The following is a 123,080-nucleotide window of genomic DNA, read 5'->3' on the forward strand; positions in this document are numbered from 1 at the left end:
GACATCTGGTGGACAAAATTGAAACAGCATTTTTTATTTCAAGCACCATTCCACTAAACATTCCAAATGACTAAAATCTGGATGTGTCAGCCAGCTTTGTAGAGTTGTGTCCTATTTTGTATTTTGTTTGCTAGTTTGTATATTTGTTTATTTAGCCTTGATAAATGGTATACTGATAACATAAGAGATATCCACCTGCACGCAGGTGACTGTTTTTCGTCCTACCCTCCCCCCTTTTCCATTTCATCTAATTCTCTGACTGTGTCACTTTTACATTTCTAAATTTCAGATCATTGGAAACAGGTTGAGTTTTGAACTCAGGTTGAGTGAACACTTCCTTGTCACACAACAAAAAGAATTAATGTTTTTTTTAAATCTAATTACTCTACAATCAGTAGATACCCATGTCCTAAATATTGATGATAGAAGAAAGATGACACTGATTTTAACTAGTTCTCTCCTAATGGTGTATCTACGTGCTATAAGATCCCATTCAATATGAATTGATTTGTTCTCAGTTCTACAAAGCCTATACTCAGATTAATTAAATGTAAAGGTATTGCATGTTACTGTCTCAAATGATTGTAGACAGTAAATTGTGACTCAAAGTTAATTTCAACTGACTCTTGAGGCATTGTGTATACCATATCCTACAGCAAATCCAAGACAGAGATTCACACATAAACTGGCTGCAGTGTCTCTATGGCATCCAATTTAGGTGCAGCTGCTGTCTGAAAGTGACTTACTGAATTCTCAAGTACAATAAATGTCAGGGTTGCAGATGGTGCAGACAGAGGGACAGACAAAAGGGTGCATCGGGAATACTAGGATGGTGATTGTAGAGCTGCTCCACACTTTTTGGTATGTTGCCCACTGCTTCAAGCTTACAAACGTCACTAACCTAGCATACCACTCGATGTGCTTTAATCCTGGCCCACGGTGGAGACATCCAAACATTATTTATACCACCTTGTTCAGTTACTCACTCCATCCATATCAACACAAACCATAGTGAATAGATCACGTGGAATATGCCTGATTGTTTTATCTGCAAGACTGAATATTCTTGCATTAACATATGCTCACCAATAAACACTGACATTATTATACACAATGGGGCCATACTAGGGTCGGACTGGCCGTCGGGAGAGTCGGGAGATTTCCTGAACAGCCGGTCAAACGGCCGTGGCATAATGCAAACAAATATATATAATATTAATACACGGTCGTGGGTTTGGTCTGCGTTTCTGGCCATACAGTATATAACACGGCTAACATCTAGTCTTCATGTTGTAAATGTGGTCTTTCTCCTAGACATACACACAACATGCACTGGTCAGAACTGGATCATAAATCTGACAGTTGGAGAGCTATACCCTGGGACCAGAGAAGACTGTTGGATTGTTCTCTGTGACGGATATCAGAATAGTGCACTTCATTCCTATCTTTAGGCTTGTGTGTGCCAGATGAGATCCCATGCTGCACTGCAGCAGCTCCCCAGGAATTCTCTCTTAACTCCTTGTATGGCTAAGTGCCTGTCCAGCAGTGTGTTCTTAAAACGTGCTTTAAGACATTGCAGGAACAAGAGAGTCCATTTGACCTAATTTATTCAGAAATAAAATACTGTGTACATTTCATGTACTTGTAGCCCACAGCCACACATTACATTCTTGGCATTCTCCACTGCTAAATCCCAACAAAGAAAACATACACAGACACATTGAATGATGAATCAAAGAAGCACCTGCTGGTATTAATATGATTGCTGTAAGTACACACACAGACATAAATAGTTGAACATGCTTAAGAGACATGGATATAAACACACTAAAATATACACATGCATCCACACACACTCAGAACTTGGTCGTGGAGTTATAGTGATTTATGGAGGAGTAAGTGGTTTAAGCTGCAGATCTCGCTCCAATACATAAACACCTGACAGTGAGGCTCATAAATAAGGCTACACAGACCCCGCAAAGTAATTTACACTCACCACTATCTCTTAAACTAACATGTAACAGGTTTGTGCTCTATATTTCACCCTGAAGTCAAAGGTAGAGCTCACTGTTGTCATTCCCACCAGAGGGACAGTTTACTTCAAAAGGTAAAACAGGCCAACGATATAGTTGTGTGTACTGGCTGTTTCCCACTACAGTGTGAGGTGACTATATATGCATTTTATCCACACAAAAATCCATCAACTGTTTAAATACAAATTTTTGTGTACAGCCTATACGTGGGTAATTCGGTAGTGGTAACCAGACCCCAGGTCTGATGTTCGAAAACTACAGAGATTTAAAGTGAAACTGTTTAGTGAAACTGAATTGAGATGATACCAGGCATGAAACACAGCAAGAGGCTGGAGGACTTCTCCACCATGAGCCTCATTCCTCTTTATGTCTGTGTGAGGCTGGAGAGGATCAGTTAGTACAAGTGTTTATCCACACCTACCACATACAGGAACGCACACAGTGACACACATGTAGACACCCACACACATAGTAAGACACACGTGGACATACACTGATACAGGACTACACTCACATGAATAAAATAAGATTTCCTTTACAAGGGTTTATGACTTGGATAGGAAATTGTGTTTAGCCTAAGGTCTTCAGGTTACAGAGAGGGTGTTTGATCATTTTAAGTTTGCTTTGACAATTAAGCCCTTGCTAACTTCTGTTGACATAGCACAGCAGTAACAGCTAAGTATTCTGTATAGGTCTGTGGTTTGGCATAAGTACTTGTGAACTTGGAAAAGATTAGCACTCATACAGTGTAAAATCCACCTCCATCAGATGGTGGCAGTGCCAAAGCACCGGTAGTGCTTCATTCCTTGCTCAAGGTTGCCCTCATGTGGTATATACAGATCATGTAATGTCACAAAAAAACACTCCACGGATTTTCACCGCCTTATCTCTCTGATATCCTCGTACCTTTTGACCATATAAGGAAAATATGGCCAGAACCCAATGTCCACCCTCACAGACTCACGGACTTCGAAGTGCATTCTCGCTAAATCTACGATGGGTTCAGGTATTAGGGTTTAGGGGGGATATAAGGGACCATAGTCCACCACCAGTCTCACACTCCCGATCAATAGGTGGCGGCAGAACCATGTAGAGTTCAGTGGTGATACATCTCCCATTAAACTGGAAAGAAGAAGAAGAGCAGTGTTTGGCACTGTGTTATCCAGACCATACACTACTGGCCACTTTGTTATAGCTAGCCAGCTAGAGTTGGCCATCGTGCACGACTCGTACAATATTTAACACGTTCTTGCGATAATTACGGCCGCAGCATGTCATCGAAAGAGGTAAGAATGGCCATTCCTTTTAAAAAGTCATACATGTATTGTTTTCTATTGTATGTAATTGTCCGTCTCATCAAGATCGGGTCATCGATTGTAACTACATGGTTATGCCTGGCTAATTAGCTACCAAGCTAACTGCGAACACACTCGTAAACCGGCCTACCTAGGCTAACATAGCTAGCCAGCTATATTCTGCAGTCAAGCGTTATTGTTAAATCAATAACGTGCAATCGTATCCTTCGCAATATGCCATTTTACTTGAAGTACTTTGAAACAAATTGAGTTGCTTGTAGGTATGCTTGAGGTAGTTTAGTTAGCTAGCACACGTTATGCCTGTTCTGGGCCTATTCATCGCCGTGGTTTCGTACAGTCGGGTTATGAATGAAACTGTTGTTGAGTTGCTAAGCTGTATTTACCCCAACCACATTATGGTGGTTTCGACGTTGCTAGGTCTAAATATTTAGTCTTTGTAAAATTATAGGCTGTGCAGACGCGATCTCGGTGCAAACCTAGTCTACTAGTTAGCTGGATAGCTAGCTGTAGGCTAAGTATTACAGTAAACCTACGCTCTGGCCTACCCGATGGTGTAGTATAGGTTAAGCTGCATTTCTTTTGCTACTAGTGTCTGCAGATCTCAACACTTGCTGGCTACACTGTAACCACAGGGATCTGTTTAGGACCATGATTTGTCACTCAACATGCATGTGTTTGTTTACATTGATTGCATGATAAAATGTATATTACATTTCCATCTATTGATTTTTCCCCCCGTCTTGCTGATAAAATGTATTACATTTCCATCTATTGATTTCCCCCCCCGTCTTAATATATTAAGACCCCTCGCGAGCCGGAGCAGCTTCGCAAGCTGTTCATCGGAGGACTGAGTTTTGAAACTACTGATGAAAGTTTGAGAGATCACTTTGAACGATGGGGGTCCCTCACGGATTGCGTAGTAAGTTTGATATACATGTAACCGCTGTCTTGACCAAATGGACTGGACTACATGTACTATGTTTGTGCTAATCTTTGTCTTATTCCTTGACAGGTAATGAAAGACCCAGTCTCAAAGAGGTCAAGGGGGTTTGGCTTTGTTACATACAGCTCAGTAGATGAAGTTGATGCAGCTATGGAGGCACGTCCTCACAAGGTGGATGGTAGACAAGTGGAGCCAAAAAGAGCAGTGTCTAGAGAGGTAAGCAATGTCTTCTGTTATATGATGTTGCCTATCAGTTTAACAAAGGAATAACCTCGAGCGTAGATCTATAATACTTTTTGCTTTTTAATAAATTGGTTTGAATGTGTGTGTTAACAGGATTCATGCAGGCCTGGTGCTCACACGACTGTCAAGAAAATATTTGTGGGTGGCATTAAGGAAGACACAGAGGAGCATCATCTTAGAGACTACTTTGAACAATTTGGCAAGATTGAAGTAATTGACATCATGACTGATAGAAGCAGTGGCAAGAAGAGAGGATTTGCCTTTGTTACATTCGATGATCATGATGCTGTAGATAGGATTGTCAGTAAGTGTTGGAAATGTCATTGCCTTTATGCTAATGTCCCTTGCAAGAATTCTTCAAACCAATGCATTTGTCAACCTCAATTTTCTTTATTACAGTCCAGAAGTACCATACATTGAATGGCCATAACTGTGAAGTGCGGAAAGCTCTTTCAAAGGAAGACATGAACAGATCAGGGATGAGCATGAGAGGTATGAATTACATCTGCTCTGAGCACTTTATATTTTGGGTACACCTTGGCCAAAAAAAGTGATGTGTGTATTTCATCTTCTTTCAGGGCCAAGGGGTGGAAATTTTGGCAGAGGGGGTGGATATGGAGGTATGCACAATTTATTAGGGACACACCGATCTATATCGGCTGATATTTAGCTTGTTGGCTGTTGGCAAATAAGATGAAATTCGCTAATGGCGACTCACCGATGGCAACAAATGACGTACGCACGTGTGGTTTGACGTATGTCAAGGCGAATTGCCTCCTTGGGTCAGAACCCCAGAAGTTCCATGGGGGTAACTTCATGAAGTCCTTCGGTGACTTGAATGGGACATCAGATGAGTTTGCTCATTATTCCAGAGCTTCCATATCCTCTTGTTGTCATACTATTAAGGAGTGTGAGCATAGAGAGGTTGTCATTGATGAATTTGCAACCTTGAGGCCCCTGAGCTTGTCCTGCAAGACTGAGGACGACACTGGGTCCCTGACCTATCCCAGTCTCAGGGAGGAGAGTGTGGGATCCATGTGATGCATGTGACCACTGGATGATGCAAGGCTCCATAGCTTTTAACCAAAAACTGATTGATGTAAGCAATTCATCAGAGGTAAACCAATGTCGGCCATAGTATGGGATCATGCTCTCATCCACAGACAGCCACGCCTGAAATGGCATGACTTTATTTGATTGATTGAGCTAAGGAGAAAATGGGCCTATCCTTAAAAAAATGGGTCGTCGGTGATCTTTGTACTAACCACATGAATTGAGGCCAGTATTTCATCAAAGCGATTTCTCCACGTTGCATCTTAAATGCTTTCATTGTGTACATCAATGTCCAGTGCATGTGTCTTCTTGGAACAGAGGTTTACCAGAATCTGATAAGGATCCCTTAGAATGTAAGGAGCTCGGATACAGTTCCTTGTTCGTGGTCTGGGTGAAGTAGAGGTTGGACATTTCAATGGTGATGTCTCTTAGGGTGGGCGGATACATGAGTAGGAAAACATCCTTTGGGTTGGAGCAGCTTTGTTTTACACATTCTGCAACATTTGGGATGTATACTATGTGGTTTGGAACCACAGTGGTGGCAAGCCTCTTTAATTGTTTGAACACTGTCTTTATTTTAGACCACCTGCAGCTTTGCCCTTGGGTCTTATGGCTGGCTCTGCCCCTATGGCTTGTAGAGGCCCTTGGCTCTTATTATCAACTGTGGAAGGGGGTGTTGAAGGGAAGGTCATCACTGATAATGTTGTTCCTTTCATGATCTGCATGGTTTGCATAAATTCAGCATATACATTCAACAGCCTGGCTGGCAAATTACCTGTCTCCATAGTACATATCTGACCCATCAGAATTACAGAGGACAGTATCTGTCTCATTTTGAGGGATGACTGCAGTGTTGCATGCCTTGTTTGGACTGCCACCTACATCCAACTTATCCAGAACTAAGTGGAACAAAAATAAATAAGAACAGAGTAGAAAGTCAGAACAAGAACCTTGAAGCAGCAAACATATTTCAATTGTACATAATTTAACAATAGGTGCATCCCTACAATTTACTCTCATTGTTTTACAACTCGGAACATTTGCATCTCTGTATGGACAGTAGTTAGTAATTGTGAAAGCAAAAATGTTTTGAGATTTGATAACGTACATCTGCTCAGAGGAAGAATTAGACAGGTAATCAAAATAATTACTAGAGTAATTTGGTAGAATTTAAAAGTTTCTGTTGGTAGACAAAACCATAGTTTTAATAGTACATTTGTAGAAAGAAATAAAACTTACCAATTAAGTCTCCCTCCTCTTGGTTATTCTCTTTAGATACACACACACTGACACTTTCTTTTGAAGGAACTCATCCACAACCAGTGTTTATGGCTTCATTAGATGTATTAGAACCTATTCCTTAATCTTTTCTTCCAAATTCTGAAACTAGGTGGATTTGGTGGAGGGAGAGGAGGTGGAGGATATGGCGATGGGGATGGATATAATAACTATGGAGGCAACGGTGAGTTCCACTTGTAACTTTTGGTAAATAACAGTACATTTACTCTGAGGTCTTACCCGCTTACCCTGAATTGCTATTGCTTGGGTCTGTCCTAAGGTGGCTATGGAGGAGGTCCTGGGTATGGGGGGAGCCGTGGCTATGGTGGCGGCGGTGGCAGTGGTGGTGGCGGAGGTGGCCAGGGCTATGGCAACCAGGGTGGAGGCTATGGAGGAGGTGGAGGATATGACAACTACAACAATGGAGGTGGTGGCGGCGGTGGCTACGGCAGTGGTAAGTGAACCATGTGTGTTTTATAAACTGCCTGATTTTGGACCCTCAGAGTTGCACTTTATTAGTCTAAGAGATTGATTTTAAGGTTGATCAGTTATTGAGTAAACAAATTGTGTGAATACACAGTAAAACATTTATTGAAATCTATTGATTGAAAATGTATTCAAAGTACCATAGTCTCATTTTGCGTGTCTAATGAAAAGACTGTCTAAAGCTCATGATCTTGTAGGTAGCTACGGTGGTGGTGGCGGCGGAAGCAGTGGAGGCAGCAGTGGTGGTGGAGGAGACTACAGTGACTTTGGCAATTACAACAGCCAATCGTCCTCCAACTATGGCCCAATGAAAGGAGGCAACTACAGTGGCGGCAGTGGAGGGGGCAGGAGCAGTGGTCCATATGGTGGTAAGATCCATTACACACTTGTTTTTATTTGATTATAAACCCAGCCCTGATGAGAAAGATACAGATTATCTCAGGGCCTCTAGTGAGTCACTTCAGTCAAGCATTTATATAAGGCCTGGCCCGTTCTGCAGGTGGGTATGGAGGAGGCTCCGGTGGTGGATATGGAGGGGGCTCTGGAGGTCGAAGATACTAGGTTTTAAGGTAAGAACTGCATTGCAATTATTGCACTGCTTTTAGACCGGACTATAAGATTTAGCCTTGAGTCAATATAGTAGTAGAAGAAGAATCAAGATTGCCCTTAATTATGCTCGTCACAGTGTAGTAGAAGATGCGTTGAGTCTTTAAGAAACAAAGGCAGTGCAAAGTAAGCCGTAGTTTCAGGGTGATCATAAGCAAACCATGGTTTATGTGTGATGCTGAAATCTGAGTTCTGTTTTGGGGGCTATCCAGCAGCAAACCCTTAATTTTCACAGAATGGAACTTCTGTTAAGCCCCTGGCATAATGTATTGGACGAAGTGTAAAACAACCCCCAAACAAACTATCTGTTCTCATACCCTTTGCACACAGTGCAATGGGCTTGAATTGAAGGCTTGCTCCTGGCTTTTCTCCTCTGGACTCCTCTCTCAAAATGTAGTTGAAATGATGAAGAAAGGTGCAAAAGTTTAACTATGTTGTTCCGTATTGTCCAACAGGCAGCAGTACTTAGGAGAGGAGAGCCAGAGAGGTGACAGGGAAAGGAAGCAGCAGGTTACCCCCTAGATCTGCTCAGCCAAGCACAGTTGTGGCAGGTTTACATCTGCCACATGAAGAGAAATGTAGACAAGGATAAAATCATGTGGAAAGGGAGGGAGGGGAATTGGGATGGATTCATGTCAAATCCTTTCCCGCAGGATTTTCTGATCTTGTTATTGTTGTGTTTTTTTTGTAATTGTGAAGTGTAAAGCATTCCACTAAGGATCTATGTAGGCATTTTGTTTTTTCCTTCGCCCATAGGGTGTTTTAAGATGTATTCGCCAACAAATCAAGATTAAATAAACCGCTTTTCAGTTTTAGTTTATTCTTTACAATGTGTATTTTGATTATTGGGAACAATTTCACTGTGTTAAATGGCCAAATTGATGTCCATCCGGGGTTTTTTTTTATGACGGCAACAACAAATTTAACAAGTAGTTAAGATAAGCAGATGAACATTAAGTGAATGGGGAGTGTTTTAAAAAGGGTTCTCGTTACCAATGTCATTTCTTCCAATTCAGTAAAACAGGTCGACTTTTTTTAGTCCCTTTAATGCGCTAGACTTGTTTACTTGCTGCTTTAGTACAAAGTGAAAATGCTGTGCATGTACCTAGGTCATTGCTCCCTTTTATTTCCTTGGAGCCTGTTTCAGCTACTGTTCTTGCCAATGTGCATGGCATCAATCAATTGGAGCCTAGCTTGCACACTAAAGTTGAGCCTAGCCAATTGGAGGATCACACTGAAAAGCTAGCCAATGGGAGCAGCCAGCTAAGGGAGAAAAGTAGCAAGATCCCTGCGTGGAACCAGTGAAGCAGGGGACAGCAGCAGTCTTGAGTGCAGAGGGTTGCCTTTTGTAAAACTAGCGAAAGGCAGCACAAGAAAGGGGTATATGATATGCCGTACTGGTAGGTAAGAGGAGATTTTTGATCCATTCTTGTATTTGTTCATTGTCGTCATTCAATGTATTTCAGCAGTACAGTGTCTTGGCATAGTAACTTCAGTGGCACAGTTTCCCACTGCTACTAAGTATACAATTGTGGAATGTCACAGTATCGGTGGCTTGATAACCTTAACTTGATTTAAGAGTTTCTGTATACTATTTTTATGCCAAAGTTGGATTATGCCATGTACTTTTCCCTATAGGTCTGAAATACGTTTGTGAGAAGCGCATGTGTCATATGCATTTGATCTTCGGAATTGTTCAGAAATTCAAACCTGTTATTGTATACATCAATATTTGTTCTGATTTTTCTTTCCTTATTTGCAGGCTTTTAATTGACGCTGTTCTTTCACACACCAAGGGATCATCTGACCAATGTAGACGATAAAGGTATATTGTTTTCAGCCTCAGTACTTTAGGCAACCTGAATACCAGCTTGAATTGTAATGTTTGGCTTTTTATTTGTCAAGCTGTCTGCAATTTTGACCATTTGTTCTTTCAGTGTCCTTTCAGGTGAACAAATGAGGACTACAAAAATGCTGCTGGACAGTTTATTTTTTTTTACATCTTTGAACTCTTTTAATAAATGTTCTTTTAAAAACGTTTGTACTTATTTTTCAAGAATGTATAGTGGTGTGTTTTCTTCCCAAAACCTGTAATTATTGGGGGCAGAGTTGTGAAACCACCTATTGTGTTTCTACCTTTTATCATTATCCATCTTCTGCCATTAGAGTATGGCAACCCCTAGAACCATATGGTAAAAAGTGATTACATTTGGCACACCAAGTTTAATGTCTACCATTGGAACAGTAGTCTAACACCAACGGATGGCAAGCTTAGAGTTTCTTCGCAGGTCAGGAATGTTGGCCAATCTTCAACAAAATTGTCACAGGTGATCTTCAGACTAATCAAAAGAAAACAATATTTCTCATCAACGTCTGCTCAGCGAACGCGGGGTTTGCCAAGGAAACAGAAAGTGGCCAGACTGCAGCCACGCAAAACTCTTGCCAGCATTCGCCTTCCCACAGTGCACCACGCTCGGGGGGGTGTCAGGCACAGATGAATGCAGAGTTGTAGTTCTTTAAAATCACTGTTGTAGTTCGTATAACATTATGGCAAAGTCTGTAGACTTGTGTTTACGTAATTGCAATATCAATCAAAATACAACTCAAAACTGTTTAATAGACATACACGTTGACATGTGCAAAAACGTATTATTATATTACCGCAGTCTGCTAATCTGTCGATACGACGAGGGTCGAGTACCAGCCAGGCTAAAGTATAAAGTAGCTAGCTAGGCTAGTTACTGTACCACAGAACAAAGTTAAGTAGCCAATGTGACGACACTGAATTTAAAAGTACGAAGATACACCAGGACTCGAGTACCCACAATGTCGGCAACCCTGCGCCAGGCCTCAATCTTTTTGTCAATGTCTCTGTACAAATACAGAGACGTATCGTACAGGACTGGATATGCAGCCACACAAGCGATTCGTTTCTCCATCTTGAAACTGAAAGCTAGAAATGTTTACCATGGTTGCTATGTTACGAGACACAAGAAAACACTCCGATTGGCCATCGCTCCTCATTTGCATCTCAACTCGAACAAAGAGAATAGAAGTTATTTGACTCGAATCGCTTTAGTCGCGTCGTGGGCGATTCGCCTGGCTCCATTGAAAATGAATTGAAAGCATGTTGTCGCGTCGCTGCAGTCGACAGCTAGATATTTTTTGTTGGGTTAGGGTTAAGGTTTAAAAGTCTCCATGGCAACATAACGGTATTAATTATTAATTTTTTGTCGTTTTAACAGACGTGGCCGAGGCCCCGTCATAGGTAGCCTACACTTCGCCGTCAGTAGGATCGAACCCGCCACCTCCGACATCCCAAGCGCGACCACTACTAGCCATAGCCTAGGCTAGCATGGGAGGCCTGTTGGCCTATTAGGGCTACCTGAGGAGTGAGTTTAACCGATTTACACCGATCTGTACAAGCCTAATTCCAAATCAACATATCCATATATGCTTATTGACTAGTGGCAATTCATTTCTCACTAGTAAAAAGTAATTCTTGATATCAACACTGCAGTCATCTCTCACACGTGGAAATGTTTAGGCCTGTTGTAGATATCTGTAACTTAATAGGCTATTCAACTTTTTCCAAGTTACAGTTGTGATTAATGATAGCCTATCTAAATAACTTGATAGCCTATAGGCTACTTGATGATTAAATTCGGACTACTCAAATTATTAACCTATTCATAACAACAATAACATTCTCACACGTGGAAATGTCAAATGTTGATATCAACAATTCATTCTTACTGGTGGCAATGTTTTCCCCCGTAAATGCGCAAAAATATTTTCACAGTAGACAGACAAAAGAGGGAACTATAAGACTATTGCACTGCATAGCCTATAACGCACTGCTGATGTTGATAGTAGCCTAATTTCCTTCATTCTTGACGTTGCTGACGGAAAATTTTTTAATAATGCGGCATAGGGTTGTGAAGCAGAAACCATGTTTATGATGGCTTGTAGCTTACCAACGGCCAAAACGAGTGGTCTGGTGACTGGGAAGGAGCTTCTTGAATGCGTCATCATATGAAAAACTATGGACTCACACATACTGGTAAGGAAGTATTGGGATAACTTACTGCTTGTGAATTTCATGTATTTTGAATTTAAAAATAGACGCGACAAAGCGTTCGTCTTGTGTTACAGCATTTACGATATTATGGTCATCTCTCGTCAAAGGTTTTAAAGCGAGCTGTATACCGGATATTTGGTAGTTAGCTGAATTAGACGCACACTGATGTGATCTTTGTAGCTTCTGCCAATACGTCAGCAGGTTAGCTAGGTAGCTTCTGGTGTGTCGTGTAATTATTTAACAAGCCTAAAAGTGTGTATTTTACTCTGCAGGAACCCACGTTGTACACAGTAAAAGCTGTTCTTATCCTGGACAGCGATGGAGAAAGACTTTATGCTAAGGTGACTATCCCTTAACTAAAGACAGCTTTGTGCGGTGTGTTCTAGTACTTTGGCATAATGTTCGTGCTTGGGCCCTTATGTGACTGATTAACCCCAATGCCTTAACCTACAGTACTATGATGAAACCTATCCAAGTGTGAAGGAGCAAAAAGCATTTGAAAAGAACATATTCAATAAGACACAGCGCACAGACAGTAAGTTGCATACCAATAAACCTATTTTTATAGATTTATCTAATTAGGATTACATGCTTGACCAAAGTCTGCTGTTTATCACTCCCATTTGATCAAATAAAGCACTGAAATTTGCGTTGAAGAAATTCGTTGCAATTGGTATTCAAATTAACCACTCTTATTTGTCTAGGTGAAATAGCATTTATAGAGGGCCTCACTGTTGTGTACAAGAGCAATATTGACCTGTACTTCTATGTTATTGGAAGTTCTCATGAAAATGAGGTAGGCCAATCAGTTTGCCTATATAATGATATATTTGCAGATGTTTATGATAATGTGTGCTTTTTTCCCTCATACTATTGCTTGCTTGTCTCCCCAGCTGATGCTGATGTCAGTGCTAAATTGTCTGTTTGACTCACTTAGCCAGATGTTAAGGTGAGACTGAACTGAATGGTGCTGTATTTAGACTTAAACTTATTGGTTTGGTAAACAGTCTTGGTATCCCTCCACCTTTCGGTTGTCAAAATTAATTTAATATTATATAAAATTATGATTAACTTACAGTCTCCATTTTATACTGTGCAATAATAAAAAGGACCCTCGGTCAGTGTCTCCCATTAGGATTGTCTGAAAATCGGTCAGTTTGCCCCCTAGAACAGTTGTAATTGCTAAAAATATACTGTCTTTGTGTCTGTATACAGGAAGAATGTGGAGCGGCGAGCTTTGCTTGAGAATATGGAGGGCTTGTTCTTGGCTGTTGATGAGATAGTTGATGAAGGGTATGTGTGTGAGGCTGCTACTACTAAACATCAAATTGCAGAAGCCCAACATGTGTGCTACATTCATTCAGAACAATCCTCTGATGTCATAACAGGAACTAGCCATTAAATAGTTTACCATCTGTATGCTGTTTCTAATTAAATAAGATATCATCCATAAAGTAATAAACCCACTTCTAGATCCAAGGCACTGTGAGTAACTTATGTGGCTTTGTCATATAGAGTCATCCTGGAGAGTGACCCTCAGCAGGTGGTCTACCGTGTGGCCCTGAGGGTACATTTGTTTTTTATTTTCAAACAACTAATATTGCCCTTGGGTGGAGCAACGCAAAGATATATAAAAAGTATTTATTTGTGTTTCTCAATCACTCTGTATTTCTCACCTGCAGGGGGATGATGTCCCGCTAACAGAACAGACTATGTCTCAGGTAAGAGAATACATTTCTTAACGGTTATGCTCCCTTGTCACCAAACGTGTTGCTAATGGGAAACATTCCATTCCACTCGCAGATTGTACTTTTTTTGCAGATGTAATGCAACAACAAGTATTCAGTGTTACGATACACACGTTTATGTGGGAGGCTACATTATTTATAATGTGTGTGTATAATGTGTCATGCTCTGCATTTCTTAATTGTTTCTTAGGTGCTTCAGTCTGCTAAAGAACAAATAAAGTGGTCTTTGCTGCGATAGTTCAGAGACTGGTCACTCACATGCACACGCTCACCCAACAACATCATTCCTTTCCTACTTTTTTCCTTGGTAAACCAGTAATTGTTAACTTTTGATTGAGCCGTGATCTTTACTGTCTCATGTCTTTTTATGTTTTCTGTTGATAATCAGTGAACTTGGTTTAAACTTGTTTGTATGATTCTTATCAGAATGGCTTTTAACACTTGGTACACAAGTTTTGTTCAGTCCAGATATCAACACAAGATGTCATGTTCATGAGTTACTTGTGATAATTTCATTTAAAAGCTGTTCACTGTACATCATTTCATTCTATTGGCAAGAAAGATAACCTTTACATAATAAAGTGTTATTTAAACAAGTGTTTCCTCTTGGTATTCATTTTATGAATACATAAGGCCACCTAGTGGTAGTGACTATTTAATAAAATCACAGTAATGAATAAAGACATGTGACATGCTATTTTGTTTAGGCAATTCTATACAGAAATAAACACCTAATCTTAGTGCCACAACACTTTCGCTTCCACTTTTTTAAATACACAGGCATTGTCACAAGGAAGGGCTCAATTTATCTGTTTTGAGTACAATAAAGGAGAAAAATGACATGGATTTAGATCAGACAGCAGGAAAAAGTTATGCAACACTGGTGATACTTAGCACCTCATTGGCTGATTGCCCTGGCAAAGTCATACAAATCTATATACATTAAACCAAGATCTAGATAAATGAATACAATTTATTTGGCATGCTTCAGTGCTTTACTTACCCATCAAGGTATCTTCAGCTGTGTGTGGGGGCATTTTGCATACATCTTAGTGTTTTAAATTAACGTGTATTTGTGTAAATCAGAGGTCTATAAATTAAGAGCAATGTGTTTGTTTTCTGGGCAGCTTTACCTGTTTTTTTTTGTACATTTTATTATTGTATATATCATCTTTGCCCAAGGATAAATATTCACCTGTAATGACCATGGGTCTGACAATCTGGCCAATGGATGGGCTCTTCTTGTATAATAAAAAACAACAATGTATGCATTCATGTTTATTTCCAACTCTTTAGACTACTGTATGTAGTCTAAAGAGGTATACATCATTGTTACTTCTAGCTCATTAACTGGCAAATGGACCAAAGATTTTGTTTGACTTCTGTGGAAATGCCACTATTAGTCCAAATTAGATCATTACATTACATTTAGTCATTTAGCAGACGCTCTTATCCAGAGCGACTTACAGTAAGTACAGGGACATTCCCCCGAGGCAAGTAGGGTGAAGTGTCTTGCCCAAGGACAGCGTCAGTTGGCATGACCGGGAATCGAACTGGCAACCTTCGGATTACTAGCCCGATTCTGTCACCGCTCAGCCACCTGACTCCACTGATTAAATGGGTGGTTAGTATCTGTGTTAGAGATCAAATACACATATTTGTGTGGAATAGGTGGTACAGTACAACTGGAAATGTGCATGAGCGGAGTTCAAACCTCAACAGTGTTACTGGTATTACAGTATGTGTGTGTGTTTGAAATATCTGTCTGCTACTTAAACTGTGCTTTACGACATGTTAGTTCCTCCAGGGTGTCATTTACAGATCCTGAGTGAACAGTGTGTTGTTTTGGGCTGCAGAGAAAGCCAAAAACAACACAACATCCCCTTCCTACGCTCATTCCATGGCTGGAATTCACAGCCTGTGACTAAAGCTCCCCAGTTCTACAACAAAATCTGCAGCAACACACTGAGTTGTAATGTGAACATAAATCCAATTATCATCTCATTCATGGCTGATATGCAGAATTATATTTGCCTGTTATGGTATGAGGTTGTTTATGACAAGTTTTAATGGACAAGTGAGGATACTGTAGCAAAGTATATTGTCTTATGTATTTCTAAGTGTTGATTTTGATTTCATTGTGTATGCAATCTAACAACCAATCCTGAATTATTTTATGTAATACATCGTATGATCAAAATTTTCTGGATGTTGAACCAGTAAATGGAGCAAATCTGAGAGTAAGACATTGTTACATTTTGTTTTGTGTCTTCCATGAAATCCCACCCTTGTGTTATCTTCAAGCTAAAACAGAACCTAAAGAAGCTGTGGAAGAAACCGCCTTGATGTTTCTATTTTGAAGCCTCCTTTCTTCTCTGTATGTCTCTTCTCTATGTCCCCCTCCCCCCTCCCTGTGGATTCCCCAACAGCAATGCAGTACCCATTAAAAAGCAGCCCCTCCACCCCTCCTCTCCCACATCCCTGGCAGATTTAGTGCCATCGCCCCGCCATTGGCCACCAAGCTGACAGCTGTGATTTATAGCTTGTTTCTCATTGGTTCTTCCCTGACAAGCAGATTTATGGGTGTACTATGATTCGCTGCCGGCCGCCTTTAATATGAGTTACAGCCTTCTCTGTGATAGGACACAGAACCAGTGTCAAGTTACTGTCGTAAAGCTTGTGTCCCTGGGGGGAGGGGAGAAAGGAAGAAGGGATGGCGTGGTATGCCTGTGTCAAGATAGTAGAAAGATGCCGAATGGAGAAACAGAGGGAGCGATAGTAAAGGGTACTGAGGCAGAGGTGAGGAGATGGAGAGACTGAATAGATGGACAAAGACTTAAAGAATTATACCTGACATTACCTACCTGCTTTATATCTATTTCCTACGTAACTATCTGATTCCTTGACTGTTACTAAAGCTAAGCAGCATTACTTTAATTAGTTTGACCTACACACTATTCTCTACACACTAGTGGCCCAACCATAGTATTCCAGGAATGTGCTCTTCATTGTGCTGCTACCGAGACATTCATGTTCAACATGAGTTACAATCCGCACACAGAATACACATTAGATATACACTTTCATTACCTTTTTATGTTATTTCTTTGTCACCCTGTAATTTTCCATACTTCTTACAATACTAATCTTCCCATTTCCTCCCATATCGATTTATAATACTATTTTTTAATTATAGTTAATAGGGTAAATTCTTTAAAAAAAGAAGGAAATCAGAGAAGGGTGTGAAACACCATTGCATATTTTATGGCTTTAAGGATGAGTGCCAGATTTTACGACACAGAGCAATATTAGATTCGCTCATCCCATCATGGGAGGATAGGTAGTGTATATATTACCTTTGATGCACTTTGATCTTAAATGCCTCCTTCCTTTGCTCTGCTCTGATTCCGTTATTCCAATCTACTCCCACTCCTTCAGCTTTACGCTCTCCAGTTTCTCTGCCCACGGCTGCCCCTTGTATCAGCAGTCAGGCAGGGTATAATAGATAATACAACAGGCGCACTGTAAATGACTGTGTCGCATCACCGATCAACGGCAGAAAACTGCTAAAGTCACTTTCACTCCTTTGCTGTCAACAATATTTTCTGTGTATTATTACTTTAGCTGTCAGCGTTTGGCAACCTATCCATCTGTGAGTTTGCATCTTTATTTTAATAGTTTTTTTTCTGTATCTCTTTCTTAAACTGTGTCCTATGATAGTGTCCATCTGTCCCTGTCTCCCTCTCTTTTTCCACCCATCACTTCAGTTATCTTTACTTTGTCCAGACTGTATTTAGACAAAGAGTTACATAAAAACAATACTATAGGACAAGAAAACAACATATATACTGAGACACACAGGCTCTCAAGCCATAAAGGGCTCCAAAATTGTGGATGAGACACAACAATATTAGGCTTTGTCCGTGGTGGTTATAGACCTATGTCAGAGTTGATATTAATAATTTCAACATTCCTAAAATGTGCAGATAATAAATTACTATCACTTTCCCTCATTGATCCTCTAGTTAGTATCTAAGTTGCACCATTTTGTGTCATGACTCATGTGCAGCTACCCCTGCAATCCATTGGTCACAGCCAAAATGGCTGCTTTTTCTACTTTTTTGGTAGCCCCTTATGGCTTAATTTGACACTGGTATCATTGACATCAGGAGTCTTAATGGATGAGACCCTGGGGTGGCTAACAATATATCTTTGTTGCCCATAAATGACAATGAATATATACACAGTATAATACAGGTATACAGTGCATCCGGAAAGTATTCACAGCGCTTCACGTTATGTTACAGCCATATCCAAAATCGATTAAATTAATTTCTTTCCTCACCATTATAGCCTACACACAATACCCCATAATGATAATGTGAGTTTTTTTTAAATCTTTTGCAAATCAGTTAAAAATAAAATATGTACTTTTTTTATTACATGTTGGCTACATAAGTATTCACAGCCTATGCCATGACACTCATACAGAAACATTTCTGCAGCATTGAGGGTCCCAAAGAGCTCAGTGGCCTCCATCATCCATAAATGGAAGAAGTTTGGAACCACCAGGACTCTACCATGAGTTGTTCGCCCGGCCAAACTGAGTGATAGGGGGAGAAGGGGCCTTAGTCAGGGAGGTGACCAAGAACCCTATGGTCACTCTGACAGAACTCCAGTGTTGCTCTGTGGAGAGAACCTTCCAGAAGGACATCTATCGCTTCAGCACTCGACCAATCAGGCCTGTATCGTAGAGTGGCCAGACGGAAGCCACTCCTCAGTAAAAGGCACATGACAGCCCACCTGGAGTTTGCCAAAAGGCACCTGAAAGACTCTCAGCCCATGATAAATGTTTAATAGGTGTAAATACTTGTAAATAGAATAATCAGTATCTGTATCAGACCCAGAATTTGAAAGGGTCTTAGATGATCATGTCTATCAAGAATTAGCTGACATCGTCAGGAATGTTTAAGATCTTAAATATTTATAATCAAACATTAACTCTGAAGACCCACAGATGGATGACCAGGGGCCAGTCATGGTATTGCAAAGAAGCGATTAATTCATCCATCAAGCATCAAACAAGGGACCATTCCTAGAGTTCCTGCAAAAAGGAAAGTGTGGGGTTTTAAAGAATTACTGATATTTGCCGTTGGTTGTATATTTGACAGGCTACACCATGAATTTTTCTGCAGATGCACCAAGTCAAACAGCATTTTCAGTTAGTGTGAAATATGGAAAGCAAACTCAGTGATCCTTCTATAGTAAACAAAGGATAATTGTACACACAAAACCATATGCATATGTTTTTCTGTGAAGCACATTTGAGTTTGCCTCGTGTATAAATAAAGTTGCCTTATCTTTCTACACATTGCCAATGATTTGCAAACATGTTTCCCTGAGAGAGCAGCAGAGACCGCTGTAGATGGCTGGAGGTAAACAGTCACACTAAACAGTAAATCTTTTAGAAAGTATTTTATTTCAGCATAATGGTAAGAAGCCTCTCCCCACACTCCGTACAATTAAAACTAATTGGATCACAAGGGAACATATTAGTTTGCCCATTTTTTTTACAATAATCAGTGTAACATTTTTTTTTAGGAAAAGTTATTCTTATGCACTCATTTTGCCTACACAAAATAATCAATATAAGATCCTATCTTAACTGAGGATCATAACTCTGCATGCAAGACTAATAAACAAAAATACTAATTTGTGATAACTACTGTAGATGCTGTTGCTTACTTAATATCTCTACCAATATAATCCACTACAAATACCAGGGAATTTGTATAAAAAACAGTTTATTTTAAGTACTACTGCCTCTAATATTTAAATTACTTAACATCCTGGGCTCTCAACATTACTGATCCAAATGTTTCTGTCCACCTTCTTTGTCAAGTCGAGGAGTAAGAGGCTGTCTACAGACTAAACTCTAGTACTGTATATGTTCTTCATCTTTTGTTTCTATCACTCCAGTGTTTACATTTTATCAGAAATAAAAAAAGGTCCTTATTGTTAACAGAATTATCATAATGTCATGGAGGAGAAAGAACTCAGTATTCTGTCTGACTATTTGGAAAATAAAACCTCATCTTAACTGATCATGGAGTCTATTGCATTTTCACCAGTAGATCAATAACAATATGAGATTGGCCTGGGATCTAACATATAGAAGTAACCCTTCTTTGCCCTGTGGCCAGACTAGTGGGTAGTCATGGCAGTCAGCAACCATTTCATTGCCTTTAGGGACAGGAGACTGGGCCAGAGAATATATATATCACTTTTCTCAAACTTGGTCTGTAAAATCTTGTATACCTTTTCCAACATTTTACTGGATCGCATTACTTCCTCACTTGAGTCAAACCCTACTTTGAGATCCAGGCACAAGTCAATTTATACCCAGATATCCTACTGATATCAGTAAATTATTTCATTTTATACACAACAGGTCTCAAGTTTAGATTAGGCCTTTGATACACACTGACACTTGTGGGATATACAGTGGGCTTATAAAATGTAATGAGTAACATTTAGATATTGTAATCAAATGTACAGTTTGAGTGAAGTCCCGGTAATTAGGACCAAGAGTTAAAAAACAAAATAAAAAAAACTACTAGCCCACAGACAAGCTGTGAAAGACCACTGATACACATACTGAACCTGACTAAGTTGATAGATGCAGAGTGGGTAGACGAACAGTATGCTAAACAAGCTTGTTGCCATTTCACTTGGAGGGGGTAACCACAGACAGCATAATTAAAGTTTAATACAGGTTACGGAAAATCATTAATTACTATATCATTTAGCACTACAATGATTATTGATGAATCCGCTCTTATTTAAGGCTAAACCCAAGAACATAACAGACATCCATTATATACACACCAACTACATAATATCTTAAAAGAAGGCATTCGTTAGTGTGCAGCGGAGTCAAGCAAGTGTTGATACAGCTGTGGCTAAAGCCTGAAGCTCGCCAAAGCACTGCAAGAGGGAAAGTAAAGTATGCACTATTAGCATCTCACTGGAATTGTCAAAACTTCTGGTTCTTCCAGATGATATGATGGGTTACATTATCATCAGTACTAACCAGAAATATGTATACATTTTTGCCCACCAGTATGCTGCAACACTACTGAGTGTTCTATAAGCTTTGGAAAAAACATACCTCGATGGTAAAAGGCAGTGGCTCGTCCTTGTAAATCTTATAACAATAAGGATAATTAAACCTTTAGTTCAGAAAATAAAAAAGGCAAATGAACATAACAAAAAACAAGCACGCTCTAAGGCCACAAGATTCTGTATATCTCCTGCCATTCTCTGAACATGATGATCTGTACATACACAAAGTAATGGGACTGGCTGAAGCTGCCATCTTGTGCCATTTCAAACATATATCCTTATATGAACCTTAGTCAGAGAAAGCTTCCCACTTTTTGTCATAGAAATCTATACATACACTAGTATGTAATAGCTGTGTGGGGGTGAACTTGCAAAGGCTGTCCTATCCTGTGCCACTTCCTGAGTCATCAGCACATCACTACCTTGCAACAAACAGAACATGGTACAGGATACTATGACAGACAATATCCTGTACCATGCCCTTTAAGGATTTCTCCATGCTCAACTGTGGACTGTCCATTTGTATCACTCACTATTCAAGCCCTTGTTTTTACAGGTTTGCCCCATGTACCATTGTCCAGATTTTCTGTAAAAACGGTCATTTCTACATTTTCCAGATATCCTCTGCTGTGTGTTGTTAAATATTCATGTATATATATCCCACTTCATTGCTATGACTTTAGGACAAACTGTAGCCGCCGCCGCCCCCCCCCCCCCCCCCCTCCCCCAAATGCCTTACCTTTCCCCCCAACCCACAAAACCACCCTCAAAGTACCACTAAAACCCCAAACAATGAATCTGAACAATAACAACTTCTTTGTAAAATCAAATAAGTACAAAACAGACCAGAAATGTTATCTAAAAAAACAAAAAAGGAAAGAAAGAAAAAGACAAAACTGTATGTCCCTCTGTCATAAGTAACCTCAGGACTGGAGCTGCAGAATCAGTCTGTGCCAGAGTGTGGCGCCACTAAGCATAGGGCTCAGTGGCAGAGACCATGGGGCCAGTCCTGTCTCTAAGGAGAGGTGGTGGTCATGTGTGGGAGGGGAATGTCAGACTGCAAGCCGACCAGGAGGGGGGTGCAGGGGGCTCCAGGTAGGTGGAGCCGGTGGGGGCTCCTGGGGATATGGGCGAGGCTCACAACATGGCTGGTTCTCCACCTTTGCCACACCACGGCCCTGGCACAACCGCCGATGCCGCAACAGCCGATCGGTCCGTGAAAAGTTCTGAAAACGTACAGTTTATGTAAGGGTGATACAGTAAGACTTTATTCCAAAGCATATGGAAAAAGGAATTCCATGTGTTAATGTAACTTGGTGCACAAAACAGAACATGTAGGCTAATGTGCAGTACATGCTGATGTTAGAAAAGACTAGTGTGGGTGGACATCTGCCTGTGTGGGCGTGGGTTGTGCATGCGCACATGGCAGAAGATGGATATTTATGTGGGACGATCAGAGTATGCTCTTACCTGCTGGCATCTCTCGCACTGATAAGGCTTTTCTCCGCTGTGGACACGCTTGTGTCGCTCCAGATGGTAGCGCTGGATAAACCTCATATCACACATGTCACAAGCAAATGGCTTCTCCCCTGAAAGAGCACACCAACACAAATCTATTACATCATATTCAGTGCTGAACCACAAACTGCATTAAATCAGTCTCACTAGTTACAATCTACTGGGTATTCTATATCTAAAAATGAAGGAATGCAAAAACATATCTAATGTGAGCCAGTCCAAGAAAAGGAACAATGCATGGTAAGAAACTACTCTAACATTTTGAGATGTCTTCTCATCAACTCATTATGTGTAGCTCAGAGTGGAATCTCAGATTTTCATATCAAACTACCAAACTGGATGCCCCTGGAAAGTGTAATTTGATAGTTTGAGGCTGGTTCAACATCCCATCAAATGACTTGACAATCCAAACTCGAGTTTGTGGTGGTCTTGTAAAATTTGTTTTAGTCAGAGAGCTTTTCTGAGTGATAGGGGTATGGTGAATGGACGCATACCCGTATGAGTGTGGCTGTGTCTCTCCAGATGGTTACGCTGAATAAACCTCATGTCACACATGGAACAAGCATACGGCTTCACCCCTACACACAGAGTAATATATTAGCCCTCTCTCCAAAAGATCACAACACATACAAACCTAGCATTACAGTTAAATTATCTTGAGATGTAGCCTAACCTTGGAATTATGTGTGCTTTTTGCTGCTTTATTGTTTTAATAGAAGTTGAGAGGCTGAAGAGTTACCAGTACATGCAATTCTGACTCGAACAACATTACAATATACACACTAGGAGCTAACCAAGAAATACATGTAAGTATCCCCAGAACATTGATCCTAGACTGCTGTAGGTAATCTGCCCCCTGGCTTACAATCCAAGCCTAAATATTGCCTCTAGCCTTTGACATTGAACTAGCTTCTCTAAAACTCAGACTGGCGCTAGACACGCAGCTACGTATAGACTACAAAATGTGAGAGGGGTCTGCTGAGCTGAGCCATACCCGTATGAGTGAGGCTGTGTCTCGACAGGTGGTAGCGCTGAACAAACCTCATGTCACACATGGAACAAGCGTATGGCTTCACTCCTGAATGACCAGAGCATCAACTTATTATTGCTGCCCAACTTCCTTAATCCAATTAAGTCTGTATGACATGCCTATGCAAAATTGATGGTTTACAACCACAGATGTCAATTATAATGCCTTGCAGGGGGATATACAATTTTTTAACTTAATTTCATCCGAATTAAAAACAAATTTGGATGGATATTTTCTAAGCTTTAGTCCACAACAACACATGACATGAGCTGATGACATCACCTGGCTGTGTAGATCAGTTTCAATATGCTGTATATTTATATAAAACTGGCATTTAAATTTGTCCAAGCCCTGTGCACAGGGGGTTGGGTTAATCCTGATCTTAGTTACGGGTACAGTAGGCGTGTGCATACCCATATGAGTGAGGCTGTGTCTTGCCAGGTGGTAGCGCTGAAAAAACCTCTTGTCACACATGGTGCAAGCGTAAGGTTTCACTCCTACACACACAGAGCAGCAATGTATCATTACTGTGCATCACTGCCCACCAAAGTACTCAAACATTGGTCTAAGATTCTGCAATTATTGGTTATTAACCACTGATGCCAATTCATGCAATACATGAAATTTACATGAACAAAATCTCGATTATGAATGCAACTCGTCTAGGTGTTTTTTGTGGATGCTTGAACACAGCCACAACACACTGAACTAACATACTCTACTTACGAGACTTGTGAAGGCTTGTAGCCAACACAAACACTGCAAAATCGGAGGGATTACATGCTATTGGATTAACCTTCAACATCTAAAATGCGCAACTAACAAATATTTCCTGAACAGAAGCTACATGGAAGACTCACATCTAATGTCAATGTTTGGTTTGCCTACATTGGAGAGTTAATCACAGAAACAATCTTCAACTTTCCTCCCTAATTACTAAATGAGGGGTACGGTGAACGGACCCATACCCGTATGAGTGAGGCTGTGTCTCGCCAGGTGGTAGCGTTGAAAAAACCTCATGTCACACATGGTACATGCGTACGGCTTCACTCCTAAATGACCAGAGCATTCATTTATAAATCTAATTAATTCATCTAGCTGTACAACCCATCTATGTCAATGTAACCTACAGCTATGCAAAATTGATGTGTTATTAACCACTGAAGTCGAGTACATTAAATACTTTACAGTGGATCGACAACAATAAAGTTTACTTGGCTCAAATCAGTGTTTCTAATTGTTTTCGTAGATTTAGTCCACAACACCACATCACGAGCTGATGATGTCAACTGGCAATAATATTACAAGCCCTGGCCAAAGTGCTTTTCATTGGATGTCATTATGTAAACATTTTAGTATATTTAGATACATATGATCTGTTTTCATTAGAACATGGGGACTGTTTTACTAATTCTGCCAAACCAGGTTTTGGGTTAATCCTGATCTTAGTTACGGGTACAGTAGGCGTGTGCATACCCATATGAGTGAGGCTGTGTCTTGCCAGGTGGTAGCGCTGAAAAAACCTCTTGTCACACATGGTGCAAGCGTAAGGTTTCACTCCTACACACACAGAGCAGCAATATTTCATTACTAAGCCTAACTGTCCAGCCCCTTAAAGTCTTCAAACATTAGGCCTGGCTGCTATTATTGGTTATTAACCACTGATGCCAATTCATACACAGTATTCACAATACTCTAGGTAAATAATTGTTTTTTTAAGAAACAAAAGTCCAAATAAATACTCATATCACAAACTCAACACTATGCATGAGCTTATGTTACATTGTAGTAATGCTTGTATGTCAATATTCTCCTTTAAAAAGTGTGCTTGTGATAAACAATCTAGCCTACTACTTTGCTCCCTAACATCTAAGTGAGAGGGGTACGGTGTGCGGACGCATACCCGTATGAGTGAGGCTGTGTCTCGCCAGGTGGTAGCGCTGAACAAACCTCATGTTACACATGGTGCAAGCGTACGGCTTCACTCCTAAATGACCAGAGCATTAGTATATCATTTTTTTTTTATTATTGTTTTTTTTTTTTTTTTTTTTTTTAGGTTTCATGCTCTTCCAATAATCCATGTTAAACACATATATGCTAAATTGATAGGTGGTTAATAACCAATGCTAATCCATGCATTTACTTACAGGGGATTTTCAAATATTCAGTGAATATAATTACTTTCACCAATTAAAATTGTGCTTTTTAAGCTTTTTACACAATCCACAACCACAACACATCACATGAGCTGATGATGTCATCTGGTGGTAAAAGTACAATTCCATCTTTTCCATTAGGGGAAAGGTGGTCAGATATAAAATATAATACATATTTCACCTGGCCCATATAAGTATGAACACATAAGGCCCATATCCTGCTAACCCTGTATACTGGGACCAGGTGTATCAACAAGGTGAGCGGGTGCATACCCATATGAGTGAGGCTGTGTCTCGCCAGGTGGTAGCGCTGAAAAAACCTCTTGTCACACATGGTGCAAGCGTACGGCTTCACCCCTACACACACAGAGCACCAACTTCAGCATCATAAAAGTTCTTCAACTGCCAAAAACGATCGAATTAAACTTTACTAGGCTACTTGAACTTGAAACAAGTTTAGTAAAGTTGCTTTGTTCACCAGCCAGTGCCATTAATTAGACTAGATTTGAATAACCAATCAACGCAACGCAAACAAGGCAATTCAGAAAATCTGCAGAAAGTGAGTTGACCACAGGCAAATTATTTCGCCAATGTGTCCCCAAATAGCTTTTAATCAACGCGAGTCAAAATAGTTATGGCCAGGTTAAAAAATTTGAAGGTAATGCTGGTGGACATCCGGGTTCACGTCATGCTATTCATATGAATATTGACAATTTTAGGCAGTTGGAATACATCTGAGTACATAAAATACATTGCTATAACTGATGTTACCATGGTATTGCATGTCTAACTTCTTGATGTACTTAATGTGCTACGTATACAGCTCTGAAAGCTTATGCCAAACAAACATTGCCATTACTCCAACATGACTACTAAACTGATTGCTCAATACAAATTACTCAAACAATACAAACTCGAGTTTGATGTAGCCACTATTATTTATCTATCTAGTCCCATAAAGTGGTGGGGTTGTGAATCTGACCTCATGCACTGGTGGGCCTCATGCATGTTCAGACTGATGAAAGTGAAGGGCATTTAAAAAGAGAAGCATACCTGTGTGAGTGAGGCTGTGTCTCTCCAGTTGATACCGCTGAATAAACCTCATGTCACACATGGAGCAAGCATACGGCTTCACACCTAAACATACACAGAACATAACTTTAGCCATTTTTTGGTATAATTTTCAAAGCATACATTTGTTGATTGTCCTAACCTACACATTTGCTGTATTTAACTCTGAACAAAAAAACTCAACCAATTGCAACACATTTAGCATGTTCAAGTTGCCCCTGTTATCAAGGACGATACACAGGCAGATAATCTGTGTATTGGTCACAATAACAAGGGCATGACACCCAAAAAACTACGTTTGTAAGACGTTAAATGGCAATGAGTCAAAATCTTACACCACCGGTTGTGTTAGTTCAAGTTTTAACAAGACATGTAAACCAAACAAATGTGAAACAGTGCATCTTTCACATTTAATTGGAGTTTAGGTATGCGGCTTGATATAGCTAGCACAGGGGTCTTTTGAGTGTCATGTACCTTTAAATTTGACATTTGTTTAAAAATGCTGGCCAGTAATAAATAAAACTTCTCATTTAACATCTGCTGTCATTGTTGAATGTATAATACATCTTTAAACATCAGACACAAACAATTATTTGAACAGTAGTTTCCAACAAAGCCATATTTCGTATGTACAAATTGTCAATGGGAAGGCATGTACCCAAACAAGAAAATTACTATCTTACCTATATTGATCTAATGTTATAAGACACTATGGGCTATCATCAAGACGCAAGAACATGTGAGACAATGTGAGAATCCACCAGATTAAAGTGTTGGAGGTTTATTTAAAGAATAAATAAGTGCTACGAAAATGTCCTTTAAACTGACAGAACTTTACTAAAGAGAGGATTTCAGTAAGGTGGGAACAGTTAGTAGACCCATACCCGTATGAGTGAGGCTGTGTCTCGCCAGGTGGTAGCGCTGGAAAAACCTCATGTCACACATGGAACAAGCGTATGGCTTCACTCCTAAACGCATACAGTACCAAATTTTAGAATCCCATGAACTGTGTACACATAACATTTGTACATACATTGTCAATTTTACTGTGGTTTATATTGCGTCTAACATAGCCTTTGAAATAAACACAAAACTCAAGGGACCAACCCGTCTCCCTACACCATGCGAAATAAAGGTGACAGACCCTAAACTCATCAAAACAGTTATATGATGCATCACCAATCAAAATCACTGCCATTCCAAATTCTCATGGAGTACATATTCCTAATTCTCATGGAGTACATATTCCTATGTGAGGATACCTCATTTATTAGGGCAGACAATTAACACCTTGTGCACTGCGTGAATTAAGTGATCCTTGGGTATTTTGTAATGTAGGAAAGAGGGGTAAGGTAAGACGCATACCCGTGTGAGTGAGGCTGTGTCTTGCCAGGTGGTATCTCTGGAAAAATCTCATGTCACACATGGCGCAAGCATATGGCTTCACCCCTACACACACAGAGTATCAACTTTAGTAAAGCTCTGCACACAACAGGACTCAAGCCAACCGGGTCATAGCGGTGTCCCCTTGTAAGCTGTTCTGATAACACAGGACCAGCCCCATCAGTGGCTCCAATCGAACCTCTGACTACACAATGTTACACGCAAGACAATTTAATAGCAATTTGCCATTCAATTATTTCAATGCAGGAATGGCAAGACATTGGCCAGATCAGAATAAGACATTAATCAAGGATTTTGCTGGAATATTAGGCCATGGATACAAAAACTCAAAGGTTTACTAAGACAACGCCAAAGTTTTTGAGATGTCAGTAAACTAAATAAAGAACCACCACTAGATTAATAACCCTTTGGTAGCATGTCTATCAGGCTTCTGTGACAACAGGGGTACAGGAAGCCTACCCGTATGAGTGAGGCTGTGTCTCGCCAAGTGGTAGCGCTGGAAAAACCTCATGTCACACATGGAGCAAGCGTATGGCTTCACCCCTACACACAGAGTATAAAACATTAGCTAGCCACCACCAACAAGTTGGTTTAGCACATCATGAAATAAAAAGTTGTTCACAACCACAAAGATTTACCACGCAATGGAGATATAGCCTAAAGACCTACAGGTTAACCCATTCAGTTTCTGGGCAGCTTCTAATAATAAACCTAGAAAACAATGATGATGATATGAAAATGTACTGGGTTTTCATAAATTGAATCTAGCCGTCAGCAGGTAAATGTAAACGCACCATTCATCATTGAATGTGTTCAAAAACCCTATAAACTAAGACGGGTTCGGTTCGGAATTTGTGCCAACTGAATCCTTTGATTCCAACTGAAGTGAAAACTCTCCAAGATGCAGGATGTGTACAGGCTATAATAGGCGGACGCATACCCGTATGAGTGAGGCTGTGTCTCGCCAGGTGGTAGCGCTGGAAGAACCTCATGTCACACATGGAACAAGCGTATGGCTTCACCCCTACACACACAGAGTTATACATTAGCTAGATAGTCCCAATTATATTACAAATGCTTGAACTTCCATGAGCAATATAAATGTTTGTTAAGTGTCACAAAGGACTTTCTTAAAGATGATGGTTATCAATAAACTACAGCCATGTACACAAATACATAAACATGCTTCTTTTGTTAAGCCAGGGAGAAATAAACATGTTCTCAAAATAGCAACAAAACCTAAATCTTTGACTTTTTCCGCAAAAATGAATCCCTGGTAAATCCGTAATTTCTTCTTCTACCCTTACATTCTAGTGGCACCACAAACAATCTTCAAGTACTAAAGCTTGGACATTAAAGGACTATTTCCATATCATGCAGAACTTGCTGTAGCATTTAAATGCCTTATGATAGGAGATTTTGTCAAGGGCTAGGTGGCTTCAACTATAACTGCCTTTAATGCACATTAAGGTTGGAAAGTTTCTTAATAAATGGTAACCAAAATCTTTGTCCAACAAGTACTTGAATATCTTATAGACATATCCTTTAGGGGCTATCAAACTGTTATGGAAGACATCAGTTCAACATACACTCAACATATTTTTCTGAGTGGAGGGGGGCTTGTTTAATGTGAGATGGGTACGGAAAAAGGACGCATACCCGTATGAGTGAGGCTGTGTCTCTCCAGGTGGTAACGCTGGAAAAACCTCATGTCACACATGGAACAAGCGTACGGCTTCACCCCTACACACACAGAGCACAAGAATATTAGCTATTCAGTCTACACAATCGAAATTGTTTTTTTTCTTTTATATATATTATTTGCTTTGTACGGTTATTGATTACATTATGAAGAATGGACCTACGTTGCCATTGAGAAGCAATTGATCTAATCTCCTAATAATAACAAATAAGATCAAATCTAAATGAAATGCTAATAATTGAAGCTCACATATCCATGGGGATATATTTCACATGTTCAGTACAGACGAGAAGTTTATGACACAGATTACTTACCGATACTATGTTTAATGTTTCTTTTAGACAAGCAATAACAGACAAGGATTTCAGACTACAACGCAGGAATAAGCCACGATACAGTAATGCATTGTGCAGGAGTGAATGTGCTTTTTAATAAAGAAAGTACGTCAAACTAAGTCTAAATACGTCATAGTCCCTTGATGTCCATGCGGTTACCTGTTCTCCCAACCAAACCATATGAAACAAAAGCTACATATAAACTGTAATGATGACTTGTAATAACTTGCATCTCTGCATGTTTTCTGTGTACCTCTAGGTTTAACTCTGATAATCACAAATAGGCCAAGAAATAGACCTGTCCTTTGCACTTTCACTGGTGTTGGGGGACCCATTTGTATCTATTAGGACTCCTTGCCTTCACATGGTGGGTGGAGATTAAAGTAATTTTGGGCTTTGTTGGAAATTACTGTCCAATGACAAATAGAACTCTAGGAAACTTTAGTGAGATGGGTACGGTAAGATGACGCATACCCGTATGAATGAGGCTGTGTCTCTCCAGGTGGTAACGCTGAATAAACCTCATGTCACATATGGCACAAGCATACGGCTTCTCCCCTAAACCGAAGAGCACCAGTTTTAGTCAATGGTCCCCACAGTGAACACCAAGAAACTGTGAGGCAAAAGCTGACACCAAACAAGCTCTTCAGGAGGCCATTTCAAAATCTTTAAATTGATGCACACTCCTTAAGAAACCACCCATAACTTAATCCATACTGGTGTTTTCTGATGGCCTCTGACTGAGCATTTACTTACTAAATCAGGCATTTTTCTTTTCTCTAAATTGTAATCGTACACCTAAAGAAGCTGGTCGTGGGGATTTGGACACATACCTGTATGAATGAGGATGTGTCTCTTCAGGTGATAGCCACTCCTAAATGCTCCATAACAATGATCACAGATGAAATTTTTCTGCACTTTGGATACTGGACAGTTACCATTCTCATCAACAACCACCACCTACACAGGACAGGAAAGGATAGAGGTGTGAAATACACCCTAAAAAGCTAAGCATCACATACACAGATTCTAACTAACACTAAGATAATGACAAAGTAATGGTAATAGCTTTGTTTTTTTTATAAGAAATAGCAGTCAAGCAGTCATCGTTATAAAGCTATATGAATCCACATTCTTTTGTTAAGTGTTGGGCCTTTTAAGTGCATAAACTCTACATAAGGGTTAACGCCCTCACACCCCCCATGATACAGCTCCCCCTCTTGTGCACACAATTGCAGTTATTGTGCTCCTCTCCCCTCACGTCCCCTCCCCCTCTTTCCTCTCCAGAGACCCCCACCCCCCCTACATCTCCCTGAGCTCCTCCCCCCACCCCCACACAAACAAAATGTGCTCAATGGAAGGCACCGACTTAACTACAGGCATAAAAAGTCTGTCTTCGTCCAAAGAACTGTACAGACCCATCCACCCACCAAGTTCAGAACACATAAATACTTGTGCAGTTAGAACAAAGCCAGAGTTAATTGAATACTTGAATATTCATGGTTACTGACCTTGCCTCCCCGTCCATCCTGCTCTCTCACTTTACAGGGTGTTCCAGATTTCCTGTTCTTCTTTTTTAGCTGCATCTCCTCATTGGCCCTCATCTCCTTCTCATCCAGCAAGCGGGGTGCATGAAAGTCACCCTCCTTCCGAATGAGCTTTCATCACAGATGGAAGAGAACACTTAAACTACAGTCTCACTCTTTTCTGATAGCTAAATAATGTTACTATGCAGATCTGTATGTAAAATCTGTTACAAAATGTATCACAGTGGTTGATGATATGAAACATTTTTTTATTTACAATCTTGACTAGCGTATTTTTCGGAAAACAAGCCACATTTTCTATAAACCGCACCCCACCAGAATGGGAGCTTTGTGTTTGTAAATCTGATTATAACCCGCCCTGGAATATATGCCGCACTTGATGCAAACAATGATACCAAGCAATGCACAATATTTTAGATATAGTATAAGTTTAGCTAGCTTGCAAATCCTGAGGATAACCTACCGAAGTTGAATTAGCCAATGTCATTAGCGATGCTAGCTAACGTTGGTTTGCTAGCTGTATATAACATTTCACTGGGTCTTGCAGCTGTTTGATTTACTGACATTATGAAATGTTATGTGCCATTTGCCTACTTTAGCAAATCACTATTTCCAAGCCCTGATAGTTTAACTTCGACGACACAGTAAATAATTCCTCTTTCAAGTAATAAGCCCCCGTTCAAGTGTTGAGCATTAAATTAGCTGCATTGTCTGTAGAGATCTTGGGACGAAGCCACTTTTTTGTTCTAAAACCGGGCTATACAGCACTTCGAAATATAAGCCGTACAACCACAATAAAACTGTAAAATTGGGGTACAAACCGCGGTTTTATTTCCGAAAAATACGGTATATACACCCCAACATGAGTGCAAGAGAAGAATTAGTGTTCAAAATCTAACCAAGGGGGGACAGCTCATCCCAGACGGCAGGATCATGTGGCTCTGAGGCCCACGGTCAGGGCCTTCCCTCTGGGGCGGTCCATGGCCAAGTGGGGTCATCATTTTCTTGGGTGGACCGGCCATGGAGCTCGCCTGCATCAGGGCCATGCTTGAGAGCACGGCCTCACAGCCAAGCAGCCCCGCCTGGAAATTAATTAGATGGTTGAGTTGAGGAAAAGCTTTGGTATTGTAAATCAAACTTCAGAATGATGAAGCCTATTATAACCAAGGTGTTATGTTAAGGAAAATCAAAAGTATGTGAGTTTGTGATAAAACTTAGACAAAGTTTCAAACGTATAGAATATCACTACATAAAACGACAACATCCTGAGTGACATGTTTGCATTAATGTAAATATATTTTGGAGCTTTAATTTTTCTCGATAGGAAAACAAACCCATTTCATATGGTCGCGGACTGAGCTGCTGGGCAGGTGTGACATTGCAGTGGGAACGGTGTATGTGAGGGCAGGGACAGGATAGGGGATAAGGTCATCCAGTGATCCGTCAATCAGGATGGTCGGTCTGACGGGAGGCCACACCCACCTCACTCATCTAGCACTAAAACTGAGGAAGGGGAGGATGTAGATAAAAAACGGGGAAAAAAACATTCCATGACAATAACAAGTTTTACACTAAATCTTGATGCATATTCGTAATGTTTATGTGACTTATTCATGTATCCTATCAGTTCAGCGATTTTGTCTACATCAAACGTTCAGGTTTCCATGTATTTAAGATGTCCTCGTCAGCCAAATGCATGGTCTATATTTAAACCATATACCTTCCCAACTTATCACAACACACAATTAAGTTATTGACGAAATACAAAAAAATATATAATATACTCGATGAGTAATCTTTGATATTATCATATCTTACGTTATAATTAAAATGCCACGTTGAAGCTTTAAGATCCTAGAATACTAGCAAGTAGACCAATGCTCATCACCTCACAAGGGCAACACGAAGACAAGCCTAATGATATGAAAATGCCGTTCCATGAGTAAAATGTAACCTAGCTTACCTACGTTACGAAGCTATAACACCACATTATTCGGTGACGGGAGAAATGTCAAACAGATTTTGTGATAATAAGAATATTGTACACTTGTCTTGTTTGTAATTACATGGGCTTTACTTTTGCTTGCGAACAATGCAGCCAAGCCAGACTAGCTACAGCTAGCTTAGCTAGTTGGTGTGCCGGAAACATTGATGACCAGACTAGGTCTCCAAACCGTTGCCACCATTAAACTCAATTTAGCTACCTCTGAATATTGTTAACATGTTAAACTAGCTATATGACTAAATACATGTGCAATTCTTACATAGACCGATACTGTGGTGGAAACAAAGCTAGCTATAAAGAAAATGTGGACAAATCTCGATGGCACGAGTGCCATGATGAAAGCACAGCTCTCTAATTAAAAAGGCATTCGCCATTGGCTTCGAACAGCACCACCGACATATGTAGCCTAGCTAACTAGCACTATCGTTCGCAAAAGGACTGCAAATGGCAATTTTTTGTTATTAAAAATAAACTACAAGCTAACGTTAGCATTTATCTACCAACTGAGAGAAGGATATGGGCTGTGTAGCTAGCACCAGTTAGCTAGACTACTAAAACGTCGTAAGAAGTGGTATGCTCCTATATTACGATTTTTTAAGTCCGCCAATTAAACCCAACATTTTACAGTTTGAATGCAAACAAAAAAACGTTGTACTGTACGAAACCAAAGGCTAGAGTGTAGATTAATTTGCTTGGTACTTTAGTGAATAGTGACTGTATTGTAGGTAGAGCTAGCTAGCTAGCCTCCAATCTAACGTTATCCCACTAGCTAGTCTACTGTAGCTAGCCTGTGAGCTATAAGGGACTAGCTAGCTCTATATAACATTAAAAACAAGATTGGCTATAGCTAGGGAGCACGGCCTTTGATATCACTTGCTGAAATGGCACTGAGGTTTTTTTTCTCTCAGCCTCAGAAGATATTAATCGCTTATAGTACAGACAATACGCGCTATCCCTTCCGGCCTGTCTGTTGTGTCTGTGTAAGTGCTACAGCTGCTACTACTAGCGAGCTAGCATTAGTAAGCTAACTGCTCGCTTGTGCTTCTCGTAGGAGTCGTAGGAGCATTTGAGGATGTAAGGCCAGGGTTTTAAAAATACTAATTTCTTCAATTATAATGCTAAAGACACGGATGATCGACCTGTGCAATATCAAAATGTATATGGATGTTGAGTTACCTAATATGTTCTCTCGTCGATCTTTTTTTTTTCTCGAAGCCCGTCGCCTGTGTTCCGATATCTTTCGTTTACAAACACAGGAAACGCTACCGGACGTGCTCTTCGAGGAGAACCCTGTCATGCGATTGGAGAGAGAGCTTGTGAACGTCAACCATGTTGGTGAAGAGCAACTAGCCTACTCCATTTTGGTTATGGAAGTCTGAATAGCTCAAGCAGTGTCTGTGATGCCTTTTAGTGTTTTAATATTTAATATACATTTTAATAATTATATTTCATTATCGACCCACATTTTAGGAGTTATGTCTACATTTTATATGAGTAGCCTAAATATGAACAACTACTTCTACCATCTGATTAATATTTGTTTGTCATAGATAACCAAAAAGAAGCTGTTTTGTCTAGACTGTTTCTGTAGCCTAGGTTGTACATAATATTATATAGGCTTGGCTAATTGAAACAATTAACTTGGTATCTATGACATTGCTTTTATTTAGGCAATGCAATTCCCCGAATTGACAGGCGTAGCGCGCATAGTTACTTGATCGCTTTCATTGAGTAAGCCATATTTGTCAGAACGGTCGGGATATTATCCTGTTCATGCTGTATTCCATAAAAGTAGGCTATGCTTGTGATTTTGACTCTTGAATTGAATACTTGTCATATTTAACGAAGACAAGGCTATCATCCGCTCTCCTGTGATGTATTTGTATTCCCTTTATGACTAAATACATTTGGGTGAATTGAGTCTCATCTTTAATAGGCTAGTTCTATAGTTTTAAAGAGACTTCCCAATAAGTTACTGTAGGCTATATAAATTCAGGTCAATGATAATAGGCCTACTATTGAGCAGTGGTTCTCAACCCTGGCCTTCAAGTAGCCTACCCCCTGTCCTGCATGTTTTAGATGTTTCCCTGCTCCAACACACCTGATTCAAATGAATGGGTCTTTATCTAGTTATGCAGAAGGCTACTAACGACCATTCATTTGAATCAGGTGTGTTGGAGCATGCAGGACAGGGGGTACTTGAGGACCAGGGGGGTATTCGTCGTAGCTCGCTAAGCGGTTTAGCAAGCTAATTTTCAGGCTAAAATAAAAAACGCCCCTCTTTTTGGTTCGTGGAAGCAACTTACGATAAATCACCATAGTAACATATCAATTAGCACTAACCTGCTCCAGACCAGGCTAACGTAAGTGTAGCTGGATAAGCTTGCCACACCCCCGGAAAATAACATGGCAGCTCCCTTTTTGAGAGACCCAGTTGACCAAGGAGCTATATTTTAGTTCGATTAGCTTTCCATACCAATAGAGTTCTTCGCGATTGCCAAGATCCTTTATTTCACACGGATGAGTTCTTGTTTGAGCGATATCGATTCAGCCGACAAGGACTCATTTATTATTTGCAAGACCTTCTCGGGCCATACATTGCAAATATCACACGCCGCAGCAAGCTTTATGCTTTATTATGAGCTTATGCTGCTGTATGTGAATATGTAACGCTATGTTTTACGAAATGTCTTGTCTTATCTGTTGTGCCTGTGCTTTTTATATGTTTCACTGTGGGAGAGTGGGAAACGTCATATCGATTCCTTTTTATGTCTTGACATGTGAAGAAATTGACAATAAAGCTACTTGAAACTTTAACTGTTCTTCAGACTGCATAGCCTTGAGGTTTTTTGCGTCAGGTAGGCTATAGGCTACATTTTTATACAGTATAGGCGATGCAGAAAACATTGGCAAAGCCGCAGCATGCGTTGCTGTAAGAAAAGTGTACTTGGCGCTTAACCAGCTGATGAATCAATTCATCATATTCCCTGGCCATGTCCCAGTCAATTAAATCAAAGAGGGATTTACACATAGGCCTACATGCACATATATAGTAGGCCTACATGATATAAGCGCAGTATATCCTCATAATTGTCTATGAATTCGTATCAATTTCTTTGGCCTTGTTTATATCTAGCCTACTTATTCTGAGAGTTGAGATCATGATTTTCGCTAGCAAGATCTCATTCGATTATTAATTTCCATTAAGCCTATACCAGCAGGCACATTTAAAGAAATGTGATCTGATTGATTGGGGTAATGAGGCACTTAAAATGAGCCTATACATTTCCCCAAAACTTTCGCATTTAGCTTATTGGCAATTTCTTGCCAAGCTGCTTGTCTTGCTCTGGCAGCGGTGGCGGTGTTTGACTTAGCCATGATAATATACGCTTATTGTCTTATAGAGACTCATTATAATAGTTTGCTCGGATGGCGAGAATAGCCTATCACCGCTCTCTCTTTCGTATTTTCCGCCGTCATAACGTTAGAAAATCACGGTTTTGGTGATCGACCTTTCCTGCCTTTTGAAGTAGGACGTGCACGTGCAATTTCCCTGATAAGTTTAGCCTGATTGAAATTAACCACATGATTTGGATGCGGATCAGCCGTTGACGAACCGATATTTGCTATTCTCACTCATCTCGCTAATGTTAACGGGCTAAAGGGACAATTGATTAACTTAGCTTCAACCCTTACGACGAACGGGGCCCAGGGTTGAGAACCACTGATTTAGAGTATTTAGTAACGTGACTGTTTTTGAACAATTTGCAATACATTTAATGAGCGTTTATACAAATGTGTAAATGTGGCTCACTTTGGTAAGTGGGTTTGAATCCATCTGAGCCCAGGGATGAAGTTTGTACATCGTGTTGGGGTTTGAGTCCCACACCGCCTTCAGATGCTGTTTGTAAATCGCTTAGTGTAAAAACATCGGCTAAATAAATAAATGTAAAACATTTAGACAAAACACTCATTTTAAAACGTCTGAAAACTAGCCATCATCTGCTGTCTATTGCTGTTTATGCCCTTAACAATGTAGATAGGAGAGTACCATTAGACCTTCACTGCAATAAGTTTGATGACTAATGAAATTAATACTGTATAATCTCATTACTAATTACTTTTCATGTTTTTTTTGCTTGCACTCTAGATGGCGCTCTTGGCAGGAGATAGAGGGAAACTGCACTTGTGATAGTAAACATAAGGAAATGAGTACTGGAGCAAAGGGTTGAGCACCTGGGCCCCGTTCGTCGTAAGAGTTGAAGCTAAGTTAATCAATTGTCCCTTTAGCCCGTTAACATTAGCGAGATGAGTGAGAACAGCAAATATCGGTTCGTCAACGGCTGATCCGCATCCAAATCATGTGGTTAATTTCAATCAGGCTAAACTTATCAGAGAAATTGCACGTGCACGTCCTACTTCAAAAGGCAGGAAAAGGTCGATTACCAAAACCGTGATTTTCTAACGGTATGATGGCGGAAAAGATGAAAGAGAGAGCGGTGATAGGCTATTCTCGCCATCCGAGCAAACTGAGTCTCTACGAAGATAAGCATATTATCATGGCTAAGTCAAACACCGCCGCTGCCAGAGCAAGCAGCTTGGCAAAACATTGCCGATAAGCTATTAATGCGAAAGTTTTGGGGAAATGTATAGGCTCATTTTAAGTGTCTCATTACCCCAATCAGATCACATTTCTTTAAATGTGCCTGCTGGCAGTAGGCTTAATGGAAATTAGTAATCGAATGAGATCTTGCAAGCAAAAATATGGATCTCAACTCTTTCAGAATAAGTAGGCTTGATAAAAACAAGGCCAAAGAGTATCTTAATTCGTATCAATTAGATACTCTTTGGCCTTGTTTTTTAAGTCTAGACACTTATGAGGATATATGTAGGCTACTGAGCTTATATCATGTACTATACATGTGTATATGCATGTAGGCCTATGTGTAAATCCCTCTTTGATTTCATTGACTGGGACATGGCCAGGGAATATGATGAATTGATTCATCAGCTGGTTAAGCGCCAAGTACACTTTTCTTACAGCAACGCATGCTGCGGCTTTGCCAATGTTTTCTGCATCGCCTATACTGTATAAAAATGTAGCCTATCCCTGACGCAAAAAACCTCAAGGCTATGCAGTCTGAAGCACAGTTAAAGTTTCAAGTAGCTTTATTGTCAATTTCTTCACATGTCAAGACATAAAAAGGAATCGATATGACGTTTCCCACTCTCCCACAGTGAAACATATAAAAAGCACAGGCACAACAGATAAGACATTTCCTAAAACTTTCCTAAAGCTTGCTGCGGCGTATGATATTTGCATATACGGCCCGAGAAGGTCTTGCAAATAAATGAGTTCTTGTCCGCTGAATCGATATCGCTCAAACAAGAACTCATCCGTGTGAAATAAAGGATCTTGGCAATCGCGAAGAACTCTATTGGTATGGAAAGCTAATTGAACTAAAATATAGCTCCTTGGTCAACTGGGTCTCTCAAAAAGGGAGCTGTCATTTTATTTTCCGGGGGTGTGGCAAGCTTATCCAGCTACACTTACGTTTGCCTGCTCTGGAGCGGGTTAGTGCTAATTGATATGTTACTATGGTGATTTATCGAAAGTTGCTTCCACAAACCAAAAAGAGGGGCGTTTTTTATCTTAGCCTGAAAATTATCTCGCTAAACCGCTTAGCGAGCTACGACGAATACCCCCCTGGACACAGTTGTCATGTCAACTGCACACTTTGGTGTTGAAACAGGGATGGTCCCAATGGCCATGTGGCTGTGTTAGGCAATAGAGAACTGCTATTTATAACTCAGTACAGACTGGTAGGTACACAGTACACGAGTCCTGAAATATATTTTGCCATCAATCCAGAATCCAGAATATTTTATTTTGTTTTTAACTTCCTGCAGATTGCATATTTGTGATGTTAATAGTAGGCATACCTTCTTGAAAACATACGTTTTATGAATTTAGGAAAACCTGAGGTCAGAGAGCTTTGTATGGAGTCAGGTGGCTGAGCGGCTAGGGAATGTGGCTAATACTCAGAAGGTTGCTGGTTCGATTCCTGGCCGTGTGTATGAAATGTATGTAAAAGTGGTTTGAAAGTTAATCACAGCCTCGGAGAAAGTGGACATGAAAGGAATACAATTATTGCAATCAATGTATATGTAACGGTGTGAAAACCGTGAAACTCAATCACTCAGGTATTTAGCAGGCCACCCGCGTCAACAAAGAGCTAGCTTTTCTTTGGCGTAGTTTGTAGTGGTCGCGCTTGGCAAGTCGGAGGTCGAGCGTTCGAATCCCGTGAGTGGCGAACGATACCTTGTCGTGACAGAGCGTTGCTTCGTCTGTTACATACCGTCACATATACATATATACAGTATCTCACAAAAGTGAGTACACCCCTCACATTTTTGTAAATATTTGATTATATCTTTTTCTGTGACAACACAATGTAAAGTACTGAATGTAGCTTGTATAACAGCCTACAAGCCTATAAGATACTGTATATATATATATATGTGTGTGTGTTATATTATGGAAGTGCCAGTATTGACATACAAAGTGAACAAAACAGATCCCAAAATAGATCCCTGAGGTATTCCTCTTTCTTCCTCTTTCTAACTTAATTATGTAATTATAACAGACATTGAAATGAAAGTAAAATATTCCAAAACTAGTACAGGATCAGAGGCAGTGTCAAAAACACTAGTTTTTTTAAAGATACAGGTCAGGAAGAAAATTCTGTCCCAAAATGTTTCTAAATATAATTTTTGTAATGATACTGGGAGGAGGGACATGGGTGACTAAGAATATTGGCAAGTATGCCTATGCATGCTGTAGATGTGTAAGAATTAGGCCTATACTTTTTCAGGTTACCGTATTTTCCGTTCCCAAAATCAACTCATGTAGGCAAGGCACACTCCTGTAGGCTCCAAATGGGAGAAACCTGGGAAACCCATATGGGCCAAACCCATCTGGGTTAACCCATGTGGGGCCTCCATGGAAACTGAGGACAAAAGTGACTGGCCCAGGTGGGCCTCAAGTATCGGCCCAGTTGCAACCCCTTTGGGCCCCATCAGAGTGTTGGCTGCGTCTCGGCAAGGGCCATTCACAACGAAGATCAGAGCTTTCAGCCTGCTACAGCTCAACATTCCGTGTCACGCTGCCAATTCATAAAGAATAAAACGCCTCCACATTTTCTAACTCAAAATAATATTATTACCACGACCTATGACTCATCCTTTCAGTTGAATGGTATAACTTTCTTATATGTATTAGTCAACAACAGGTCTACAGTGAAAGATCATGTTAGGACCATTTTACTGTGAGTCATCCGCTTGTTAGTCAGGTAGTGGAAGTGTGGTTTCATGAACACTTACACCCCTGAGAAATTCTTGGCCGTCATCCAGAATTTACTTTTTTTTTGTCATTAATGGAAAACGGGATTTCAATTTCACTGTAGGACAAATCAACCTAAAAATAATAATTTTAAAACACATTTTAACATGTATCTCCACACTCTGATCCTGACACCCCTGTGTCACCCCTCCCCCCACAAGAGGTTGCACTGGGCCAGGTGAGAGTGCAGTCTAACAGTAACTTACATAGAAGCTAAGGGAACTTATCTTCGATGAAGGCTAGCCCAGTTGGACGCTGGTAAGTTCAGATACCAAGTTAAAAAAAGTAGAATAAGTACAAATATTCAATTGTTTTTGAATTTTAAATTACCTATTTACAGTAGGCAACCTAGCTTACGTTGGTTAGCTACAGTAGTTAGTCTAATCAGCTAGTTCCATTTAAATTCGGTATTTTGGGAAGGCTGACTGTCTTACCAGCTAGTTTAGACAAACGAAATGTTACTTCAGTTTAAAGAGAGTAGCCTAAGGGAGACCGGGTGTAACGCATCACAGGAGACAGGAGTAGACCCAAGCTTAGAGCGCAGATTTATTTAGCAAAGGTACAAAAGGAAGTAGGCTAGTCGTATCCAGTATTCAGGCAGGAGGTCAAAATCCAGAATCAGGTAGAGAAGCGAAGGTACCGACAAGGATCAGACAGGAGGGAACGAGGTCTGGAACAAACAAGGATTGTCAACAAGAGGCCAAACAGGAAATCAGATCAACGCTCAGAATGTGACGTAAACTACACAAGACTTCGCAAGGAACACAAGGGAATCAGGGGTATATATACAGACCAGCTTGATGGGTAACCAGACACAGGTGTGTAGGGATAAGTGGGCAACTCTATCCAAGGAGTGGGCGTGCACAACAGATAGGCAGAAACAGAATGGAACAAACCAACTAGACAGTAAACAGGGGGGGAATTTGGGGTCCAGATTTGAAGGCCTCAGTACTCAGGGGAAGAGGAGCGTTGGATCGTGACAGCATTTTTTGGTAGTTTTGAAGGTCACAGAAACAAAATTGTAACATCAAAATGTTTTCTTTCCCGACCTGCACTCATCTACTATGTTAAAACATCTGAAAATCACAAACTGTTTTGATTTCACTTTTATAGTATCAAAAGTAAAAAAGTGGTCTGTGGACAAAATTGATTATAAAACTGTGTCAGCTAAAGATATAACTTTTATAGACATAGGAATCAGCTATATTTTCATTTAAAATGTGAAAGTTTGTGATGAGTGATGGTAGCTGGATAACATAATTTCATCACAAAGTTGGGTTAAATTTGAGTGGGGTTGGTTGGCACAGTGATTTTGAAGATGTAGGAATTTAATCAAAAAGTGGTAAGACTTGTATTATAGGTGTGATGGTGGAGAGGGGCTACTAGGAGGGCTACTGTTAGGCTACTGTTGGGGTTACTGTCCCTTTTAAATGTTGTCTAATAAGAACATTGTTGTAAACATTCCGGTCTCAAGTCTTTTTGCCTAATCCTGAGGATTAGGAATAGGGTTAGAGTTAATACATACATTCCTTCTAATGAATTGCATAAAACATGTTATTGAATGATTAGTTGGTTAAACTATTCTATTAAATATTCAAATTGTTTCTATTGCTTGCTTCATTTTGTGTAACTACAGCATTTTAACATTGTGCCAACCAGCATGTTGTGTGCCAACCAACCCCGTGATGGGGCTGGTTGGCACAAATGCACATGACTTTAATCACAAATCACCACATTTTAGAAAATATTTGTGTACTTTTAAACATATACATTTATAGCTTAGACCATAACGTTTCATTTGCTTCTGGTTAGAATATTGTAACATAAATGATGCCAGAGAAATAGGCCGGACAGTGAAAAGTGTGCCACACAACCCCCGTCTCCCCTATTACTAATTTAGGCAATTCGGGCCGATCACACAGAGAGCGTATTTTTAAAACATTGCACTTAAAACCACATTGTTTGCTATGGTACGTCAGTACAGCTTTTAAAAAAAATTGTTAGGCTGTGTGTTTTGATTTTGGTGTGCCACCTCAAGATTTTCCCTTGCCCCATCTGGCCAACCCTATGAAACATATCTGGGGGCGCGACTGAATATATACACTATAGCCTGATCTACTCAAAAGACTTGGACGTTAACCCCATATATTTATCTAATACCTTAAATCTATAGTCTCACCAGGATCATTGAAAATGCATTTTCAATTTGCCATGTTCTATTTGTGGTTTGTGATTTATATAATTGCGGGTGTTAGTTTATAGTCCAGGGTTCTCAAGCCTCACGCATTGACCGTGAGACACACGCATTTCAACCAGTTCTCACGCTCTCACGCCACACCTTGTATTTCTCACGCTGAGAAGGCAACGCCAACCAAGTTGTCCAGCTAACGTTGGTGTCACGCATGTGATCTCACTCCAAGCTTTTGATAAAACTCGAGGACCCTGTTTATAATGTACTCTACATACTTTCCATGAGCATGAGGTACATTTATTGATGTTGGTTAGTTAATTTGCACTCGAATACAGGCTTTAAAGTAGGCTATAGTATGCTAAATTGTATTGCTCAATCGTTGGTCAGTCCCTGTTTTCATAGTCTGTAACAGCTAATCTGTCAAGTGTAGCCTACAGTAGTAGCGCGACTGTAATTTACAGTAAGGTATCCTAATTTGAACAGAAAATGCTCTTCGTGAGCGTTGTCTTGTGATGATTTCGGGCACGTGCAAGTGGAGGCACTGTACCACTAGCAACAGTACAGTACAGTTTCGGTTCTAACCGCTACTGGTAAGTTTCAGGCATGTAACACTTTCCTAGTCAAAGTTAGCAGGGGCTGCATTTCATGGCAAGAAAGAATACAACAAGCCTGCCATGAAATGCACCCCCTCTATTGTCTGTTTTGTATATCCCAGCATCAAATGATTCTCACTGTACACTGAGGGGACTAGTATGAGTAACCAGAGTAAGTTTCAGGCATGTCACACTTTCGTAGTCAGAGTTAGCAGGGGGTGCATTTCGTGGCAAGAAGGAATACAACAAGCCTGCCATGAAATGCACCACCTCTATTGTCTGTTCTGTATATCCCAGCATCAAATAATTCTTACTGTACACTGAGGGGAGTAGTATGTGTAACCAGAGTAAGTTTCAGGCATGTAACACTTTCCTGGTCAGAGTTAGCAGGGGGTGCATTTCGTGGCAAGAAGGAATACAACAAGCCTGCCATGAAACGCACCCCCCTCTATTATCTGTTCTGTATATCCCAGCATCAAATGATTCTTACTGTACACTGAGGGGACTAGTATGAGTAACCAGAGTAAGTTTCAGGCATGTAACACTTTCCTGGTCAGAGTTAGCAGGGGGTGCATTTCGTGGCAAGAAGGAATACAACAAGCCTGCCATGAAATGCACCCCCCTCTATTGTCTGTTCTCTATATCCCAGCACCAAATGATTCTTACTGTACACTAATGGGACTAATATGAGTAACCAGAGTAAGTTTCAGGCATGTAACACTTTCCTAGTCAGAGTTAGCGTGGGATGGGAATCAGCACCTCCAAATCTGAGGCCATGGTTATCGACCGGAAAAAGGTGGAGTGCAATCTCCGAGTCGGGGAGGAGATCTTGTCCCAAGCGGAGGAGTTCAAGTATCTCGGGGTCTTGTTCACGAGTGAGGGAAGGATGGAGCGCGAGATCGACAGGCGGATCGGTGCGGCGTCCGCATTGATGCAGGCTCTGCATTGGTCCGTTGTGGTGAAGAAGGAGCTGAGTCGAAAGGCGAAGTTCTCTATTTACCAGTCGATCTACGTTCCTAACCCTCACCTATGGTCACGAACTGTGGGTAGTGACCGAAAGAACGAGATCGCGAATACAAGCGGCCGAAATGAGTTTTCTCCGCAGGGTGTCTGGGCTCTCCCTTAGAGATAGGGTGAGAAGCTCGGTCATCCGGGAGGGGCTCAGAGTAGAACCGCTGCTCCTCCGCGTCGAGAGGGGCCAGTTGAGGTGGCTCGGGCATCTGATAAGGATGCCTCCTGGACGCCTCCCTGGTGAGGTGTTCTGGGCACGTCCCACTGGGAAGAGGCCCCGGGGAAGACCCAGGACACGCTGGAGGGACTATGTCTCTCGGCTGGCCTGGGAACGCCTCGGGGTCCCCCAGGAAGAGCTGGTGGAAGTGGCCGGGGAGAGGAAAGTCTGGGCCTCCCTGCTTAGGTTGCTGCCCTCGCGACCCGACCCCCGGACAAGCGGAAGATGATGGATGGATGGAGTTAGCAGGGGGTCCATTGCATTTACATCAAATGGAAAACAAGGCCTGCCATGAAATGCTCTTCCCCCGCATAGGTTTCTTCCTTTCTACCCCAGCAGCATGTACATTTAATAGCATGCATTTAATACCAATACATGTGTATGTATAGGTTGGACAGGTCTAAAACCAGAATAGTCAATGGTAGGTGGGGGAATATTATATTATGTTATTATTATGGGAGGGGGGGGGGGTAGTAGCCGGTGAAGCCACCTACCTAAAATGAGTTTTGGCAGGTTGGGATGTCTGAAGTAGGCCTATTAGGTCTAGCATATCAATAAACTTTACAGCATAGTTCTTCCAGGTCATACCCATAGAGACTTATATACAGGTCATACCCGCTCATAAATTGGGCCGGTGTTCCGGAAAATTCAGTTCCCCGGTTCCGGCGGTTCCCCCTTCCTTGCCCGTGCGTGAAATCATGACGTTTTCTCTTGTTGCTTGGTTGAGCTGAATGTCAGAATCAGAATTGTGTTTAATCGCCAAGTAAGTTAGCCTGGGTGCCAGCCGAACTTAGCCCCGCCCACAAACAATTTTGGTCGGGAAGTTGGGGAAAAACTATGTCCGAACACGAGCTGTTCGGACCAATCAAATTGTCAGGGCGGGCTTTATACGATGATGGACAGATGATCAACAGTAACGTAATCAACCATGTCACCAAAGAGCACTTGGGTTGAATTCGTTTTCAACAAACAACATACTACGCTTTGCTTTGATTGGTTATAGGTCTATCCAATTAAGCAAAGAGGCATTTTTTTCCAGGTTCAGTTGAACACGCCCCATACTCAACGGAGCGGTATCAGACTCATATTCTGACTAGAATTATGAGTATGACAACGTCAGGCTACAAGTAAGTGGTCACAAACAAGGAATTTACTTTGGTGGGCAGGTGCATACAGTAAACATTTATGTTCCCATCTTAACGCACTGCTTCCTGTCAGACAGGAAGTCTGTGATCCACCTTCAGGTGGAGTCTGGCACGTTCAGCTGGGAGAGCTTGTACCGAAGCAGGGCGGGGATGATGGGTGCTGAAGGCAGAGCTGAAGTCCACAAACAGGATCCTGGTGTAGGATGCTGGGGAGTCCAGGTGCTGTAGGGTGAAGTGGAGGGCCATGTAGGTAAACTGCAGGGTCCCATTTTCTTTCAATGTGATTTATATAATCTAGTTTATAGTGTACTCTACCTACTTTCCATGAGCATGATGTACATTTATTGATGTTGGTTAGTTAATTTGCACTCAAAACAGGCTTTAAAGTATGGTATAGTAATTTGTATTGCTCAATCGTTAGTCAGTCCCTGCATGTTTTCAGAGTCTGTAACAGCTAGTGCTAATCCGTCTAGTGTAGACTACAGTAGTAGCGCGACAGTAATTTACAGTAGTATCCTAATTTGAACTGAAAATGCCTCTTCGTGAGCATTGTCTTGTGATGATTTTGCGCACGCGCAAGGAAAGGGGAACAGGGGAACCGGAACACCGGCAGACACGCTTGCTGACTCTTCGTTTTGTCACACACACACCCACACACCAGGGCTGCCAACTTTTCAAAAAACCTTGGAGTGAGATTTGGTGGGGCCAACCCAATTTTTGCTGCGTAGGCTATTGCGTAGAAGCTATTTTAATCAGTGCATGATCAGACGTGAACATGATCAGACGTGCATTAAAGAGTGCCGTTTTGCTCATAGATAAGGTTTTGCTCCCTCTCTCTTTCTCGAATACAAGTGTACCCAGGTCGTTGCCATGGAGATTTAAAAAAAACGAAACTATCGTTTTTGTTCCTGCTAGCGAAAAGCCAATCCTGAAATTCGGGGTTGGTCATACAGCTAAGCCTTCGTAGCCTGTATGCAAGTAGTTGAATTCATCTATCAAAGATCTATTAAACTGTCCAACTTCTTCAAAGAAACAAACAACACATCGACAAAACAGGCAGCAATCACCGATTAGAACACACCCTGTGATAAAATGGGTATGGCATGGTAGACCAAGATTGTGGAAGTACAGTACAAGGGTGACCACCATAAACAAACCACATGTGGGCCGATTACTAAATTTGTGTGGAACAATGTGTGACATGTTACCAACACTAAAACATAACCTGAAACTGTTATATAATGTCTATCTAACTTAATAAAAATATTTGTATTATGCTTTGTTCTTTAGTACCTTCCAGAAAACACCATTACATCAAAATGTAATAACATGTCTTTATTTTACATGTCATTTAAATTCAACATCACTGAGCCCAAAGGCAGCAGGCATCATGTACCCAGATATGTCCCAGTCCAGTCTTTACTAAAATAACATTTTCTCTTTTTTGTTGCCATTATGCCGCCTTATAAACATTTTATTTTTAAAAGGCAAAAGAATGCATGTACGTTTTCTTAATATGATCATTAAAAACCAACAGACGTGCGTGATGGGGTGAAAATGCTGTGCTGTACAAGTTCAACGCAAAGCGGGACGGGTGGTCACCTAAGTAGCCTACAACTGTCAATAAAAACAGGCTACTGTAATTTAATTCTTTAGAAGAGTGAGTCTGAAGTACGAAGTGTAGGCTACAGAATTGCAACAAAGCATAAACTTTTTTTAAAGGTAGGCGGTCTCAAAATGGGTTGGGCTGGGCTACGTGAAACTTGTAGCCTATAAAGTATTGGTAGATATTTGCTGTTGGCTAACTTTCTAGGATCTCAAAATCTCTAGCAAGATTGACTGGGCTGGGATTGACGGGACAATGAGTTTCATGTCACATTTGAGTTTTGGTGTAAGTATGAACCTGTGTTTTTTTAATAATAGCTGCCATGACAAGAAATATGGATAGAATTATTATGATAGGTAACCATGTGGTAAATTGAGTTGTCTCCTGACCATGATTGCTATTCGAACACTCAATTTGACTACAGACTAGACATTCTTCAGACCACAAACTTCAGCAGAAATGTGGTTAAAATGAAATAGTCTAATGTGTTTTGTACTTAGTTTTTCTATTTAGTGTGTCTTTTTATAAACAAATATTGGTTCTTTGTGGCACCATACTATATGATGGGGATACCACAAAAATAATATCAGGTAGACAACGTCTAGCTCTGTCTCATTTCAGAGCAGCTGTTGCTGCTCTCTGATTATTATTGTCTTGCCTGCCTAATAGTGTTGGATGTTTTTTAATGCCTTTTTAGTCAAGACTTTTTGACTTTTTAGTCAATACATAATGAACAAATAAATGAATGATATGGAAATAGGCTATTAAAAACAGCTGTCCTTTGACTAATCTCCCAACATTTGCTATCTTCCTTGTCCCCAACCCTACCCCACTCATACTCTGCAGATAATCATACTGTCTCTCTGGATGATTGCAGAATGTCAGTATACCTGTCCACCTTGTCCATCTTGTCCTGAAGGTAATAATTATTCAATATTAACAAACAAAATAATTGCAAAGTTATATCAATTCCACTGTTTAATAGATTAAACATTTGATTGCTTCACTCTCCATACACTTTCAGGACATTTTGTCATTTCAAATTGTAGCCAGGCGGAAAGCGGACAATGTTATGGAATAACCTACGATGTTTGCAGAGAGTGTCGAGGTATGTTTAATTCATATAAATTAATTGACATGACGAAATGTCTACATACCTCAAAGAGTGGGAATTTAGTACAAAATAAGTTCATTTTTTTATTGGACATACAACTTGAGACCGATTTGCATGTTTTGGTTTCATCATTTACAGGAGTGGGCCAGACTACCTTGGTTCCCTGCACAGCTTACTCAGATGCAGTGTGTGGCTGTGAAGTTGGATACAGCTTTAACTCAACAGACATCTGCCAGAAACAACTGGCAGTGACCTTACCTCCTAATATACCAGGTAACAATGCTAAGGGACACTTACAGTCGTGGCCAAAAGTATTGGCAGTGACATACATTTTGTGTTTGCAAAGTTTGTTGCTTGAAACCCACATTTCACAGTTTTTGGGCCCTGGCATAAAATGACTGCTAATATATTTTCATTAAGTCATAGCATCAGCAGATGGGAAAGTGTGAACTAGTTCTTCTAAGGTGAAATCACTATAATTTTGATTGGATTTTAAGAGCAGATTGATTGCTGTAGAAAAGGGTACTATTTGCATATATATTGCATAAATTAAACCTGTGAAATACTGAACCAGCAAACTTTGCAAAACACAAAATGTGTCAGTGACAATAATTTTGGCCATAACTGTACATGAAAATTTGTTGCAATTTGACACCAAGTCTGTTAACTGATAAAACTAAAATAGAGTAAATGTCTAGGTTCCCTACCAGTATGTCGAGTAGACATTCCATACTTGTCCAAACTAGCTCTTGTTATACCAAATGCATTCACAGTCCTTGCATGAAGGATCAATGTTTTTTTCTAACAACATTTACATTTACATTACATTTATTCATTTAGCAGACACTTTTATCGAAAGTGACTTTCAAGAGAGAGTTTACAAAGTGCATAGGTCACTGATAATAACAACAAGATAGCCCCAAAAACATTGCGGGTAGCCAAAACATGAAGCACATATTGTGAACAACCAAAATAAGTGCCTAAGGGAAGAACCACAAGAGCATGTAGTTAAACAAGTTACAATTAAACAACATGAATCGCTATAAGTGCAAGTGTACCTGTAGAAAAGCAAGCAACAGTAAAAAATATTTCACAGCGAGTACAACAATTTAAATCAGTCACCACTAACCAACAAGAGCAGCAAGACTCTAAGCAAGAGTCATTGTGATCCTTGAGGAAACTAACATGGGGTCCAGCAAACCATTCCTAAGTACCGTTGTACTCTCGGAACAAGTGCGTCTTGAGCCTTTTCTTGAAGGTGGGGAGACAGTCAGTGTCTCTGATGGAGGTGGGGAGTTGGTTCCACCACTGGGGGGCCAGACACGAGAAGAGCTTGTGTTGGGACTGGGCGCTCTTGAGCAGTGGGACCACCAGGTGGTTGTCTGAAGAAGACCGTAGGTGGCGGGTGGGGGTGTAAGGTTGCAGGAGAGACTTGATGTAGTCGGGTGCAGTCCCGTTCACTGCTCGGAAGGTCAGTACCAGGGTCTTGAATCTGATGCGGGCCGTGATGGGTAGCCAGTGGAGGTAGATGAGGAGCTGGGTAACATGGGAGCGTCTGGGTAGATTGTAGACCAGGCGGGCCGCTGCGTTCTGAATCCTCTGGAGAGGGTGGGTTGCGCATGCTGGTAGATCGGCGAGCAGCAAGTTGCAGTAGTCCAACTTGGAGAGGACAAGTGCTTGGACTAGCAGCTGGGTGGAGTGCTCAGACAGGTATCTCCTGATCTTCCGGATGTTGTAGAGGGTGAATCTACACGACCGGGAGACTGCAGCAATGTGGGCTGTAAGAGAGAGCTTGTCATCCATGGTAACCCCAAGGTTCCTGGCAGAGGATGAAGGGGTCACCGTCGCAGATCCCAGGGTGACTGAGAGATCGTGGGAGATGGAGTGTTTGGCCGGGATGATGAGAAGCTCTGTTTTGGCGAGGTTCAGCTGGAGGTGGTGCTCGGTCATCCAGGCGATGCATTTTTTTATTGTTGTAATGTTTCCATCAATATCCTTTTTTCTAAGGTTCAACTCCATATAATTTGGAAAATGGACAGGACGATAATGTACTAACAGAAATGTAAGACTATACCTCAGATTATATGAACAATAACTTAATAATGCTTGATAACATGTACACACATTCCCTTACTCTCTGCTCCCCTCTCTCTAGAATTATCCTGCTTGTGATCCTTCCAGTCATCCTCCTAATTATGGGTGGTGTGTTGATTTGCTTGCATAGATGGATCTCTAGTCAAGGTAATAAATCCATTAAACTAGCCATTCAGTTGGCCTTATTTTTTAATCACATTCGGGCACCGTTTTATTCTGGTTCTGGACATAATAGCACAGCAGTATTTGAATTAATTGATTATGCTCTCAGCTTCAGTCTGAGGACTGTTCAAATAACTACCAGGAGTTTCTATTATTCTACCATTTCAAGAATAGTATATTTCAGTGTACCTAAATACAGTAATAACCTTTAGGTGTGAATACATAAAATTGCACTTTTATGAAGAAAACTCTTAACACATTAAGTTACAACCGAATGCTTTATACATGGCACACAATACTTAAAGTAAGCATGTATGCTTTCACTTACAGAGTTCGACAAGAAGGTCCCACGATGGGGTGCACAGAACGTGTGATGTCACAGAAAATTTCTCAATCTGAAGAAAAGTGTTCAGATTTTAAATTTATAGGACAGCCAATTACACAATTTTATCTGCTGGTACCAACCCTTTGGGCAAAAAGAACAAAGATTTACCACCAAATAAAAATAACAGTTGCAAAGAGTCATATGGAATCAGGACCAAGATCAGGGGGTTTAACTCCAAATATATGTTTTGGTGGTGAATTACTCTTTAAAGTATATAGAAAATATTATAAAGGTCTGTGGAAGTGTAGTATTTGAAGCTGTGAATTTTTTTTATTGTTTACTGTATGACAATTTAGTAATAGTTTCAAACAATACAAAATCGTAATTTTGTTACTGGCAGCTTAGCTATAATTTAGATATTACATTTCATTACATGTTCTTTGTGTTTACAGGTTTTTTTGCACATTCTATGTTTAATGTGAACATGTTAGCTTAACTGTCTCTATTCAAAGGTATAGTCCTATCTTTTTTAATGAGTGAAAACTAGCTCATTTAGGTCAACATTGTGCATTAAAGAATACAGAAAATGTTATTCATGTCTGTAAAAGTGTAACAATAGAAAACTTGGAAAATGCACAGGCAACACAATGCAATGTTAGATGTAAAGAAACCAAAGGAATTAAAGAATGGTATTATTTTGTTAGCTAGCTATAACTTAAGTTTTAGATATCTATTTTTATGTAAGACTAATTGGTATTAAAAGTCAGTGTCAATCTTATAATGTGACGTTCTCTCTTTAAATTTGTTTTGTTGTGGAAAAAAACATCACACTGTTGTAATTATGAAGATGGGTAATGATTATGGATTTATATGATTGAAAATGAACCTGTTTACTTTTTACTTTTATATGCTATATTACTTTAAACCAGATGCAAAGCTGTTGACTGATTAGTATTGCCACTAATATGTAGAAGATATTAAGCCCAAAGTGCAAATCTAGATAATTAGGGGCTGAATGCGAGAAAAGACTATGTGTATATGCTTCTTCCATAGAAAACTACAAGGCCCAGCTATAATGAGGCATATTTACAGCCCTATGCCCAGAAACCTAGTGCAGCTGGCCTTCAACGCCAGAGCAGGCCTAAAAATGAGATGCAAAAAAGCACCTGTAATCTGAGTCCCCTATGACGAGGGACCAGCTGGGTAATAATGCATAATGCATTTTGTGACCAACAAGTATTGTACCAATGGTAGAACATCATAAAATAATTTGGAAAATATATAAGAGAAATGTCTGGAGAAAACTTCCAGTCTGATCCTGGGATATGCTCACGTTTGTTGGAATCTCTGTCACTCTGAATTTTAATAAACTTTGCATTAAGCTTTGCTGAGTTCCAGTGCTGTTCTTAGATTTGGATATTGGTTGAAAACAGAGAATATTTTTCACGACAGTTTCAGGACATTTCCTTTTCAATGTCTCAAATATAACTATGAATCCATTTCTGTCTGTCTCTGTGTCTCGATCTCATGAACCGGGCACTGTATAAAGTTGCAATTTGGCAGGTGTTTAGCTCAGGACCCAATGATGTGCTGTCTCTCCAGCCACCATAGGTTTGTTGCATAGCCAGCTAGTGGATAATTGACAAGGTTATATTCAGCTAATTGTGTAAGAGAACGCACATTTGGCTGTTGAACTAGAACTGGCAACCAGACAGTCAGTATAGGCAACATTTCTTTATTGTGCTAGCTGACGATTTGCTGAGCCATGAGCTGCACTAAGCGATGGCCCATGGATCACTCTCGGGCACTGCAATAGTAGCCTAATGGTCAAGAAATGTAAGATATAGGCCTATTCATTTGGAGAAGTTTTGCCAGTAGTGGGTGGTGTTATTGGGTTACACAAAAATAATTATGTCTATCACCTAATTATTTTCCGTTATGGCCAATGACAAACGATTTAATCAATTTAATGCAAATCTAAATGGGCAAACATGGTACAATCACACACACTTCTAATAGTTTAGGATATTTGGATCTGAACTCGAAAGGAGTCTTATAAGATGAGAATCAAGTTTGGAAATCCGTTTGGAAGATGGGAATTCCCAGAAGAATATGGATACTTTGACAAGTCACGCCCCGTGCGATGCAGACACAAGATTTTCGAACCCACGCTGGCAGTAAAAGTTTGATTGCTAGTCCTACACGACAGCGGTGGCCTTATTTTATTTTTTAGGCTACTCTGTACACGTTTTTGTGTTTGATTATAACAATTTGGAAATTAGACACGGTTGATTACAGTAAGAACCACGCTTGAATACAACTGGAAATACTTTTTGCTACACCTGCTGGCTGGCACGTCCGGGACATTCATCAATTGAGTTTTAACAGGCTACATTTCAAACATATGCAGAGACCAAATGCCGTTTGACAATTGAAGAAAAAAAGACAAAGGTGGGTATTTAGTAGGTTATTGAATTATTTTGTATCTACAGATGAAGATAACAGCCAGGTCATTTACTTCTTTTAAAATATTCCTCGTGTAGCTAGATAATATATAGCCTAATGTATTGGAGTTTACAACGATACTAATAAGAATCTGAACCTAATCCTGAAACGGACTTTCGGAAACATGCATAGCGTAAACGTCTGCTCAAGAAAAATATAGTTCATCATGAATTGTAAACACTGCTGTTTTATTTTTTGGCATAACCAGTTAGGTTACATTGATGTTGTGATGTTTACATTGTTTTACATTTTTAAACGTGTTTAATGAATACACTTGAATTTACTCCATCTTGGTCTGACAACAACGAGATACTCCATTATTCCTAATCCTTTTGTAGGTGGATTCTCAGTGGCTGTCTTTAGAGACATTTGTTTGGTATTCTTGTCAGTGCCTGCAGTCAGTCAACTCAATGCTGAATCTTCTTTTTTATTTATTTATCTTGACAGTCTTGCCAGTTTTAGTAGGTCATTTTCATACGTCTTTATGCTCCTTTATTGGCACAGTTATATTCAGTTTTTAACATTCTTGGAATAGCCCCACCTTATAATGTCAGAATGTGATGTTTTATTTCTTTGTTAAAAGAAAGGATACTCCATAGAAGACACACAGTTTAAGAATAACTAATCTAGCTGGGAAAGGTAATGTCCATGAGAATTGTATTGTACATACAAATATTTGGATAAAACTCGGTAGAAGAGACAAACCATTGATCAAGAAAGATTGATCTATTCAGTAAAAACAAGTGAAAAAGACTGTCTTCTGGCCTTAAGTTGGCCCTAATTATCCCTGACAAACCTGGATATTTTATGAACTGTTTCAAGCCTGTGTATTTATACATGTAAGAGAAAAGTTGTTGGTTAGGCTAACCACTAAAAGTAGGAATGTCTGAAGTGTTCAGACATGTGTTGTGACAAAGCCAGCATGATTCTGGCACTGCAGCAGTACCTGGCAGGGCTCACATGACACTCATGTACCTCCTGGTCCTCTTTCAACTATACTGAGAAACTTGAGCTTCCTGTTCTTTCTCCCTGTTTCTCTTATCCCTCTTTTCTCCTTTCTCTACACCTCTCCTCCAGCTGTCCTTCGTCAATACACTCACGCACCATCCTTATGGGGAGATGCAATTGTACCTTGTACACAGGTTATATTTGTCCGTATTCAAGTTCAACATATATGATCTAATACTGATACAGTATTACGGTAGTGCAAAGCAAATGTTGAACATTTGCAAGGATTTAGCTGACATGCGCACTACACACACAATGTACTTGATACGTAGAAATGCAATACCTAAGGTAATTGGTGCAGAGAATCACATGACCATCCCCCTAGAGTCCTATGACACCTTTCTCCTTACTCCGCCTCTTACACCACAGAGACACATTCGCACACAAACACACACAGTATCAGGTATTTCAAGGTATGCCAGAGAAGTGACTCATCGGAAGTGTAAAACGTTAAGGAAGGACCGATGCTAAAATGAAATAAAAAAACAAATGTAATCTTTTCTTAAGACGTGGCTGACGATAGACAAACTAAAAGGTGAGTTATTTGATCTTTGCTTTTGTAGTAACTACTTGACTTCCATTCTTTGTGTTTTTAATCTATCAATTTCATAACTTTCACAATCTGTATTGTCACTGATGTAGTGATAGCGATTGTTAAGGTGGATTGTCCAACTTTTGCTGTTTTGCAAAAAGGCTGTGTACTGCTCAAAACTACAGGGTTAAAAGAAGTTGGGTGGCTTTGTGACACCTGATCAACTGTCTCCAATGAAGTGCTGAATCAGCCATGAAGGGAAGGCCTGTGTTTCAGTTTCCGACTGAACCAGCTTTCCATGAATGACATTCAGGGGTAGTTTCCCAGTCACCAACACTTGTTATTGACTAAAAATGACCATAAAGGCTTACATTTAAGTAGTATTTTAGTTAAGGTCTTTTTTATATATATAATATAAAATGTATAGGACTTGTGCCTATATTCTTGTAAACTGACTTTTAATTTGTGCTTGAGTGCCACAGTATTGTGCCACATTTTTTGTTTTACTTGTGTCATTACAGGACTGACTTCCAAAGTTCCAATGTGTGCAACTGACTAATCCCATTAGGATAGCAAGGTGCAATTTTCACATTTGAACCTTTTGAACTGCATCACTGGGTTCTTTTTGCTGTATTAGTGTTCAATTAAAGCTTAACCATCACCTCCAGGGAAGGTTGCCCCCATCCTCCCCCAAGTTGCACCACACATGTGACAATTGTCTCATACATATTTAGGTAATGTCTATTGCACAATGCCAGAGCCATTGTGGTTCAGTTTGGTGAAATTTCAAGGTTTGTTTTGGATACTGTGTTGCCAGGGAGAACTCAGAAGGAAGTGGAAGTTTAAAGGTCATTTGGTTTTGTGCTTTATTGAACTTAACATGCGTAGGTCTAGTGTTTCTAAACCAGATAAGAATTGCCTCAGGAAAAGTTTGAACCCAGAATCGGTCATCTTCGATATATAGGCTCCACACAGGTGTACTGTCCTTGTGTGAGTCTGCATTACGAGTAGGCCTATAGGCAGTAGACATAGATGTTTGGCTATGTCTAATATTAAGTTATCAAGCTATGTTTTGGTGATGATCTCTTCTGTGTCTTTTTGCTTGGAGAGACAGTTATAGCAGATAATATCTTCTGTGAAAATGGTAGAATGCCCCTTTCTGTCTTTGGCTTGCCAAGCTATCCCACCATGCCAGTATACATGAATAGGATGCATTTCCTGTATGTGTTCACACACCCACACCCACACTTTATTCCTTTCCCCCTGAATGCATACTTTAGTTACACAGGCTTTCAACCAATATACTCCCCATAAACCCAGGTTTAATTGTTGGCCTGCTGTCCTCGTGAAATATGAAAACTGAGACCACGTCTAAAAATTACTGTGGCTATGATACATACTGTGTTTATGAAAAGTAAATAGGATGTCTCAGTGCAAATCTATCAACCTTTTCTTTTTTTTATCGTATGCTTTATGGACAAACATTTCCACAATATCTTGTCATTACATTTATCTGTAAAGTGCCTGCCTCTGTCTTATTTTCTTACCCACTCATGCACCCACAAACACACCCTCCCTGTCTCTCTTTGTGTCAACACATAACCTGCTGATCTGTTAAAGTTCATTTCAAAGTCCATTCATCGTTGCCTAGTGATGAAATAACCAAGGTGTAAAAAGCAAGGTGCAACTAGAAAGTCAGCTGACCGGTAAAGGACATGGCTGAATTACTGTGGTAAATTATAATGTGTACTCAAGGAGGGTCTCTATGACTTCTAGCTGATTTTAATGTGTTTATTTTCAAGATGGCCCTCCCTTCCAGACAAATAACAGTTTTAAAGTCTTATTGGCTGTCTGAGAATGCCTATTTACCTGTGTATGTGTTGGCCAGCATAGCAACCATGTCTTTTTATGTTTGTACGTCAAAGTATGTCTGCCTTTATTCTGTATAATCAAGCTGCCTTTAATTGTTACTTAAGAAAAACAAGTATGTATAAAATGCTTCCACTACCACTTATGTGCTCAGAGCAGGCCCCAGTCTGCAGTCAGATGATGATACGCTCTGATTCACACAATGACAGCATTACTGCTCATGTAATGCTTACTTCTTTTGCAGTCAGGCAGCACAGGCAGATCAGAACTTGCATTTTTGCTATTTGGGGCAGATGGTTTCAAAGCTCACTCCAGTAATTGTGTTTGTGTATACGTGCAAGCGTATGCGTTAAAACGTTTGCGGTGAGTAAATGTCATTATACTGTATAAATGGACAAACAAGCAGGCAGACATTGCTGGTGATTGGTACAGGTCAGTGACCTCATTGGGGGGTTGAAAAGGCAGTGTCTGACAGTATCTCTTTGTAAACAGACAGTACTCTCATTGAATATATAGCTCTGCCTCCAATTATCATCAGGGACCACTTTAGCTTATTGTTTGAAAGTAGTCAAAAGTGCAGTGTGCTGTCAGTTCTTCAGTTTGATGAGTTTTGGTGATTTTAATTGTGTTTATTATTCTGTGACTGGGGGTTTCATCCGACATTGTTGTCTCTTTGAGGCATATTGTGGACCTGATGTGAAAAGTGTTTTTTGTATTCCTAAAAAAAAAAATATTTAACAATTACAATTTCAACTTTTTAGAAGGGAAACATGGAAAGCGGATCATTCAACAGGAGATCATGGGCCTCACAGTCTTTACGTGTCACCGCCAAAGAGCTGTCATTGATCAGCGGCCGGGGGAAGACCAATGCCATCGCAGAGCGTTTCTCCAAGTGAGTAAAATATGCCAAACAGTAGTTGTGTCTACTGTACTAACACTTTTTATGTAGGCTATAGTCTATCTTTGTCATGCGTGTGTGAAAAAATCACGTGGATCCATTGCTTTAGAAGGCCTACCATACAGCTCCTCATCTGCAGTCCTAACATTCCATGCAATTATCAAAATACTTTGATAGGTTATGTAATTACTGTACAGTTTAGATGTGCGATTATATTTAGTTTCTGTTGTTCAAATTGTGGTTAGGAGATTCGTTAATATATATAGATTGGTGGCTATCTTTCAAAAGTAATCTGTTCAAGATCAGTTAATCACGATTTTTGAAGATTCAATTCAGTTAGAAATGTTGTTAGGATCACGTAATCTAAATGAAATGAACATGAATAGAAAAATCCCAAAATAAAAACACAAAGGTAACTAGGCTATTGATAGATTTGATAGCCTAAGACTGAAAAAAAAGATGTGTTATGAAGGCAGAATTTCTAGTTGTATGCATATAGCAGTAATGTAATACTTGTATCTGTCCAGTAGATGGTGATATGGAAAACAACTAGACTGATTCTCTCAGTCGCAGTGATAGTGTTTAATAGGGTGTGTTTGGATCAGAATGACCTGATTAAAAGCAAGATGCTCTTTTGTTTTAATGGCCATCAAATGTCAGATTTAAATTAATCCTGAATGGCTATATTGTTATCAAATAGATTACATTATTATGTAAGTACTGTTTAGATGAAGTGAATTTGACAAAAGATCTCAGCTTTATGCAGAACTATATTGCTTCAGCAGAGGTCAGTGTTGCTCATCTCGCCCTCTTCCCTTCCCACAGGTACCAACGAGCGGCTGAGTCCAATGCAGAGAAGAAGAAAGCAGTAAGTATCTACCTATTCTCCAAACAAACTGCCCGTTACTAGCTCCCCTTTGTTGACTACTTGTTGTGATCAGCCTATAGTCATGCCCATAATCCCACTTCAAATGCCTAATCCCCTTTAATACCCTCTGCTACTGCCATAGTTAGTTGCCTTTGTCAGTTGGGCTGTGCTTGATTGGACTAGTGAAGGGAATAAGAAATCACCCAGTAACAGGCGTGATTAAGAGGTAATTCTACCATATTGAGTGTCATCCTTGTTTTTGGATACATTATGTAGTTTGGGGTAAAATTAGGTTTTGTGTTCTCTCGAATAATATTTTCTTCCTTCTGATGGAGCTACAATATTTACTGTTCAGTCACTCGTCAAATCTTTAAGACTTTGTGACTATCTGATCCTTTGTTAGTATAACTACAATTTCCTGCCATATGACTAAGATTTGACCAAAAGATTGTCCACAATGATGTGAACTTTCCAAATTAGCATTCACCAAGGTCAGCACTAATGTTATTATATTAGCTTGTAGTAGTCTACTCTTGATTGTGCCTTGTGCTTGGCTTTACTACTGAGCCAGATCTGTAATGTTAGAATTAGGTTTTGCGGAAGTGTCTCCCCAGTTGTGTGAGTGTGGATAAAGTGAGCCGGAAGCTGACTCTGAGTCATGGACCCGATGGACAGGATGTATCAGAATCAGGACGTAGCACATTTCATAAGGCCTTTGAGAAGACAAAGGGTCAGGTAAAGGTGAAGATCAACTGAATATCACTGATAACTGGAATAACTGACTACTTAAGAAGCACTTAAACAATGTAATATTATGATTTTCCGCCACATTCCTCAATAGTTGTAGAGCATACAGTTCTAATTGAGAACTTGATCTTAGTGAGGCAGAGACCATTAGGCTGTAATTAAATTATACATTGCAGGATTTATAGACAAAATCATAATGTCTAACATTAAGTTCCTCTGTTGGAATAAAACTAAAATGAAACACGAGACCCAGCCGTTGAAGAGTTAAACTTTTCCTAAATGTATCATTTCCTGCTTTCTGGTTTCCTGGGTATTTTTTTTCTCTCTCCTGGTCTTGATGGGGGGTGGGCTAGCTCCTACAAGCAGAGTTTTTTTCTTACTGCTAACATCTGGGAGAACTCTATCATTCTCTCTCAGCTCACAGACCCAGAGAAGGACTTCATCCAACACTGCTGCCTAGGTCTGCTTGACTTCGCCTCGTCTCTCCTCACTCACACAGGTTTCTCCACTTCTCTTTTCAAAAAACAGAGAACAAACTTTTCATTGTTTTGTCCATTTGCTGTAGTTCAGCTGGTCTGACAAAGAAAGGGATTGTGCGTCTGTTTTCTGTTAGCTTCGGGTTTCTCTCTTACTGTCCTGTTCAGTCCTCCCTTTCTCCCTCTTCCTTTACCATGTGTGTGCTCGTCTCTGTCAAATCCTTTGTTGTGACTTGCAGAATGGATTCCTCTGGAGTAGCTAGATTATGGACTGTGGTCATAAGGAGATGTCTCAAGTAGAGTTAGGGTTTGGAGGTGTTTATATGGACTACTTCCACTTGCTCGTTGACCACCTCTTCTTCTTAAATGGAGAGGTAATGTTGGTTCTTCATTCAAGAGTTTTTGATCTTGGAAATTACTGAACAATGCACATCATTTATTTACCATAGATTTGAATAGTTGTGTCAGTTGACCTGGTTTTCTGTATGCTCACACATGCTGCAGTCTAGTTGGGTCTAAGGAAAGGTATGCTTGATTCACCAAATGGGTTGACTAATTTATTAGTTACCTCAGTCTTCCTGTCAAAGGGTGTTCCACGCCCCTTTCTGTACTTTCCAGCTGTTTATAGTCAGTTATGAGCAGGCTGTTATTTCCATAGAGAAAATGGAAAACTAATACATTACACATTAGGGCAGAACTCTCCCTTCATCTTTTTTGATAGTAGCTTGTTGAGATTATGGATGGTTGGTTAGTGGAGAGGACCTTCCCCTGGGTTGTTTGTGGGAAAAGGTAAGGTTGCCACAGAATGGAATGCAGTTGAGAAAGAGTTCTCCATGTTCAGTCCTGCTCCCTCTTTCTGAAGCCAAGTCTTTCTTTGCTGCTGTGGCACTAAGTCTGCAGCTGACAGCAACCCCTGGACAGCTTTCCTCTCCTGGATCAGCTTTAGGAACAGCTGGTCATTGAATCTGCTGTCATTTGTCCAAGTCAGTAACAAGCTCATTCTTTACAACATGGCTGCTGTAGGATGAAATATTTTTTGGTGATGACATTATGTGCTTGTTTTTTTCTGCAACTTGAGGTTGTATTGCCTAATAAAAACTGAACTTTTGGTACAGTGTGGAAACTTGAAATGCAGACTTATGGACCATTTATCAGTGATCCATACCTGGCAATGACTGATGTGTTGGTTGTGTAGTCTTGTCACATTTGTGTCAGTTTTACAGGAGGTCAGAAATTGAGACTGAAGTGGTGTTCTAATCCCCTCTCTCCTTTTCTTGTCCTCCCAGTCGGTTGAGAGTCTGCCACCCACCCTGCGCTCAGGGAACCTGAGTGTTTTAAAGAAACGTTGGGAACATACAGGACCCCCTCCACAGGATAAAACTGTTCCTCTGCCCACCAGCAAACCCCGTGCTCGCATTACCCCTCCAGCTGTGCCCAGACCTCCCCCCCCCACCGAAAACCATTCCCCAACCAAGTCCCCTGGACCCTTGAACACTCAAGAAGGTCAAAGTATAGCCAGCCACCACCCGTACCTCCCAGCAGCAATAAAGCCAGCAGAGGGAGGAGAGAACCAGAGAGCAATGGAGAAGAAAGAGATGAGAACAAATGAAGGAGAAGAGGAGGAAGGGTTGATGCAGGTGGAAGAGAAAGTGGTGTCCAGCCCCTGCAGCCCCTTGGAGAAACCCAGTATGCCTCTCAACAGTCTGAAGATGATGTTTGAGAAGGGAGAGGGAGGCTCCATTGGCAAGGTACACACACACACACACACACACACACACACACACACACACACACACATACAGACAGACAGCAGTAATGTAGCTAACCTCTTATCCTGTTTTTGAGTTTTAGACTGTACTAGTTCCAATCTTTCTTTGGGGTTTAGTCAAGTCAGTCACATGCTATTGTACCTGATTAATTCATGCGCTTGAAAGCCCTGTCTGCTTCTTGCATGGCTCCCCTTGGAGCGCTGTCTGTCTCAGTGCACATCAGTAAGTACAGACTGAACACCTCTTTACCAAAACTACACACACAACCTTGCCCACTTATACAGTACACACCTTGCAAATATACACATACAGAGAGAGACCAGGACTTACACCAGAAGTCAGATTATTGAATAATGTTAAAACTTTAAATACAGGAGGTTGCCCTAAGTCTCATCAGAAACAAGTCACATATTAAATTGCATAATTACAAGCTGTCCTGTCATTGCTTTGCAAATATCCCTGACAAAACCCCCTGTTCTCCTGCCTTCCTGCTCCTCAAAACTCCATGCCCTTCCAAACATTTGACTAAAGTCACCTCCTCTCACTCTCTCTCTTTCCCCTTTACCCCCAGCCCTATGCTCTCAGATCTAGTCTACCCTGACCAAGCTTAGTAATCCTCACCAGCCTTCCTTTCTGCCCCCTCCCGGACCCCTACCTCCACCCTGTATTGTAGCCGAGGGTCTGGAATGTTCTTGCATTCCTCTTTGTCGCTTTCTTCAAAGACCCACCTCTGGAATTCTACCTCTCTTTTCCTGCCCTCCCTTCTTGCCGTGTGATTCTTCCTTCGTGAAGTATTCTTTCTATCAGATCCCACCACACCTACAACATCTAGCCCAAGATATTTCTGCTCTTCATATCTTTACTTTTAGTTTTTTGTATGTTCTACTTTTGGTTTTGTGATTCATAAAAATTTAATTCAGTATTTGGGGTGACAATTTAACATGTTATCTTTCTGGACTGCTGTAGAACTGTCCTCTTTTGCTTTTCAGCTATGACAGGCAGGGGTGGAGGAGGCTTGAGAGTTTCAGGCCTTTCAGGAGGCCTGAATTTCAGGAGCAATTGTGTGGATGTGCCATGCCTTTGTGTTTACCACTTTTGTTAACTAAGTTCATGAGCATTCACCGCAGAAAGTCTCCCCTGTGTCTCTGAGGAGGCTGGGTAGAGAACAGTGGTGGTGTTGTAGTGGTCCAGGACTCGTGAAGGCAAGCCTGTGTCATGCTGACCATGTTCCTAAGGTCCTGGGCTGCTGCTGAATATACTGCTTGAATTGTATAGAGGGGACTCTATTAGGGGGTCAACTTCAATTTGTTTTGGTCTGAGACCTGTGCTCACTGCTGAGTGTCCGTTTAATACACAACATTTTTTTAAGCCCCCATTTTCACAAATAGTTACAAGTGTGTGTGTGTGTGTGTGTGTATAGTTATCTACATCCAATTTACTACGGATTAAGAATAATTTATAACATCGGTGAAGGTCGGCTGATCATTGGTCACACTTCAGCACACACACAGACATACAGAGCTCATCCTATTCCAGCTGTATCTCTGTGCCTGCTCAGCGCTGATGCCGTCTTACAGCAGTGCTGATGTCATGGCAGTGGTATGCACATGCTCCTTACCCCCAGATCACTGGAGGCCTACAAACCCTGACTCCTACAGAAAACACTGCTCCTTTCTCCCACCCGCATAACATCCTGACAGTAGACACTCTCTGTCTCTCACAAACACACACATTTTCTTTGTTTCTCTCTGTGTCTCTTTCTTTTATTACCTCCCCAACTGTCTGATGGACCTGCTCTTCCCATTTGTTTCTATTTTTTCACACCTTTTTCTGTAGTTGTAGTCCACCTCTCTCTTTCTCTCTTTACTGTTCAGTGCTAGCTCTGAGGAAGGTTTCAGAAACATGATGCATCATGGTCGTGGTTGTTACCAGTGTGTCTGGACAGCTAAATGCGTCCAAGACAATAAAAAGAATACTTTAAAAAAACAAAGAAAAATTAAGTCTCTGGTTGGCCCTAATAAATGGGCATCATTTTCCTTTTGACCCCAGCACTGTCTAATCTGGCATCAGTTAAAGTGGTTTTGGAACTAAGTGTTCCTGTCTGTACACATTCTTCTAGTCGCATTGCACAGCTTTCACAATACTGGACTAACGAGAGCTGCCTTCTTCGAAACCTAACACCATGAAAATAGTGAAACAATCCCATCCCACGCCACCTAAACAGTCCTATTGTACAGTCCTGCATGTAAGCCTGTGAGGAGGGGAGGGGGGCAGCTAGAGCTCCATGATGATTTCAAATGGGAGGGCCAGGAGAAACAGATTGTTTTAATTGACTAGATCTCTCCTTCACTCTTCTGTGTTGAGGATTACTGCTAAGTCTCTGTCTGGTTTACTCATCAGTGTGTGTGGACACATGGGCAAAACGCAAATACACACAATCAATTCCCAACGCAATTGACGCCCCAATATATGTATACTTTTCTTTCTTTTCAAATTGGTCCTTTAGTTAAATTAAATCAGTGATGTAATTTCTCATTTGATTAGAGCAGGGAAATGGCACATACATCAAATGGGTGTTTGAGATTATTTATCAGGGAGTGAAAGAGTTTTCTGTAAGTGGTCATCAGTGTCCTGTTGTAATTCAAAATGAATCCAGAAAGTGACTAATGAGGATACAGCTAGTGTGGGGGAGGGGGGATGTGGGGTTGGTCTTCTGGGACCAATAAGGAATTGACTTGGGTACAGACAAGAAGTGCTGACTCATTCTGCCACAAAGATCAGAATCAGAATGGGTTTTATTCGCCATGAAAGTTTGCACAGACAAGGAATTTGCTTTGGCAGGAAGGTGCAAACATTAAACATATAGGAATCAAAAATTTAAATATGAGGACTAACTATACTAAGGGAACATAACTAGCAATACAAAGTGGAATTAGATTAAAAAGATAGAAAGTTTATGGGTCTATGACTGATTGTGTGTTTGACCTGACCTGAGTGTTCTCATTTAGGAGACAAGGACGGGACTGCGCCGGACCCCTTCAGAGGACATGGACAGACTTGGGGGTAACACAAATGAACACACATACTTTTTTTTTTTTTTTGAAGATCACTGTTGTAACTTAAGGATATTTGGGTGAAAATTGCTATGATGACTGTAAACCTGTGTGTCTGTGTTCTAGGCCTTTCCTTATCTGAGAGAGTGTTTGAGTCCACATCACTTAGGGACAGGATGGCAAAATACCAAGCTGCTGTGTCCAAAAAGGACGCTGCACGCATTGGGAGTTCATCCATGTGTGTATGTACATGTCATGCTACTATTTTACTGCTCAATTCTTACATGAACCTTGAAACCTTATCCAGAAACTGAAGAAGATAACAATGTTTTGCAAGGGATTATTACTGTCTGATTTACCATTTCAACCATTTAGATGTCACACTGTTCTGTATTGAGGTGAGTTGTTTTAATCAACCCTGTTGTTTTTCAGGCTAGTGTCTCAGAAATGGATGGAAGTCACCTCAGTGGCAAGGAAATTGTGCCCCCTGGTGGTGTAGCTTTGGTCAGTACTAATATATGGGAGAAGGAGAGAGATGGTGTGTTAGAGACAATGTTTTTGAGTTTTTAATGCAGTAGCCTCTTGTAATGTCTGCGTTTGTATATGCAAACATTTAATTATCAGAGTTCAGGCTGATGAATAGAGTAGTAATGTCCTGATAGTAAATCAACTCTGTGCCACGGGGCAGTTAACTATGTGACCTTGTAAAGTTTGACAGTCTTTCTCTCTGTCTTTTTCTCTTTTTTCCCTTTTGCACTCTCTCTACCCCCTTCTCAATTAGGTATCACCTTTAGAGTCTAAAATCAAAAAACTGCCAGTTCATGAGACTAACGGTGAGTCTGGGAGACCCACTCATACATGTGTAAACAGCAGTATTCTGTGCACCCGTCCTGTGATGTCGCAGCTTGGGGTGTGGGGTTCAGGGGACAGAGCTGTGTCCCAGCAGGAATCTGAGCTGTTCTTTTCTCTAATTGGGCCCCATAAATATGGGTAAAAGGGCAGGTCTGACTGTTGTTTACTTGAATTACTGTTCTGTCCTGGTGTCCACTCTTCTACCTCCTATATGAGCCAAACTGGAGTCTGAAGCCTGCAATTGCATTATGCTTGCCTTTTTTTAGGCACTGATATGAATTCACATCCTAGCTCTAAGAGTAGCCCTCTGTCGGCTGCCCATAGTGATCCACCGAAGGCAACTAGAGTAAGTGATTTCCCTCATCATGACCCATCATTTAAAAAAACTAAAACCTAATATTTACAGTATATTCCTGGTGACCCCAGTCCTCTTACATATATTTTGTATTACTAAATGTAGAAATTCTGCCTGCCTGTGAGGGAAACTTGCATTGCGTGCCTAAAGACTGTGTACCCTCTGGAGAGACTGGTGGCAGATCAGCACATTTACCACAACACCTGCTTCCGCTGTGTCCACTGCAACACTAAGCTCAGGTCTGACTTTACCTGCACATACAGGGCTCTCTGTTGATACTTGACATAGAGATGTGTTACTCTTGAACGGTCATTTCTCAGGAAACCTCTTGGTATAATAGCTAAGATTTTAGTTGTCTTTCTTTCTAACCTTTTTACTGCCTTCTGTTTAGCTTGGGGAACTATGCCTCTTTGCATGGCAATGTCTACTGCAAGCCCCACTTTAGCCAGCTGTTCAAGGCCAAAGGAAACTATGATGAGGGCTTTGGACACCGGCCCCACAAAGAGCTATGGACCACCCGGACTGACGAAGAGGAGGACTTGTTGGAAGAAGAGAGAGCTAGGCCAAAGGAAGTTGAGGAACTGACAGTAGTTTCTCATCCAGCTGAGAACAACCCAGCCAAACAACCGAGCCCCACTGTGGAGGAGTCTCCCATAGCCAAGGTAACAGACCTGGCTGCCTCTCTGGAGACACTGGCCCACACCAACACAAGTTCAAATGAGAAGCACAGCTCTGTGGAGAGACCAACAGAGACTCGCAGGCTGAGGATCGCCTGGCCCCCTTCTTCAGAGGGAGATTTAGGGGCTGGGACGGGTGCCCGAGGAGGAAGCCCCTCCTTGGAGGGAGCTGCTGGGGGTCGGCCATGGAGGGCGAAGTGGCCCCCAGAGGGAGAGCTGCTGATGTCCAATCAGAGCCCAGAGCAGGCAGAGCTGAAAAGCCTGAGGAGAAGCTCCTCTCTGAAGGAGCGCAGTCGGCCCTTTTCTGTGGCTGTCACCGCTAGTTCCCCTCTGTCCCTGGGCCCCCGGGAGCCCCGCCGACCCATCAGGCCCCTGCTGGAGAGAAGGGGCTCTCTGGAGGAAACCCGCTGCTGGCCTCAGGACCCTGCCCAGCAGGCTCAGGGCCAGGCAGAGAGAGGGAGGGATGAGAGGGAAGAGAAGAAGCCCATTGGAGGAGGCAGCAGCTCAGAGGAGGAAGCTGAAAGTCTTCCAAAGCAGACGGAGAATAGAAAGGAACAAATGTCAAGAGAGAAAGCAGCAGCAGCAGCGGCAGTGGAAGATGAGGAGGAAGAAGCGCCTCTGAAATGCCAAAGTGCCTCACCAGAAATCCCAGCATCCCCCTCTTCACCTCTGCATGTCAAACACAACCGCACCTCCCAGGATGTGGGATTCTGGGATGGGGAAGAAGAGGGGGGAGAAGGGGAGGAGGAGCTGACAGTGGAGCAGATGATCAAGAGGAATCGCTACTATGAAGAAGATGATGAGGAAGATGATGTCTGAGAAGGATTTGTCTATGTCCCCCTTTCAGACAGCAGAATTAGCTTAACATGTATGAAAGGGTGAGGATGATGCAACGGGTGGAAGGGCACACCTTTTTTCTAACTGTGTTGGTGCAATTTGTGATTTTATATTAGGTTTAGTGTTCATTCTGTCTTAAACAACTCCTGGCCTCTTGGGTTCCTTCAATTAATTCAGAGGTAGGCAATGGATCCTGACTGGTGTATTGAAATGTTTCCATCTTTTTGGTACTTTTGGTAGTTTTTTCTTTATGCAGCAAAGGCTAGTTAGTCTGTTTTTAAACTCTTAACTGAACGACCATCTCAATGACAATGCCTTGATATAATATGGGAATTATTCAATTGTGGGGTAATAAAATATACACTCTATGCTGGAAGCTCTGCATCTTTCACTTAAATATTGTCTTGCTTTGTTTTTGAAAGACGGTGGTGAATGATGGATTAAATATCGATAATATTAGCCAGTCCAAATCACTGCCACATGGATGATGGGAAAAGTATTTCTAAATGCTTGTAAAGTGTTAAACACTTGGATTGATTTGAGAATGACAAGTTTTGTTTGTTTCTCTGGTCCAAATGAATTGTCTGAGTGCAGTGTTTCTGAATGTTTTTGCTTCCTGCTTTTTCTAATTTTCAATTAAAAGGTGCCTGGTTTAAACTGTATAAAAATCATATTTTGTAATTGAGTTTAGAACTGGATATATGCACATTGTCAGATTTACCCTGATTATGTATACTGTACTTTACTGGACCAATGTTTTTTATATCTTTATGGACATTTTAAGTCATTAAATTACCATAATGCCATTATTTGTAATGAATAAAATGGTTTATTATGGATATGACTCTTCTTATTTAAACATGAACTCAAGTTGATAGTTTTGAAACTGATTCAAAGTATGATCTTAGGTGGTGATTCCCTCTGCTGTCTTTCATATTTGTGAAATCAAATGAACAACAACATGCTACTCTGATAGAAATACATTTCAACCTTTTATTTAGGCTTTGAAAGATTGCATAAGGGTGCATAATTTAGAGATGACTGACACATACAGTACATTCTAATCAATGGTGCTTAACGTTGATAACTAACAATATGAAATCAAGTACTTGAAGTTTAAGAACTTCCCTTTTAAAAACAATTATGAAAGGTGATTCATCAAAACAGATGGAAAAATTTTCAATGTAAACTGCCAAACGAAATCATGAGATGGAGTCTAAACATGCAAAACAAAAGCTTCTCAAATGCCAGTAGTGCATTATGACACAGTATATTTATAAAGTGCATGAGATAAAAGGATATGGCATCATCATAGTTTTAGAAAATACCCATTAAACAGCATCATAGTTTATACAGTCATTTTGATTTTGGCATATACCTGAGTCACCCTTCTTTGCTACTGGTTAAGGTTCCAGTATTGAATTTGACCACTCTCAAAACATAGTCCACCTAATAAGACTAGCAGTGGCAAGGCGACTCCATCTCTCCTTTCTTCTTCTCTCGTCGTCTCCTGCTTTGTTCAGCCGCTGAGGGGGTGTAGGTCCACTCTGACCTTCTCCCCCGTGCTCATCATGCCGATGGTGGGATAGAACCCCCCTGCTGGAACAGCCACCTCTCTCCGTCCCACCACCTTCCCGTTTCGGGTAAAGAACACCTGTGCAGACACCAGGAGGCGACAGTGTTCACAAAGAACCTTATGGAAACCTTTGAAACCCTACCTCCACACATCTGCACCGTAAAAGAAGCTATGATATACCTTATAGCTCTTACACACTGGCATACAGGGTGACACCCCTTATGACCCTCTTAAATTTGACATAGTAATGAGACATTTAATCCATGCACAGAGAAAGGAGAGCGAAACGTACAGCCATAAATTCCCAGAACATATATTTTCAGTAGGGTTCTCATTGTAGAAAGATAACAGTTGGTTTTCAAACTTTAAAAATTTAAGTAATAGTATACCATCGAATGAGAGGATGTACAAAGACCAACATTTCATAAGAAGTTACTCTAGACAAAGTTAGCCATGCCCTTGCCACCACAAAGGGGTTAGGTTGCAGTTGGCATGGCAACAATATAAACAGTATACAAAACTTCTGGTGAGGCTTTTCTCACCGTGACCTTCCGCCCCTCCAGCTCAGGTTCCAGCTCCTCTCCATCCTCCTCTTGATCTTCGTCATTCATGTACAGGTCGTTGTGAACCCGACGCTGCTTAGCCCGCACCTCCGGCTCCCCATCATCACTGTCATCTGAGGGAGCAACAGTCAGGCAGACAGACAGGACAGAGGGGCAACAGAAACTTAGGAACTGACCAGTCTCAACCAATAGCATTGGTGATGTTTATTCCATGATGACAGGGCCCCTCACCTCCGCTGTCCAGGATGTAGTCTCGGGGAAACATGATCCCACAGCCCATCACGTCTCCTTCTAAACAGCGAGGACCAAAGGGGTCTCCTACCCCACTCCCCTGGAACATCTTCCCATCATCTGAGAGAGGTTCAGAAACAGGAGAGTCAATTCTCCAAAACCTGGTAACGTGTTATGACCAAGGCATTGCTGCAGCTCACATCTTTTGACTCAAAGTTGTCCTTAAAACAGGCTCTGCTTCTCGTGTTAACCTCGCCTAAATGTGTTAGGGAGGTCCGACAACAGCTGGGAGGAAATATCCACTTTGTCATCATTACAGTGGATAGGAAGAGGCCTGAGTGGATCCCATGGAAACCAACATAGACCAGATGAAATACTGGGTGACAACTAGGCGGGTCTTCACCTAATCAGGCCCAACAGATATAGGCAGCAGTCTCAGCATCCAGCCTTATCCTTAGACAAACTAGAGGATGATTGGGGATGGTGGGGTGGGTTGAGACACCATACATGTTTGAGTTGGACAACTCCACTAGGAGTCTTGCCCTATAGTATATATGTGTTTGATTTGGGCAATGTCTCTGTTTATGTTTTTTTTTCTTTCTCCTTGTATCACTCAATAGGCTAGCCAAGGACAACACAATCCTTTGGAATGAGACAGAGAATGCATTTTCCTCTGTAAGTGGCTTAGTGTTTTACTTTATATGGCCTTTATTATCTATGGGATACTGTGAGCATACTGCAAACCCAACACAAACATGCTTCCCCTCCTCTCACAGAACTTTCATTCCCTTCTGTTCAAAAAAAGAGGTTACCAACCATTCACACGTCTACAGTATGTCATGCAGAGTCATAACTGGCAAAACTGAAATGATACATGCAGATCACACAGGAATAGAACAGACACTCACCTGCATGGTAGGCTATAGACCCCCTGCTCCAGCCCGGGTGTCTGTTCTTGGGGTAGTCCTACCTCAGAAAAGGTAATCACAGTCAGTGGAAAAAACAATAGGGGTTTGTGTGTGTGTGTTAGCTATGCAACAGTAGTTACAGGAATCTTTCTGGTCTTTTATCAGTCCTGCATAGACTACATAGTCATAAAGCCCAGGGTGAAGAAATCAAACAGAGGTTTCTATGAAAGGCCCATGACTGTTCCTGATAACATCTGACGATGAGTCATACTTAATAGGTAGGTACTGTCCCAGGATGCACCCTGTCCATTAGCTGAGAAACCTCAAGTCAAACAGGGCAGATAAAGGGCTTTCTTCTCTAGTAAATCCATGTGAGCAAGACACCTGTCTCCAGTGCCTCTCTACACCTTAACTTTTATCTCTGGAAGGCAGCTGACACATCAGATTATTAAAGAAGATGTGTCTTTTTCCAACCCCATAGTTAGTTGCTTTTCTGAGTCTACTATATTTATACACTTTTAACTAGTTGTTAGGAGGAAGGTTTAGGTAGCTGTAGCACATTATCTGTCTATGTTGATGAAACAGCTTTCTCTAAACACTCTGATGGTTATCTGCCGGAGTAACATCACCTGGGAATGGTGTCACCTGCCCTGCCCTGCGCTAGCAGCAGTACTACCCTGTATGCTAGTACTGTTCTCCGCGGTGTGATATAACAAAGGCATACTGTGGAGCTGTCAGGTGAGTGTCAATGCTAACTCCCACTGAGAAGATGGATGCCTTTGTACCAGACAATGTAAGCCCTTATGACCACATCCCATTACAGGCAGGCTGATGGAGTTAGAGACAGGGAGGGGCTCAGGACAGTCAGGTGAAAAGAAGTAGAGGCAAAGGGATATGGAGACAGATGGAGAGAACAGGAGTATGATGAAGGTGAAAAAATGTCAAACCGGAGACAAGGAAACTAAAACATGGAATGAAGGACGGGGAGATTAAAACGGACAAAAGAATGCAGTTCATAATCACTTCATTATCCAATCACAAAGCAGTCAAAGTTGACTGCGATGTGCTGTCATTGGCGGGTTGGAGTGGCAGGTTCACTTAAATGATGAAGTGAATTGTTGTGAATGTTTCATGGAAATGTCATTGATTGACTTCAGCATGGCAATGAGAGTTCCCTGAAACCACAGACTACTTTACAAAACAATTCCCAGAAAACAATCAGTGAAATAACAGAGTTCTATTCTCTGTCCCTGTGTACCCCTAGGGCTCTTTCCTCCGGCATGCACACACTCACACACACGTACAGACACGCGTATAGGGTAAAGAGAGATGGAGTGGAGAGAGGTGTGAACCGATCAGGATCACCATGGAGTGTGAGGAACGCAACTATTAATTATTGCTCCTTCAGAGTCAAATGCTAAAAAAGCTAAGATATATGAAATATTTGAATGCACACAAGACATAAACAGAAGTTGAGAGGTGAAATGCCTTGACTAGAATTTGAATCTAATAAAATCCCAGATAAAGTATCTAAAGTATTTAAAGGTTACAGCTCTTTTATTGACATCAAACAGGATGTGGAGATTCCTTGTTGATTAAATCCAGGCTGCCAAATCTGGTGCAATGTCTCTGTGTTTTGGAAACATTCATATGATATTCATATGACAGTCCTTTCTCTGGTAGATGGATGGTACTTATTTCCACAACATAGATCTGTTAATCGCTGTAATCTATTATGACAAGACACAGATGGAATGAGTCTAAATTAATTTATATATCAACCATATCTGGCATAGCCTGAGGAGCCAAACACGTTCTACATACAGTGTAGATGGAAACTCCAGTCTGGAGACTCAGGACCATTTCTTTTTTATTTTACTTGACCCAGACTCAGAAAGATTACTTGTCAACATCTTTGCGTGAGTATTTGCACAATAATATATATTATCTATGTGTGCTGATTTTTAGGGTAACAGTAGTATAGAACAGAGAATAAGAGGAAAATCATTTCCACACACTGACAAAGTGCTACCATGTAGACATGATAGGTTAGATGTAAATGGGACTGCTAGGGTTTTCTATGGAAAACCAAACAAGGGGTTCAAATGAGACAATATTTATTCTGTTGTTCGCTTTTTCCCTTTTGGTCATCCATCACTCAGACTGGAAACAGTGAGGGAATGCAGAAGGGTGGGAAGGGAAGACTTTAAAGACTGGACAATCGGACAAATTGTATTTGTATTTATTCGCAGCTTGTGCATGTCATGCCAGTGTCAAGCAGAGACTGACACTTATGGAGAACAATAATGAGGATGCTGTTGATCACAATGTACTTCTACTGAAGGCCAGTGAGAGAAGGTTCTTACCCGGCGTGCCAGTCCCAGGGCGATGTAACACTTCTCTCCCGCGTCTGTGATCTCCAACTCGTAGTAGTGGCAGCGTGTGCTGAGGGGCCGGCAAGCCTGGGCCAAGCCCACATCCACGATGCTCTTCCCCTTCCCCACATACTCCAACAGCTGAGAGGAAGGGACAACAAAAAATAAGAAGCCATCCAACTCTAGCCTAATTAGGCTACTATAAAAAAATATCTAAATATTTAATGTGAAAATGTTCTTATTTCCCACACACAAGTAATCATTTCTCCTTGGCATGCCCTGACTACCAGACTGGTGGGATAGGGCCCATGTGTTTTTTTTTTTATAAAGTGATGGACTAACTCCATTCAGAAAAGTACAAAAGGATTGTGTTGACTGAGATGGTCAGGCTAATTTCACAGTTTGTAATGACTCAGAATAACATTTGGAAAGTCCCTCCATTCACAAAACAAGGAAGTCAAAAAGGTAAAATGTCCAAAAGTCTTCCCTCTGCCATCTCTGCAGCATACCACATAACACACAAACACTGTTTTCAGGACTTCTCCTGAAACTTCTCACCACAAATAATTTGGTTTCTAAATCATGAGCTCATATCCTGGTAGCTAACTGCATTCAGCTTCATGAACTGATAATTCCTTCAAAGTAAACTTGATCCGTCATGGACACACTCAACTGACACAGACAAGCTGTCAGTCTGCCAAAAACCATGGTTCCCACCTCAAACAAATAGGAGGAAAAACAAAGATTTTACAAAAGAACTCTGTGACATAGTCATTGCGAGGTGAAAAGGATTAGTGCATGTGCTGTGTGTTATTTGTGTCAGGCTGCACTGTGTGTGACCCTTCCCTCTGCCCGGCCAGAAAAGGGTAGACATGAAGCATAAACAAAGAGCAAGGGAAAGTTATTATCATTATAATTACTTTACGACAATCTGTCAACACCACCTTTTTTTCTTTCCTCTCCTTAAACAGCAATTACCGGCTTAACCCTCTTTTTCTGTACATGTCGCTCATTTTTCTACCCACCCCTTCCTCTCCCACTCCTTGACCCTTTGACATTTTCACCTGTCATTGGAAATATTTTTTTAATGCAGGACAATTAAATTATGTCAACACTGCGTTGTAATCGTTGCTTCTTTAAAGACCAAATGCATGGTCTACATGTCTGATGTGTAACATAGAGGTTAGAGAATGTGAGTGTGTCAGACATGCTAGCCCTCCCAGTAGCAGTCAACAAGATCCGGTGGGTGTGATGACAGATCCTTAAATCTTCCAATGATCCTCAAGATGAGTGGGGAAAGGCATGCATATGTGCCCGTGTGTGTGTGAGGGGGGGTGGGGGTCTATCTCTAACATGACAAAAATGTCTTAAAAATGGTATAAACACATTTTGTTGACCTGTTGCCCTGTTAGCCCCTTAAGTAAGAAGAAACTAAGTTACAGCTTAGAAGAACAATATTCCAGCTCCAGTGTGTGTCAAACCTCTATAAACACAGACACATATAGAGAGAGTGAGAGAGAACAAGAGAAAGACAAAGTGTGTGTATGCGCATGTTTGGCTGTCCTCAGCGAGACAGCTATTAGATTACATTTCTTGAGGGAAAACAACATTCCTGTTAAAACAATAGCTAGGGACTACAGCTGTTTACATCCAAGTTCACCCCTGTGGCAACAGACATCATGTCAGGTTATCATTTACATATTTGAAGGTGCTGATGAGTGCATGCACACGAAGGTCTGTGAAATATGTGAACGATATGAAACTTCTGCAAACCTGTATGAAAACGTAATATGATGGTTAATCATAATTTGATCGTTAATGGGAAAAATCCTTCAACATTTCTGTAAGTCAAAGTTACTCAATGTATGACAAAGGATTAGTTATTTATTTTGATGATATCCCTGCCAAAGCCACCCTTTGTTCCACACTCTGTTACTTTCAGTTGTCTCCAAGTGTGCAGGTAACACCTGCCCTGTCCAGGTTTCTAATGAGTGGCCATAAATCTGGCTGTCGGTTATCGTGTCAGTGTGATAGATCCCTCCTGTCCCTGATGAACGCCCAATCATTACCACCTTTGATAAGCTCCTGAGGGTGTGGGCAAAGCTCCATCAGAGGATATAGCATGGCAGGACAAATAATGGTGGGCCAGTGTCTCACTGGTGAGACCCTGAGGCAGTGTTTCCCAACAGGCCAGTCAGAGAGACAAACGGGAAGAAAAAGCCAGGTCCTCTAGATGGTGGAAGAGGACCTTTGGATGGAAGATAAGATGGTGTCTGTTACAGGAGAATGCAGGTCGTTGTGTGTAGATGCATCTCCTAGGCATTACTTAAAGCTCATGATATCTTACACAGATCATACCGATATCACCCCATCATCTACCTGTGCTGCACACCACAGCAATGTGGGAAAGAAAGTTGCATCATCCCTTAACAGGAAACCACTGTGAAACCACTGTGTCTACATCACCATGGTATGTCATCACCTTATAATACAGTAATTGTTTAAAACAGCTTCAGGCTGCTTAAAGGCCAAACCCTGGTTTGGAGATACACACTGGAGCCAACACGTACACACAGCACAATGAGGGCATGTACACAAGCTCCCTGTTACAGCCTACATTTAACCACAACAGTAGTCTTTGTGTAGGGATGGTCCTGGCAGAGTCAAACTGGACCAGAGAGCTGGCATGGTTTGAAGACTGGATGATGGACAAGGTTTCTGGGCGTTTTCTTGACCCAGGAGTGGGACAGGGGCGTATTCGTGGAAGTCAAAGCTAATTAAAAGTGAAGGAGGTATGCAGGTTAGCTGTGCCTGCCCCAGGGCTATTCAGCTGCACTCCCCTGACGCCAAACACAATCCTTGCCCGCTCACAGACAGGTTTTGTGTGTCTTTAGTCTGAGTCAGAGGGCTCTGAGTCCTAGCGCTGATACCGCCAGGCAGACCACCCTTACCCCCCATCTTTGTCATCATAAATCTACGTCAGAACAACAAAGAGAAGGAAAAAAAAAAGAGAAAGACAGAAACTACATGAAAGGGAGATAAGTAACTACAGACCAAGTAAAAGTCTGGTGTGAATGAGAAACTAAAAAAGACTCCAGAATCTCCTTCTACTAACCTATATCCAGCTCACCAACCCCTCTGGTTCCACAGAAACCTGTGACACATACCAACCACAACATAACTTAACATAATTAACCTTTGGCAGTCAATTTTACAGTATTAGTCAGTCTCTACCTCCCTCTCTCTTACATGATGACAGTACAGTTGACTTACTGCACAACCAAGGTTAGATAGAACTCTGCCAGTGTACGTGACTCCAGACATATCTGTATCGTCTTGAAGAAAATAGCAAAGAGAAAATAACTGAGGTGTCTGTTTCTTCACAATAAAGAAAGTGGTTGTAAATATGTGTATTAAGGCCATGTGTAATAATGCTTTGTGTATTAATTTACCACTACACTCAATCTGAGAAAGCCCCCCCTCGGTCTGCCAGCTTTGCTCCATTGCCCTTTGTTTAACAATAAAGGGGTTAAGTCTTTTTGTGAATTTCAGCCCCTATCTGAGAACCATATTTAGATGTTTTTGTTAGTTGTCATCTGATGAGATATGCATCCATCTTGACCTAATGTTGCTAGGACACTAGGCAAATGTGAATGCTAACCAAAACATGAATTTTGAAAAGTGGGTGCGACAAGTTATCAAATATTGTTGAACAAAACATTTCTAATTCAAGCCAAGCTGTCTCTGAAGTATGTGAAGTAAAGACATCAGTCTTTCACCTATAGACTGTATGGTCATCTACAGGTGTGCTTGTTCCAGGTGTTGTGCTATCTACATTTTCCACAATTAGTTGTGCCTAAAGCAATACACCACCAAGTCACTAGGCAGCAGTTACCAACACAGACATAAACACTGGAACACAGAGAGACACGTACATTCATCCAAAAATTAATGCATAAAGCACCCCCCCCCCCCCCCCCCCCACCCCAACATCCATGACAGCTTCCTGTGCATGGTCAATAAGGAGATAAAATATCGTCTTACTGCTCGGAAATCTGCTCAGAAGTGAAAGGGCCTCACAGAGAGAATGGTTACAACAAATGTCTTCTTAAACTGCCTTACCGTTCCCGTGACTGTGACATCATGCAGGCGGCCCCACTCATCTTCATGGCTGTCCACCATCATCAGTCCATCCTCCTCCTCTGTCCCCCACTCAGCCTGCAGGTCCAGCTGTACCTCCTCTCCCAGTGAGTGCATTCCCACGGCAGGGTAGAGACCCTCCGGAATACCAGGGACTACCACTGTGCCAACCTGGATACAAACACGTACAAAAAAAGTGTATTATTCAAATGTAGCCAACCTATGTTTATGGCCTACAGTGTTCATACAACTATATTTAGGTTGGGAGGGGTAAATATGGATTTATACTTCTTTGCCGTTTTTGGTGAAGAATACAGTTGTCTGGTCATTCTCAAAAGAATCCAGATAAATCCCACAGCCGATACGATCACCACGATTACATTTGGACCCAAACTGCTGTCCAACAGTGTTGCCATTGTACATCCTGTGATATGGTGGAGAGGTAAAGTTGAGCTGCCAATCACACACTATTGGGCAGCTCATAGGGTCCAATAACATAACTGGTCATACACATACCCGTCAAAACAAACTGAATCTAGTAATAAAAGCAAACAAGAACATAGCAAGAACATAGCAAGTAACAGTAACATTTAGACATTTAGTAGACGCTCTTATCCAGAGCGACTTACAGTAAGTACAGGGACATTCCCCTGAGGTAAGTAGGGTGAAGTGCCTTGCCCAAGGACACAACGTCAGTTTGCGTGACCGGGAATCGAACTGGCAACCTTCGGATTACTAGCCCGACTCCCTCACCGCTCAGCCAACTGACTCCCGTACACATACACTCATCTGGTACATTTTGATAAACACATCAATAAAACACAACACATCTCTTGAAGACTGGAGTGTTTTTTGTGCACAGGGACATGACACCTACTTGCCATCATCAGCATGGTAGGCCACAGAGTGTGGGAGCCATCCTGGCTGATGGTCCAGCTTGTAGCCCTGAGGCACCAGACCAACAGCTATCATCCCCCTCACTCCTGTGTCAATGATGGTCACCTGAAACATCACAAACCACCCGACTGTAAGAGATCGTCATCATTACAGTCAAAAAGAGGAGAAATATCCTTTAAAAACTTTGTTAGGGAAGAGTTACCCTTCCTATATCCTGATCAGGGTAACAGACACCTATGATTACGTACATTTGCCCCCACCAATTGTAAATCATTATGACATCATCCCTGAGGAGCTTTTATACTGGGTGGAGAGATTAGAACCTGATAGATGCAGAATCTGAATCAGGATCAGCTATATTTGCCAAGTAAGTTTACACAAACAAGGACTTTACTGTGGCAAGAATGTGCATGTGATAAACATATAACAAACGTATATGTAAAAAGTTGAAAATTTACCACAGTCTAAATAATTACAATACTATACAATGTAAAATAAGAACAAGGAGAGGGAGAAGGAGAAGGGGAAATCATTACGTCCTACCAATTGAACATAGTCCCTTCGAGTATGTGAGAAAACACATTCCAGTACCTATGTTGTTTTATATTATCATGTGCCCCAAAAATAAGTGTCATTCCTGAAAAGTACAGTATGTTTATTTCCTTTTAGTTAGTTAAAGGAAGCGGACGCATGTAGACATAGATTCATAATGTCTGAGCAGCCCTATCAATCCTCCAACGGCATAGGCAGGCACAGGAATCCTTCTCTATACCTCTTGACCCACTCACTGCCTTGGCATACCCTCAAGCAGTCAACATAACACAGGCGACCTCTCCCTATCCCACCATGTACAGCCAAACCCTCCTTTCCTGAGCTTTCCTAAAACCCAGAACCTCTTTTATGAGCCTGCTGTCTTTATGATTTAGTCTAGAGGGAATTATATTAAAACAGCTACTGATGAATAACTGGGGAGTTATGTTACACACCACATACTTTGCAACTGGAAAAATACCATGTTTGATCCATTTGTCAGATCATTTGTTAAAATGTAATTGGTTCCAAAAACAACATGGTCTGGGCTGGTCTGCAAACTATTTTTACTTTCATGTGTCAACTAAATTTAGCAGCTGTGTAGCATTTTGAGCGCAGACTGTTGTTAATCAAGAGGGTGTGGCTCATGAGGGAATCTTATGATGCTCTTGAAAAACGCTCTTTAACTGTCAGGAATTATACAATGGCAAGGGATCAACAGTGAGGACACAAGAGAGGGCCTTTGTAAGTCACTGTAACTTAAGTTTTATGTTAGGATAAATGCAAAAGTACTGATTTTACTATTGCAATGTGTGAAACACAAAATAAATCATGTTAATTCAAATAAACCACAAAAACTGCATTTCCAAAACTGGAATTGGGGACCTCCAGTCATCTATAATCCAATCCTAACCTTACCTCGAAATAGCTGTGTCCTTTCGATAGTGGTCGAGGAGCTACATAACAATCAACTTCGTCAGAGTTGCCTTGGTAACTGTAAGTGAAAGGTTTTTTCAATTAGAGTAAAGTAAGCTTAACTCCAAGTTTTTTCCAAGTTTTTCTGTGTAAAATATGCATGGCATTGTTACTAAATCATGATAAGCGACTAACTAAAGATGACCCTAGGGAAGGCAGAATGTATACTTGTTCTATGCTCCAGTTCTCGTACTAGGCCTTCAACATCAGTAAGTCTAGTGTTAACGTTGCCACAGAAAGTAACAACTGCCTTGTTCCTCGGCCTCGATTACCAGTGAACACTTGAGTTTTCCAGCACCTGAGTATGTCTCCCTCCCTCAGCATCCTTTTGAATCGCTCACGGTACCGGACCGCCCGCACCTCGCGAATCTCTCGAATCCTCCTTCTCCAGTTCAGGAAGCGATGGTGCAGGTTGATATCGTCCATTGCTTAGCTACCTAGCGAACATACAGGCAAGGCACACGTGAAGTTCATCCCATTGAGCAACATAAAGCAGATAACATAGAGATGATAAAAGCCAGTTGTCAATTGTGGTTGGTAACCAGTAATTAGCTACCAAACTAATTCTCACTGGCACTAGACTTTACACTGTAGTTAGACTAGCTAAGCCAGCTAACGTTAGTGGCAGTGTACATTCAGTTCGCATACAACTAGCTAGCAGTGGTACAGTAGTAGCATTTAGCTAGATACTGTAGCTAGCTTACTCAACTCAAGACACCTCCGCAAAGAATATTTAATGAATTAAGTTGACAACGACTACTAAACACATATTTTCCAAATATTACCCACCGTAGCTTTAGACAGTTATCTAAACCTCTCAGCAGCCACATTGTTTACAAATATCCAGTAATTCAACCTCAGTAAACAAAAAATTCAGATTAGGAATGGCGCTTGCTAATGACATCATGTTACAACAACGCTTGGGCCAATCAGTGCGTACAAGGGTCAGACGATTTTTTTGTATCCGGCTTGTGTCCAGATTGTTTGGGGATTTGTCTTTTCACCGACACTGCAATGTAAATATACAAGCATCTACTTCAATATATCATGTGAAAAAAGAAAGGGAGAGCAGTGGAAGTTAAAATGAAAAAATGAAGCTCCCATAATGCTGGCACATTGATTGGAATATTTTAAACTGTGAGACTTCGAGAACTGAACGCCTTTTAAAACCATGTATTTGGAGAGTAAGAAAGCCAGCACATTTATTGTTGCCCAGGTGGTTAATGTTACAGCATTAAACAGCAGTTATACTATAGTCTGTTTTAGTCTGTTTATGAAGGTAGTCTTTCCTCACATTCTTCACTCTAGACTAGTCCATCAATGTGACAGACACATAAAGGTTTCAATCAGTTGAGAGGTGCTACTCTAACAAGTACCACTTTGACCAATGCCTGTCGTTTTACATTATTACACAATCATTTGTGTGCATTGTTTGTTATTCCTTGCTAAGTCATGGAAACTGCAAATGAAAACATTCAATTTGATAGTGCCATTTAGAAATGAGTGACTAATACCTCAATAGAAAACCTTGCCATTAAATTGCATTCCTATGTGTCTGACTGTTGCTCTCACGCTTGCAAGGAGTTTTGTCACAAAGTACATAGCCTGATGAAATGTTCACTAACATTTTTCATATGAGCTGCTTCAAATGATGAATGGGGAAGTGGGGGGAGGGGGGGGGCTACATATCTTACAAGACACTGGTAACAAATAGGAGGTGTGTTTCAAAGACAAGGGAAAGAAGGGGTGTGCTCGACAATCTGGAAAGGAAAGAGGAGACAAATTTTTCTCTCTTTTACCCTCCCACTCCTTCTCCCTCCAACTTCTGACTCTTTAAAAGAGGTGGTCGGTAGTGTCTGTCGGCTTTATAATCGCTTTGTCGTAGCTGGAGGGGATTCCTCAAAATTCTACATTGCCTCTCATTTACTGATAATAGTCAGCAAAAATCAATAGCCTGGAAGAAAGAAAAGAGAACATTTCCCAAAAATAATTTGACTGAAACCTCGAGGAAACCACCATTGTTTGATAGTTTAACTTTAAGCAAAAATGCTGCTATACCTTGACATCCTGGCCTTGGTCTTCCTTCAGCTTGTTCTCTCCAGCTCATGGACCCTGGCCTCTCGTCTGCCTCCACTTCAAGAATGTCTTTCCTGTAAAGGCTCACGGGGAGTTAGGGCCCCCTCGCAGCACGAATCCGTAAAGATCAGCACCACCACCTTGGCCCTGGGAGAACCATGTGGGGTCTATACATTGAGCTGTGCCCAAGGACTTCGCTGCAGTCCTCCACAGGGGGACATCAGCCCCCTCCAGGCCCTGCTTCAAGGGAGGGGGGTCTGTTGTGTCGCAAAGCCCAGGGCAACAGAGAAGCCCAAGACCACAGGTAAGACAATCCTGAAAGCAAGTGGGATGACACAACTTTTTCTTGTAAAGGTGATGCACAATTATTTATTGCTAACCATGTCCAGGTGAATACTAAATAGTTTATTACCTCCCTTTTCCCCCAGAAACAGAAGACTCAATACCAAGAGAAGTTCTGGAGAAGGTATAAATCATTACGCAACACATCGGTTAATTGAACAAGAACTGTGTTCACTTCAGAAACAAAAAAACTAGGTTAGCCTTAAATTAAGTATATATTTCTCTCTCTCTTCCTCTCTCTACCTCTTTCTCTAGGCTCCATGCCGTAGGTTACTTGTCTCTATCCTTAAAGGCCTTGAACCTCAAGTCTTCCTGTCAGACCGTGGTATTTATATGCCTAACTGTGATAGGAAAGGTTTCTTCAGAAAGAAGCAGGTGGGTTGTCAAACATGCATTTAGTGTCCTGAAATAGCATGACATGTCCCTGTTGAATTTGTTTGTGGTAATGCACTTTTTTCTTATTGCTCAGATGCTTGAGTCTATAAAACAATGCTTTTAATGTTAGTACGTTGAAATATATGATGTAAAATGTATGAGCATGTACTGTATGTGTGTGGGGGGGTTTTGATAGTTGCTACATGCCTGGCCAAATTGTAAAATGGAAATCCTTCTTCTACAACATGTGTGTCTCCTTTTCTGTAGTGCGAGTCATCTAAAGGTATGCAGCGTGGTAACTGCTGGTGTGTGGATGACCATGGTATCCCCATGCTATCTCGCACAAGCCAGGATGGCACCCTGCACTGTGACAAAGTATGAGATGAAACTGCCAGCATCATCCTTAGGATTATGTGGCACCTTATAAGGATACAGAAACACATTCAAGATGAGGAAGTGCTGGACACTACTTGACCAATACAAGACAGGAACCAGTTATTTCATTGTATCTAATTGTCTGATTACTCTCTCAAACGTTCTACATTTTACTGTTAATAAAGTATTATTGCGCCCTCTAGTGATGAAAATGTAAACATTAAAACCTAATAGAGTGGAGAGCCAAGCCGCACCTTTATACTTTATTCTAAATGAGTTCAAATGTATTTGATATGCATTGTTAATAATTAGGCAACTACATATTATTAATGACTGGAAGCCTGCAACATTTTCACTGAAATGGCCACACTCTAAAAGTCTTTCATACAGTATGTTTTTATTTTTAAAAGTATAGTATATTGTACAATGTATTCTAAACCTGATTCATTATGTGCCTTATTTAATTTACAAGTATTCTTTTTATAAAATTCATATATTTATGAATGAATTTATTTAAGTTTCATTTTTATTGTACTGTTCAAAATGTTATAAATGCCTTATATACTGATGTACATTATCTTTAATTGATATTCTATTTATGTATGTCTGTTGTATTCTAAACAGACGAATAAATGTGACATGTTTTTTAACTGTTACGATCTATGACTGTACGTTTTCGGACCTAAATTGTCTATGATCACGATAAGTGATTTCATGTGAGACTGAGAGCACTCAGAGAAGGTTCAACAAAAAGCTACTTGTGGTTCGAAATAACCTCTCTGTGGCAGTAAAAGCTAGTCCAGGTCCGTAATCCCCAAATCTTTCTCATATGACCAGGAACTAATAGAATTACAGACTTTGACGTTTCCATGACAATACACCGTAGTTTGCAGTTGGCGTTAAACTTGGTTTTCAAAAATGTTCATATGACTTAATTTTGAGAGAGAGAGAGAGAGAGACTTTCTAAAATACGATGAAGAAATCTAGTGAATAACTTGGGCTATCTTGTTTTTGTATGTGGGAGGAGCACGTGGTTAAACGGTCACCCACACCTGTCCACTGGGCACGTAACACTGGCAGAGATGCCAGATGTTGACTAATGTTTTGACGGCAGGAACTGAGTGATCGAGAGGGACTATTTGAAGGCGAGGTAGGATTAAACGAATAAGCCAAGTGAATCTGAGCGGCTCAAAAACCAAAGACGAAGAAATAACTTGCAAGAGGACTCCAGTATCCTGCAACCTGTGCCTATTGGGTTGTTGCAACATTCATCGGTTGCGAGCGGACCACTTCTTAACGGTGAAATGTCTTCTCCCGGTGCCACAACGAGCCCCTTGAGCATCCTGGCACCTAAAACGAAGACAAAGAAGAAACATTTTGTACAGCAGAAAGTGGAAGTGTTCCGAGCCAGTGATCCAGTTTTAAGCGTCCTTATGTGGGGAGTCAATCATTCGGTATACGTCCAGAAGGGGGTTAGTTCTGGCTCAAGTCCAGTTTGTGTGTATGTGATGATTCTTACATGTATCTAATGCCTGCAGATTAATGATCTCAGCCAGGTACCTGTCCCTGTCATGCTGCTCCCAGATGACTTCAAAGCCAACACCAAGATCAAAGTCAACAACCACCTCTTCAACAAGTAGGCCTGCTTTACTGCAATACAAGTTTATTATGGAGACTGTAAATTAATAGACAGACTACTGATTGAACTTACACATTGGAGGCATACTTGAAAGTAGCAGATGTTTTCCTCCTCTGCAACAGGCATTGTACAGTATTTGCAAACAAAACAATACGTTTATGTATATCAAAATTTTGAAGAAGCTTTGTCACTTCTTCAGTGTCGTGTTTTTATGTCGATGTTGGAGGGATTGTTGAATATCTTTTACATACAGATTTACCATACAGATCAAGGCAAGCAACAAGGTTAAGATATCTTAATTATAAATAATTAAATGTTCTTCTCAAAGCAGTAAGGAGATTTTAACAGCAAGATGAGACAGTTAAACTTCTGGGTACAGCGCAACACTGTGACGTGCAGCAGTTAAGTCGCCAGGGCAATTAGACTCACGATGACATGTCCACTGAAGGAATGTGAAACATGATGTGTATGTGTGTCTGTATGTGTGTATGTGGGTTAGACAGAAAGAGAGAGAATTTGATCACACTTTTTAGAGCTTGCCCCCTCCCTAAATGATAGGTAACCACCAGGGCATAATGTATTATTGGTAGTTTTTCTTGATATTTGTCTTTGTTTTGCTGTAGTCCAGCATTCATAGTTGGAGACAGAGGCTAAAGTGCAACTTCTGTGAGATTTTGTGGATTTTTCAAATCCTTTAATCTGGTTTGGAATTCTAAAACCTAGTTGAAAACTGCTCCCTCATTGTTAGGTCTCTAGTTTCTCTGCATAGCAGAGATTTAATTTAATTTAGGAATACATTGTCCATGGTAGTCCATGACAGTGTTGTTATATATTAGGTTTGGCTTGATAATATAAAACTATAATGTAGGCCTAATAATGTGCATTCACAATATTTGACGACCACTCAACTTTGTGCAAAACTATTCATGATATGAGCATGTCTTTGTGACAACTTCTTTTCCACCATATCAATTGGTTATTCAGTTTAGCTGTCAACAAACATGACATTCAGTTATGTCAGCCTTTGTCTCTTCTCAGCTGCCATGTTCATGTAGATGTACTGTATACTGCGAGTGATTGGGAGCGTGGTGTTCCATTTGAACAAGGAAGTGTGAAATTCCTGCCTAAAATATGGAGAGGAGACAAACAGCAAGACAAGGAGGGACAAACATCCATGTCCACAGTATTTACCAAATTTTTTATAGAATCATGCCATATATTTAGTTGATAATAGAAAATGGTGTTGATATTTACTTTGTAAATACAATTGCAAAACCACTTTTATTCCCCCCCCCCCCCACAGAGAGAATCTTCCAGGACATTTCAAGTTTAAAGAGTACTGTCCACAGGTGTTTAGAAACCTAAGAGAGAGGTTTGGAATAGAGGATCAGGATTATCAGGTAAGCTACATTAGGAAATACTGCAGTACTTAATAACACCAATATGTCTAGATACTTCTGGGTGCATAGTCAGTTACTTTCTCTGGAAGTACAGCACATTTCTGGAAAGGTTGTCTGTGGGGATGTGGGCCGTTTAAAATTTACATGGACTTTGCATAACATTTGCATTAACTGCAGATATGTCAGACATGGTGTTTGTACTATATAAATAAACGTAATATGTATATAAACTGTATATACACACACACATATCGTATTATATTGTTTTATTGTGTACGCCATATCCTTCTTTATCCACAGGTGTCTCTAGCTCGCTGTCCTCCAGTCAAGGATGGGGAGGGGCAGGGGATGGGTCTGATGCTGACTTCATATGACAGAACCCTGATAGTGAAGCAGATCTCGAGTGAGGAGGTAGAAGACATACACAACATCCTGTCTGAATATCACCAGGTAAAGGCCTGTTCATTATTAGCACTTCAACAACACCCTACCATGTGATAAAGTTTTTTTTATTTCAGTTTTCAATGTGTGCATATTTATCACCACCACCACCACCACCATAATAAAAAATAGTTTTCCTTCCATCTGTTTGTTAGTATATAGTGACATGCCATGGCAGCACTCTGCTGCCTCAGTTCCTGGGCATGTACCGGGTCACCGTGGAGAGTGAGGACACATACCTCATTGTCATGAGGAACGTCTTCAGCCACAGGCTACATGTACACAGAAAATATGACCTCAAGGTTGGAAAGAACTGCATTATCTATCTGATGTATAGGACTGTTTTTGTTTTGTGCACCTGAATTACTGTAAAACCATGGCCAATATGATTTAAGTAGACGTTTATGTCATTATGATTTATGGCAGTTCAGATTGTTGTAATTTTTATTTTGCTTGATAGTAATTGTATTCAGGGGAGTAGTACCAGTGTGCTCACAGTGCCGCCAGACATGACCACTAGGGAGAGTCAAAGTCACAATGTTCTGTTGGCTAAAAGAAACAACTTGGATGGATTGAGTTGCTTATACAGCTATCTATTCTCTTATCAGGGGTGCTTGGTGTCCCGTGCAGCTAGTTTTAAAGAAAAGGTAAGATTATCAGCCAATAACTTTAAACCACAGACTCTAAAACCATTGCCACATATTGCACCCTGGCCATTTTTGCACCCATATCATATTTGCACTAAGCACCCTATTTGTATTTTTATATTGTACATTATAGATATTTTATACTTTATATTTATTTTATTTTACATACCTGTCCCCTTAGTATTAGTTAGTATTAATTAGACTTTGCACATTTTGTATAATATAGTTAGACTTGTTTTAAACTTACACCACTTATTTAAGATGTACTCCTATATGTTGAATGTATGCACCTTCCTGCCAAAGTAAATTCCTTGTCTGTGCAAACTTTCATGGCGAATTAAAACCCCTTTCTGATTCTGATTCAATAGTGAGTTTTGCTGAACCATGGTTTATTCAGTAATATATTTCAGTTCAGTCTACTCTTTCCTGTCCTGGTCATCCCCTTAGGTGAAAGAGTTGCCCACTTACAAAGATGTAGACTTCAGGAATAATATGCAGAAAGTATATGTGACTGAGGCTGCAAAGGAGAAGATTATGGACAAGCTGAACAGAGACATAGAGGTAAAGTCCCAGTCAGCTGCTGTGTCTGTGAGTGTTTGTGTGTATTTGTGTATTTTCAGTGTGTCTGTATGCATTCTTAGTTCCTGGTGCATCTGAGGATTATGGACTACAGCCTGCTGCTGGGCATCCATGATGTAGAGAGGGCAGAGAGGGAGGAAGATGAAGAGGAAGAGATGGAGGAGTCCTCATATGAAGAGGAAGAAGAGGAGGAGAATGGCCTGGCCCCGGCTGCTGCTGTCGGCTCCTATGGGGCCTCCCCTGAGGGCATCGCAGGGTACATGAACTCCTTCAAGCCACTGGGCCCCGGGGAGTTTGACCCTTATGTGGATGTATATGCCATTCAGAGTGCAGAAGGTGAGATCAGATTAGAAAACAACATGTTTCTTAACATGATATTTAGCAATATAGTATTTGGCAAATCATGTATCAGTAGATTGTGAATTTTAGATAAAGTCAGAGAGTTATGATACTGTACCTCTATCATGGATGAGATTAATATCATCCCATATCTTCTCAAATACTGCTCCTCTGACTGCTGTGCTGTAGGTTCTCCCCAGAGGGAGGTGTACTTCATGGGCCTGATCAACGTGCTGACCCATTACGACACCAAGAAGAAAGCTGCTCATGCCGCCAAGACTGTAAAACATGGGGTGAGTAACACACACACACAATGCACAAAAAATACTGTCCAAAATATGCAAAGTTTCTGGTTCATCAATTTACCTGCAGTGTGATGTCTCCACCAGGCTGGAGCCGAAATCTCAACTGTTCACCCTGAGCAGTATGCCAAACGATTCCGTGAGTTCATCGCCAAGATCTTTGCTTAGTGTTTAAAGCACAGCCACTGCTACCACACCTCACTATAAATAAGCTAGTCAATTTGCAGTAGCATTCCCTTTTAAACTTTTGATTTAATATTTAATCTCAGCAATTCAGATAATGTTTTTGTTTCAGACATTTAGAATCAGAATCAGAATCAGAATCAGAAAGGGATTTATTCGCCATGAAAGTTTGCACAGACAAGGAATTTGCTTTGGCAGGAAGGTGCATACAATAAACATATACCTAAAATTTAAATATGTGGACTAACTATACTAAGGGTACATAAACTAGCAGTACTAAGTGGGATAAATATAAGTTGCCGTAAAGATTGTATAAATTGTATAAATTATTCAAACTATACATTATTTGTTCTTCGATGACCGTAATATATTCAGTAATTGTTCTTAAATTACTAAAGAGCTTTTTGTTAGATTAATTACACTGATTGGACTGTTTGACTGTTGGGACTGGTTAAAGAAATCATAAGAATATCCCGAGGTGCTCACAGTGGTCTTTATCTGTGGAATGTTGGAAACCTGGTCTGTACTAATAACAAATTCTGATACGAGATGAATGTCAGTCTGACTGCAGATAATTTACTGGCGTTTTAAACAAGATGTACCAGAACAGTAGGATTGAGATGATGACCATTGTGGCATTGAATCAGATTGGACAAGTATTTTATAAACACAAATGATTCATTCAGTGTAAAAATTATGTTCTCATCATTGACTTCTGCCTATGTTTTAATCAGATTTAATTAAATGTTTAATTTATGTATGAGTTGATATTTGACAGTTTACTACAACATAGTGTTATAGAAAACATTCCAACAAATATGGTCTCAAATTGATGAGCAACAGAAGTATTTTCCAGAATTGTATCCAATATTAAATATTTATAAAAAAAAAAAAAAGTAGAAACAGACATTTCATGTTGCTTTAAGCCTGTGCTATTTGCAGTACTAGAAAAATGCTATGAATGTCAAACTGCAGAAATGTTTCCACTCTAACCTGGAAAACAACATGTTCTGACATGGGAATGTACTCAAAATGCAGCAGTTCTGTGATATGGTGCAGTAGTCTGGCTTGTGTACATGGACCATGTCTAGGAAACTCTTTTGTTGGTTACTTGTCTGTTCTTGGTGAATCTACATGGCCTCAATTCTGTGTGTTGTGTATGTACATCTAGTGTGGGTGTGTATATTTGTGCAAACTGTGACATGGCCCTCAATATTTCAGTGTGAATACCTCAGGGCTGCTTCTAGGAGTGTAACATGCCTTTAATGATAGCCATGGGTTAGAAGTTCAATTTTGTCCTTGTCTTGTCTCTGCACCAATCATAAATCTGCTGACACATGTTCCTGTTCTTCTAGGGAAGATAAACCGAATAGGTTAGCATTTCAACAATGGGTACTGCTGAGTGGACACAGTTGTACGAGTGGGTTGGAGAAGGTAAAGGGCTATTTCTAAAGAAGAGTTTGAAACAAATCCAAACAAAATATTATTGTAGTTTGGGTGACCTCCAGATAAAAGTGTGAATGCTGTTTGATCAGCTCTCCCACAAATGCTCTTAACAGAACAACACATTATATGTGACAGGCAGTCGTAAAGGCTACAGTGGTAAAATATAATTTTAGAGAGTATGAGGATATTTTAGATGTATCTTTATATATTTATATATTTTTTGTATTATTCTTCCATTGTGACTAGTTTTTGCCTTTCCTCTTGCCCCACTCCTCTCGTAGAAAGGAAATCCTGTCCCCTCCTCCATCTGGGTTGTGCTGATTCAGTGTGTGTATATGTATGTTTGTGTGTAAATTCACAAATCGAAGTAGAGCAGAAAAAAACTCTTTCTCATTGGAAGCATATGCCCTTACACAGTTGATACATTTTTTGTCCCACTTTACTGATCTCGTCTTTTGTACAGCTTGCTGCTCCTCAAGGTAAGTTCTCACCTGCTTCCTCTCTCACCTTCTACACAGCTCAGGTAGACTTTCATTCTAACTGAGTGTATGGAAATAATGTTTGTGAAAAAACAGTTTTCTAATGGAGAGAATTAGAAACTAGAATAAGAATTAGAAAGATAGGAGTCCATGTGTTTGAGTACAAGTTTATGTTACTGGAGTAAGGACACCAATTCAGAAGACCTCTAGGAATGTGATTAGTTGATTAACTGTCGGCTGTCTTAAAGCTTCATTTATTTTAAGACGGTTGTCAAACAATTAACTGCAACTGTGTTAATGTGTTTCCCGGAAGTCATGGATGACCACCACAACTTCTCCTATTATGACGATAATTACACGGACCTGTACTGGTTCCTCCATGACTGCCATGTGGAACTGGATTATGTCTCGCGGCGAATTGCTGTCTTCCTGCTCTATCTGGTATTTTTCATCCTGGGCCTGGTTTTGAACTGCATGGTGGTGTGGGTCAACTGGCGTCGGCGATACAGCAGCAACGGTGTGGTCTTTTGTGTGCTCAACATGGCCATCTCTGACCTGATGATGATGACAGTGGTGCCTTTCTTCATGCTTGGGGTATGTGGCGATTGCCATTGCAGTTTGGAGCTTGTTAACGTCACAGTGTGTTTTATTTATTATTTCACTGAGTGGAGGTGTGATAATATTGTTATTTGATTTCCTGTCTGGAAACAAGTCTATGTTTTATGTCCCTTAAGAAGTTACATGGAAATGTCAGTGTACTGTGTTCTTTGTCTTCCCTAAAGGCCGTTATGGATCATGTGTGGCTGTGGGGCAACTTCCTGTGCCAGTTCACCAACTTGGTCTTTGTGATAGCTTTCTACAGCAGCTCGCTCTTCCTGGCCTACATGACAGTAGAGCGCTACCTGGCTGTGGTTAAGACAGGGCCACGACCCTGGGGGCCCACGGAGAAGCGGAAGAGAGGCCTAATATGTTCAGCTCTGTGGATCCTGTCTTTTATCCTGGCTGTTATGGAAGGCTCCCATGTGCGGCTGCTGGAGTGGGATGAGCCAGGATGCTACTTCTACCCTGTACATAACTTTGTTGGTTGGTTCACTGCACTCACCTTCTCCTCTCTAATCCTCCAGTTCCTGGGCCCAGGGGCTGTCATTGTGACCTTTAACCTGCTGACCCTGCGAGTGGTACGTGGGTACCCTGAGGGACGGGACCATAGGCGGAGGGACCTCTGGTTGGTCCATGTCTACTCTCTGGTGTTTGTGATTTGCTGGCTGCCCTTTCACATAGACGTGATGCTCATGCTGCTTGACAGCCTGGAGCCACGTCTGCTGAGCTGCACAGAGGTGGAGCACATCCACTTTGCCTATGCTGTCACCCAGTGCCTGTCACTCTTCCACTGCGTGGCCAATCCCATTCTCTACAACCTTCTCAGCAGGAAGTTTCGCAAGCAGTTGTTTGCTGCTGTGGCTCATCACCTGCAAAGACAAGCTATGCTGGAAGGAGGGGCTGAGAATCCTGCAAAACGTGTAGTGGGAGGGAGAAATGGAGAAAAACAGGGCACATGTTCGAATAAGAAAGAACAAGAGATTAGTGATAACAACACTAGTCAATCAGATGTGTAGATTTTCAAACAGTAAGAGAACTATATTTCAGGAGGAAATAATTCACCCAATTCAAGTCTGTTTGTCAATGTCGTTTTGTGAGATTTTATTCCTCCCCAAAGAATGTGCATAATGGTATATCCACTACACTTTTCTCCTGGTATGCACTTCCTGTTTTTTCCTGTAGCCAACATTAAAGTTGTGCAGTTCCAGGAAGGAAATATTTTTCATGTAGTGTCCTTAAAGTTACACATCCTAAAGTATAGCATGTGTATGTGTACTAAATAATCTATATATATATATATAATACAAATTGTATTGTACAATTGGATAATGTTTTACTTATTATGTTTATTCGAAATGTATTGATTGTATTACTAAATGTTTTATAGCAAATTTACAATTTAGTTAAATAAAAATAAGTCTAGTTAATATCTCCTTGGTGAAATCTCTCTCCAATGAGCCACATGGAGGGCTCATGACAGCATGCATTCATAATGTAAACCAGTAATAATTTATATAACGCTGAACATACATTTCACAACATGTCTATGCTCTCAAGATAAATGTTTAGGAACTCTATGCTTTCTGATTTTGAAATTTAAATCTACACTCTTTATCTCTCACTTGTAGAAACAAGTGTGTTTGTCACTCAGTCAACACCACAGCACAGCCACACAAAACAAAATATTGTTATGAAATGTTTATTCTGTTGCTTTGTAGTATGATGTTTTTCCTTTCTCTTTGAGTTTGAGTAAAAGTTTCACATGTATATGAAATAATCACCCAGTCTATAAATAAAGCATCACAGGTTAGACAGTAATTGCATTTATACCTAATGCTCTATTTACATGAGTAAAAAAAACTATGCAAAGCAAAAAAGAAGCTTACAGTTTTTCAAGACACATGAAGTTATCAATACAGTATATTTATTTTCAAGTTAAAAAAAAACTTTAAAAAGATCATATTAGAGAAGATTTATATTTTATGATCAATATTCAAGCAACATACCACTTAGTCATCATTCTTTTGATATGGTCACCTGCAAACATTCTCAAGGCCATCGTTATTTCGGATTCAGTGGTCATAGCAAAGTTCTCCACACCTTCTGTATGATTCACTTGTACTGTAGGAATGATATTCGTTTTGGCTGAAACCCCTTTACGTTTGGAGGTGTGGCAGTGCACCAAAACATTCAAATAGAACACTTTTTTTCAGTAAACGTAAGAAAGGTCATGTTTTTTTGTTTAGTTTTTTAGTAAATTTTTATGTATTTGACAGAGACATTGAGAGGAAAGGCAGAGAGACACAGGGGGAAGACATGCAGGAACTGGCCCAGACCGGATTGGAACCTGGGCCCCTGCGTTAAGGCCTTTGCCCAAGTGGTACACGCTCTACCCGGTGAAACACTGGGGTGCCCCTGAATAATGAGTTTAAACAACAGAAAAAGCACATTTTGGATCTAAAACAAGGAATTCAGAATGCAGCCTTAGCTATACATTCACTAATAATCAAGGCATTTTTTTATTCATACTTAAACTGCATTTCTGAAACTAACACTGTTAAGATAGGTCAAAGAGCTACCGCTCTCGCAGATACATTCTCTTGAGTTTACAGGGATAGTTCACCCCAAAATCGCAAATGCATATCTTTCCTCTTACTTGAAGTGCTGAGTAAGAGGAAAGTTAAGTTGCAGAGTTTTGGAGGGTACGGTGGTAGAGATGTGTTTTTTCTTTCAAGTGTAATGGAACTATTCTGGTCTTCACCACACTTGGCACTTTCAGCACAAAAATTGCCCAATCTGGTTCCATTATATTCGAGAGGTAGACATCTCTACGGCAGTTGCCTCCAAAACAATCTAGATGCATTAATACAGGTAAGAGGACATTTTTTTTATTTTGGGGCGAACTGTCCCTTGAAGCACATCGCAATATAGGGTAGGAAAGAGGAGGTGCCGCCATCTAGTGGCAGAGGGCCACCCTCAATGAGAATCGCTTGAACATTAAAGCTGGTGTAGGCAAGTTTTGCAAAGCTAGCTATTTTAGCTTCAATTCCAAACGATTCAAACCATTATATCCCACACAGTACATAAGAGAAAGAGCGCTTTTGAGAGCAGCATCTTTTTTGGGGGGGAATTACCCCATGTTGCATTCACATGTAAGAACACACACAACACTATGAACATGTCTAACATTAGTACTCACTACTTTCAAGATAGCATGTTAGTATTGGGAAATTCTATAATAGAGTTTTAAATCCCTCAGTTCTCGCCAGCATGGAAAAGCAACACTGATATTTACTGGTTTTACTTCTTGCTAAATCCAATCTCTTTTTGCTAGTAGCCCTTTTAACTATTGTCTGTTTTCTCCTTGTCTCTTAACTGTAAAATCTGGAACTGGATTTATTGCCTGCTCTTTCTCCGCCATTCTTGTGCCACCAGCTTGGTTGTTTTAAAATACCTTGGCCTAGCCTGGTTGAAAACTACAGTAACATACATTGAGTGCAGGAGCAGAGTGCGTGCAGGTAGGTAGGTAAACCGACAGGTAGCCCATCCAATAATTAGTCTTGGAATGGTCTTAATGATTTGTTGTGTTTATTACAGTCCTGCGACACCCATATATGTCAGATTTATTTCATATTACCGTCAAACCTTTAGATGTATTGGTTGCTATCAAGATGTGAAGTTTATTTGGGCAAATATGACAAAAAGTGCTTCTCAACAACATTGCCTACACCATCTTTAATATTTCATTAATGGAGTAAACTGCATTTGTTGCCAATTATTTGTGGACAGTTGTAGACAAAATTGTAAGTAAAATGTTGCTACTTATCTATTATAAGTATATTCATTAATTTATTATTACTTATTATTCCCTGTCCTGCAAGTTTGTGAATGATTTCGAATAATTTGTCTAATACCACCACAGAGGGAAATTAACAGACGTTTTGTCAGGGTGGAATGCAACACGAGAGTGTAGAGTAGGTTTAAACTCGTTCCAGATTTGACTACAGCATAATTATATTCACATTTGTTTCCAAAACACACACGCAAATAGACAGAACAAATCTCAGTCTTTGATGTCAAAGTAATGTAGAAAATAACTGACTAATTGCAAAACAAAATGACATAACCTGTCACATCCATAAACCTTTGAACAGATAAGAGTAAACCTTTTTAGTATTAGAAACAAGAACCTACCGTAGAAACATTAGAACATACAATAACAATCTTAGACAAGAAGCACTTCTCAATATTTATAACTATGACAATTTTTGTAATAATAGTAATTTTATATATGTATTTCTATACAATTATTTGTACTTTTCTTAAAATACAAATTGGACATTATTATATTCACCTGAACCTCAGCTCAGTAGCATTGTTCATGGGTCAGTAGAACAGTGATTGGTTTTATACAGTGGACATTTCAGCACAAGCTAAATGCCTAGTTATGTTGACCTTTTATCCACTCGACTACTTTTGTTTTTATCAGTTCAATGTCATCCAGGAAAATGAGCAAGATCAAACCTTCGTTCTTGTAGAGGGGATATGCATGGGAATTTATCAGCTAGGTGGAAGCTTATGGAAGCTTATTTTCTCAGTGAGAAACAAATCTTTAAACTTTAAACTGGTGGTTAGCTTTTTCAATAATAGAGTTAAGAAGTTATCTTGCATGACTTATTATAAAGACATCCCAAGCACACAGAGACAAAGTGAGAATGATAAAAACATCCACTGTCTTAAATCTGATTATTGCAGTTATTTACTTAAGCATAGAGGAAAACTATCATTTTGGTCTGTATTTTGTCCATCAGTCCATCTTTTTGTGATGGGGTTCAGGGGTTAACCGAACCCATTTTTAAATAACCCAAATTCTGTTTTGGCTGTTGAAATGCCCCAAAGAGTTCTAGCCATTGAGTCGGTTTTGGCAGGCTGTCAGAGTTGCAGTAGTGAGTAAATAATAACCCACTGAGTAGCTACATCCCACATATACACACACAGATAAGCCTACTGAGAAGGCGCCACTCACAGCTTAGCCCGCAGGCTTGGGGGTGACAGAACTGGCTGCTTGTTCATTCAGGCCTGCTGATCTGTGACTGTGTCCTGTAGGGAAGTCACAGGTACCTTTCAGAGGACACTAGGAGGACATAGTTGCTTAGTGAAACCTGCTAGAGACTAAAGACTTTGTTATGGATACATCATATGAATACGAATGTGCAACACACACACACACACATACTAACATTTAGGTTATGACACTGCTCTTCTAGAGCTACTGCGGCTCAGGCTGGCGGCACTGCTATTGCGAGAGAGACTGGGTGTAGTAGTAACAGTGAGGCTTGGCATGGTGGCAACAGAGAAGCTGGGCGTGGTGGCAATAGTGGGGGAGGGTTCATTGGGGCAGCCATACTGCAGGAGAATGTCGACACATTCCTGACTGCCAGCTTGACGTGCCAACGCAAGAGCCGATTGGCCCTGGGCATCACGACACCTCACATCACTGCCATACTGAAATAGAGTGAGAGTTTCAGCAAGTGACATCTAAATCTAGTACACAATATGGTGTGTGGGCCACACCAGATTAACCATATACATTCACCATATGCTATATATAGTATATAGATATGACTTTATATATAGATATACTATAGATATACTATATATACATATACCATATACATGTTCACCATATACATTCAGACTATATTTGTATGCCAATAGGAAATGGCAAGAGATGTGAGGGATGAGGAAAAGAGGGATGTTGACTTACCCAGATCAGAAGCTGCGTCATGACCACATCAGCCAGCTGGCATGCAGCTTGCAAGGCAGAGCACGAAGGCAGAGGGGCAAGTGGAGAGCTGGGGCTGTGGGCCTGTGCTCCAGGGGGGGCATTCATGTCCTCCTTTGTGCTGTGGGCCAGGAGGAGCAGCAGCCGAGGGAGGTCACGCTCCATCACTGCTGACAGCAGACGGGCATGGAGGGAGACTTCTGGGCGATCGTTGGGACTGGGTGTTAGAAGAGGCGCCACAAACAGCCTCTGCTCATACTTGGCCCTGATCCACGACTCTCGTTCTTCGCTGGAACAGCAGAGGAAGGGACAAGGTTAACAGGGTACCAGCAGGTGTGACCACAAACAGGTATGTGAACGGTCAGACAACTTTACAACTCTCTCCCCTCCTATTGCTATTACCAAACACTTATGTATGCAACTGCCTCACTTTCAGGTCATTTAACCACAATCAGAGTGGAATCTTATGCCATCCTTTCTTCCTTACCGGGTGGCATCAGGGGTGGGTTTGTGGCGACCCAGGGTGCGCCCCTCCCAGATACTGTTGGCCAGGTGGTTGCCAATGGCACTAAGTACTAATGTAAGCTCGCGTGGCAGGTCATCCAGATCAAGGGAGCGAACACGGGACAGGTGGGTGCCAAGGTTCCTGTGGATCCCTGAGCACTCGATGCAGATCAGTGCACCCAGGTTCAGACTGGCCCAGGTCGGGTCTGAGGGATGACAGAGCAATGTATGGACAATTTAGATAAGTCGTTTAGGACATGGAATCAAGAGAATCGGAGTCAGATGGCTGAGTGGTTAGGGAATTGTCTATTAATCAGAAGGTTGCCGGTTCGATTCCCGGCCGCGCAAAAATGACGTTGTGCAAGGCACTTCACCATACTTGTCTCGGGGAAATGTCCCTGTACTTACTGTAAGTCGCTCTGGATAAGATCGTCTGCTAAATGACTAAATGTAAATGTAGGAAAGAGGTGAAAACGGTGACTCACTGGGTGCTTCACAGTCCCCACACAGGTTGTTTCCCTTTGCATTACGAATAGCCTGCAGAGCTACCGCCTCACTCTGGCTGTTCTTACGAGCCTGTGAAACATGGGGACATGTCAGGTTGTCTCACTGATATTGTCTGTGAATATTGTGTGTGTGTGTATGCAAGGGGGCTTTTGCTTCCTTGCCTTGTTTTTGCTGCTCTCACACAACTGCAGGCTGGCCAAGATCTGGCTTTCAATGGCCTGTACCCAGGAATCTCTCTCCTCCACACTGTGGGCCTCAAAGTGCCATGTCTGGCCCGTGCTCGAAACAATCAGGAAGTCAAAGTTATCCTCATCTGACAGAACAACACACAGACAGACTTTAGTTGCAAGTCAGGCACAGACAAGTAATTTGTGGTACACTCCAAGGATAAACTTTTATCATAATGATAATTACAGATGGTACAGCAGCTGCCCTGTCTCATTTAAGAGTATAACAAAAACATATGTATCAATTACAGTGTGAATTACTTGAGGTAGATGGTTCTATAGTAGGCATATATGGACAGGCTAGAATAGCAGGTAAATATTGATGGTGCGACATAAAAAATTGAATTTAATAGCCCAGATACAAACACCTTGACAGGCACACAGACAGACATGTATACAGATTCTCATTACCTGTCTTGTTAATGTTTCTTAAGCTACCAAAGCTTTTCAGTTTCCACATTTTGCGCTTTGCTACCAGTTAGAAGAAAAAAGCAGAAGTCCCAGGGAAGCAGAAGAGACAGGGAGGAATAATAAGCAGAGGCGGATAAAGACACGAAGAGAAAATAGATCAAAGTGATAAAAGCAAGGCAGATATTTTTTTGAAAGTAGGAATGAAATTGTCTGGCAGGGGTGGGCAAAGAACAATGACAGAAATAATTGCATTTACATGACTGTTCTTTTAATTTCTTTATTCTGTACAGCAATCTGTACTATACGTGAAAACATTATGGTCATGTTGGGCTTGCCATCTGATCCACTCTAAAGTGTGTGTACCGATGGCATATACCATAGAAGTCAATGATTTACCTTCTGCTTGACCAATCTGTGCATCCCCCTTTTGGTTCATGCTCTTCTTCCTTCTGTGCTTTTTCCTGTCAATCATTGGGGAGGCAGGGTGGCCTGTTTCTTTAGAAGATATGGGTCTAGACAGACCTTCAATGGAAGAGTCTACCATGGAAACACAAATCATACCATACCATACATTAACTAAAAAATAAAATTAAGAGAATGTCTATAGTCTGCAGAGATATGTAGTTGTTTCCTTACCAACACTTTGGGCCTTGTTGGAGAGTGTGGTGGGGCATCTTTCCACCCCTTTGTTTCCCCCAGGGGACAGCCCCCCCCGAATCCCTGCCCCTTCCTCCACTGGCAACAGACTGCTGACATTCACAGGGACTACAAAGTAGAAGACTCAACATAAGTATAGGCAAGAAAAAGACATGGTAAAATAATAAACACATCACCCTAACCCAACTAGGCAAGAGAGTACTTATATTGTACACATTTATAAATACCAACCACAATTAAGAGAGATGAGAGACATGTCTGCATAGACAACAGGGACATTTACGGCAGCAGACACAGTCAGATTAAACAGAATAATATGTCAAAAGGATAGACTGAGAGACAGAGGCCATCCCCTGGCCCTTTTCACCTGAGCTGGCTCCCTCGGGACTCTGGACATCTTTGACCAGGCCATTGAGGCCTGGCGGAGGGCCACAGGCTGGAACGGCTCGGGGAGGGCGCTTCCCTGGCACCTTCACCGTTACCCTTAGCAGGTCCATCTCCTTCCCAGGGGTATTCTGCATGTAATCCTACCAGACAAGAACACAAACAACCTGCTCTACAGACAATAATATGTTGCATTATATCCATTATCCATTATCTCCCTACTTGTGAGATTCAGCCAACTGGAAACAGTTTAGCCCACCATTATATCCTCCTCCAGATCAGTTGATATACCACTGCTATAATACTTGCTTTCACCTGCACGGACTCACATTAACACTGGAGTGATAGGACAGCATGCCATTGTTAGACAGTGTGACGTATTTCTTCTTCCACTCCTTGTTGAGAGAGTTCCCACTACGTTTCAGCAATATGCTCTGGTCATGGAGAGAAGACAGAGGCAGAAACCTGGGTAAGGGTCATCCTAAACAAGGAGCAGTGAGAGTTAGAGTGAGAGGAGTGAGAGTTAACGGCTATGTGACTTGCCTGTTTGATGGGGATGGAGCGCCCACTGCCTAGGTCTCCCTTAGGGTCTGAGCTCCTCTTCTCTGAGTCACTGCCCCTACGGCCCTGTAGGACATCACACCCATGATACAACATCAACTTATATTACAAGTGAGAGAGAGATATTGGGTCTATGTGGTGGGATGAAAAATGTACAGTGGAGTACAGCCGTAACATCAGGAGACCTGTGATGTCTAGCAGAGGATTGTTACCGCGAAACGTGAGGTGCGTCTGCGAGGGGCACTGCGTACGGACCCTGGAGTGGCACTGCCCAGCCGCTCCCCTCCTGTTGCCCCCCCAATCTCTTTATGACTGATCACAGGAGTGGAGGGCAGAGAAGACGAGTAGTCACTGCTGTGACCACCGTTACTGGCCTGGGCGAGAGAGAGACAGGAAGAGAGAGAGAGGCAGGCATGAAGACAGACAGGCAGACAGAGAAACTGTTAAAAGCAAAGCAAAGCTAGTGACAATTTAGCTGTGACTAATCACCGGAGACAAAACCTTAAAGATCCCATGACATGCTGTTTTTGGATGCTTTTATATAGGCCTTAGTGGTCCCATAATACTGTATCTGAAGTCTCTTTCCCGAAATTCATCCTTGGTGCAGAATTACAGCCACTACGAGCAGTCCCACAATGAGCTTTCCTCAGGACGTGCCGTTTCTGTGTCTGTAGCTTTAAATGCTATCAGGAAGAAAGAGGCGGGGCTAACTGCCATGCTTCAGTCGTTTGCAAGCCATGAAAAAACAATATCGCGCTAGCACGGTCGTAGCTCATTTTCTCATTGCTGGGCCAAATTCTCTGTGGGCAAAGCAGAGAAAGGGGAGGTAACCTTCCTCCTTATGACGACATAAGGAGAGGATTTTCAAAACCGAGCGTTTCAGCTTACATTTTCTCAAAGGCGGAGAAGAATACCCAGGGCTTGGTTTACACTTATCAAAATGTCTAGCCACTGGGGGACCAAAGGCAGGCTAGGGGAACTCATATTAATTATAAATAACATCCTAAAGGGAACGTTTCATGTCATGGGACCTTTAACTTTGGAGACTAGGCTTCTGAAACTATTAGATGGAGGGTGATAAAACAACACTTGTACAACAGTGTTACACTTATGCACAAAACATAGATACCTAATCCAGACTGTTGTTGGATAACTAATCCAGAATGTTTCCAATCATGTTGTATGCAGTGCTAGGCCTCCTCTTTAATGGGGCAGTTTTCTGCTTCTCAAGTTCCTGAACACTATTTTACAAGCCCTGGCATTTCGGGAGTTCCTGTTCCAACTTATTGTTCTGTAAGTACTACACTGGATAAATTGTGAAGTCAAATATATTATGTTCATACCAAAATAAACAGATTTGAATAAATGTCAGATTTCACTCAACCCATTGCTTGAGTTTATAAACTACCTAAAAAAACAGGCTATGTAGCTGGCACTCCCCACTTCAGATATATCTCACATTCATCACACAAGTTAGCTTTGTATCAAGCTTCATATCAGTATGTGTAGTATGTATCATTACGTGTAGGTTAGACTACCATCTAACTTGCAGTCAAAAGCTTTCTATCCCTAAGAACATTCTTTTTAAAAGCATTAGTGCTCAGGAGGATATGGTTATTGATGCCTTCATACCTGCCCTGGGAAGACTCCTGACACAGGGGTGGAGCCACCAGAGTGACTAGGTGAGTTAGGAAGGGATTTACAAGAAGCCAGGAGAGCAGCTTGCTTCTTAACGGCCATTATTTTCTGAGCAGCTATGGTTGAGATAGGAAAGAGATCAAAAGAAAAGAGTTTTGAATTCAATCGTCTTTTTGGAAGCTGACTTGAAGACTACACATTCAGAGGTAAGATGACGTACCCTCAGTAAACACTCGGTTCACGTTGAGGCCGTAGGTAGCGCAGGTCTCGTAGTAGGTACAACGCCTCACATCTGAACACAGCTGCCGTGCCCTGGCATCCTCGATCACCCGCGGGTTGGTGCTGCTGATCTTATCTAGATGGAAAGCACTAGTCAACATAGAATCCCTTGAAAAAGGTTCCAAGGCCAATGACACAATACAAAAACAAGATATTTTAATTGTGTGCTTGCATCAGTTGGTGTGTATGTCTTACCCTGGGTGCCCACCACTATGAAGGGAATCTCTGTTATGTTGCGATGGATGCTCAGCTGGCTGTAGTTCTTATATACTTCTTGAAAACTGGCCTCATTCTCCAGACTGAACACTAAGATCACCCCATCCACCCAGCTGGAAAACTGTCAATGAGAGATGTCGTAGGATTAGGGAGATGTAAAAGGAGGACATGTCCATAACCTGTCCCTGCCAGTGAGTCTCAGTAGCAACCATATACACACCTGTTCATCTAGGGGTCCTGTCTCTTCCCTGATCAGTAACAGGTGGCTCTGTCCATCAATCAGCACCTCTTTCTTGTACCTGCCCCCTGAGGGAAACAAGACAAAAGGGCGTTACACCTGTATGCTGACTGTATGTTGGTAAAACCTGTTCAGGAACCTGTTCACCACAGCAATGATGGTTTGTTTATTGATAGTGACGTTCCAACCAACCATCAGGATTCTCCAGGGGGAGATAACTGCCAGTCATGTGTCTGTGGACCAAGGCTGACTTTCCGCTGCGGAGACCTCCTAAAACTCCCTGGACAAACACACACACAAACAGACCTCACATCTTTAACTGCCATTTATGTTGGCTGTTTCTTATTTTCCTCAGGATAATCAATATACTATTACTGATACACCCTTCATGTTGCCACTATCTCAAGTCAATTAAGAAGGAATAAGTTTAACAACTCTTACCAAACGAAGCTCTTGAACAGTTCGACTGAAGGTCCATTCTTGACTGTTGGCACATGCCGCTGCCAAGCAAAAGCAAAGGAACAGGGAGGGGTGTACAGGGAAAGGAAGAGAGAAACAGACAGATTCAAATAAATGGTCAGTGCTGTGATCTCCTGGCTATTGATGGTGATCGGCAAGAAAACTTTGAAAGTCACTAGCGGTCTTGCTCTACATTATGCCATTTTGAGTGGCCACTCCTGCTGCAGTGTATGTTTGTGTGTGTCCTGTATGTGTGTGTCCCCCATACGTGCCCTGTCATATGTCCAGATGGCACAGACCAGAATGTTGGGGGAGGGGGGAGGGGAAACAAAGAGAGGGAGAGAGAGAGAATGAGGGTGTATAGTGGAGGTGGAGTGAAAATTAATTGCAGTCTCAGTGGGACTGCAGGAGTGAAGATCAGGTTCATTAGCAGCTCTGTAGATGGAGACAGAATGTGCCAGTGTGTGTGCGTGTGTGTTTGTGTGGGTGTGTGTGTTTAAAATTGCAACATGCTGTATGTAAGGTGAAACAACTCATTCATACTTCATTGAACTTTCCAATAAATTCCTATACATTTTCAAAGCATGAACCTGATGAAGGAAAGGTTTGAGAGAAGAATAAAAATGAGTAAGTCTTTTTGACCAGATTTACTTATGATATTTTCACAACAGCTCCTAAAGATGATAAACATGTATAGGGAGCAAAGAGTTGCTAACAATAGGTGACTGTCAGATAAACAAGGGAACCACCATGCTGCAACACAAAGGAAAAACACTGTGACTATGTTCAACATGCCTCATGGGGACATTCCCGATCAATGAAGGAGCACCGATGTTGTTCTGAAAACTCTAATGGACAGATTCAGAAGACTAAAGAACACATGTACTATAAAAGCATGTGACATTCCTCTACATGGGTATGTGAGCAGTAGAATGCCATGTCTAAAAGAGAATGAGACTGATGGCCATTGTGTTCTAGAGTCCCCTGTTTACCAAAACGTATTTCTTAGCACAGGCACTTGAAACCAATACAGGAAAATGGAGGATAGAAGATTTATAGGCTTATTCCTAATGCTTGCAGGGCGGAGCTGCACACACAAAGACACGCATACACACAAGCCGACACCACATCAATCAAATAAACCGTGAAACATCAGTGAATCAGCCTAACCTCAGACAGAGTGTGTCTCTTTTATACACTGGACCCCTCTGTAAAGTCACAACAGATGGTGGCTCTGCAGTGCTCTGAGCACAGGCCACACCTCAGTGACAACATGGACCAAGCCACCTCCTCCTCTACCACTGGATATACATTTGAACTCTAAACCCCTCTTACCCTTTCCAATTCGCAATCCAATCCCATCAATCTGTATCTCACAACCCTATTTCCCTCTCTCCTTCTCCCTACCTCCCCCCTCTCTTTTCAGCGTCATCCCACAGACCGAATAGCATCTCCTGCTTCTTGCTGTTGCCATGGCAACCCCTCTTCCAGAAACTGCCTGTCCACACAATGCATAATCTCATGAATACAGCGGTGTGTGTGAACAAATTCACACACTTATCAACACACAAGATCACATGCAAACACACAGTGACATACAGTGCATGCAAGTTATTATACCCATATATGATGTTGGAAATGCTACAGTGAATGGTTAACCCAATTAAGGGCTTAGATGGTGGTACATCAAATAAATATGGATGATATAGGTAAATTGCTAGAAAAATATTTTAACAGACAAAATGTGTACTAAGATATTGATATTCAGTATATTTTACCTATCAATTTTTCTTTGATTATTATGTTGGATAAAGAATCTGAATATACTTTTCTACAAAGTTTCAAATGTAAAATTTCTAAATGAGTTATTCAGTTCTCATAAGCTCAGCCACAATGTCAAGTAACTGAGTGAATGGGGTCCATTTGGACATTGATTAAATCTCCATAAAGCAGGAAGTGTCCCTTCCGTGTTCCCTAACCCCCAACTCCCCCTTTCTCTCCCCTCTTCTATTCCTCAGAAGAACACAGCTCTGTGTACTCCCACCCTTAATTATTCATGTCCACTTACGCCTGACAAATTATTCAACACTTATACCAATCCTACATCCTGCTTCATCACACATGTCCAAAAAATCATTAGAATAAGTAACATTTGAATATTCCCTCCATTCAGTACCTTTTCTGACTTTTAGGACAATCCCCAGTAGTCGTACAAGTTAAAGCTTTTGAAGTTGTAGTTACTTACTCAACCTTCCTAGAGATGAATACTTATATCACATTCCTGCATTATCTAGCACCCTTTTTGTATTGGAATTGTATTCCTGCTGTAGAGGTATAGCCTCAACTTATTCCCCAAAGGGCTTCTAAACTACTGGATAAAAGCCTACTTTAGTGAAATAAGAGAGAGGTGGGGGTTACTAATGACCAAGCAAAGGCTTACCCATCCGAGATCAGCTATCTTTACCACTTCCTTATGTTTAAGCTGTATAGTACAAAAGTGTGGTTTACCCAAGTACAGTGATGGACGATCCTATGTATTGAATCCTATCAGCAGCACTAATACAGCCATTTGGGGTCACTTAAAAGACGAAGGGAGTAACTTTACGGCATGTCATTGGCTTTTAGTGGCTTGGCCCAACCTGTGTGTGTATGTGGTGTGTGATGTATGCCTGTGTGTGTGTATGCTGTGCTGGAGGGTCTTACCATCCTCCTCACTCGACCCTCTCTGTACTGGTGTATAGAGAGGGGGAGCAGTGTTGGAGCTGGGGGGCACAGGGGTGCTTTTGGTGAAGATCCCACTGATGAACTTCAACATTTTGCGGTCACGAGCCGGGGCACGCTGGCTTGTGCCACCCTCCTTTCCCTTTTTCAGGTCCTCAGACAACAAATGTAGGTCACTGTTGTCCAGGGTGCGACTCTTGCCCTTTCTCTGGGGCTTGGTGTTGGGAGGCGCAGGAAGAGAGGTGGACCCGGTCTTCATCTTGTCCCCCCGCGGGCTGTCCCTTGTCACCACACCAGTCAACCCTCCCACTATGGGTGCCCCCGTACGTATGAGGGTGGCCCTGCCATCGCTGTCTGCCCAGGATGCTCTGTAAGGCCCCAGGGCAGCCGTCACAGATGTCATAGGAGAGCGATCCCCAACGCGGTTGTCCTTGCGGTCAAGGCTCTTGGCAGAAGGAGGTACACTCTGATTGGCTTCTCTAAGTTCTCGTCGGCTCATGGCCCCGGCCCCTGCGTGTGACCTCATCAGGACCTCAGACCTCTGGCTGACGTGAGGTTGATCAGAAATGGGCATGCTCAGATGGGAGCGACCCCCATTGGACTCGCCTCCCTCTTCACCCCTCAGGAAGAGAATGGGCGGATCCCTGTAAAGTTCTGTCTTGGGGCGGGATCCATCCTTCCTCAGACCCCCTTCAGAGTAAAGCCCTCCATAGGCTTTCACCGACTCTTTAACAGGTAATAAGGGAGGGTCCTTGATTTTCCCGACCAACATGTTATCTTTTGAGGGTCCAAAGCCATGACTGTCTCTTAGCTCACGTTTTACCCTTTCTTGGACAGGACCACAATAGCTGACTTCCTCCTGCTCCTCCTCTTCAATCTCTGTATTATCATCTCCTTCAAACTCAGCACATACACATTCTCCTTCATCCTCAGTGGTCCTGCTAACCTCCTCCTCCACCTCTTCCTCAGGATCCCCTGCTTGCCTCCTGGGTATAGGGGTCTTCTCATCTCCTGGCACAGCCTCAACCTTGACCAAGGTGAGGGAGATGAGGTAGGTGGTACGTCTCTGAAGTGTGCCCGCGTGGCTCATGAGGGCGGCAGACTTCAGCGCAGCAGCGCCCACGCTTTGACCCAGACAGATTCACAGGTCACATTCATGGCAAACAGGAAGAAGCTTGAGGCCTCAGAATTGAAGTGCTGAGCTCCACAAAAAGCATACACCTATCAGGCAATACAGTTAGATTGTCCAACTGTGTGTGATGAGATGTGTCTGTTGAAGGGAACCCCTGCTGTTTCCTTAGGCTTGCGACCAGCCAGTAATGAGGAATCTATCTACTGTGTATAATAAATTAGTGGAACATACACTCACTACACGTTCAGTTAATGCACTGATTTGCTCATAAATCAAGTCTAGACAGTACTTTACCTTTAATCCTCACTTTCATTTAATCCTACCTCACCTTCTCTCAACAGATCTGTGAACAGTGGTCTCTCCAGTCTCCTCCTCTGTCCCTCACAGTTCACCCCCTTACGTCTTTTGCTTCTTCTCCTTAAGATTGATGATTTACAGACTGCAAATTCCTCATTGTTGATGTATCAGCTTTTAGAGTGAATTTGTCTGATTCATTATGAAATGGTGTCATCAGAATCAACAAATGAACTTGGTGCATTCATCCATAAAAACTGTATTCCACTCCACAAAAGAAAAGAAGATGGTTTGCTTCAGGCAAGTGGCTTGAATATGTAGGCTTTTCTTTAGACCATTTCTTCATTCGTATTAAGGAATATCCACCATCTCTCTTCATGCTGCTGTGACATTCCCCAGTGTTCCCTGTGTTCTAGAAATACTGTGTTATGTATCCACCTATTCCACTGTCAATAACACTGAAGCATATTTACTGTGGTAAGTACTTTAGGTGATCAAGCAAAGACAAACCTGTTTGAAGGTAAATAAAACCAAATTGAAATCATTCTTGTGTCACAAAGCGTGTGGCTTTGAGAGTCTTCTTCTGATAGCATGTGAGGCAAAGACACACATTCATGTCATGCATGAATCATGTAAGCACACTGCGTAGATCAACGAGGTTGCATACATCCATTGTAATGACTCCAGAGGAGAAAAAGACATTTGGATTGCAGATTGCAGAATGCTTCTGCCTGTATCCCTCCTCTGTACAGGAGCTCTCGTCGGTCCTAGTCTCCTCCGAGTGTCTCAGCCAATTAGCAAGTCAATAAAATGTGTCTGTGAGGCAGAGCGAATACACCAGCTCAGCTCAGCCCAGCCCCTCCTCCTCTGCTCACAGCAGTCACTGCCTTCAGCCCCCTACTCTGCTAGCCACCATTAGACCTCCGATAGCCCTGCTCCAGCTTCAGGAGGATGGAGGGAGAAGGCTCTAGGTGTGGGTGAAGCACCCAGAGAGATGGTTGTTCTCTGTCCGGCTGACACGGTCTGAGACTCGTGTCTGAGCAACCCAAAAAATGGAGGAAGAAACCTCTGCCTCCTCCTACCCATCCCTGATTCTCTCCTTCTCTCTCTCTCTCTCTCTCTCTCTCTCTCTCTCTCCTTTTCGTATGGCAATCTTTGGGCAGCTCCGGCTCTCTGTCGCTCTACCTCAAATACACACTCCCCCTCCCCTTCTGTCTTTTCAGAAAGGGGGAGAAAGCAATGATGCACAGGGAAAGAAATACGTCACATAGATGAATGAAAGAAGAGGACCGAAGGAAATAATTGACTAAATGAACAGGGGAGTTTGGAAAGAGGGACAAAAAAAGTCTAAATTAATTAACAGGTTAAAAAGCTAAATTAAAGGAGGGTTGGAGTATGGGAGAGGGAAAGAGGAAAGGGTGGAAAAGGTGACAGGATGAAGAGTGGGAGAGGTGATGAAAGAAGAAGGTGGGAGAGAGGATAGGAATACCAAGGAGAACAGGAAAATCCTAACGGTAAGAAAATTAAGGCTAGATAACGAGAACAAAATTATTATATTAACATAGCTCTTAAGCCTCTCCTTTTCTAGCAGTCATCAGGTTAATTTCCCACATTCCTATTGGAGTGGCAACCATTCCTATTGCACCCTTTTCAGCTGTGAGCAGAGAGCTAGCCACAGCGTGCTCACCTCCCCCACCCCTGCTTCTTCTTCACGTGCAGGGAGCTTGCCTGTTACCAAGGTGTTAACATCTTACAGTAAGGAGTCACTTCTCTGTCTCACTCCCTCTGGCACTCCCTTTACGTGTGGATATACAATATATATCCTGTACATTGCCCTGTAATTGTCTTGCATTACTTAGCAATCTTACTACGCAAGTGTGTGTGTCCTAAAGAAGGCAACTGTAATTTTTTACAATATTCTGTTCTATATTGTATTTAAAACGAATTATATGATATAGGTTAACTGTATTCTCTTCAATCTAGCAATAATATACTGAGTGTTCAACCTCATCATCTGCATAAACAAAATGTAGATTCTAGGAATAGCAACCAACCGCTACTGTCCCCATGCTAATCGGACAGCTGACGCACATCTGTGTTTTTTTGTAATCTCCAGCATCAGAGAACATCAGTCTTCTTGAGGTGTGACCTCCAATTTAAAGGGACATTTCTTTTTTTCAAACATTGTGTAATTGCACTTTCCAGCATTGGCATTACGGTATTCTATTCAGAATTATAAAAAATGTTTGCAATCAAAATTTGACACACAGAGATATAGACACTGCAATGCAAATAGCATGATGGATAAAACGGACAGTGAGTCAGAATTATGCCTGCTTGCCATGACATAGAAGAAGAAAGATCCATCCTGCGACATACAGGATGGGGGGTGGGGGGGGTGGGGGGGTGGTACGGTGAACTTGAGTAAGATCAGACCTACTATAAGAGAAAAAGCTATGTTGCCTCAAGGGAAACTTTTTTTAAACTTAAATTATGTTGCAATGGAAATACAACTTGATCTGCAGTAGAGGAAGTCAACGACATGAATAACAAAGAAGTACTGATTATCAAGCAGCAAGGGCCTAAGTGATTTGTAAGAGAAGTATACAGGAAGTCAACCCCAGATCTTTGCTGCTACAGTATATATCTCTTAAACAGGAAGTGGCTCAGAAGAAAGACAGTGAAAAATAGAGCCAGCAAGGCATTCTATACTGCCATGACAACCTCATCAGGGGCACATTATCAGTAACCACAACTTACAGACAACCTTCCTGCTCATTATCATTATACTGAATGCAATTCGTATGTAATACTCTTATTACTGTTTGGTATCCAAATGCTACTCAAACGTGAATAGTGATAAATATTGCTAAATACATTACGTCATATCACTTTTTAGACTCACTAGTTAATGAGTTATAACTGGTGGAATCGGTGAAAAGGTTCAAGATTCAATCATTTTTGTATTTTAGGAAGACGAAAGTATGTCAACACATGATTGATTATTAAGACACCGTTTTTCACCACTACACACTGCATGTACATACCAGTACAAAGCGTGTAAGATTAGCTTAATGTTTCCAATAAATCATTACAGAAATACCATTATGTTTATGTTTAAAAAAAGCACTTTCTCTCTCACATTGAAGAGAACACATTCTGAGCCATGGAATCATGGTCGGGAACTGAATTGTGGTTTCCTTGGTCCTTTTGACCTAGCTAGACAACAATCTATCTTTCAGACCATATCTTGTCTAGTCATTTTGGTGTCACATGTATAATAATATGACAACAGCATATTATAATCTGAATACAGAAAGGATGACAAATTCTGCAACTGGGTGTGCACATGAGCTGGGGCTGTTACAAAATATTTTAGGGTGGATGTCAGTTAAGAGGTAAACTGCAAATGGGACTTCCACTTTTTTGTAGAAAGTAGCAAGATAAAAACATAAATAACACAAGTCTCAGGCTCTTTGATCTACTGTTGAGTCAAAATAAAGGTACTCAAAAAGAAACTATATTTAGGTTTGTTTGAAATCTAGTTGTTTTCTCTCTATGTTGATAGAGGCCCTTATCAGACTGAGAGAACAACTACATAGAAAGCATTTTCTCATCTCAGTTTAAAACATGCATTATGAAAATGGTTAAATTGTTTGTATGTGAGCATGCATGTATTGAGTACACAATATTAATGGAACAGGGAAAGTGATTACCTATGGAAGCTTAACTGACATTTTAATGTCAATAAGATAGAGAAAATGGTGAACACAGTGTCTACTTTAAAGCAAGGACAACAGGGCAAGCACAAGATGTTCTGGGTTTGTTTTAGGAATATTATACAGCTTTTTACTGATCATTTATCACCTACTACTTGGAATGCGATAGAAATCGGGTTGCATTGTGAAGTACACATAAGCATGATGCTATGCTGATTAACATTGGTGTACTTCACCCAGGTGCTCAAAAAACAACAAACCATTAATTCAAATAAACCTCCAATGGTGTCCTATCAGTGATGTTGAAAGATGAAAAGCCTTGCCTGCATCATAAAGAGGGAAGAGTTGTTGCAACAGCATCGTTCCTGTATGTACAGGCATTCTCTCACCTTGGATGCTGTGAAGGTAAACCTTTAGGCCGGATCGCATCTGCTGGTCATCTACCCTCTCGAGCTGTTTAAACAGTTTGGCAAAGTTGGCCTTCATTGACTCATGCCGCTTTACCTCAGCCCGAATTGCGTTGGACTTGAAGATATTTTGGTTGTTCATCTCAGCACTTGAGCGTGTCTTTACTCACTTTAGACGAAAATTATACATTATTTGTCTACATGCGCACGTCTATTCATCTACTTCAACCGACCCATTTTATCCAACACACTCCTTTCAGCTCTTGATCGGCCAAATTATAAATTTGTATAAAAAAACAAAAAAACAAAACACTTTTGGTCCATCATTCAAGTGTCTGCGAAAGAACTTCCCAATGCATGTATTACTGTCAAATGACTTCCTTATTTGAAAGCTTATCGGCCTGATCGTCTGTTTTGGTACTACCACAAACAGAACTGACACCTGGTGGATGGGCCAAATTTACAGCAAACTTTCGATAGGCTACAATTATTTTAGACATGTATGTATGTAATAGTATTTTGGTATAACATGAGGGCTTTGTTGACTTTAGCACCACCACAATTTGTAGCTAAACTAGACTAAATGTAGGCTTACATGAAATTAATTTAGCAGAGGCATTTATCCAAAGCGACAAACACATATATATTTTACTAGACACATTGCAAAATAAGGTTAATCGAGTTTAATAAGATACCATCTTAGGCTTTGTTGAACTAGGCTACTTTTATTTTATTTTTATAAAACATCACTGGAACAAAAATCTGCAACTACAGCGGAACAGTGATTGACAACATCATTGGTTACGCTTATCTTGACTTGTTATCGCGATGGTTGTTGATTCGCGAACATTTTATGTGCGATCCAGCTAAGCCAATCATATAAGACCAAGTACCAAGTCGATTAGAATGCTGGTTAGAAAAACTACGGATTTGATTAAGTTTGTTAAATGTCAGGATATCCTTCTGAACTTTCTGTTTAAAGGAACCGCGGTGGTTAGCTAGTTTCAGCTACAATGTTTATCGAAGAATAAACAGTTATACCTTGTGAACATAATATTAAAATCAACATGGTTTTTGGGGGTTTTACGTGCTCTAAAAATGCTTTTTGTTCCCTTAACATAGTATACATGGTAAGTGCGCTACGCTATCGCTAATATTGGTACCAGTGGACGCTGACTTAGTTAGGCTAGCTATTTTAATGATTGGTGGCAACTTCAGGTTTTAACTTGAGGTCAATGTCCACATTGCAGTGGGACCAAGTCAAAAACACGAATGTTTCTTTAAATTAGTTAACAATTGAGTTCGCTAACACTGTAACTGGATTTATGACTTCTGAAAACCATGACATAAGCAACTTGAATACATCAGCTATAGTTTTAAAATGGGAAACAAGCTAGGGGTCTGTCTCTGAGTTGTTCAGACAGCTGTTTGTAAAAGCTCGTTAGTAGCGTGTTCCGCATTACACTCAAATCGAAGTGAACTATCAACGAAGTGGGCCCAGATTATTTACTGACTGATAAAATTGCGAATATATTGTAGCCACCATAGTTTCAACAACCAAAAATGTACTGGATCAAAGTTATCCACTTTTTTGGGGGGGCGTGTTTTTACTGAATATGTAATTACTATAAATGTGTGTATCTACAGTATGTATGATTTCTTTGAATAATCTTGCACTCTCTCCACCCAAGTTGGTAGGTCTACTGTTGATTGGAGTGGCAGCATGGGGCAAAGGCTTCGGCATTGTGTCCAGTATCCATATAATTGGTGGGGTCATTGCTGTAGGCTTCTTTCTACTGCTCATCTCCATCGTAGGCCTCATCGGAGCCTTAAAACACCATCAAGTCATGCTTTTCTTTGTATCCTTTTCATGCTGCAGTAGTTGTAATGCAATGCAATGTCTTTTTTTTTTTGCTTAATGATTTGTGTGCCCTAGGTTCAATTACAAAGTGTATCCGACTGAACTAGCTACAGATCCTTGACTATTCCCTCTTCAGTACATGGTGATTCTGTTCCTAGTCTTCATCTTTCAGTTTGGAGTGTCCTGCTCCTGCCTCGCTATTAATCTTGAGCAGCAGGTATGTGTATATTCAGTTATCGGTGCAAAATATTATTACATTTCTGGGTGGCTTTGCATTCCCATTCCTGGAAATATGTATTTTTAATCTTACTGATGTGTTTGCAAACATAGGTGAAGCTGTTGAACACTTCATGGGGGCTGATGAGCAAAGACACACGTTTGGATTTGGAGACCAAGCTGAACTGCTGTGGGCTGTTGAACACAACTGCTAACCAAGAGCAATTTACTATGGATGTGCAGTTATGCAATGCGGTGAATATGAGCAATATGATATTCTTCCTCAAGAAATAGGAGTATACCAATGGGAACAAAGCAATAATTACACCAGCTGTCAGAAGTACAGAAATACTGAAGATAATGTGAAGTGTTCTCATTAACATCCTTCTCTGCCTCCATGTGGCTGTAGGACTGTAAGAGTGCAGCTCGTTGTTATACCTGTGGAGACATGATGCTGCAGCACTCCTCACAGGCTCTGAGGATCCTGGGAGGAGTGGGACTCTTCTTCAGCTTTTCAGAGGTCAGTTTTAACTCTTCCAAGCTTCCCCCAAAACTCACTGTGTTTCCAACGCAGGAACCTGGGTCTGGATTGAGTAAATCATTAAAAAAAAATCAAGGACCATAATGATAGAAGTGGCTGGCCGGCCAGTGGCAGAACAGCAAGTGGTTTGGTTGCCTGGATGGTTGCGTATGGTGCAAACGTCAGTGGACTAAATTTGCCTAATTTTTGGGAGAAAGTTCCTGTGGTGGAAACATGGCTAACAATGTGCTGATGCAACCTCCTACTTCCTTGAAAAGTAGTTATGGGGTGTACAAGTTCCAGTGAGATGCAGCTACACTGCTCAAAATTAAAGGAACAGTTTTTTATCAGGGTATGGCATGAATTACATTTAACTTCTCTGATAATAATCTGGTCAGTTAAGTAGCAGAGGGGGTTGTTAATCAGTTTCCGCAGCATTGGTGTTGATTGAATTAACAACAAGTACACTAGAGGGGCAACAATGAGACAACCCCCAAAACAGGACTGGTTTTGCATGTGGAGGCCATTTCACATTTCTCCCTCTTGATCTCTTTGACTGGTTTTCCACTAGTGTTGGCTTTAGCTAGAGTCATTATCACTACTGGGAGCATGAGGCAAATTCTTAACCATACAGAAGTGGGTGGCGCATCCACGCGTGCCGTTGCAAGGAGATTTGATGTGTCTCCCAGCACAATCTCCAGAACATGTAGGAGATTCCAGGAGACAGTTACTCTAGGATAGCTGGACAGGGCCGTAGAAGGTCCTCAACCCATCAGCAGGACCGATATCTGCTGCTTTGTGCAAGGAGTAACAGGTTGAGCACTGCCCGAGCCCTACAGAATGACCTCCAGCAAGCCACTGGTGCGAATGTCTCTTCCCAAACAATCAGAAACAGACTTCATGAGGGTTGCCTCAGGGTGCGACGTCCTGTAGTGTGCCCTGTGCTCACTGCCCAGCACCGTGGAGCTCCCTTGGCATTTGCTTTAGAACACCAGAACTGGCATGTCCGCCCCTGGCGCCCTGTGCTTTTCACAGATGAGAGCAGGTTCACCCTGAGCACCTGTGATAGATGTGAAAGGGTCTGGAGAAGCCAAGGAGAACACTGTACTGCCTGCAACATGATTCAGCATGACCAGTTTGGTGGTGGGTCAGTGATGGTCTGGGGAGGCATATCCATGGAGGGACGCACAGGCCTCTACAGGCTAGAGAACGGCAGTCTGACTGCCATTAGGTATCGGGATGAAATCCTTGAACCCATGGTCAGACCCTATGCTGGTGCAGTAGGTCCTTGGTTCCTCCTGATACACGACAATGCCCGGCCTCATGTGGCAAGAGTATCCAGGCAGTACCTGGAGGATGAAGGAATCGACACAATTGGATGGCCCTCACGATCACCTGATCTAAACCCGATAGAACACCTCTGGGACATTACATTTCGGTCCATCAGACGCCACCAGATTGCTCCTCAGACTTTACAGGAGCTCACTGATGCCCTTCGACAGATCTGGGAGGACATCCCACAAGACACCCTCGGTCGTCTCATAAGGAGCATGCCGCCATGTTGTCAAGCATGCATACAAGCACTTGGGGGCCATACAAGATATTGAGAAGCATTTTGAATTAAAGAAATTGAATTTTGCAAAATGGACTAGCCTGCCACATCATTTTTTCACTTTGATTTTGGGGGTGTCTGTAAAATTAAGCCCTCTCTAGGCTGAAAACTTTTATTTCTATCAAAGGAACGAAAGGATGCCACATCTAAGACATTCACCTGTCAATATCAGTATAGATATCCAACATCATTCTTTTTTCACATTGAGATCTGATGTGTTTTCAAAGTGTTCCTTTAGTTATTTTGAGCAGTATATATACTAAACAATGCTTGAATCCCCAGTTGTTATGACCTTCCAATAACAAATACTGACATGTAGCTCCCTTTTATAATAAATCACTAGTGCGCTAACCTATCACACTTGGCCTTTTTCATGTTTCAGATCTTGGGTGTGTGGCTGGCCGCACGTTACAGAAATCAGAAGGATCCAAGAGCAAACCCCAGCGCATTTCTATAGGAAAAGAGACCAAAGATGAACTACAAATACAAACCATGCCAAAGAATGCACTCATTGGAAACACATATGTACACTAACAGTATGTACACACTTATGTCAACATTTTAAGATAAGAGACTTTACACAGAATGAGGACGAATCTTGCAATTCCTTAAGGAATACTGGTTGAACACAAAGTTAATGACATTGTAGTAAGGATATACATCATGGGTATTCACTACTAGTTTGTCTACATGTAACACACATGCACATTGACGAGTACTGATCTAGAGTCATTAGTACTGTGTATGGTATGCACTGATGCCCTTGGTTCATACTTTCCTTGTGTATGGTAAAATTACACTTAAGTTAAATAATATGTAGAGACCCCATACCCCAAAACTACTGTTGGCCTTAACATGAGTAGACTGTGTCTGCTAGCATCTGTCATGCCATGACTATATTTTATCTGCAAAAACAATCTTCTATGTATATTAAATTGAAGGGGGTTAAATGTGCTACAGTATATTTAAACTGCCCATGAACTGACTAATAAGTACAATATTCTTTCCTTCTAACCTACACATCTTTTTTCAGTATTGTTCTGCAGATTTAAACACTGCCAAAAAGAGCTGATTGTAGACATCCTTTGTCCTTATTTTAATTATGGTACCAGGCTTTGGACCTCTGCTCTTTAGTTGAGTAACAATAATCACCATATTTGTCTCAACAACCTGGTCCTGGGAAACAAACCCTGGAGTTGATAGGTGTTTGAATATGGGCTATACTACATACTGTACTAAAATGGGGCTTAAAACCTGAAAAATGATGCCACCTTTGCAATTAAAAGGGATGCTTGGTGCCCATATCAAAAGGATTTAAGACAATACTGAAATGGAAATGAATGGTACAATTTGGTTACACAGTTACAACCGACTAAATCATGTCAAAGGGGTTAAAAAAATTGTGTTGATAGTACACAAATAGTGCCAACTTGAAAATATAATCTTAACATGGAAGCAATTGGGAGTGTTTGGCCATGCGTGTTAAATCACAGGGTCTTTCAAATCATCTCCAAATGTTTGTAGTAACTCATACTGATTAGAAGACAGTGGGTTTCATGTAAATGGGGTGCTACAGAAAAGGAGTGCTAGTGATGCTACAGAAAAGCTAGTTATATGCTCAAAAGAGTTGTCAAGTATCTTCTAACTGCAGTGTGGAATAACTTGCATACATCTTTATTCCTATCACTAATTAACTACACAATGTGAGTCCCCAGGTGAATGGAGATCTGTAATTTACAAATATTGGACATGCATTTTAGTACTTAAAATAGTATGGAACTAAATTAATGGGAGGGGAGATGATATGTTTATGAATACCTGGCAACCAAAGCAAAAGTTAAATATTAAGTTTGTTGCTTTCCCTGCCAACCAATGGAAAAGTACTGGCTTACATTTCTAGAACATTTGGAAATACTTAAGAAACTTCCATCTGCAAACACAATGTATTTATCATGTTTTACTTGTATCCATCTACTTGTCCCTGTGTAATTGATTTAACAAAATGTTGTTTTCCAAGATGTTTTATATTGCTATAACATTTTATTTATATAATAAAATAGAGAATATATTCAATCAGGTAATAATTGTCAAGGGTCCAATTAAATCATGTTAACATTTGAGTGAAGTTTCTTCCTCTGTACTTTTGCTTCAATGGACAGGAGAACTCTTGTGCCTCATCATGTGGCATGTATGCATCCTGTAAATGGTACTAATGGTGTGTATTCATCTTCTGTTATGTCTGCCTTGAAAACGTACTGATGACTTATTTACCTTCTGCGCCTATTGTATTATTTTAAGGTACTAATTTGCTATTAAAATGCTGATTGCAGACTTGTGTGTTCAGCAACTTGTCACTCTCTGAAATATAAAAACAAGACAAAATCTATACATTCTTGCTGTTGAATAACGCAGCCAATTTATTACTTGAGCAGCATGTATTTATTCTTGTAGCACTGGTAAAATGCATGGTTTTTCATGGAATGAAATAGAAATACTTGATAGATAACATTCTTTGGCCCTGTAACCTGTTTAACAATTGCCAGTTAGCGGGTGTGTACTTCTGTTTGCATCAAAAACATAATGAGCTTATAGATAACTGCACCAATTACACTGGCTATCAGTCCAGGTTGAGGGGGTGCTTCAACAAACATTTCATCTAGGGAATGAAAGGGAAGCTTGAGCATCCTTCTTCAGTTTCACATCCCTCTTTAAGACTTCAGTGAGGGATCCATCAGTTGCATCTGTCCATAGAGGTGTGTGGTACTAGTTACATTGACCAAACAGACAATAGTCTGAAATGCACTGTGTGAGTGACAAGGAACATGTAGTGACGTCAGGGCGACACTAGCACATTGTCACTCTATGCCATTCATCTCAGCTCTTTACCTAAGTCTCTGTCTCCTCCTCCAAGAAATACTTGTGTTCTAAAGCACTCAATGCAGAGATTCTTCTCAAGGGGTCAAAGGTTAGCATTTCCTAAGAGACGAAAAATTATTGGTTCAGCAAATCTCTCCAATGCTTTATAACGTTGCAGAACATGTACTATTCCAAGAGTAGCCTGAGGGCATGACAATATTAATCCAACAAATACATTGTTTAATGTATAAACCGAAACCAGAAGTCTTACCTGCAGAAGTTCTGCCCCTTGGTTATTGATCTCTGGAACATAGTGTGTAATTGGTCGGTGGCTGACAGAACTGAAATTATTTCGTGAGAGTGTGACCTCAGCAGGCCAATCTTCCTCCAATGGTAAGCCAATTACCCTAAAAAAGAACATCCATCAGTCAAATGTCAATGTTTGTCAAAACTACCCAACCATATTCAACCACAATTAACTGGAGCAATTGTAAGTATGGATGTACGTAATACTCACTCAAAAATCTTTCCCAGTTGGTCCACATCTGATTCTCCACAAAACAAAGGCCTGAACAATAAAGTTTAAACAAACATTCATATATGTGGATCTGCAAAGAAATGACTATTGCAGCCCAAGAAGTCCAAGTCTTTTTTGTTCCTGCTGACCTTTGCTCATGTCTGTGCTAGATTGTGTGGCCTTTGTCTGACCCTCCTTTGTGTGCACTGGTGTGATCTTTAGTTTGGTGCCATAATGATAAGAGAAGAATTAATCTGCCCCATAACAGCAACAGTACTGTGAAAAACGCAATATCACCACCAGGCCGCAGCAGATGGATTGCAGGAAAACATTTGAAACCTGGAATCACTTGGATTTTAATTTGAATGACCAATACTAGGTGTGCTAACTCACTTGCGCCGGAACATCTCTGCAAAGATGCAGCCAGTGCTCCAGATGTCCACAGGTGTTGCATAGGTGGACTGGAGCAAGACCTCTGGAGGCCGGTACCACAAGGTCACCACCTGAAACACAGTGAAAGGTTTGTGCATGTTTGCACGAGTGTGTCTGTGTGAGTGTGTTTTCTTACCACAGGGGTGAGGGCCATGTGGCAGCTGTAGATCCTGGCCAGTCCGAAGTCAGCCAGCTTCACCTGGCCTCTGCTGGTTACCAGAATGTTCTCTGGCTTCAGGTCCCTGTGCACTACACGGTTTGAGTGGAGGAATGCCAGGCCACACAATAACTGGCGCATAAGGTCCTAGCACATACAGAGCACACATTTAACCTGTGCACCAGGCTCTGTCCACATTATGGTAATTACATTTAGTCTTTTTTTTTTTTTTATAATGTCCATATGCACATATGTATGTGTCAGTTATACTGACCAGGAAACATAGAATGAAGCTATTTATGTCATTTCGATTCTTACTCTGATGCGGCAGGGGGATAGTCCTGGGGCCGGGGCCTTCTCTAGATAGGTCTTGAGATCCTGGTCCACATGCTCAAACACCAGTGTTACTTTAGTTTCCTGGTCTGTCCTCAGGGTGGCACACACATCCATAAGCCTGGGGAGCACAGAAAAACACACAACACATTCTCATTCAATTTTCTCTCAAAGGAAGGCATAGCCTAATAACACTGGTGTACTTCATGGGACAAACTTAGAAGTCAGTCTTTGTGCATGTGGGCATAGTCTTGCACACAATTTGTGTTAGTAAAAGGTACATTCACATTTTTTTTAATTCTCTGGCTATATTTAAAATAAATTGTGTTATGTTAGAGGTGTTCTAAGTTCTTTACCAGTGTTCTCACTTTGTAAATACACGCTAACCAGCTTTAAAATTGTTTTACTAAAACCAGTGATTTGGGAGGACATGTGTAAGTGCATGCTTTGCATGAGAAACAAAAACACATAAAAGTCTTACTTGACCACGTTGGGATGGTCAAACTGTTCCAATCTCTTAAGCAGAGCCACTTCTCGGACCGTAGAGATAGGGAGGCCATCTTGATCCGTCTGGACACGCACACTTTTCAAAGCTACAAACTGGCCACTCTCCATGTCCCGAGCCTTATACACCGTCCCATAAGCCCCTCCACCTATCTCAGCCACAGGCTCATACTGGACCCTACTGCCCTGGGCCATCGCCTGGCAAACTTACTGACTTGCAGTTCAGAGCAGGGAGACAGAAACAGGACAGACGTGCTGACACCTTACAAAAATACATACAAATGGAATGTGTGTGTGTGTGCTTTGTGTTCTTACCTGATGCCCACTGAAACAAGGGTTTGGTCAACAGGACATTCCTGAGGTCAACCACTGGCTGCCTGCAGACATGGTAGAGATATAAGGTTAGAGACATCGAAAATTGACAGTTGTGTTTTAATTCGGATACATAATTAGTATTTATTTGCACAACTTTATGTATTCGCCTTGCTCGAATAATTTCTTCAAAATTTAAGTAAGATTGCCAAGCCCATAACTTTGCAACACGGTTAGACATTGAGGAAGAGAGCTCATGGTATTGGGACGTAGAAGCCTCAACACGTGGTGTTGTCCATATTTCATGGCGCTTTCTTTGTTTATTAATCTTAACGAATACGGTGGATAAAATGACGACACCTCAAGTAAACCCACCAACGTGGCAAAAACGAGCAGCAATTGTGCATATCAAGTTTAGTTTGTATTTTTAACCTTATTTGCCTATGTGCTTCCTTATTATAAACTTAATTTTACACCATTTCAAAATAAAGCAAGAAACTAGTAAACACAAACCATTAAGGAAACGTCTTCTGCTTGGTAAAGCTATTAAACTATTCTGGAGTGATAATGGTAGCTTGTTAGAACAACTTACCACGTTTGTTGTTTTCTGGCCAAATAGCAGCCAAGTAAAATGTAGCTATCCTATGTTATAAAAGCATTAAGGAGCATTAAATTGTACCTACTCGTATGGAAACACATGCGTTGTCACTCGCGCATTGGTCTTTAAGTATTCGAGTGGAACAGTTGTATTGGTCTTCGATAAACTGTTAGATTAACTTCGGCCTTCACTTTTTTAACACTGCCAAATCTTTTGGGTGAAACGGAATAGCTTCCTGTCTATAGGCGGAGCCAGAGCCTTAGAAAAAGCAAAAAGTAGCCAATGAGGCTCTCACTGAGGCCTTTGGGAGCCATGAAAAATCTAAAATGTTTACATGTTTTTGTTATTTTGTCATTCCATGCGTGCTCGCTACCTGGCATACGTTTTGTATTGTGGTGCTGGGGATATCTGGGAAAGCACCTTCGGGTTTTCATTCCCTCTTGTGTCGTGCTCCGCATTCACCAACAGTACACTGATGAAGATGGGGAGTATACTGGATTTAAATCACCCATTTAGATAAAAAAGTACATTCTTAATACATTTATTGTGTCACCCCCGAAAACACTGCCTCTATAGTTGTACAGACTCTACTATGTAGATGCCTTGAAAAAGCGTGTTGGGATTTGGTGGTTTGTAAATACAATTATTTTAAAAATTAACTGAATATTAGAATTGTCAGGAAAATTGTTATTTACACAGCTATTCATCCCTTTGAATAAGATCAGAGTGGATCATCCCTTTGAATAAGATCAGAGTGGTTCTGGGCAGATCCAATAGTTTTAAACTTCAACAGAGTACCCGCCTACAAGGAAGTCAACGCTTGTCAATGGAGGGAGGCCAGACTCTGTACAAATGCAATGTAGAGAGTCTGGTTAGGACCAGGCTAGCTAATCAGGCTCAGCAGGGCAAATGTGTTTTGAATCATGCAGAAATGAGCTGGAGATGACAACCTAAATCAGAGTGAGAAAGAGAGGATCTAACCTGTAGTGTAGTTTGTTTTAACAATGGACACAATGTGTTCCCCTCTCCTGGCCTTGGGAAAATGTATTTTGAACTGCAGTTCTCCTACTGCAGTCCTCAACTGAGTGCGCACAGCATATTCATTTAAGTGCAGGGCAGCAAGGTAAAGCCTGAAATGATAGGAATTTGTATATGAGCACTCAAAAACTCACTCTGGGACATAGGCTAAAATGCTATATTGGTGGAACCGGTGCTGGAATTTTAGATACTGATACTTGCACCAGCAAATACAATTTTTACTCTTCTACTCAACTGTGTCTTAACAACACCAAAACCATAACATTTACCAGCTTGTCATAGAAGTAAACCACATTTTTGGGTGCAAAGCGCAGGATCAGGCTGTGGAATCCTTCCAAGGCAGATGTTTGGTAGAATGGGCTTAATTTTTTCACATCACCAAGAACTCTCTTGTTCATTAGCACCTTCTCAAGCCTGTAGAGATCCTTGGATCCTACAAGGGGAAAAGAGGGAAATCAAAATAAAGAACATGAGTGAATTGCAGCTGACCAATTAATGATAGGATTTACATTTTTAAATATGTCATATTGAGTAGTGGCATACCAGGCTTCAGCCACTTGTTTTTGTTGGCGGAAGGTAG

The 123,080-nt window shown here is 41.1% G+C and overlaps 11 protein-coding genes and 1 long non-coding RNA gene across 37 annotated transcripts; 8 read left to right on the forward strand and 4 right to left on the reverse strand.

The window, feature by feature from the left end:
* Nucleotides 1-3,186: 3,186 nt before the first annotated feature.
* On the forward strand, nucleotides 3,187-9,984 carry hnrnpa1a (heterogeneous nuclear ribonucleoprotein A1a). 6 transcript variants are annotated; one of them, XR_010876729.1, is made up of 12 exons: nucleotides 3,187-3,319; nucleotides 4,152-4,268; nucleotides 4,362-4,508; nucleotides 4,629-4,839; nucleotides 4,935-5,027; nucleotides 5,114-5,155; nucleotides 6,979-7,050; nucleotides 7,147-7,320; nucleotides 7,535-7,720; nucleotides 7,852-7,921; nucleotides 9,721-9,783; nucleotides 9,896-9,984. XR_010876729.1 is itself a non-coding variant. In XM_067237478.1 (11 exons), the coding sequence occupies exons 1-10, from the start codon at nucleotides 3,305-3,307 to the stop codon at nucleotides 7,911-7,913; spliced, it is 1,119 nt and encodes a 372-aa protein (XP_067093579.1). In that variant the 5' UTR covers nucleotides 3,187-3,304; the 3' UTR covers nucleotides 7,914-7,921; nucleotides 8,414-8,773. The 6 variants fall into 6 exon arrangements, 4 of the variants coding, with proteins under 4 accessions (XP_067093579.1, XP_067093591.1, XP_067093611.1 ...); XR_010876730.1 differs by lacking the exon at nucleotides 7,852-7,921; XM_067237478.1 differs by lacking the exons at nucleotides 9,721-9,783; nucleotides 9,896-9,984 and adding an exon at nucleotides 8,414-8,773.
* Nucleotides 9,985-11,883: 1,899 nt separating this feature from the next.
* LOC136947191 (coatomer subunit zeta-1-like) lies at nucleotides 11,884-15,231 on the forward strand. The gene is made up of 9 exons (XM_067241092.1): nucleotides 11,884-12,021; nucleotides 12,312-12,380; nucleotides 12,493-12,574; nucleotides 12,744-12,835; nucleotides 12,933-12,988; nucleotides 13,255-13,332; nucleotides 13,555-13,606; nucleotides 13,722-13,760; nucleotides 13,978-15,231. The coding sequence occupies exons 1-9, from the start codon at nucleotides 12,004-12,006 to the stop codon at nucleotides 14,023-14,025; spliced, it is 534 nt and encodes a 177-aa protein (XP_067097193.1). The 5' UTR covers nucleotides 11,884-12,003; the 3' UTR covers nucleotides 14,026-15,231.
* Nucleotides 15,232-21,677: 6,446 nt separating this feature from the next.
* On the reverse strand, nucleotides 21,678-34,937 carry znf740a (zinc finger protein 740a). Of its 16 annotated transcripts, XM_067233664.1 has the most exons (21): nucleotides 34,857-34,937; nucleotides 33,010-33,178; nucleotides 32,575-32,757; nucleotides 31,640-31,786; nucleotides 30,962-31,088; nucleotides 30,603-30,686; nucleotides 29,751-29,834; nucleotides 29,032-29,115; nucleotides 28,551-28,634; nucleotides 28,053-28,136; nucleotides 27,572-27,655; nucleotides 26,670-26,753; nucleotides 25,890-25,973; nucleotides 25,364-25,447; nucleotides 24,937-25,020; nucleotides 24,429-24,512; nucleotides 23,874-23,957; nucleotides 23,425-23,508; nucleotides 22,925-23,008; nucleotides 22,383-22,501; nucleotides 21,678-22,138 (listed from the first exon to the last, which is right to left on the reverse strand). In XM_067233664.1, the coding sequence occupies exons 2-21, from the start codon at nucleotides 33,052-33,054 to the stop codon at nucleotides 21,965-21,967; spliced, it is 1,971 nt and encodes a 656-aa protein (XP_067089765.1). In that variant the 5' UTR covers nucleotides 33,055-33,178; nucleotides 34,857-34,937; the 3' UTR covers nucleotides 21,678-21,964. The 16 variants fall into 16 exon arrangements, with proteins under 16 accessions (XP_067089765.1, XP_067089793.1, XP_067089813.1 ...); XM_067233692.1 differs by lacking the exon at nucleotides 30,603-30,686; XM_067233712.1 differs by lacking the exon at nucleotides 29,032-29,115.
* Nucleotides 34,938-48,652: 13,715 nt separating this feature from the next.
* LOC136944918 (uncharacterized) lies at nucleotides 48,653-52,920 on the forward strand. Its single transcript, XR_010876803.1, has 5 exons — nucleotides 48,653-48,764; nucleotides 48,870-48,953; nucleotides 49,098-49,232; nucleotides 51,115-51,200; nucleotides 51,546-52,920. It is a non-coding gene; the product is annotated as an uncharacterized lncRNA (long non-coding RNA).
* An 829-nt stretch (nucleotides 52,921-53,749) lies between these two features.
* On the forward strand, nucleotides 53,750-68,823 carry LOC136940466 (LIM domain and actin-binding protein 1-like). Of its 4 annotated transcripts, none has more exons than XM_067232646.1 (11): nucleotides 53,750-53,995; nucleotides 58,219-58,346; nucleotides 59,178-59,220; nucleotides 61,730-62,191; nucleotides 65,221-65,275; nucleotides 65,392-65,507; nucleotides 65,698-65,769; nucleotides 66,047-66,098; nucleotides 66,384-66,463; nucleotides 66,578-66,711; nucleotides 66,864-68,823. In XM_067232646.1, exons 2-11 carry the CDS (start codon nucleotides 58,225-58,227, stop codon nucleotides 67,966-67,968), a joined length of 2,241 nt encoding a protein of 746 aa, XP_067088747.1. In that variant the 5' UTR covers nucleotides 53,750-53,995; nucleotides 58,219-58,224; the 3' UTR covers nucleotides 67,969-68,823. The 4 variants fall into 4 exon arrangements, with proteins under 4 accessions (XP_067088747.1, XP_067088739.1, XP_067088730.1 ...); XM_067232638.1 differs by having other exon boundaries at nucleotides 53,750-53,991; nucleotides 58,216-58,346; XM_067232629.1 differs by lacking the exon at nucleotides 53,750-53,995 and adding an exon at nucleotides 55,442-55,588 and having other exon boundaries at nucleotides 58,216-58,346.
* Nucleotides 68,824-68,906: 83 nt separating this feature from the next.
* LOC136940487 (SPRY domain-containing protein 3-like) lies at nucleotides 68,907-81,084 on the reverse strand. The gene is made up of 11 exons (XM_067232668.1): nucleotides 80,972-81,084; nucleotides 80,481-80,619; nucleotides 80,126-80,201; nucleotides 78,657-78,781; nucleotides 78,068-78,203; nucleotides 77,762-77,950; nucleotides 73,631-73,780; nucleotides 71,265-71,322; nucleotides 70,357-70,476; nucleotides 70,105-70,238; nucleotides 68,907-69,640 (listed from the first exon to the last, which is right to left on the reverse strand). The coding sequence occupies exons 2-11, from the start codon at nucleotides 80,606-80,608 to the stop codon at nucleotides 69,506-69,508; spliced, it is 1,251 nt and encodes a 416-aa protein (XP_067088769.1). The 5' UTR covers nucleotides 80,609-80,619; nucleotides 80,972-81,084; the 3' UTR covers nucleotides 68,907-69,505.
* Nucleotides 81,085-82,228: 1,144 nt separating this feature from the next.
* Nucleotides 82,229-83,356, forward strand: LOC136948077 (insulin-like growth factor-binding protein 6). Its single transcript, XM_067242362.1, has 4 exons — nucleotides 82,229-82,562; nucleotides 82,687-82,724; nucleotides 82,856-82,975; nucleotides 83,243-83,356. Exons 1-4 carry the CDS (start codon nucleotides 82,229-82,231, stop codon nucleotides 83,354-83,356), a joined length of 606 nt encoding a protein of 201 aa, XP_067098463.1.
* Nucleotides 83,357-84,454: 1,098 nt separating this feature from the next.
* On the forward strand, nucleotides 84,455-88,988 carry LOC136962711 (phosphatidylinositol 5-phosphate 4-kinase type-2 gamma-like). The gene is made up of 10 exons (XM_067256614.1): nucleotides 84,455-84,804; nucleotides 84,889-84,986; nucleotides 86,293-86,389; nucleotides 86,690-86,839; nucleotides 86,986-87,132; nucleotides 87,439-87,477; nucleotides 87,925-88,038; nucleotides 88,119-88,392; nucleotides 88,585-88,688; nucleotides 88,785-88,988. Exons 1-10 carry the CDS (start codon nucleotides 84,655-84,657, stop codon nucleotides 88,863-88,865), a joined length of 1,254 nt encoding a protein of 417 aa, XP_067112715.1. The 5' UTR covers nucleotides 84,455-84,654; the 3' UTR covers nucleotides 88,866-88,988.
* A 2,114-nt stretch (nucleotides 88,989-91,102) lies between these two features.
* Nucleotides 91,103-93,933, forward strand: LOC136962804 (G-protein coupled receptor 182-like). Its single transcript, XM_067256731.1, has 2 exons — nucleotides 91,103-91,399; nucleotides 91,588-93,933. The coding sequence occupies exons 1-2, from the start codon at nucleotides 91,103-91,105 to the stop codon at nucleotides 92,419-92,421; spliced, it is 1,131 nt and encodes a 376-aa protein (XP_067112832.1). The 3' UTR covers nucleotides 92,422-93,933.
* Nucleotides 93,934-94,489: 556 nt separating this feature from the next.
* On the reverse strand, nucleotides 94,490-111,887 carry LOC136962578 (arf-GAP with GTPase, ANK repeat and PH domain-containing protein 2-like). 2 transcript variants are annotated; one of them, XM_067256425.1, is made up of 19 exons: nucleotides 111,527-111,887; nucleotides 103,254-103,312; nucleotides 103,005-103,092; nucleotides 102,795-102,880; nucleotides 102,554-102,695; nucleotides 102,300-102,434; nucleotides 102,074-102,195; nucleotides 100,654-100,815; nucleotides 100,424-100,507; nucleotides 100,210-100,314; nucleotides 99,864-100,023; nucleotides 99,476-99,604; nucleotides 99,236-99,376; nucleotides 98,840-98,899; nucleotides 98,363-98,514; nucleotides 98,180-98,270; nucleotides 97,678-97,900; nucleotides 97,173-97,479; nucleotides 94,490-96,910 (listed from the first exon to the last, which is right to left on the reverse strand). In XM_067256425.1, exons 1-19 carry the CDS (start codon nucleotides 111,684-111,686, stop codon nucleotides 96,653-96,655), a joined length of 2,664 nt encoding a protein of 887 aa, XP_067112526.1. In that variant the 5' UTR covers nucleotides 111,687-111,887; the 3' UTR covers nucleotides 94,490-96,652. The 2 variants fall into 2 exon arrangements, with proteins under 2 accessions (XP_067112526.1, XP_067112610.1); XM_067256509.1 differs by lacking the exon at nucleotides 98,840-98,899.
* Nucleotides 111,888-112,536: 649 nt separating this feature from the next.
* On the forward strand, nucleotides 112,537-118,096 carry LOC136965163 (tetraspanin-31-like). The gene is made up of 6 exons (XM_067259240.1): nucleotides 112,537-112,674; nucleotides 113,236-113,403; nucleotides 113,542-113,622; nucleotides 113,736-113,876; nucleotides 114,031-114,141; nucleotides 116,136-118,096. Exons 1-6 carry the CDS (start codon nucleotides 112,612-112,614, stop codon nucleotides 116,208-116,210), a joined length of 639 nt encoding a protein of 212 aa, XP_067115341.1. The 5' UTR covers nucleotides 112,537-112,611; the 3' UTR covers nucleotides 116,211-118,096.
* A 31-nt stretch (nucleotides 118,097-118,127) lies between these two features.
* Nucleotides 118,128-121,679, reverse strand: cdk4 (cyclin dependent kinase 4). 2 transcript variants are annotated; one of them, XM_067259119.1, is made up of 10 exons: nucleotides 121,548-121,679; nucleotides 120,868-120,929; nucleotides 120,530-120,766; nucleotides 120,034-120,169; nucleotides 119,695-119,862; nucleotides 119,520-119,629; nucleotides 119,127-119,177; nucleotides 118,881-119,016; nucleotides 118,640-118,729; nucleotides 118,128-118,494 (listed from the first exon to the last, which is right to left on the reverse strand). In XM_067259119.1, the coding sequence occupies exons 3-9, from the start codon at nucleotides 120,745-120,747 to the stop codon at nucleotides 118,640-118,642; spliced, it is 909 nt and encodes a 302-aa protein (XP_067115220.1). In that variant the 5' UTR covers nucleotides 120,748-120,766; nucleotides 120,868-120,929; nucleotides 121,548-121,679; the 3' UTR covers nucleotides 118,128-118,494. The 2 variants fall into 2 exon arrangements, with proteins under 2 accessions (XP_067115220.1, XP_067115140.1); XM_067259039.1 differs by lacking the exon at nucleotides 121,548-121,679 and adding an exon at nucleotides 121,457-121,530 and having other exon boundaries at nucleotides 118,128-118,729.
* Between the last annotated feature and the right edge of the window lie 1,401 nt (nucleotides 121,680-123,080).

Source organism: Osmerus mordax, chromosome 1, assembly GCF_038355195.1.
Source record: "Osmerus mordax isolate fOsmMor3 chromosome 1, fOsmMor3.pri, whole genome shotgun sequence".
NCBI classification, from domain to species: domain Eukaryota; kingdom Metazoa; phylum Chordata; class Actinopteri; order Osmeriformes; family Osmeridae; genus Osmerus; species Osmerus mordax.

What these genes read in the sequence shown, in the direction of transcription:
- hnrnpa1a (XM_067237478.1), top strand. An exon ending in ATCAGGGATGAGCATGAGAG is followed by an intron (nt 5,028 to 5,113) that starts GTATGAATTACA and finishes ATCTTCTTTCAG; the next exon opens with GGCCAAGGGGTGGAAATTTT. An exon ending in TAATAACTATGGAGGCAACG is followed by an intron (nt 7,051 to 7,146) that starts GTGAGTTCCACT and finishes GTCTGTCCTAAG; the next exon opens with GTGGCTATGGAGGAGGTCCT.
- LOC136962578 (XM_067256425.1), bottom strand. Translation starts at nt 111,686, where the DNA reads ATGAACAACCAAAATATCTTCAAGTCCAACGCAATTCGGGCTGAGGTA. An exon ending in TTACCTTCACAGCATCCAAG is followed by an intron (nt 103,313 to 111,526) that starts GTGAGAGAATGC and finishes TTTGCTTGGCAG; the next exon opens with CGGCATGTGCCAACAGTCAA. An exon ending in TGACGCAGCTTCTGATCTGG is followed by an intron (nt 96,911 to 97,172) that starts GTAAGTCAACAT and finishes ACTCTATTTCAG; the next exon opens with TATGGCAGTGATGTGAGGTG.
- znf740a (XM_067233664.1), bottom strand. Translation starts at nt 33,054, where the DNA reads ATGTCACACCTGCCCAGCAGCTCAGTCCGCGACCATATGAAATGG. An exon ending in ACACATCCTCATTCATACAG is followed by an intron (nt 30,687 to 30,961) that starts GTATGTGTCCAA and finishes TCTTCGGTTTAG; the next exon opens with GGGAGAAGCCGTATGCTTGT. An exon ending in ACACAGCCTCACTCATACGG is followed by an intron (nt 25,021 to 25,363) that starts GTATGCGTCCGC and finishes CTGTGTGTGTAG; the next exon opens with GAGTGAAACCTTACGCTTGC.
- LOC136947191 (XM_067241092.1), top strand. An exon ending in GATGAGATAGTTGATGAAGG is followed by an intron (nt 13,333 to 13,554) that starts GTATGTGTGTGA and finishes TTTGTCATATAG; the next exon opens with AGTCATCCTGGAGAGTGACC. An exon ending in CAGAACAGACTATGTCTCAG is followed by an intron (nt 13,761 to 13,977) that starts GTAAGAGAATAC and finishes ATTGTTTCTTAG; the next exon opens with GTGCTTCAGTCTGCTAAAGA.
- LOC136962804 (XM_067256731.1), top strand. Translation starts at nt 91,103, where the DNA reads ATGTGTTTCCCGGAAGTCATGGATGACCACCACAACTTCTCCTATTAT. An exon ending in TGCCTTTCTTCATGCTTGGG is followed by an intron (nt 91,400 to 91,587) that starts GTATGTGGCGAT and finishes TCTTCCCTAAAG; the next exon opens with GCCGTTATGGATCATGTGTG.
- LOC136940466 (XM_067232646.1), top strand. Translation starts at nt 58,225, where the DNA reads ATGGAAAGCGGATCATTCAACAGGAGATCATGGGCCTCACAGTCTTTA. An exon ending in ATCGCAGAGCGTTTCTCCAA is followed by an intron (nt 58,347 to 59,177) that starts GTGAGTAAAATA and finishes CCCTTCCCACAG; the next exon opens with GTACCAACGAGCGGCTGAGT. An exon ending in GCCAGTTCATGAGACTAACG is followed by an intron (nt 66,099 to 66,383) that starts GTGAGTCTGGGA and finishes GCCTTTTTTTAG; the next exon opens with GCACTGATATGAATTCACAT.
- LOC136965163 (XM_067259240.1), top strand. Translation starts at nt 112,612, where the DNA reads ATGGTTTTTGGGGGTTTTACGTGCTCTAAAAATGCTTTTTGTTCCCTT. An exon ending in ATCAAGTCATGCTTTTCTTT is followed by an intron (nt 113,404 to 113,541) that starts GTATCCTTTTCA and finishes TTCCCTCTTCAG; the next exon opens with TACATGGTGATTCTGTTCCT. An exon ending in CTATTAATCTTGAGCAGCAG is followed by an intron (nt 113,623 to 113,735) that starts GTATGTGTATAT and finishes TTGCAAACATAG; the next exon opens with GTGAAGCTGTTGAACACTTC.
- LOC136940487 (XM_067232668.1), bottom strand. Translation starts at nt 80,608, where the DNA reads ATGGACGATATCAACCTGCACCATCGCTTCCTGAACTGGAGAAGGAGG. An exon ending in CCCTGGGACTGGCACGCCGG is followed by an intron (nt 71,323 to 73,630) that starts GTAAGAACCTTC and finishes TTTCTGAGGTAG; the next exon opens with GACTACCCCAAGAACAGACA. An exon ending in CTACATCCTGGACAGCGGAG is followed by an intron (nt 70,239 to 70,356) that starts GTGAGGGGCCCT and finishes TTGCTCCCTCAG; the next exon opens with ATGACAGTGATGATGGGGAG.
- LOC136962711 (XM_067256614.1), top strand. Translation starts at nt 84,655, where the DNA reads ATGTCTTCTCCCGGTGCCACAACGAGCCCCTTGAGCATCCTGGCACCT. An exon ending in TCCTGTCTGAATATCACCAG is followed by an intron (nt 86,840 to 86,985) that starts GTAAAGGCCTGT and finishes TCTGTTTGTTAG; the next exon opens with TATATAGTGACATGCCATGG. An exon ending in AGCTGAACAGAGACATAGAG is followed by an intron (nt 88,039 to 88,118) that starts GTAAAGTCCCAG and finishes ATGCATTCTTAG; the next exon opens with TTCCTGGTGCATCTGAGGAT.
- LOC136948077 (XM_067242362.1), top strand. Translation starts at nt 82,229, where the DNA reads ATGCTGCTATACCTTGACATCCTGGCCTTGGTCTTCCTTCAGCTTGTT. An exon ending in AGAGAAGCCCAAGACCACAG is followed by an intron (nt 82,563 to 82,686) that starts GTAAGACAATCC and finishes CTTTTCCCCCAG; the next exon opens with AAACAGAAGACTCAATACCA. An exon ending in GTTTCTTCAGAAAGAAGCAG is followed by an intron (nt 82,976 to 83,242) that starts GTGGGTTGTCAA and finishes CCTTTTCTGTAG; the next exon opens with TGCGAGTCATCTAAAGGTAT.
- cdk4 (XM_067259119.1), bottom strand. Translation starts at nt 120,747, where the DNA reads ATGGCCCAGGGCAGTAGGGTCCAGTATGAGCCTGTGGCTGAGATAGGT. An exon ending in ACATGGCCCTCACCCCTGTG is followed by an intron (nt 119,630 to 119,694) that starts GTAAGAAAACAC and finishes ACTGTGTTTCAG; the next exon opens with GTGGTGACCTTGTGGTACCG. An exon ending in CAACTGGGAAAGATTTTTGA is followed by an intron (nt 119,017 to 119,126) that starts GTGAGTATTACG and finishes GTTCTTTTTTAG; the next exon opens with GGTAATTGGCTTACCATTGG.